Source organism: Quercus robur, chromosome 3 (assembly GCF_932294415.1).
Source record: "Quercus robur chromosome 3, dhQueRobu3.1, whole genome shotgun sequence".
NCBI classification, from domain to species: Eukaryota; Viridiplantae; Streptophyta; class Magnoliopsida; order Fagales; family Fagaceae; genus Quercus; species Quercus robur.
Window position 1 is genome coordinate 46,761,277 of NC_065536.1, and position 144,179 is coordinate 46,905,455.

Consider the following 144,179-nt stretch of genomic DNA (forward strand, 5'->3'; position numbering starts at 1 on the left):
CACACACACACACACATATATATAGGAGTTTTGTCTTCCTCTTTTCCATGAATAAACTATGTACATAAGAGGAAAGGCGGTGTGCTTCTTGGCCACGTAGAGTATTTCCTTTGCCAATACATTTATTGTTTTTGACTTTTTGGTTTTTATTTAATTTGAAAAATATTGAGCCGGCCAATTAAATAGGGTTGAAAAAAAATTAAAATAAAAAAGACCACGTGAAGCATGATAGGTATTATTGTAATTTGCTTTTTTTTTTCTTTTAAGATTACAATATTATTGTTTAAATAATTATAGAATTGATGATTTTTTTTCATCTTTTAAAGTTTAGACCTGTTAAAATTCAAAACTTATTGTTTTATGGGTTTATGTACTTTTTTTCTTTTTCTTATATTTTTCTTTTGAATAGTCATATATTTTTTGAATTGTTTCAATAACTTATTCTTTAATTATATATATTTTTTGGCATTTTGGAAGTTTTAACATCCGAATTTGTGTTAGTTTTTGTAATATTTAAACATGTTTAGCTAATTTCAATGACTATATCACGTACTATTCTTTTGAAGGTAATCACTTTTTCTTTTATATTTCTCTATTGTGTAATCATATACATTTGGTTTTGTTTCAAAAATTTATAAGAAGTAAATATTATGATTCTTTAATATTTTTAGTCTTTCAAAAGTTTTAATATTTGAATTATTCTTTTGATGGTAACAAATCTTTCTCTTGTAGTTCACTATTTCTCTGTTGTGTAGACACACGCGTGCGCACACACACACATATCTATATAGGAGTTTTGTCTTCCTCTTTTCCAATGAATAAACTATGTACACAAGAGGAAAGGCGGTGTGCTTCTTGGCCATGTAGAGTATTTCCTTTGCCAATACTTTTATTGTTTTTGACTTTTTGGTTTTTATTTAGTTTGAATTATTTGAAAAATATTGAGCCGGCCAATTAAATAGGGTTGAAAAAAAATTAAAATAAAAAGGACTGCGTGAAGCGTGATAGGTATTATTGTAATTTGCATTTTTTTTCTTTTAAGATTACAATTTTATTGTTTAAATTATTATAGAATTGATGATTGTTTTTTCATCGTTTAAAGTTTAGACCTATTAAAATTTAAAACTTATTGTTTTATGGCTTCATGTACTTTTTTCTTTTTCTTATATTTCTCTTTTGAATAGACATATATTTTTTGAATTGTTTCAATAATTTATTCTTTAATTATATATATTTTTTGGCATTTTGGAAGTTTTAAAATCTAAATTTGTGTTAGTTTTTGCAATATTTAAACATGTTTAGTTGATTTCAATGACTATACCATGTATTATTCTTTTGAAGGTAATCACTTTTTCTTTTATATTTCTCAATTGTGTAATCATATACATTTGGTTTTGTTTCAAAAATTTATAGCTATAGGAAGTAAATCTTATGATTCTTTAATATTTTTTAGTCTTTCAAAAGTTTTAACATTTGAATTATTCTTTTGATGGTAACACATCTTTCTCTTATATTTCTCTGTTGTGTAGTCTCTCTCTCTCTCTCACACACACACACACATCTATTGATTATCTTTAATTTGAAGGTTCTGAATCTTTTGATTCATTTCAATAGTTATAGCCATAGATTATTCTTTTGAATGTAATTTAACTTTCTCTTATATTTCTCTATTATTTAGTCATTTTTTTTTTCAATAATTTCTAAGCAATTTATCATCTAATTCTTTAATTTTTTTGGTCTTTCATCAAAAGTTTTAATATCTGAAATTTTGAATAAGCCATTGCACGTTCAAGCAATGGCTTCTTCATCAAATTGTAACACAAATTGAAGTCATACAAGAGCAAATCATGCAATGGTGTAGTTTCTTAATCAATTTAAAATTTTATAAAATTATTTTAGTTTACCTCACAAATAGGTAGTGTAGGGGCACGATTTCTAGACGGCCCAATAATGATGTTGGACTTGTACATGAAAGATCTCTCACAATACGATTTGTAGAGAGTGGGCTTAAAAGGCTATCGTTTTGGTCACGGGGCGTTGGTCCAGGCCGGATCTTAGGGGAACTCAGGTAAGAAAGGGCTTCAGTCTGGATATCCAAGCCCTACAACTTCATAACCTGAAGGATTGGACTCCTCGGATCCTGTCCGAGGAGCACTAATGCCTTTCCCCGGTTACCCGGCGGTGGGGTTTTTTGTGATGGTGTATATATATTATCCGGGCATTCTCATCCCTGGAGTTTTTCCTCCCAAGCGAGATAGGATCCCTCTCTGATTAGTTTACCTTTTCTTTTATACTAGCCTACATTCGATGTCCCTCGTCCACGTGTAGGGTCAATTTTTCCAGGACTGATATTTGTCCCATCAGTCTAATCCCGCAATTGTTGGGGATGGTTGATAAAACTGAAGAATACTGCTCTGTTAGGTGCAGAGTCTTATCTAGGAAGGGTAATAAGGGTAACTTTCCCAAGATATTTTAGATCTCCTTTCCAGTCTGGTCCTATACCGTTTTTGCCCTTCTTTTTTGGTAGAATTTCGGGTCTACCGAGGACCGAACTGTCCTCAGCAACATTTCCGGACCATTTGGACTTTATGTTATTGAGCTTGGGCCGTAGCTGTCTTTGGCTTGGGCCCTTGGACTTACCACGAGCAAATGGACCTGTCCCATAAATTATTGGGCCCCACAATAGCCCCTCAAAACCCTGCTGTCCGACCTCATGGTTGGAGAGGGGGGTTTTGGTAATACCGAGCCTTTATTATGGCTCATTTAATTCAGCCCTTGACCGACGCTGGCGACTCTTCATCTCCCCAGGGAATGTGCCGGTTTACAAGACATTTCCCTCAATTTACGCACGATGCGTTTATACCGTTTGGTTATCCGAAGCATGCCTTTAATATCTTCCTTTTACGAGGCCTCCCAGATTCAACGGTTTTGGATGGCTTGGGGGAATGAAACGGGCGTATTCATGTTTGCAGATCTCCTTGGAGATCTGTACACATTAAGTACTCTCCTTTTCGTCCCCTATATAAAGAGAAGAAACAGGAGTTGTTTCTCCCATAGATGAATCCCTTTAATCCCCACAAAAAAATTTTGAAATCCTTAGATTCCTTTCGGAGTTTACTTTTGCTCTCCGGTCATATCTTAGCCTGAAATATACTCACCGTAGTATTAAGCAATGAAGAAACCATTCCCCTCCCAGAAACACCATGTTACAACGAAGCTCGAAATGGCTCGGTCAGGGCAGGGATGGCGGAGACTCAAGATTTGCCTCGCATTCCTTTTAGCCAAAATCCGAAGCAGGGACTCGTCACGTCACACTTTCGACGTGACTGAGCCGAGGAAGCACATCATCAGTACCACCCGCTCTCTCACGAGCATATCTAACACGGCACCAGTGTGTTAGGAGTCAGGACTGGGGCAGGGACTAAGTGCCCCTGCTTCTTCCTCTCTTCGTTCACTGGTGCCTCCCTTAGCCTCTCTTTCTTCTTCTTTCCACCACCAAGTCCATCCTGGTGCTTTTCCTTCTCCCTCTTTTACTCCTTTTTCTTTCTTTTCATCTCTTCCCTCTTCTTCTCCTCCTTCTTTTACTCATGTCCTCCATCTTCCTCATTCATCTCCTCCATCCTCTTCTTCCTTCTCCTTCAAATTCTTCTTCCTTCTCCTTCATTTTTCCTAAAGCAGGTTCTTCTCTCAACATGAGCAATACTGAGGCGGAGATTGGAGAGATTTTGAAGACAAGTTTAAAAGACACCTGACTGTTTACTTATCTGTATTGCGGAGGTTATTGTTGCTTCGGTAGTTCACTTTTTGTATAGGCTTGTTTAAGCCCCTCTTTGTACGTTGTAATAATTTTTTATATTAATAAAAATTGTTGTTATTTTACTTCGCATGTTTTGTTTCTATGTTTTTACAAATTTGCAAGCACTGCTCGGCATAATAATATAGCATTTGAATCAATGAAAACTAAGGCCAAAATGCTTGATAATGAAAAGATATCACTATAACTTTTAATAGAATTGTTTGACACAACAATGCTTACCTGTGAATAATGATACAACGCCAAGATTAGAACTGAACACTTTATGCAGTGTAGTAAGTAGTCATCCGAGGACAAATCACCCGCAAAAATGAACAGCCCTCTTAGGTTACCAAATAGTGGGGCGTCTCGCCATCATCCTAACGCTTTCATTGGCCTTAACATTTTACAGTATTTGAGCCGAGGACTTTCCCCATCCGAGCAATTAGCATCTCAATAGACTTGAGTCCGAAGACCATGCAAGGCCTTGGTTCTGTCCAAAACTTCTTTATGTACTTGGTTTCCCCATAGGCTTGAGTCCGAGGACCATGCAAGGCCTTGGTTCTATCCAAAACTTCTTTGTGTACTTGGTTTCCTCATAGGCTTGAGTCCGAGGACCATGCCAGGCCTTGGTTCTGTCCAAAACTTCTTTGTGTACTTGGTTTCCCCATAGGCTTGAGTCCGAGGACCATGCAAGGCCTTGGTTCTGTCCAAAACTTCTTTCCTTTCCTCAGGTATTTCACGAGGTGCCGAGCAAGAGATTGTCCTTGGAAACGGCTATTCCTCGGCGTGGGCCCTAGTCCCTGGGCCCCCCATGCAGGACGGGCCTGGGCCGCGAACTCACTAGGCCCACAAGTTAAGAGATATTTCTGTAGTCTTGGGTCACGCGGTACTTTTTGGCGTCCCAGTGTTCGAGGTGCGCCTTTACGAGGCTCCTTTAATCTCATGGTTGCAGGTGGCGTTGGAAGTTGAGCCAGAGTCATTTTGTCTGTAGCGTTCCTTGGGACGCTGCGAGAATTAAATGCCACCACCTTACCTTTTTAAATAAATAGGAGAGAAAGGTGTTTTACCCTCGCACAAGTCCTTCAGTTTCCTCCCTTAGTATATCATGTCTGAGGCGAGGGTTGAGGAAAAGGAACTCTTTCTGCCACAGAGGCGTCGTGTCCTCCTGAGACTCAAAGTAGTGAGGTACGGGCAAAGGATGCATAAATTCAAGAGAATATTCCGTTTCGGTAGAGGGGAAAGGGTGTTTCTCCCTCTTTTAGTCAAAATCCGAAGCAGGTTCTGTTCATGCCCGAATTTTGGTGTGTCAGAAGAAAGATTCTCCGCCATCATCGCCTCTGACTTGTTGCAGGCAAATTTTTGGTGAAGGCTCCTCAACTTCCGGCTCCCTGCGCCTTTCCTTCGGCGGTGTGAGGCTCAAGTTGGGTTTTCTCTCTGCACTTTTTCTTCGACGGTGCAAGCCCTAGGCTGGGTTCTTTTACTGCCTAAACTATGGGCATGTAAAAGTATTGAAGAAGAGCAAGGTTTTGAGGCAGTAGCCAACCTCTTTTCTTTGTTGCCTCCTCGGCTTTATCTTATTCTCTTGTATCTTTCTTTTCAATTACGTAGTGAGCTCTGACATAAGCTGATTCCAGGCTTTCAATGTACGCTGTACTATTTCTTTGTTTTAGTAAAAAGGGAAATTTATTTACTTGTTTGGAATACTATTCTTTTTGCAACACTACTTTGTGAATGGGGTGCTTCATGTGTGTGTTTCTCCTCAGCAATATTTAGAGCAAAAACCCTTGAAACACAATCCAACTAATTCTAATTTACCGACACTACCAGGCATAATAATAACAACTCATTGTAAGTTAAACTTAGGAAACTAACCGAGATGACGGTTGAACGTTCTGTAATAAGTGCGAAAATATTGTTCGAGAATGATAATCTCGAAATAACCCATCCGAGGAGTTGACTGAGCAGTTGGGAACCCCGATCGCTTTTCAGGCGACATATTGCTCTATATTGCATCGGTCCTTATAATGTAGTTTTTGTGTTATAGGTACTTGGTTTCCCCATAGGCTTGAGTCCGAGGACCATGCAAGGCCTTGGTTCTGTCCAAAACTTTTGAGTACTTGGTTTCCCCATAGGCTTGAGTCCGAGACCATGCAAGGCCTTGGTTCTGTCCAAAACTTTTGAGTACTTGGTTTCCCCATAGGCTTGAGTCCGAGGACCATGCAAGGCCTTGGCTCTGTCCAAAACTTTTGAGTACTTGGTTTCCCCATAGGCTTGAGTCCGAGGACCATGCAAGGCCTTGGTTCTGTCCAAAACTTGTAATTTTAAGTAGTTTTTTCTCTGGATTTATTTATTTTTCGAAGGTTAGCCCCTAAACTAAGGCGGAAGTTTATGTCGAAGCAATAACTGCATATCGCCGGAGATGGAGGAAACTTCGCAGACCTCTGCTAGATATAGCCTTGACTCCACCGCCAGCCGCGCCAACACGCTAGCCTTTCCCACAGAACGGCGCCAATTGTAGGGGCACGATTTCTAGACGGCCCAATAATGATGTTGGGCTCGTACATGAAAGATCCCTCACAATACGATTTGTAGAGAGTGGGCTTAAAAGGCTATCATTTTGGTCACGGGGCGTTGGTCCAGGCCGGATCTTAGGGGAACTCAGGTAAGAAAGGGCTTCGGTCTGGATATCCAAGCCCTACAACTTCATAACCTGAAGGATTGGACTCCTCGGATCCTGTCCGAGGAGCACTAATGCCTTTCCCCGGTTACCCGGCGGTGGGGTTTTTTGTGGTGGTGTACATATATTATCCGGGCATTCTCATCCCTGGAGTTTTTCCTCCCAGGCGAGATGGGATTCCTCTCTGATTAGTATACCTTTTCTTTTATACTAGCCTACGTTCAATGTCCCTCGTCCACGTGTAGGGTCAATTTTTCCAGGACTGATATTTGTCCCGTCAGTCTAATCCCGCAATTGTTAGGGATGGTTGATAAAGCTAAAGAATACTGCTCTGTTAGGTGCAAAGTCTTATCTAGGAAGGGTAATAAGGGTAACTTTCCCAAGATATTTTAGATCCCCTTTCCAGTCTGGTCCTATACCGTTTTTGCCCTTCTTTTTTGGTGGAATTTCGGGTCTGCCGAGGACCGAACTGTCCTCGGCAACATTTCCGGACCATTTGGACTTTATGTTATTGAGCTTGGGTCGTAGCTGTCTTTGGCTTGGGCCCTTGGACTTACCACGAGCAAATGGACCTGTCCCATAAATTATTGGGCCCCACAGGTAGATTCCCATGCATAACACAAGTTAGCGACTAGTTGCTTTTTATTTCTAATAAAATACCTTCCCTTCCCTCCCCCTAATTTTTGCAAGGGCGACATTGGTAAATTCATTTTTAGTGTTTTTGGGCCCTGATTGGTTAATGTAGGAAGCTCATCATAAGTTGGTTACCTCTCTGGAGGACCTTATAATAGTTGAAGGGCGAAATCATAGCAAAAACCTTTGATTTCCTAATCTGATTGATCCACATAATGGTATGGAGGACTCTTTGATCAGCAAGAATATATGAAAATATGACCCTAGGTGGAATAGAATTAGAAAAGAAGTAAGAAGTTTCCTTACCCAAATTCAAGTCCATGAGAATATAATTTGAATACGATGAGTGAACTAGGAAAAAAATATTGATTTTCATTTTGTTTTCACAACTGGTAACAAAACAAACTATGATCAAAGCAATGTCACTTTATATATATAGAGACATTCTTTATGTGCTCAATTATGTTATATTAATCATTCATTTTTCTCATCACTATTCAATGTGGGACTTTACTCACACGTGTATACTCAACAATCTCCCACTCACGTGTGTCTCTGCCTCTTTGTGGACTTCAAGACTTCTCCTTGGACCATAAACAAGTTCTACTCGCTCCCCCTTACCTCATGAGCTTTTTCCTTCACTAGGGCCCCCATCCATGGACCTTCACATGTCACCTCGCACATCTTTTTTATCCTCCATGTGAGCTTCACACCTCACTATTGTCTAGAACCAATGGTAATAGTACTCATTTATTGACCTTTTCCAAGATCGTTTGTGTGTGCTTGATAGGCTTGCTCATCCTGCTCCTATAGCGAAAGGGACACGCCCTGTTCCACTTGCAAAAGGGTTTCAAGTGCACACACCCCATTTCTGCTCCAACTGCAAACATCACTCACACATGTATACCCAATTGGTATTGCTACATCCAAAATATTTTTACAAAAATTTCACAGCATATCCTATGTGAGATTTATTGGTTCTAATTTAGGCTCTGTATTAGCATTATTTTTTTTATCTACCAATAACAACCTATTAATTAAAATTTGTTGTAAAAATAATATTTATACTATTACTCATATAGATAGTGATACGGCTATACTTGTTAACAATGAAGAATTTGGTGAGATTGATTCTCATAGTCTATGCGTTGACAATGTACATGTTTTAGAGAGAGGTTAGGGTCAACTAGCCTACACTGCCTTTACTTATTTACCGTAGGGATGGGACCTTGGAGAAATTCGTGAGGTTGTTATTTAAATACACTCAATGATCCGTATAGAAAGCTTTTATCTTTGAAGAAGAAGACCTTTTCAGTGTTTCTTCCACCCTTTTCCCAATTTAATGATCATTAATTGAAAGGAAATGAGAAGTATTGTTTCGTTAGTGAGTTGTGTTAGTACTTTGGCTTAGTCAAGTCCCTTCTTTTAAGGAGACGAAGTTTTTGATAAAGTTTTAAGGATACGAAGTTGATCATAATATCTACATAAGATTACAAAGGTGCTCTTCCATCAAAAAAAAAAAGATTACAAAGGTGCTCTAGCGTGTCCCACACCCATTAGAAAACCAAACACGCGCACATGCTGCATGCAGATGCTCATCTACTAAGCCTTTGCATTGAATGTTGAAATCAAAAATGAAGGTAAGGACTCCCAACAACAACAGTAAAAGACGTTAAAAGACCGTCTGTTACATGCCAGCAATTTTCTTCACCCCCTAAAAGCATTGGTTTATTAATTATTTTAAAAAAAAAAATTTACGAAAAAAATAATCAATTGATTTTTTTTTTTTTTTTTAGCTTATATCTAGTACTTTTTTTAACTGAATATCTCATTTTGTTTTAAATAATAATGGCAAAAGATAATGGGTTTTAATCTCCACTTTATATTTAGTTAGTGGGTAATTTGGCAATTTTTCATTAAAAAAAAAAAATCTGTTAAAAAAATACTAAAAGTAAGCCAAACATTTTTTTTTACAGTATTTTATATTTCCCATAAAAATTTTATCAAAATTTTCCTAAAATGATCCACTAATAAAAGATTTAAGAGCATCCATTAACCGAATCTATTATTGATTGTCATGATCCTTCATTAGCTACCATACCAATATGTCCATTTATTGCATAGTTAGTCTGGAAATATCCTTATTCTCGCTATTTTTGCAATGCAATTTTGTTTTCAGCGCATGATTTTAAATAATAATATTAAAGGATATCATGTTTATTATTATGAGAGGTAACAATCCTCATCGTGTATTGGGCCACTGGCCAAGGGCCCAATAAGGACAACACAAATTGGGCCTAACCCACGAATCCACGAGTTGGCCCAAGGAGGTCCCTTAGATCCAAGTGCATTTACCAGGAGACCCTATTAGAGAAGATAAGCCGAGTCAGCATCCTCTATCTCGGATGGCGAGGTGTGCTGAGAATAGGGGTGGCTCTACATTGATGCCTAGATGGTCATAGGACCACTCTGACCTGGAAAAAAATAATTATTATATCTAAATTTTTAAAAATTTATGACCTTTTTACCTTTTAAAAATAAAAATTTGTAACCACCCTAAATATTTTTAGGCCCAACATAATTAAACTTTGGAGAAAGTTTGACAACAAACTTGATTGTAAATTAACGTTACAATTCCACTTAATTTTTTTTTTTATTGAATATGAATTTTGACAAATCCACTATTAGAATGTATTTTCTTTCTTATATCTTTCATGCTTACAAAATATCAATAAAATCAAATATCAATAACTATGTCATCAATCAAATGTTTAAATTTTGAGTTTTTGTAGTCTAGAATTATACATAAAAAATAAGTTTATGGATTGAATAGTAAATAATATTCGATTGGCATGAAATTTGATATGTGTTTTAAAAACATAAATATCATGTAATTCAACTGTTATATTTTCAAAATATGTAGCCATTTTAATTTGTTTAGTATAAGACTACAACTAAGTTTGTAGCTAAACTTTGTTCTTAAACTTATGTCCCTTTAACAATATATTAGACCCTTAAAAACAAAAAGGAAAAACCCAAGAAAATTTTTATTGAACTAAAATTTTGAAAGATATGTACATTGTAACATTAATAATGAGACTATCATGCAACAATTTCAAAATAGGAAAACTTGTAAAATGAAATTGTAAGATTTCATGTATTTGAGTGTTTTGTTTTTTTGCTTTTGTTGTCAATAAATAAAATTTTCTTTTTATTTTATTTTGTATAATTTAAGTTTCTTAGTGACTACCTTGAAATAAATTCCTAGAGCCACTACTTGCCGAGAATGCTTCCCAAGGTACAGTAAAAATTACGAGGGATTGTCAACAAGTCACAAAAGGCAATGTCAAAATGGGGCAACAATGACCTCTGTTTTAATTGTAGAATGATCAACTTGAACAGTATCACTGACCCAAAATCTAACTCAGATCCACAAAAGAGAGAAGGAGACACTTGATGGGACAGCCACCACCTTACCTCCTCCATCATCACATCCCACTGAAGATGGAAAACTCCACCACTATAAATAGGACCTTACCCCCAATTAAAGGGGGTTTAAAAAATTTATTAGGAGAATAGTGAGAATTTGGTGAGAGTATTTTAAGTTCCATAGTGATCCAAGAAGCCCTAACAATAACTTCAGATCTCCTTAATTTTGCTCTTGTTGAATTATTATCAAAATCTTTTTATTCTTTGGTTTCTAGGTTTTTTTTCCTTAGTTCTCCCATTGTAAACTTATTTTCCCGCTCCCAACATAATAGTTGTGAAGATTAATTTGTTCTCGGATAAAACAACCCCACAATTACAATTTTGATATATTTTATTGTATTTGAAGCAAAATCATCATTGACATTGTTTTATTATACATCTATCATAATAGATCATATAAGCATCAGCAACATATTGTTCCTTTAATATCTACTTTTGTATGGTATTAAAATATTTATAGGCTTCTTAAAGTGGTTTTTAAAAAATAAAAAATAAAAAATAAAAAGATCTTAAAGAGGTGTATAAAGTTTGTTTTGTTTATCTTAATTGTAATTTGCAGCCAACAATCTCCAAACCCATAAAATAAACAAATAATCAAATAAAGTGAACGTAGAAGCTCATATCTGGATCGTAAACAATTATGTACGCAAAAAATCATTTTTGTCAGTGTTTAGAAAGAGGAACAAAAAGATGCAAACATACCTTGCCCCCAACTGATTTATCAATATGACGATTAGAATCTTATTAAAAAAATGACGATTTAAAGATTTTAACTTGTAGAAGATGACAAAGATAATCCAAAAGTTTCTTTTTTTTTTTAAAGAAAAAAAGAAAAGAAAAGGATGATTCTAGAAAGATGGAGTTTGGTAGGAGAGGGTTTTTTTTTTTTTTTTTTTTTTTTTTTGCCTCTTCGGAAATGTTTAATGTCTCTAATGTTAATGTTTTTTTTTTTTTTTTGGAGAAATAAACACACACACAGAAGAGAGAGGGAAAGGAATTTTAATACAAAGGCACACCACAACTCCACTCAAAAACCATGGTAATTTTTAAGGGAGGGTGGGGCAAGTTATATTACATACAACAAACTCTCTTAAGCAATATGGGACAATTACCCTTTTTTTTTTTTCTTTTTTTTCTTTGAGAAACAAACACACATACACACAAGAGAGAGGGAAATGGGTTCTAACATAAAGGCACACCATAACTCCACTCAAAAGCCATAGTAACTTTGAACAGGGTTGTTGTTTTGTTTGCACCATTTCTTTTTTTTAAGTTTGTTAGTGAAATATTGAGATTTAAAAATCTCCATGTCATAAAATTCCTTATGAAATGTTATATTAATCTTACAATCTTATCGTTACTATTTAATACTATAAAAACTTTACTTCCTAGCATACGTAACGCTAAAGAATATTATTTAATGATATTTCATGAATCTAAGATTCAGAAAATATGACATTACAATGTAACGTAACACTGCGGAACCAAAAGCCTCCATAAATCAATGGGCTGGTAAACTCCCTCAAAATCCTGCAGCATACTCCTGCAGCATATTCTGTGCTTGGAAGTCCTAGAGCGGAAGTACTAGTTTGGAACTGAAAATGACGTGTTCTTTTTCTTCAAACCAGGAACAAAAAAATTTATTTTTTTCGGAATTACCTATGGAGTATATATGGACTTACCTATTAATATATTCATCTTTTTTCTTCTCAAAAAAAATATATATTCATCTTTGTCAATCCTGGCTGGCAAGTTTGTACATTGACTTGAATAAATCTTAATACTTCTTTAAAAATACAAAGACTAAATCTTAATCACATCACTGTATTATGTGCTCCATTGATCAAGCACAAGCTTGTTTACATAAGTGAACAGAAAAGCTATTCGATATTATTTCTAGAACGTTGCTTAGATATAACTCCAATGTGATGGTTACTCGATTTTTGGTTTGTTTCGTATTTGCTGTTGCTATTGCATCTGTAGAATGCAACTTGGAAGGTATGGAAATTATTTATACTTTTGTTTCAGATTTCCTGCAAATTAATTGTGTTGACTCTCCAATTTTCGAAATGGGAAATTTTTATGAAGCAATATCAGGAAAATCATGTTGTTTAATAACAAAAATAAATAATTAACCTTGCGGCCCTCTTATAGTTATAGAGGTTGGTATTTGGTGCCATATGATATAACTGTGAAATAAAATCATTTTTGCTTTTATAGAAAGTAGAAAGTTAATTTGCTTCATCAACAGGGGATGCTCTTAATGCGTTGAAAACCAATTTGGCAGATCCTCACAACGTCCTTCAGAGCTGGGATCCAACATTGCCCAATCCATGCACTTGGTTTCACGTTACTTGCAATTACTATAGTAGCGTCATAAGGGTGTAAGCATTCTTCTCTTTTACCATCTTCTGTTTTTTTCACCAAGTAGCCTACTGGCAGAATACAAATCTTTTATCCTACTTTTATGACATTTTGTCGCTCGGTAATTTCTTTACTAAATTGGATTAGATGTTTAACAATCGCAGGGACCTTGGCAATGCTGAACTTTCGGGACAACTTGTTCCTCAGCTTGGAAGTTTAGCTAATCTTCAATATTTGTAAGTTCATATTCACTTCCATTGTGTTTGATTATCAAGGAAGCTTTACTGGACAATATTTCACGAAAAGTGAATAATAAAAGAAAATTAACTTTATACCTTTTCTTGTAGTCTTAAATAGTTCGATCTATAATTCTATTGGGCTGGTTCCAAATTGATACTTAAGTTGAACCATGTGGGTTAAAACTAAAACCAAATAAATTATACATCATGATATGCATATCACTACCTGACTTAATATCTTGTTTTTTTTGAGAATCAAACCTGACTTAATATCTTGGTTATAATATATCATGCTAATTTACTGTTAGGGAGTTATTTGGCAATAACCTTTCCGGAGTCATTCCAAGTGAAATTGGTAACCTAACGAAACTGATTAGCTTGGACCTCTATCAGAATCAACTTTCTGGGGAGATCCCAACATCTCTTGGAAACTTGGTATCCTTAAGGTTTTTGTAAGTACTTATCCAATTTCCTTTAAAGTTTCAACTGCTTAGATAAAAGAGAAGGGGGTGAATTAGAGGAATTTTGTCTTAAACTATGATTTTGTTTTGTTCGCAGGAGATTGCAAAGCAACGAGTTTAGTGGCACAACACCATTAGAGGTCTTTCAACTTGTTCGCTATGGGAATTTGCAAATTTTGTGAGTTAACTCATTCTGTATTATTCCAATTATTTTGTTAGCTTGAATTTGATATTATCATTCTAATCATTTACATCTATTTTCACTTTTATAAAAAAGTTCACAATTTATATGACGTTTATGTCTAGGAAAAGTTTTAACTCTAAACCTGTTTAGAAAAAAATTTCTCGAAACCACTGTGTTATAATTGATAAAATTATCTACAAGTACTTTAAGTTATATGACTTATTTAATAAGTTATGTGACTTGTTTAAATAATAAATATAAATTGTTTTATGAGTCGTTACATAATAGATTAAAGGAGATTCTTTCAAATCAGGTTGAAGAAAAACTTTGTCATTTATCCTATATAAGCTCGGCAAATAACCCAACAAATACATCATAAATACTTTGATGTTATTTTACTCGAGTCAAATGAATTTTCAGTTGAGAACTTTCTTTCTTTTGTCTATTTTTTGAATGAATATTAGATGAAAGTTTTTAATTAATTGTGTACCTTGGTCCTCCTTTTTCTAATGGTAATTGGAATACTATGTTTTTATCAGGAATGTATCCGACAATCAGCTGGTAGGGACTGTCTACCGTACAAATACAACTGGTACACACAATAATTTTCCATTTGCTTATCACCTTTTCTTTTTAATTCACATTTTAATCTTATATCCAATTCGGGGGTTGTAGGGTTTGCAGTTACTGAAATAATACAAGATCGGGCTCCGAAGTAAATGAGGATTTGGATTACAATACCGTGCAGCTTTTAAATAAATTTGGAATTTCTGAAGCCGAATAAATCATGGCAATAAACCTCTACGTTTCTGTTTTGCATTGAAACCCTTATTTTTTTCAATAAATCTATATAAAGTTGTATACTTCTTTTCTTTTTTGGCCCTAAATTATTATGTCCATAACATAATTGTTTTTTTTATCTCTAATAAAATACCTTCCCTCCCCGTAATTTTTGCAAGGCCAACACTGGTCTATTCTTATTTAGTGTTTTCGGCCGTGATTGGTTAATGTAGAAGTTCATATCGTTTGCATGGGCTCACTTTTTTTTTTTTTTTTTGAAAAGCAACATAACTGGAATTTCATTACCAAATAGAAAAGAGAATACAACAAAGCCAAAAGGCAAGCTCAATACAGAATCAAACTGCAGACCCTCTTCCTGAATAACCTGCATGGGCTCACTTTTCGTATCAACTTATGATAAGTGTAACATTAGGCTAAGCCCAAAACTTATGGACTGAATGATGGTTACCTCTCTGGAGAGCCTTATAATAGTTGAAGGGCAAAATCATAGCAAAACCTTTGATTTCCTTATCTGATTGTTCCACATAATGGTGTGATTCCATTGTTTATGAATGTCCATGGATATAGGAAAAATATTTTTCAAAGTGAATATAAGGGCCCCAGACAACTAGCAAACTAGCAAAGTTACTTTAGGTGTAGCTTTGAAAACAAATTGAATCTCACTGTGGAGGGAAAAGTAGTGGGAAATTGTTGGCCTTTATTGTTAACATATTGGCCAGTTTGCATTATTCAAACAAAAAGATCTTTTGACTCTTGTTCTTCCTTTTTCCAATCTTATCATGGTGATCTTGAGCCCACAGCAAACCTTGCCACTCAAAACTCCTTTTGGATAAAATATGCTGCCTCTTTGATTTTTTTTTCTTTTTTGCTTTTTATAAGTGGAAGGTTTGGAGGACTCGTTGATCAGAAAGAATATATGAAAATATGACCCTATATGGAATCGAATTGGAAAAGAAGTTTCCTTGTCCAAAATTAAGTGCTTGAGAATAAAATCTTGTTGAACCCAGATAAGCACGATGGATGGTGCTAGGAATACATTAATTTTCTTCCTTTTTTTTTCACAATAAATGATATGACAAACAATGATTAAAGCAAAATCGTCACATAGAATTACTATTAACATCACTTTTATTTAATACTATTACTAACCTACAATCTCAACAATTAATAAAAGAGTTTGGTTAATAAATGTTCTTAGAGCATTTGTTAATAGACTATTTTAAGAAAATTTGGATACCACTTTTATAGGAAATATAAAAAACCATTAAAAAAATCAATTACTACTTTTTTTTCTATAAAAAGTTTTTTAAAATATGAGTAAAAAAGAGTGTTGTTTATAATATAACCTGTTTCATCAGCCCTTAAAAGTTACCGTAACTTTTAAGTGAAAAATGAAGTTTGCTTAAAACTCATTTCTCTATTTCTAAAATGCGCGTTTGTTTCTCAGAAACAAACCCCAAAAAATAAATAAAAATAAATAAATAAAAAATCTAAACATCTGTTAACTTTTCTCTAGTTAAAAAGATTGTGACGCGCCTATACGGCCATACATGTTGAAAATCAAAGATTTGGTCTGATTGATTCTCACGGTCTATGTGTTGACAGAGTAAATGTTTTTACAAAGTGGTCATTAATGGTCAACCAAGCTCCCTTTTTATGTTTTTTACTGTGGGGATGGGACCTTAGAGAAATTCGTGAGGTTGTTATTATACACTCAATGATCCGTATAGAAAGCTTTTTTTTTAATCTTTGAACAAGTAGAAGAAGAAGAAGAAGAAGAAGGCCTTTTTAGAGTGTTTCTTCCACCCTTTTTTCCCAATTTAATGATACATTAATTGAAAGGAAATGACAAACGAGAAGGAAGCTAGTGTAGTGTCAAGTGCTTTTGGCTTAGTCAAGTCACTTCTTTTAAGGAGATGAAGTTAATCATAATGTAAGATTACAAAGGTGCTCTGCGTAAGTGCCCCACTGTCCCACTACAAATATGCACATGCACCAAGTCCAACTAAGGCTTAAAGCCTTTGCCTTTGCCTTTGCCTTTGCCTTTGCCTTAGAATGATGAAGTCAAAACTAAGATAAGGACCCCCAACAAAAACAATAAAACCATTCGTTAAAAGACGAGTCTCTCATTTCACATGCCAGCAAAGCAATTACCACTCTACTTTCTATTACCAATGGCCCTATCCATTATTAGTTACACTACCCATATGTCCATTTATTGCGCAGTTAATTTGGAAATTTCCTTCATCCACTTTGGATTCACTGTTTTTGTAGTGCAATATTGCGCCCAGCGCATTATTTCAATAATAGGGAAAAGTTAATGGTTTTAACTTTTTCCTATAAGTTCTCACCCAAAAAAAAAAAAAAAAACTTTTTTCTATAGGAAGAAAATTAGGGGTGTTTGTTTAAATGATGTGAAAATTATGGTTTAAAAAGTGTTGTGAAAACACGTGTTTATATTATTCATAAAGCAAAAAATGTGTTTGGTACCATATATCAAATAACATATTTCAATGTGAAAAAAAACATAATTGTGTGTTTGGTATGTGTGGAACCCTTGATTGGAATTGAAGAAGGAAGCTCCCGATTGGTAACAATGTTCTAGCAATGTTGTTTGTATTTTTTGAAAATACGTGTAGATGAAAAAGTGTGTGGAAATACGTGTAATATTATTTAAAAATTGAAAAGTGTTGCTTAAAATGTCATACCAAACGGACCCTTTTATGTGTTGTCTAATCAAATGGGCCCCAAGATTTTCAACATATTTAAAAAAGTGTCATTGAGCAATATTGTTTACAAACTGAAAACTAGTAAGAAGAGTTTTCTAAATTTAGTATTTAAACACCCTAAAATAGGCAACGTAACTCAAACACTACTAAAAAAACACCCTTACTAAACACGCTTTTTTTTAGAATTACAGTTTTCAGTGTTTAAACATTGAAAACGTTGTTTGGAATCACATACCAAACAAGCCCTTAGTTTTAGAAATGTTTTTAGAAACTTTTCATTGAAAAAAATAAAAATTGTGGTGATACAATCCACAACAATTTTGGGTTCGTTAGACCTAAACCCCAATTAATTTGTATGTTGCTAAAAGATATAGCTCACAATGAAAGATTCCAAAAAAAAGCTTGGCTAGAAGACGGTGGTAATAAATGGTTGAGGTAGTTTGTTGCTAAAGATCCGACTACCCAAGGAGGATTTCAGATAGCCGAAATACCCCTTAGGCGTCCCAAGCTAGGCCACCTTTCCCAAATATTAGTTGATGTTTTTCTCTCCTTTTCTCGTGCTTCTCTCCCCTCAAAATGTTCCAACCACCTTCAGTGGCCCGTCCTTCTTTGTTATACCCTTCTATTAGTAGACCCATAATAATGAGAAAATATTCTGTTGACATGTGGGTCCCTCTTGTCACGATGCCTAGGTGGCCCTTTAGGTCTAGGCTACTATTCCAACGTGTCGAATCTTATGCCAAGGAGTGGGACCCATTGTTCTGCTACCGAAATGATTTCCTAATTACTTGAGTCTGACGCCAAATCTCGTACTCAATTGGGGAACTTTCCCAAGACATTATTTCCCTTCCCTAGGGGACATATAAGGTCTGTTCGAATGCCGTAGAGAATGTAATGGCGTAATCCAACTCGAGCCTCCTGCTTGTGGATGGGCCTAGGATTGGTGGTCCTCAGCCTAAGTTTGGTATGGGTTGAACTTTATCCTCCCACAAAGATTATAGATTATATCAATAATTATAAAAAAATGTTATGTCTATAGTCTTATTTGCCATTTTAATATCTACTTCTATGTAGAAGGTATTTGTCAAAACGTTAGCACAAATTTAGGATGAATGAAAATGTTCTCACTCTCATTGAGAGTAGAGCAATCAAATATCTATAATACATTTTTAGGCTTATACATGATGAGACCAAATTACAAACATTTGAATTCCTATCTAATTCCGATCGCCTATTTTGTAGCTTGATGATTTTGATTTCAAGAAATATATATATATATATATATATATATATAATTATAATATATTGCTAACTAAGCAGCTCGAACTGTATTCTATATAAATCTCAAGCACTTTGCACGTAGGAATATGTCAATTAAGTTACAAGCTCTAAACAATTTTAGAGATAAACTTGATCGTATTGTCTTGATAAGACTCTTGAACATTAATTTGAAACTTATGGTGATCCAATGGTATAAAAAATTTCTTGGCTTCCTAAAGTGGCGTATAAAGTCTGTTTTATCTATCTTTATTTTTGGAGAAAGCTGTTTTATCTATCTTAATTGTAATTTGCAGCCCACTTTAATCGATTAGATTAGATTAGATTATAGTTGTGGATCAGCTAGCCCGGTAATTACTACCATTAGCATACTGGTTGGCATGGGAATAGTTTTTTTTTTTGGACCGATTCCAAGCTATTCCCTCAATACAAATTGGTTGACTTATTGTATTGATACTCGAATTTTGCTCCTTTAAAATTGGGCCTCTCAATACCGAATCTGTGTATCAACTAAATATTAAAATTTTCCTCAAAAAAAAAAACTAAATATTAAAATCAACGGCCAGAACAGGAACAAAATTATATTGGGAGATAATAAATAAATAATGTCTGCCCGACCACCACAAATATCCAAGTTGCATTATTCGCAAATGCCCGTGCAACTTTATGATTTGTCTGGACTCTAATTTATTTATTTATTTATTTCTATATGCTTTATTAATAAATAAATAAATAAATATTGGTATGAAAAACATTGAAATGCGTCAAAGTGGGCAAGTGTCAGTTTGCAGATGCCTGGTTCTCAATTATTCTGATCTATCAGTTTTGGCTCCGACATGGTTCAAAAGATTTTTGGACAAAAAAAAAAGAGTTCAAAGGATATGTCTGGATTCTCCCACCCAAATTCCCTTTTCAATGCACGCAACCCCTACTCACTTTCATGGTCTGCAATTTTTAAATTATATTTTTTTTTAAAGAAAAAAAAAAAAAAAAAAAGGCACAAATGGCCAAAGAGGATGGGATTTCATTTGAGAAAGGAAAATATTTTCTTCTAGACTTATTACTAAACAATCTGCTCCCTGAAAGAACATATTAAAATGACCAACGTAAGTGATACAATTTTTCTTTTTTCTTTTTTCTTTTTTACAACCATGCATTTTCACATCTTGTCTTCTAGTAAGTGTGAATGGATAAATTACTATCATTTTTATATGGGATCACAACTCATACCAATTTTATTATACACCAAATACATTAGTAGTCATGGACAATTGTGTCCTTAAGCCAATTGAATTAGAATAATATAATGTAAGGAAAAAAAAAATCAGTTACTGAGTGTAAATTATAAAATGTTAGTCCATAAAATTTTTTATCACCATTTTCTAACCAATTAAATAAAAACATAAAAAGGGGCATGTTTTGGAAGTATTTCATAAAATTTTCACCATAGGAATTAGGACCTATTTTTTAAAAATAAAGAAAATAAACTAGGTAAGAAGATATCTTTACCTATTTTTCACATGCCATTAACTATAGTTCTTTCTGCTAGCAGAAATTTTTGTCCCACCTAACCTGACTTTGTTGTCTAATCGCCTCTTAAGCAGTATAGACGAGGCTTACGGCTGTAGCTTCCCTAGCCATAAGAAAAGTTAATCTCATTCTCTCTCTCTCTCTCTTTTTTTTTTTTTTTTTTTTAATATGAAATGGTGACAAAAATGTCTTTATTTGCTATATATATATGATACCGCAATCAATGTGTCCATAGCGCTATTTATTACACACAATTCACATGTTCACATTAAAAAAAGTAGAAGATTTATAAATATTTTGTTATATTGCATACATTGCTCAGCTGTCGATTCATGCTTTAGAAATTAGAATAGTATGGTTAGCAAATAAATAGTGGTCTAGAGTTTTGGAGTTCCACTTATTCGTATTTCTTGGTGTTTTAATAGGAGATATTTAGGGTTCAAATTCTTATTCTCTAATTATCGAAATATCATTAAAAAAAAAAGCAAATAAATAATGTAATATGGACATGCAATGCAATATTTTCTTAATTTAATTACAAATCATACCATTTAATTAGTTTAGTCCTTTTTCACATTCGTTCCTATTGTTTAGATATTTTTCAATTTCGTCATTCAACTTTTCAATAATTGTGTGCAATACAGTTCTAAAATATATAAATTATTTTCCTTTTAAAACCAAAACATGTACAAAACCACGTCACCTACTATCTCCATATTTTGATTCAAATCTTGGTATTTCTAAGATATTTAGGGTTCAAATCTACTCCCCCCATCCCCTCAATGTATCAACAACAAAAATGCACCAATATTATGCTCTATATATATATGCACCAAGGAGAGGGGTTAATTGTTCAATTTTTTCAACTAAAAAGAAATTGTTCAAATCAAAAGTCTAAGGACAAAATTGATATTTATGTTTTGTAAAAAAAAACACTTAATTTATTAATTAATTTTTCTTTTTAATTTTAGAAGTTGGAAAATATCAAAATTACATCATTTCATGAGATAAAACCATAATGATCGAATATAAGTCAAGAAGGGTAACATTTATCACAACATGCTAACACAATAATTGTGAACAAAATTATACACTAAAATTCAATTTAGCCCCCTAACCTTTACTTCAATTGTCAGATACAACCTATGTTTAATATTTTGTCAATTGGGTCCCTCACTTTGTAAAAATGGGTCAATCTAGTCCTCCCATCCAAATTTGCTAATAAATAACGTAGTTTATAACTTTTTTAATTAAAAATTAAACTGAAAATATTCATAAGATGCATCATTTAATAGATCATATTCTTTGATGAGTTTATTTAAAATAATAATAATAAATATATTCAAATGATTTCATTTACTAACAAATTTTGATGGAAAGACCATGTTAACTCATTTTGACATGGACCAAACAAAAAATAAACCTTAGGAACTAATTTGATAATTGAAATATAAGTCAAAAACACTAAATTGAATTTTAGCCAAAGAATAAAACTTAGATATAATTTCTTAGGCATTATATATTAAATTCTCCAAGTAAATTAAATTATATGATTGTATTAACAAATAAATTACTTAATCGAACCTTAAAAAAAAGATAACATTGTTCCTTATAAAAAATAATATACGGTAGTTTTTATTGCATTTATAAGTACAAAGTAACTAATTAAATATAATGAACTTATTGCATTTATAAGTACAAAGTAACTAATTAAATATAATGAACAAAACTAAGTTGTACCTAAATTTTGTCCTTTAGCCAAAAATATAAAAAAAAATTTCCCTATCACTCTACTCACTAGAGTTTCCCATCACGTTAATGATAAGGACGTGCACGTTATAGAGCCAAATAATAAGATATAATAAGAACAATGACTAATTGACAATACCCAACACAAAAAAAAAATATGTTTTCAACTTTGCCCACCTCATTAAAACTTTGGCACGCCCGTACCAATAATATTAAAAGTATTGGAACCGTTGTTGTGGTTTGGGTACACAACACAACTAGCAGTCCTTTTAGTTTTATGGGCTCTATAAATCTCCCACCAAAGTTTTGATTCCTTGCCTCCTTGCTAAGAAGAAAGAGGCAACTCTCTATCTCTCTCTCTCTCTCTCTCTCTCACACACACATACAAACTGTATTCATAAGGATCTTGACTCCTTGAGTCCCTTAAGGCTCTTGAGAGTTTTAGTCTGTGTGTTATTCATAAAAATCTTAACCCTTGAGGACCCTTTTAAGGTTCTTCTCAAGTTTTAGCCACAGCTAGCTTCCAAGTTTTGCTATTGAAGATGAGGGCAATGTTTCATCTTCTTACTGCTTTTCTTCTCTTATCAACCCTTTTAGCACCTGCAAATGCAAACTTAGAAGGTACAAAAAGAATTTACAGTCTGGGTATTTTTCATAATGATTTATTTATTTTGAACCTAGCTACTTTTTCTTGGTTATTGTTCAAAATGATTTATTTATATTGAACCTGCTTTTATTGGTTATTATGCTCTATATATATATAAGTTCTTAGTGGTTTTTATGGCTTTGAATCAACAGGGGATGCTCTGTACGCGTTGAGGAGATCTGTGAAGGATCCAAATGGTGTTTTAGAGAGCTGGGATCCAACTTTGGTTGATCCCTGCACTTGGTTCCACGTTACTTGCGACAGTGATAATCGAGTTACCCGACTGTAAATCATATATTTTCCCTATACTTTTATTATTATTTTTTTTCAATGTTTGTTTAGTTGATTGTAGCTTGTGTTTATTTAATTATTTTGACTGGTTCTTTAGCTGTTTTGAGTTTTGAATACATCTTAAATTTGTATCTAGTACTATATTTGGCTGTAAAGAAGCTGGTATTTATTTCAAATGATGGTATATGTAAAAGTAGTATGAATTGTCATAAAGGAAAATATCATATTTATTTATTTTTAATTTCTCCATATGTGGATGTACTGCTTACCTACTCTTGAAGCTAATAGCTCTCACCCGTGAAAACTCAGTCTGATTTGTTAGTAAAGACAAAGGACAACTTGAACTCTTGACTTTGACCATATTTTCCATATATGCAAGTGTATGAGCTTTAGAAAAGGCCAATTTTTACTAGTACTTTACTCTTTCAGAGCTTGCAATATAGTGATATACTTTCACTCTTCCTAAATTTTGTATTAAAAACACAGTAAGTAATAATTTGAAAGACACCTACATCACCTTTGTGCAACATAAAGAATGAATTTTATTAATATATATATATATATATATATTTTAATAATTACTTGTTGGGAATTCAAGTCATATTTACTTTGGTGGTATGATTTTTTTTTTTTTTTATAAGTTTTGGTCCGAGGTCCTAGGTGTTTAACCTTTTTTTTTTTTTTTTTTTTGAGAAAGCCTAGGTGTTTAACTTTGAATCATAAATTTTTATGGAATCTTTATCCATAGAGTTTAATTGAGTATATGATATGTGCAGTGACCTAGGTAATGCAAAGCTGTCAGGCAGTCTGGTTCCCGAGCTGGGGAATCTCGAGCGTCTTCAATATCTGTAAGTACTACTATAATTTTATCCAGTTCTTAATAATATTAATATTTATATCTATCTCAGTCTCACCAAACCAAAAGGTTTATAATTAGTTAATTATATATAAGTTGAAAATTTTTAATTTGCTAGTGATAATTAAAGTCTGATGGTTGCCTCGGCAACACTTAAAAATAAAAATAAGAAGTATGCAAACACTTTTTTTTTGTTTTTTTCACAACAAATTTTAGGTAGCAGATTGTTACTAGCCGCTATTAGTGAGAAAAAAGTAATTTAACAGATTGATATTTTTTTGGGAGAAAGAAACTAAGAACTTTATTAATGAAGATCAGCTATATCAGCCTGAAATACAAAATAAAGCTGGAGAAACCTCGTCCATCCACACAACATAATCTGAAACATTAATGGAGTGCCGAGCTAGACTATGCGCTAATTTATTACCATCTCTCCTAGTATGATAGTACAATAATTGATTAAAAGACCTAGAAAAAACCTTTGCATCTTGAATTAGAACCAATAATAACTTATAACCACTTACAATTCATTGTAAAAATATCGTAGACATAACAATTCACCCTCCTTCTTCTTCTTTTTTATTCAAAATGAGGATGTTAAATGGTCCAATAAATACAAACAAAATAATTAGATTGTAAGATCTGCTATATGCCAAGTTTGTTGGATACTATAACTGCGAAAGAATATTTATATTGTCACCTACTCTACCAGCCAGTCGGTACCAATGTAATATCACCAATTGGATTACATATTAATGGATTTGGTGTTAAATTCCTATGGTTCATGATGTATGGTGCTGCATTTAATAAAAATTGAGCTGGTTGGTATTTTGTTCACTATTATGCAGGGAACTGTACATGAATAATTTGACTGGTCCCATACCAAAGGAACTTGGAGGATTGAGAAGCCTCGTTAGCTTGGATCTTTACCACAATATCCTAACTGGGTCCATCCCAGCCTCTCTCTCTAAGCTTTCTAATCTCAAATTCCTGTAAGAATTTTACTGCTCTCTGATCATAAGTTATGGTTGGCCCATTATTGTGGGACCAAAAAATTGATATAAAGTTAAACATTCTTTACTGTGAACTGTGAATATGAACTGATTTTGTGACTGGTTCACGTAATGTCCATGCAGGCGATTGAATAGCAATAACCTGACTGGAAAAATACCAAGGGAACTTACCAAACTTGGAAGCCTCAAGATCTTGTAAGCTATTTATAAAATAAATGCCTGAAATACACTTCTCTCTTTCCTTTAGTTTTTCTTGGCTCTTATAAAGTCCATGTGAATCTTGCAGTGACGTGTCAAACAACGATTTGTGTGGAACATTTCCAACCTCTGGATCCTTTTCTAAGTTCTCTGAGGAAAGGTAATTGATCATTTACACAATCTATTTTAACATTAAGAGAACAATAAGAGCTCTATTTCTCTTTATTTTATTTCAAGATTTAATTTGTGGTTTTAATTTGGATGCAGTTTCATGAATAATCCAAGACTTGAAGGACCAGAACTGATGGGATTTGTGAGATATGATGTAGGAGGAAGCTGCTAATGATGTACCAATTAATAGGCGATAATGTGTTGCCATTCCACCTGTCTAATTTCTCTTTATATGGGACGAGTTTTATGTTTAACTAATATAATTATTACCTAGCATAATTACTAATCACCAAGAAAAAGCCTACTTATATTTAGTGCAGAGATTTTCCATCTCCATGTTTTCTTTAAAATTTCAACTTTCGACCACCTATTTTTCCATTTTGATGATGTAAATCTATGTATGTTCTGCTCCTTTCTTGGAGCTATCAAGGTGGTTTGGTTTTGTGGAAGCACGTTGTATTGTACCGTTTATATACATATATAGAAATCAATGAAGTATGAACTTTTGGTTCTCCAGTTTGTGTAAGTACATTAAATTAGGTTCCCATTAAATTCAAATATATAGCTATATTGATAATTAAGATAAGAATTGTATTATTTTTTTCAAAAATAATTAAATTTAAAATAACTAAGTGTTTGAATTCAGTTGGAAAACTTAATATACTAGATGTATCTAACCTATCACGTAATATTAAATTCGTGATATCCAAAACCTTGTAATTCCACTTATAAAAGATGTCTAGAATACAAAAATCTCTTGATCTCCAGTTATCTTTTTATATTTAAAAAAAATAAAAAAATAAACCTTATAGAATTGTCAAAAATACAAAAATCTCAAATAATACTAAGCATGGTCTTGCTTGTAAGGCACTGCATAGATTGATTTCTTTAAGTTACAAAAGAGTGCGAGACTAACATATGGGTCCCTTGCACATGTTAATCTTACTTACGGTACATGAGACAAGCACAGGAAATACCTTCTTGTCCAAAAGAGCGCTAACTAGCTTTTGGAATAATGATGCTAACTGATAAAGTTGGTCAACTTTGTATTGTCTTTCCAAAAGGATTGTCCTTTAAACCATAGCTTATTGGATGATTTGTGGGCTGGGCTAGCCCTGTTCTCTCTTGAAAATATGAAGAACAAATCATGGCTTTGCTTTAAAAATTACACTCTTTTAACGTTCATGGCTTTGCTTTAAAAAACAAATCATTTAAATAGGTGCAAGGATGCAAAAGCACAATTCCATGTCTTGATGTTTAACCATTCTGATTTTGTATGTCCAAACTTCTAAAACTTTTGGAATTCCGCAAGCAAGATGAGCTAATATTTGCAGAATTTAAATGATTGAAGCAGAATTACAAAACAGAAATGTCGAGTTTAGAACCACAAATTTAGACTACTAAACAGGTTGGTTACTGTTAAAAGTAGAATTAAATTGCTAATATGAGCAAAAAATTTCCTTTAATATAAGGGTACATTTTCTTCTTAGTTTCATGCTCTAAGCTGTAGAGTGTGCAGTTGCATGGTGGTACTTTTTCTAAAGCATTCCAGTCTCTTCACGTTTAGCAGGTCACTTACATTGATTGATCAAGTGACGAGGACAAATTGGTTTTCCAAAATAATAATAATAAAAGCATTCACACCAGGCTCGGTGAGAATTTAGCCAATAAAACTATTTTAACATACTCATTTGTATATGTCTTTACATCAGGCTCAATACTCTATTATTAAAATATTATTTTTTATTATTTATTGTTCTCTCTCTCTCTCTCTCTCTCACAACCCAGAACACCTCACAGAGAAGACAACACCACCATCGCACCAACAACACCACACCACCATTATCATCGCAGCAACACCACAGCAAAGACCCACTCACACCACCGCCAAAACCTTCTGTTTGCTGCTGTGATTTCCCAACCTCTTTCACTACACTACCGCCGACCCATTTACACCACTACTGCTGAAACCCCTCTCCCTCTTTGCTTGCCGCTGCGATGTGGGTTTTGGATTTGATGGGTTTGATGTTGGTGGTGGTTGTTTCTAATGTTGGGTTTGATGATGTTGGTTGAGAGAGAGAGAGAGAAAAGAAGAATTTTTTTAACATTGACGATGAATAGTATCATGCCTCCAGTGTAGTTTTTGTGTGCTTTCAGCTATATCTTGTTCTGTACATCATCTTTTCTCAAAACTCTCCACTATGAGGCCGTTCAACAGGGCAGCCATTATCACAGCAGAAACAAGGGCATTGGATAAATTCCGAGGAAGGAAAAAGAAAAAATTCCACTTCCCATTAGTTTATGGTGTTGATAGCAGCTTTCTTTAATGGGGCAGATTCATGTTGTTAATAGCATAGCAATTATGAATGGGGCAGATTCAAATTTCATGCAACAACAAAACAAGCCCTAAGACAACTCTTGATTTCTCCATCCCTCCTGGGAGTTTTTGAAACATTCAACTCTTTATATATATATAGGAAAGATTCAAACCCTGGTCTCCTTACCAGACAAAGACACTGAACAACTAAGCTCTTGACATGAAATTCTAGATTCAAGTTGGGGCCAATGCATCAATTGCTTCTTGTTGATAATGAATAATAAATAATAAATAATAAATAATATGCCCACCTAGAAAACACTAAATTAGGCAGAAGATCAAGAGCCAAGGGAGCCAACATGGTTTGTAAGAGGGAAAAAAAGAAAAAATAAAGAAAGAAAAGAAAAGAGCAATTGGCAATTAATTGCATGGAAGATACAAAATTTCTCAAATGATGAAAAATATTAGCATTTATTAAACTAATCTACCCCGAGTGCCCGCCCATCAAACAAATTAATTGGTGACTATAACATATGATAAAAAAGAAACAAAAATTATAGATAAAGGACATATTTACATATCTGCAGCTGTACGATATGGTGAAACAATTTGCTCCCAGGACTTTGGGTTGCCAAATCAAAAACAAAAAATTATCACCGAAGATGATTAGAATCAACCTGCACCTGCATCCAAATTTATCAACACTAAGAAAAAGAAGAATAGGTGTTACACCCATAGCAGGTCGAAAGAGTACTAGACACCCAATAAATTTTCAACACTTAAAAACATATATCTTTAGCTGACTAAAGTTCTGAGTATTTGTAATTAAAATAGGTTCAGAACAGGAGACAAAACAGGCAGCTTGTAGACATACATAGGCCGATACAAAGCTTGCTTAATAAAATATCCAAGTCATTAAAGCATGTGTCTCAACATGAAGTTGAAGATGGTTTAAGTGAGAAAACAAGTAGGACTTATGTACTAGAAATGAGTTACTTGAGTTAGTTGTCGATATAAATAGAAGGAACTTAGCTCATTGTATTTTTTAAAGATAAAATTACGGCACAGCCAAAAGAAAGCCATGTTATACAGTGTTATGATCATCTCATCAAATGCTTACATGGATGTACCTATCAACTACTGTGTCATCAGTTTGTTCTTATGCGTCCCTAGGTGTACACACACACGCGCGCGCGCGCACACACACACACACACACACACATTCATAACTCATAAGTAATATTTAAGCACAATATTACTTAAAAGAATAAGTAAAATAAAGGAACAGGTTTCTAAATTACCTCTAATTTGAACAGCCCGAGTGAGAGTCTCAAAACCAAGTTGATGATGGCTAGTTGCTAGAAAGGGTTATTGGTGTCAAAGGGGGTGAAGTAATGACTTCAGTCATCTCTGAGCTGTGAGGAGTTTCCAGGGGCTTGGATGCATTTGAATTCATCGCCTCAGGACTACTTGAGGGAATGGAGAAACTACGTGCTACAGTTTGAGGAGGTGTTGGAAGCGGAGATGCTGCATTTAATACAACTGATTTATTTGTAGTAGAAAGCACTTGATCCCTTGACCCCAAGGGGGCTGAATGTCCAGTAAAATCCTTAGGTCTTGAAGACTTGGGGGTTGAACTTGCAGGGGGCCTTGGAAGTTCATGAAGCTCACTTATTTTAGGTGAGGACAAAAAAGTAGGAGAAGTACTTGGAGAAGCTCTTGGTGAAGTTGATGGAGGTTGAGACATTGGATTTTGCAGAAGAGGTCCAGAATACAAATGGCGACGATCCGCTGAGACAGGCTTTGTAGGCCATGGCTTACTTGTCAATGGACCAGAAAAGGCATATCTTTTGAGTTTTTTTGGTTCGGCAGCAGCACGCGTGTCATGCCATGAAAATAAAAGCCCATCAGCCAAAGGAGGGGGTAACCAAGCGGATGCAGAATTGTTGTTGCTCTCTTTGAGTACAGACTGAGCATTTCTGACGGTGGGTCCAGAAACTTTCTCATGTACTTTAATTTTTTCCAACTTATTTGGTTCCAGTGGGGAGGAATGCCACAACTGCTGAGTACGCTCTGTAACTGTAGTCTGTGTTTTGTGAAGCACTGGATTACCTGATCCTGTAGAAACTGAACTCCTTGTATCAACTGGAGTGGGTAGTACGTATGTGTGCAACTTACGTGTTGATGATGGCTGCATCTGTCTTGCCTTTTCAGTAGAATCAAATTTATACTCGGCAAAAAGTGGGGCTGATTGGCTGCTGGGCCTACTACCTCTATAGGAAAAAGAATTCCTACGGAACCTACCCATATTTTCCTGCAAATATGAAAGGAAGCATATGCCTCATAAGTAACCAAATGTTGTTTTCTGAATCTCAAAGATCAAATATTTAAGAAGGTAAAGTAAATGTAATAAATGTCCAGGTCCTGGAGTTGCTTCATGGGACAGACTGCATTATATATGCATGTTTTTCTTAACCAATCCAATCCACTGAAAACTGATTTAGGAAAACAATTTTCAAATCCTCATCCATAAGTTTGACTAGATATGTTATCTGACTATACACATGCATATACAACAGTTACTTTTGTCATCAGATCAAGCATATACAGATTGTTAGCAGAAAATTATATTGCAACAACATAAAAAATTCACTAAATTGCAATGTATATATTGGTAACTGTGAATGAATTAATTACTGACAGATTGGGCTCTTTACCTTCACAGCTTCCAAATTCGCAACCTGGGGAAATGTAATGTCCACCTGATCCAGCAGCATAAAACATTTTATGATTATATAACAAGTTAATATGAGATCCAACTTTGTGGCAAAATGTAATGCTGCAGAAATTTGACAACCAAAAAATAAAAAAGGGGGGCAAATAGTATGGTCACTATCTATTTTATTTTCATATTAGTGCATTGACTGGCAAAAAATGAAACAGTTAATCCTCAAACCATTGCAGAAGCATTTCACTACGTCACAGCACAAGAGTCTAAGAAGCATAAGAAAGATTAAAGCATCTATGCTATCATATGCATGGCATAGAAGCTATCATTAGTTAGTATATGCTCGTATACAAAATTATCGTATGTGTAAGTACTTATACATGCTACCAAAATTTTTTTTTTTTTGTTTGTCCAACACTTCTAGATATATTTCAAAAGGTGAAGAGACAACTGCTTAGAATTTCTCAACCAGAAGCAGAAGGAAATAAAGAGTCACCTCCATTGGGTTTTGTGTCGTAGAAACATCGTGCTCCTGATCATCTTGTCGATAATCAAAACTCAATTCCCCATTATCACGCACATCGTTGTCATCGTAATCCTCATCATCCTCATCATCATCATCATCCTCATCTTCTTCTTCATCATCGTCGTCGTCATCATCATCATCATCATACTCCTCCCCATCATCAAGTCCACTGAACTGGTAATCAATGTGTTGCTGTTCAGTTACCCATTTCACATGCGGTTCTACTGCCTCAAGAGACTTAACTGCCTTCTTGAAGAAGCACAACTGTTTTCAAACAAAAAAGAGAGCATTATGCAACGTGAAGAAAGACAAAGTTTTAAAGAAACAGACAATCAGAGAAGAAAAATGGAAAACCTGAGCCGCATGGTGGCGAGCTGCCTGTGTAAGAAGACTTCGAGTCTGTCCTTGCTTTAGAGATTTCAACCGGAAAACAAGCAAGGTTGATTCCTCATCATACTCATCACGAGCCATTTGTAACTGCTGCAAAGAAAAACTCTCTCCTTTTCCACTTTTCGATCGCCCTTTCTCTCTCTGTCTTGTCATCATATAATCATATACATCTCTGTAGATCACATACCAAAGTTAGAAGAAATTAATTCCCCATTTATATATGTACACACACAAACAAGCACACACATTTATGAATGTGTGTTGGTGTATATTTATATACATAGAATTGAGAAGGTATAAAGTTTTGAACCTTTTCTCATCACATTGTCGCTTCATTTCCTGCATCAATATGAGAGGGAAAACCTCATTGACTATTATTTTAAATGGCCAATAAAAAACATTAATGCAATTGAGAAGCAACAAATACAATGTCCAAATTCAGCCCATGGAAAACTACGCATTTGGTACAGATACTCATATTCCGAAAAAGAAAGCAATCACTAATAACAGAAATTTACAAAAAAGGAACAACACCACCAAAAAAAGAAAATTTAAATCCAATTAGTCTTAACAATGCAATATTTAGTCAATAACACTAATCTGAATTTTTATACATTTAAACATGGCTTGAAGGACAATTTGCAAAGTAACCCTTTTCAATATCAGAAGCATCTGAATTCTTTCAAGGGTTCAATGGCTCATCAAAATCTTTTGTATGTCTCTCCAAGAAAAGGTCCATTGGTTGGTAGCATACTTTGGAATGGATAAGCACCAGCATTACATAGCATTTTTTTCTTTTTCTTTTTTTAAATTAGAATTACAAAGCATTGATCAGGTCCTATCCCCTTTATAATAACATGAAGCTCTATTGTAGCACAAGGTCCCCTAAATGGTGCATTTCAAATGACAGTTGATCCTTATTTTTTTTTATCAGCTGGTTAAGCTGCCATACATTTATGCTACCTCTAATTAATTCCTGGCTTTACTGTTTACACATTGAGATTAAAAGACCAATGACGCCTGCCCCACCTAGGTTGGACTAGCCATTGTGTTCCCTCAAGCTCAAGTATGGTTCCCTTTTTTATTTTCTCATGTTAAAGGAGAGGTAATAGAGCCATTCATTGAGTTGCCACTTCCTTCATAAGAAGGAAGCTTCAGGTTCTGTCTCCTTCCCTCATTGGTTCTCTCTACAATCCTCTAGTCAATCTTCCAAGTTTCAGTATCTAGGATACAAAACAGCCAGATAATGCAGAAATTATGCATGTCACAAGAACAAATATAAACTTGTCATAAGCTGATTAGATTAAAGAACCCATATGAACAAACCTCAACCGTTCGAAGTTCATTAAGAAGAGACTCTGATGGGATTGTGACTGTCTGGAATATATGAGAGCGCTGTAATATGCAAAGCAATAACTCATTACCATGGAAAAATCAAAGAGAGATTTCTTCAATATTTTACAGATAAGAATAAGGACTCACATAGCTATCAACAAGTTTCTGCAATTCAAACTGTATTTTTCCTAGCATTAGCAGAACTCTGCCTGCAAAAGAATAAAAACAACTAAAGATTATTTCTCCATTGATTGGGATGAAACAACTACAATGTAATGGTCTGCATTTCTCTGAAACAAATTTAAAAAAATTTAGTTCAAGTAATATCTATAATCAGAATCAATAATCATCTTGTGTGTGAATTACCATGGGATATGCGGAAAAACAAAAATTAAAGCAGTATGAATTCCTATAGAACTACACAAAACCAAGTTTACTTTCTGAGTGTGATAACCACATAAAACTGCAAGTCAACCTCGTTGAAGTCATAATGTAAAATAGCAACCCAACTAGGAGTCTGTATGGCTCTGCATTAAGCAGGATCCTTAAGAGCTTCATATACTGTTCGTGCTTTATAAACCCAGCACTTTAAAGCACTGTTCACCGTAATTTTCCAAACGCTCTAAATGCTAAAGATATTTCAAGTTAAAACTCTACATCGCAAAAGCTCTGCCACTAAATCTTTACAATTAGAGCTCTACTTCCTACAACAATGCCAAACAGGTACTAGGAGAATTATATTGTAAAGAAATCAAAGAAATTAGTTGAGACATAAGCTAGAGTTTCTAAACTTCAATATTAGTTTTGAACAAATTTTAGACCAAAACAAAATCCAAAGGCAACATTAAAATCTTGCCTACATGGTGGTGTGGGCCTGGGGTATGTCTTATTTTCAAATCTTGCCTATGAAAGAAAAAATAAATTAGTTAATAATGTTTTCCCTTGACTTACCACTCTCTTCATCATCATTATTCAATGCAGTTTTCTCAAGAAGACAAGCACCCAATTCCCGCAACGACTCTGAGAATTCTGAAAAATAAATGGGATTACATAAGTATACTACTTGAAAACAAGACATCACACACTAATTCAAATTTTAGTATGAGAAAATTCACATTTCATCGTGCTAAAGCTCAAATTCAAAACTTAAAATACTGTGGAATCATGGAATCAAACCATTCCCATCATCATTTTACAAACACAATTAACATAAAAACTGTCATACCCAGTGCACAAGCCACTTTTTATGAGGTCTGGGAGAGATGATTGGTAAACAGCCTTACCCCCAAATTTTTTTTGGAGAGGCTGACTCCCAAAACTCACCACATATGCTAGTTCATAATACTAACAGCCTCCAAGGAAGAAAATAAATAAAATAAATTTGGCGTTTCTAGACATAAATTATAGAAAATTCAAGCCATTTTTATACAACATCCCATGATACCCATCTTCAAGCTCTGTTACAAGACCAAATCTCCAAAACTGATGTAGCTTTGCTCTAAGTCACGTATTAATACTAAATCTTAGGTCTTAAGGAAAACTTAAACTCTAGTGAATGTCATCCTAGCAACACACCACAATGTACTGCAACATCTACCGAAACTAAGAGGGCGAAAAGACAATGTAAGGCAACTATATTATCAAATTCATTAGTAGCAACCAACAAGACCACCACCCAGCCTTGTAAATGCATTTTACAACTAAACTAAAATCGGAGCAAAATCCATGTTAAATCAAAACCCAATTGCCAATTCATATCATCATGCTAATAGATAATGTGCATCCGTAAAGACAAGCATACAGTGATCATTCCCTTCTCTACTGCATTTCTTTAATGATACACACAAAAAGCATATCCGACGCTCAAATAAAAAACAAAATGAAGTCATGGAAGTACCATAAGCACTGTTTGCAGTTGCCGCAGCCGCAGAAAGTAAGCTGTCATAGCAATCTCTCATATCCTGCATATCCTGCAACCAAAAAAAAAAAAAAAAAAAAAAACACTATAAAAGAGCATCTATATTTCTATATGTTATAAAAACTTGGTTCTGTGAAAACAAACAAAGTTCCAATCTCAACCAAATCAAAAATTGAATTCGTTACAGCAATTCATAAAGCCCTAGAATTTGGGGTCAAACGCTGAATTTAGAAAAAAGTAACCAGTCAAACTGAACGGCGTACAAAGAGAACAGAAACCAAAAGAAACCCTAGCAATACGTTTGGCTGCTGAGAAACCATAGGAAAATGAGAACAAACCTAAGGAATTCACAACAGACATAGTCGGAAATACGAAACGATTATTCCGATATTCATACTTCCATTTTTTTTTTCTTTTCTTTTTTGTTAGTTTCTCAGCAACCAAACAAAACACAAACAAAGAAAGAAAAAAGAAGAAGAAGAAGAAGATAGCGGACCTGAGAAGCCTGAGCGAGCTCGTCCAATTTTGGCAAAGGCCGAATATCTCTTCGCTCCTTGGAATCGTTTTTGTGCAGACCGAAACCTCGCAACTTTTTCAGCGAAGTCTTCATCGCTTTCGTTTCGAGCTCTGCCAATTCAAAACTCAAAGCCTTTCTCTCTCTCTCTCTCTCTGTCTCTGTGTCTCTGTGTGTGTGTTTTTTGAGCTCTGCGAATTCAGTAATTGAAAAAGCGTATTTTATGAAAAACAAAAAAACGAAGAAAGATTCTCAAAAATGGAATAAAAAAACAAATAATATTTTCTTCTTCTTCTGCTTCTGCTTCAGCTCTTCCGTTCTATTCTATAGTATGGTTACGTCAGGAACAGAGCGATGACCATCAGACCATGATAGTTTAATCAAACAAGTTTTTGTTTTTTGTTTTTTTTTTTTTTTTAATAAAGTATTTTATTATTTTTCAATTCCTTTTTCTTTTTCTCATAGATAGACTGGTAAAAATACTAAAATTGAAACACTTTTTGTTTTTACTTTTGGATTTGTGTATATATATAAAATCGAATGCAGCGAAAATTTAGTAGAGTTTTACCGGTGTCACGCATTATTGTTGAGTAATCAATGTAATTTTGCCACAATCTCAACCTTTTTTTATATATAATTAAAAAAATGGGGGTCTTCGGGGTTGACTAATCGATCTCACGCCACGTAACAGTAAGGATAATATCACATGTTTTTGTTTAAGAAAAATGTTACGTTCACAACACTTTCATAACAAATCTTAAATGACAGATTGGCAAGAAAGTAATTTTAATGATAAATTTAAATTAAAAATCGTAACAATCTATCACTTAAGATTTATAATGAAAATATTATAAACGTGTAAAATAATTTCTCTTTGTTCAAAAATCATCATTAGAGTTCAGTATATTTTTATGGTGTTTAATTCATCTACTTTCTCCAACCACTTAAATTGCCCCATAGAGCACTTGCCATTCTAGTCCAGCTCACTTTTAAATTTCATGTACTAGACATCATGTTTCTTGTATTTTAATTTCTTGCCTCGTAAATTAAAAAAAAAAAAAAAAAAAAAAAAAATCCCATTTGAAAATGTTATGGTGGTAGGATTTTTTTTTTTTTTTTTTTTTTTTTGTGAGGAAAAAAATTGAATCATTGAACTCAAAAATTGGTAAAATTAGATTAGGGTGGGGAGAGAGTGACCTTTGTTTTTTCTTTTGAATGAGTAATCCAATAAATTTCACACAAAAAAATATATATCTAAATAACAAAATTAATTTAATAAATTTTGGTAAATATCTTTCTATTCTTTTTTTGGGCCTTTTTAATTTAAAGGAGTAAGGTACAATTTATTTGTTAGTATAAAACCGTGCCACCGATTTGCAGAAAAATAAATCTTATATTTGAAACAGAAAAGTTAGCATCAAAAGTACATGAACCATTGGTTAAGATGAATTTCCTGGCATTTGCATGAACACGCTTCTTAACCCGTCCCTTAAGAACTGCTTTACCTTTACACATAATAAATTTGGTTGGCCTTCAAAACAACTAGTGAGCAGGCACTTTCGATTTTTGATACCCTAAAATACAACCCAATTGAGATGTCGACTTGTGGAAATAAGACAAGTTAGATAAATCTTCTCTTTAAGTTAATGCTAAACTTTGTCACGCGCTTTTTATTACACACTCTCTAGGAAATTGTGTTTTTAATTTCTATTAAAATTGTGAAATGAAAAAACACGATTTTACAATTTTAACTAAAATGTATATGTAAATTTACAATTTTATTACTTTTATTACTGTGTGTGTGATAATCATTACCGTGTAGTAAAATACAAAAAGATATTGTTTATCATTCAAGGACCACAATGTTGACCAATGACCACTAATTAAAAGCCCAAAGGCTTTTTCTCATCTATAAAATTATTTTTGTTTTACTACCTTTCTCATTCAAGATGGCAAAGTAAAGTACGCAGTACTGCTGCGGAGATGGTGGTAGTTTTGCTTTTTTTGTGTGTGTGTGAATGGTTTTTTTCTCAATTAACGGTGTCCAAATTCAAAAGTTTCTGTATGGTGATGGTCCCATAGACTATTACAATGGAAGAAGACGAAATTCCACTTGTAAGAACAAAGTGGGAAGCCACAGACAGACTTTGTCTGGTCAAGTCAACAAAGCGTGTTCCGTGAGGCCTAAGTTTCTCTCCCTCAGTCTCCGAGTATTTACTTCTACACTTCCTTCATCGCCCTCTGGCGGCCATCTAGAGGTTCCAATCAGTTTGTTGAGGGTGTTTAATTAATTATTTGGGATGTGGAGTTGTGGACCATCCTAATTTCTAGTATAGATTTTCACTACCATGCCTATAAAGTATAGATATGATATGATATGCCATCTAATTTTTGGCACAGTGGAATGTATAATATCTAGTTAGGTACTTACGACTTTAACCTTAGTAAGTTGGGTTTCAATCTATGCAAGCAAAAGCCCAATTTTTTTTTTACCGTGGTCTGTGGGTTTCAGGTTGGAAGTAGGAGAGCCTTGACAAACTATACACTTTGGCATTATCAAGAACTTCAAAATCTTATTTCATATAGTTTGCAATCGGCTCCAATATCATTTGTAGGAGCAACATGCTTATTTGCAATTTCAAATGTAAGATATTAATGGCTTATATAATTCAACCTTTGGTCAAAATATATATATATATATATATATATATATATATATATAATTCAACCTGCATATTGGATTGAATTATACTTACAAGAAAAGTAAAATTTTTGTGTTGGGAGCACTTCCACACACAAAGGTTTAAGAATAACCTTTTATAAAACCTTTCATTTTTAATCAATAAATAAGAGATTAAATTCTATAAGGATGGGAAATTTTACACCCCTAATCCGAACATGCCACATCATCTTATCATATATTTAAGAATAAGCACAATTACACTCAATTAATTCTAATACCCATATATAAATCCAACCAAATTAGGAGTTTATTGAGATGTTATTAAGTATAATAGATGTATTAAATTTTATGTAAAAATTTAATGTGACAATCTCTTATTGAATTGTGTAAAATATGGATTTTACACCTCATCCTTACCAAATTTGGACTCAATCAAAAAAATCTCAAAACAAGTGAAATATGTGTTTTGATAGTGTGTTAAATAAGTCATTAGCTTGATCAAATAATAATAAAATAATAGATTAGCTAACAAAAGAAGCTAAGTACAACTCAGCCAAAACCAACCGTCACAAACTACTACAAAAGCCCAAGAACAAAAAGTATTGAAAAGAGAGAAAAATAAATGGGCCAGGGTAAAATTTATCCAAATTCACACACATGAGATAAGACAAGGCGGAGTGAGGCGATCATGTGTGATAAAGATAATACTCATGTCCACTCTAGACCTCATATCTTAAGCTATCAAAGGAAGTTCACAGTAGTTTATAAACACAAATATGAGTACTTCCTATCCAATGTGGAACTCACAGCAAAGACCAAGTGTTTGAAACATACTCACACCAACAATCCTTCACATGTTACAAACAAGAAACTCAAGAAAACATGCATCACTAATGGTACTAAGGTTTTAACATACCTAGGATAGATAAGTATGAACTAGATTAGTCATGGTGAATTAGATAGACCCTTTTAATCAAGTCATTAGGTATCTTAACTTATCATCCACATAACTTTCTTTACTAAGGTTAATCTTTAAGTAGGTTGGCACCTTATACAAGCCATGCGCCCTTGGGTTTCATAAGATTTCTAGAGACCTACCTAATTGTCTCACTAAAAGCAACACCACTTACACTCTTACATAGGTAGCATTCATCAGGAGTGCATGTAGTAACACCCCATCCCAACAAGTAGGATTATGGATCCATTAAGAGCTTAAAACTCATCCTCAATCACTTTGCAACTTAGAATTGTCTAACTTTATTGGGATGGACTCATCATTAATCTCCTTAAAGAAAGGGCAAAACACATAATAAAATAACAATGATTTCACAAGGATCACTAATGACTTATACCCATTTAGCTTTCTTCATGATATCACTAATCACATAGGTTGGGCACCAGCCACAATGTCATAGTTTGGGTGTCAATCATATCTCCCTCAATATTTCACTCACTAGTGGCTTAGCCTTTTTACTAGTGGTTTGGTCTAAGGATTGGCCAAATTTCTTTTTAATCTCACAAAGTCCAAGACATAATGTCATTATCAATAAATTGCTTCACAATAATTTGCATATCTATTTAAAATAAACAAACAAATGATATAAATAAATAAATAAATAAAACAACAACAACAAAAACAACACCAATTTGCTAGATCAAAAGTGATTATCTATTGTATTAACTAAGAACTCTCATAATGGTTAGTGATGTAAAGAAACTTCATTGGCAATCTTGAAATTTTTTCCAAGATTTTTCACTTGAAAAAATTAATTGTTGTATGATAAGAAATTGGAGCATCTATTTTTAATTTTGTTTGTGTTTTCATAGATTTGGTTAAATAGTGTTTGTAATAATCAGCATGCTTGTTTATATGTTGCACTAGAATGCACGGACGCGGCTGGGAGGGTGCCGCACCCGAGTCCGACGCGACGTAACGCGGGACGCGGCGTCCGACGCGGTTGACCGCGCGTTAGTGCAGCATTTGCGTTTTTTTTTTTTTTTTTCTCAGATTCGCGTTGACTCGGCTCGATTCGCGCCGACGCGGCTCGATTCGCGCTGAATCGGCTTCGATTCGCTTCGAACCGGGCTGATTCGACCAGAATCGGGACGTATCAGCCATATCGGTCAATATCGGCCGGCGACCGATATGGCCGAAATCGACCGTGAAAATCGCCGGAGAGGCCGAAATTCTGACTTCAGATGCGTTTCTTGCCTTATTCTTTCTTTGTTTTGTGAATCAAGTATATTAATGTGTTTTTTAAGAATATTTTAATAGTAAAAATATATAGAAAATATAAATAAAAATATTTTTAATAATTTTTTAATCGCCGAGTCCCGCCGCACCCGCACCCTACTTTTTCAAAAATTGCCAAGTCCCGCACCCGCACCCGAGTCCCGAAACGCACCCGTGCTTCATAGATGTTGCAGCCAGGATATGTTCAGCTATTGAAAGAAAAAACAAAAGAACAAGAGCAATGTCGTGAGGTAGTGTATGAGAGAAAAATTGCTAAATAGAGAAGCAAAGATGACCACCGCTATGCAGACAAGGACAAATTTATGACAAGTGCTTACAAAAAGAAACTTGAAGAGCAGAGAAAATGGATGTAGGAAGAGGGTTTGCGTGAACGCAAGAGGCAAAGGAAGATGTACGTCTAACTTTTGCCTAATCATGTTTTGATCTTACTCAACTGGTGATTAACTTATCATGGTTCTTGCTTTATGTTACTTTACATGTGTTCTATGGTTCAACTTGAAGATTGCCAGTTTAGAACTTTAGATTATGCATTATTTCTTGCATGCTATACTAATTCTTTTTTATCCTGTTTACTGCACATTGGCATTTTCTTTAGGTATTTCTTAACTTTGAATCCTTATTAATCATTTATATTTGTGTTGTTGTTTAAAGGTTACAAAGAAGAGTGACTTGAGTGATTTTTTTACTTCAAAATTGGAAAAAATGTTGCTTTCGGTGCAAAAGATGTTGAGGTGAAGAAACCAGAGACGCAGGTTAAGTCAAAGAAGCCAGTGAAACAGGCCGAGTCAAGGGAGCTAGAGAAGCTTAAATTAAAAGGCTCTGATGATACATCAGATAAAGGTCATTCACCAGATGCACTATATTCACCTTCGGAGGTTTCAGGAATGGAAGACAAATATCCTCAGATGCAAAGCCAGTTATAAACAGTTAACAATCAGCAGAACAGCCAAAGCATGACCATCTTAAGAAGTGCCCTGGCTGCAGCTAGAGAACGCTTTTTGGTACAGAAGTGCCCTGGCGGCTCCAGGATTATTTTTTAGGGGGCCATTAAGAAATATAAATTATATAAAATTTAAAAACAAAAGAGAACTTAAATATATCGAAATAAAAAAAAACAAAACCAAAAAAAAAAAAAAAAAAAAAACCAAAATACATAAAGTTTTACAATTGCTTTCTATGATGTTTCATATATTGAAATTGTAAAATGATTTCTTTATTATTAATCCTACGAGCTACATCTTTTTTAATGTACACAACCAAGCAATCATTCATTCATTGATCCATTGGACTCATTAATTTTTTTCCCAGATTTTAAATCAAACTTTTTTTTTTGAATAAACAGTAATACTTATTAGAACACATACGAAAATAATAATAGTGTTTTAAACCAAACTTGGTTTGTTATTGAGTTTTTTTTTTTTTTTTTTTTTTTTTAAATGCTAAGATATTGTTAAAAAGATCATATATAAACTTATTTTAGCTAGGCTTAAAAAAAAATCCATGATCAAGTTGTTCAAAATTTTATTTTAGAGAGGTCAAAATATATATATATATATATATATATATATATATATTTTTTTTTTTTTTTTTTTTTTGGTGGCCAACAGGGGGTTCATTTGAACCCCCTGGGCTCCAAGTAGAGCCGCCCATGAAAAAGAACAGTAAAAGCTCTATCTTGGAGCATTTAAATACAAATTTTAAGAACTAAAAGTTTTTTTTTCCTTATTGTGATCTGGAATACCTGTTAAACGTTCTATCAGGAGACAGGAGCAGATTGTGGTTGCCATGTTTGTTGTGTGCACTACCTTTTTGTTGTCTTTGCATCTTGGCCTCCCCATCAAGGAGTCTGTAAGTTTTATGAGTGATTTTATGTCTAGTATCACGCTTAGCAATCAAGAAGTTGAAGAAAGAAAAACATGAAAAACCAAGGTCTTGGTCTCTGTTGTTTTATTCCAGAACTGATTTTATCAAACTTGTGTAGGAAGCACCTTGTAGGCTTGTAGCCAATGACCTTTGATGCATCTCCAATATTAAAAAAATTATTCGAAAATACTGAGTATTTTTTGTTTTCTGTTTTGTTTTTTTGGCTAAACTTTGTGAATTCCAAGAGGCAGAACTGAGGTATATGAAACTTCATATTGGGATAGATTATATGAGTTCATTTTTGTCTTCTCCCCTTACCCTTCTCCTTCTTCTTGTCTATTCTATTTTACCTATTTTTTTCAACCATGTGAATAGTTCGAGTCATGTTTTTCTTTTGTCAAGTACTGCCTGGAAGGTAACCTTACAGGAAATAAATTTCGCATGAGTGGATGAGACTTGCAACTATGTTAAGGTTGGATATGTTTTATCTAATGAAGATGCATTTTTACTTTTGCTTTCCTTCTTGTGCCGGGGCTGGATCAATTTTTACTTTTCACCAGAATGATACTTTTTTAAGGTGCTTTCTACTATGATTTCATTATACTTTTTTTAAGTGCTTTCTACTATGATTTCATTGATTTGGTTTGCTCAAAATAACTGCTACTTCTAATATGACACTAATAATAGCTGCTGACTGGAGATGGACTGCCTTTTCTGGTCTGCTCATCAAGTTGTTCTTCTTTTTCATCTTCTTTTTTAACATTTAACTTTGTTCCCTGTTTTGTGAATGGAGCAGGTTGATTGTTACAATGGGATATACAAGTGTTAAAGTCTGTCCAATTTTTTGAGGCTTATGAGTGGTGCTTGACTATTCTTTTGATCCCTTGAACCAAGACCACGATGGGACAAAAGCCTTGGAACTTGCGGGCTTTGATTTCTTGGGCCTTGCTCCTGAGGGCGGCCGAAGAATTCAGTCTTTCTTAGTGCTAGCAGCAGAAGTTCTTGTTGAAGGTGAGATTCTTTGCATTCATGTCCCATTTTTACTTCAGCCTATTCACACACAATATAAGAATATAAACCTTAAGATGTAGTGTTCTAGAATCCCTTCTAATGTGCATGAATATATGTCTACATTTTATCACCTACAGCATGTCATGGATTCGAGTATGGTATGAATCACTTATGTTTATTCATTCATCCCTAGGAAAGGGATCTTCACACAAATGTACTTCTTGGTGCGATAGCAACTATCTTCCACCCAAAACAGCATGTCATGGATTCAAGCATGTAAATTCGCCTCAAAAAAAAAAAAAAAAAAAAAAAATTTGGTGGGGGTGAGGCTACCTACCAATGACCTCTTTCAAACTTTGCAAAAGTGAGAGTTTTGTACACCAGGTAGAATATTTTTATAGTTTATTCTTAGAATAGAGATCTTCACACCAATGTACTTCTTGGTCCATAAACTTCATTCAGAACCCAGAATTTGTCCGGTGCAATTCATGTTACTGCCTTGCTTGAACTCTTGTAAGAAAAGATTGACTACAACAAATTTCAAAAAAAAAAAAATTGTATTAGCAACAGAAAACTAATTAAGTAGGCAGAATCAAGGAAATTGTCTTGTGAATGATATAATAGTATTCCTGAGTAAAACCCATATATTTTCACCACCTTACCTGGAACTGGAAGGCTAAATATCTCAGCTAAAAAATAATCTCTTCGTTTTAGAATCTTATCTTCTTCTTCCTTTTTCTTGAATAATGAAAAAAATATTATTAATAAAATGGAAAAAAGGGAGCAAAAAAATAATCTCCTAAAGAAGAGAGCAAAAACAAAGCTCGGAATGGTGGGATGGGAATCCTTCCCTCCTAATTACAACCATATGCCCACCCAACAATGAAGTGGGCAAGGGAGTCAGTAGATCTCAGAACAAGAGATGCTCTCCATTACATTTAGAAGGGAAAATCCTCATCTTTCAAAACTTGGACCACAATGATTGCAATTTAGCTCCAGCCCACATCTTCTTAGTCGAAACTCGAAACCAACACCACCTCCACATTATGATCTCTACACACCATAGCCAGTCACATTGAGTAATTTTCTCACAGCCACATCAAAATTAACCTTTACTATTCACGGCCACAACGAAGTCCAAAAATCCAAAGAAATATTTATGTCTAATTGTTTCCCAGGCCGATTTATGGGATAAGTATACTTTTCGGATGTCTTGAGCAAGGGAGGTCAGATCAATCGCTTAAAAACTTTTAAGGGCCATTCCGACAAAGACAACTTTTAAGGGCTATTCCGACAAAGACTGCGCAGAAATATAGCTTGGTCTTTGTTGGTGGTTCTATTGCTTGTACCATAATCTTTTCCTTTTGGTAGGGTTCTTCTGTTCTACTTACCGTACATCAGTTAATCTTATTTTGCGCTTGAAATATAGCATATACAGATTTTAAGCATATTTCATTCTTACTTGATAGAAATTTGGACCTCCTAAACCATCGGTATTATAAGGCTGAATGGATACGAAGGCTCAAGTGAGGCTCGGGGTAGTCAGCTACAAAGCCCAAGCCGGTTATGCAAGAGAGCAATCAGAGGTAAAATTAAGAGCATGGCAAGGGAAAAAGGAAAGAGCCAAATTATTGAGAAGTCTGAGCAAGCCCGGGAGGTAAGTAAAAAAAGAAAAGTTAATGATGATATGTTGTTTGTATGGGATGATAGAATTTCAAAACGTTTTTGTGAGGAGAAACATGGAGATGGGGTAAATTCTTTTACTAAAACGGGGGTAAATTCTTTTACTAAAACGGCGGTGACCGCTGAGCAGCACCGCCTGGACCAATGATTACTTTAGGATGGAACTGCCGGGGGCTTAGGAACCCCCGGTCAGTTCGAGTGTTGCGCGAACTTGTGCAACGTTGGAAGCCCAAAATTGTCTTCTTGATGGAGACAAAAATGAAGAAACATCGGATGGAGAAAGATAAATTTAAAATTGGTTTGTTGAATGGACTACTTGTTCCTAGTGTGGGAAGAAGTGGGGGTTTAGCTATGTTATGGAGTAGGGACATAAAAGTGGAAATTCGAGGCTATTCAAGGAGTTACATTGATGCATTTGTGACTGACCCCGAATCTAGTTTTCAGTGGCGCATCACGGGTTTTTACGGAAATCCTAAAACTCATCAGAGAAAGGAGTCGTGGGATCTTTTGAAAAGCCTTAGCCAAAAGTATCAACTGCCCTGGCTATGCCTTGGTGATTTTAATGAAATTGTGTCAGTAGAAGAGAAATTGGGTGGGGTGCAAAGGTCTCAAAAACAGATGGATGAGTTTAGAGAAGCAATACACCATTGTAGGTTCAAGGATCTAGGTTACTGTGGTCCTAAATTTACCTGGTGTAATATGCAGGAGGGTGAGAGTAGATTGTATCTAAGATTAGATCGTGCTTTGGCTACCCCTGAGTGGGTTGATCATTACAAAGATATTAAAGTGCAGCATTTGGTGGAATCCACATCTAACCATTGTGCTTTGCTTATTTCTGATGATACTGTTGTCCAGAAGCATCCTAATCGACATAGATTTCAATTTGAAGCGATGTGGGCAAGAAGGGAGGAATGCAAAAATATCATCCAAGAAGTCTGGGATGGCAGTCAAGAATTAAATTCTCCTAGTGGGATAGCTGCTAGATTAAGTCATTGTGCTGAAAACCTCTCTAGATGGAACAAAATGGTGTTTGGGCAAATTCCTAAGCAAATTCAGAAGAAGAGGGAGACTCTCAATACTCTTGTCTGTAGGGATAAAGATGGCAACTTAGGAAGTGAGATTAATGTGATAAGAAAGGAGATTAATGAGCTATTGGATAGTGAAGAAATTATGTGGCATCAGAGAGCAAAGGTGCAATGGTTAGGCCTTGGGGATCGAAATACGAAATACTTCCACACTAGGGCTTCAGATAGGAGAAGGAGAAATACTATCAACAGTATTATGGATGAAAATGGAAATTGGCATGATTCTATGGATGGGATTTGCAGAGGTGGCGGTGTCATATTTCAAGAGTCTGTATTCTACTTCTTATCTAACTCGCATTTCGGAAGTCCTAGATACTATCCCAACTAAAGTCATTGAAGATATGAATCAGCGCCTTATTCAAGAGTTCACAAGGGAGGAAGTGGAGGCAGCTCTAAATCAGATGCACCCAACAAAAGCCCCGGGTCCGGATGGTATGTCTACTATTTTCTTTCAAAAATATTGGGGTATTGTTGGTAATGATATCATATGCATGGTATTAAATGTTCCTAATTCTAATATGTCTATGAGAGAGATAAATAGAACAAACATTACTTTGGTGCCAAAAATAAAAAACCCCACGAAAATAACAGATTTTAGACCTATTAGCCTTTGTAATGTTATTTATAAACTCATATCGAAAGTGTTAGCCAATCGCCTTAAAATTATCCTTCCTCAAATTATTTTAGATAATCAGAGTGTGTTTCTCTCTGGGAGACTTATTACTAATAATGTGCTTGTAGCTTTTGAACTTATGCACTATTTAGAACATAAGAAGGATGGTAAGGAGGGTGTTATGGCGATAAAGTTGGATATGAGTAAAACATATGATAGGGTAGAGTGGGGTTTTATTAAACAAGTGATGGAGAAAATGGGCTTCCATGAAAAATGGATTGAGTTGATCATGCATTGCATCACCTCTATATCTTATTCTATACTTGTTAATGGTGTTGCTTATGGTAGTATTACTCCTACTAGGGGTCTCCATCAAGGAGACCCAATTTCACCTTATATTTTTCTGTTGTGCACAGATAGTTTTTCCTCCCTTATAAATAATGTTCCTATGAATCAAAGAATTAGTGGAGTATCAATATGTAGAGGCTGCCCCAAGATCACTCATCCGTTTTTTGCAAACGATAGCCTCTTATTTTGTAAGGCAAAATAGTCAAGAATGCCAAACTCTTATTGATGTTCTCCAGCTATATGAAGTTGCATCGGGTCAGAAGATCAATGCGGATAAATCTTCAGTCTTTTTCAGTAACAATACCCCGGATGATAGAAGATGCGAAGTGCTAAATATGTTGGGTCCAATGCAAGATTCCCTACACAAAAAATACCTTGGACTACCCTCGATCATTGGCAAGTCAAAAGTTGAAATATTTACTGAAGTCAAAGAGAGGGTGGAGAAAAAATTAGTGGGATGGAAGGAGAAAATGCTTTATGTGGATGGCCGAGAGATTCTTATTAAAGCTGTTGCTCAAGCAATACCAACTTACACTATGAGCTGCTTCCAAATCCCAAAAAGTGTTTGTAATGAGATTGAAGGAATGATGAGAAAGTTTTGATGGGGCCAAAGAGGTCAGGAATCAAAGATTGCTTGGGTTAGTTGGAAGAAGATGTGTAAGTCCAAGCTAAATGGAGGAATGGGGTTTAGAAATTTACAGGCTTTTAACCTTGCTATGCTAGCAAAGCAAGGTTGGAGGTTGATTTTGAATCCTAACTCTCTGGTGACCCAAGTCTATAAAGCGAAATATTATCCGCATGGTGATGTGTTCAACGCAAAACTTGGTTCCAGCCCTTCATATACTTGGAGGAGCATCTTCAATGGGTTGGAAGTAGTTAAAAGAGGTACCCGGTGGCGAGTCGGCAATGGCGAAAGGATTTATATTTGGGAGGATAAGTGGCTTCCTACTCCAAAAAGATCACATCTCTACGAAATGAATCACAAGCAATATGCAGCGCTCGACAATCTTTAAGACCAGAAGATTGCTATAGATTACAAAAACATAAATCCCGTACCAACCAATTATTGCAATTGCACATAGAAAATGTTTTTTTTTTTTTTTTTTGGGTTAAAGACAGAAAATGTTAACCTAGGAATTTCATATGACATTTGATTCTTTGCCTAACAAAGAAAGGTTCATTAGGCTCTGAGACGTAGTTAAGTGTGTTGCCTACCACAATATGCTCATAGAAATGGTAACCTTGAACTTAACATGACTGACTAATAAACATCATCAAAGGATAAAGATTGCAAAAACTCCAAACTTTATTGTTTTTTTCTTTAACACCCCACTTTATCATTCATGCATCTAACATCCCTAAGGCTAAGGGGCGTATGCAACATATATATGACCATTCCAGCCAGAGTTTACCAAATTAAACAAACAATGATCAGAAGACAAACGCTTAAACAGTACAAGAGGCGTTGCAAGAAAGCAATGTATTGGATGGAAATCGAATTTGTTCCAAGTCCACTGCCAAATAAAAATGACAAGTCACAAAATTTCCCGCCTTTGTGTCAATGTTCTCCAAGTTATTTCAGCGAAGTAGCTTCTTCCCATGTGATGAGAAATGAAAAAATGTACACTCTATATCTCCTGAAAAATTCAGCAAGTATTCATGCTAATCAGAAGCTTTCTAAACTAAACACCAAGTCATCCAATGAACTATGAAACTCATCTTTGATGAGAGAACTTCTAAACCTAAAAGCTGTTATTATACACAAGCAGCAACCAATAGAACTATCACCTGGATTCGGAAAAGTTTCTGGATGGGATTGGTTGAATTAAGCAGCCGCAGCCATTGGTACAGATCTGTAGCATGCTCTCTTTGCCGCGCGAACAATGTCTTCAACCTGCAAAACCCATAAACCAAGAAAAAAAGAATTAGTGCACAATCATAGTTAGTATTTATACCCATAGTTGTCAAAACATGAATTATATCATAAATCGATTTTTTATTTTTCTATATCATGTATCGATACACAAATATCTAAAAAAATTATAGATATACATATATAAAAGTTGTATTTATTATAAATTCAAAATATATTCAACAAATTTAGTCACTACTTATGTAATAATATTTGTCGGACCGTCTTATCAAAAAAAAAAAAAAATTATTTGTCGGACCGTGAGCTGTGCTATTCCACCTCAAAACCAATTGGTGATGAGGAAGTCACACTCAAATTTTTTATGGTATTCGACATCAAACCACGCGAGCCCTTTTTTATGGTATTCGACATCAAGCCACGCGAGCCTGTTTTTAGAGCGGTTGTAGGGAGTCAAATTGTGGTCCTCCAACAATCCCTCTCTCACAATGATACTCCCGTGACTTGAACCCATGACTTTGGCTCTGATACCATATGTTGGACCGTGAGCTGTGTCATTCCACCTCAAAATTAATTGGTGATAAGGAACACACACTCAAATCTTTTATGTCATTCGACATCATGCCACGCGGGCCTGTTTTTAGAGTGATTGTAGGGAGTCAAATTGAGGTCCCCCAACAATATTTAACAAAGTTAACTAAATAAATCAAATTAATATATGTTTATAACATACACAATCAAATAGATTAAACTCGTAAGTGGGAATACATGATAATTTCTTTTGAACATATTGCCTAATCAACTTCGTCTAAGTCTTTGTTATCATCATGTTCATCATCTTACAAAATTATTTCCTCATTGACATTTTCTTCATCATCATCAACATTTACTATCTCTTTTCTTATTCTTTTATTCTAATAATTTTTTCTATATATTTCTTCTGGGCATTCTAGCTTATTAGACTTATATCAATAATAACAAAATAAAAATAATTATATTTTCATTAATACATTTCATAGCATATGATGCAGGAAACCAAGATTTTATGTTTTAATTTGCAATTAATATTGTTTTTGAATTTGGTTATTAATGTTGAGGATTTTTAGGGATTTAAATTAGATGTTTTCCATATTGGTGTAATCTCCTAAACACTATTTAACTAGTACTCCTATAATGGTGAAAGACAAATGAATTTGAATAAGATTAATTATTATGAGCTGAGAAATGTGTCCTCTCCTCACTTGTTTTCTCTGTTTGGTGGTGATGCCAAACACCCGTAGGTGATGATGCCTAAGGTTTGTAGGTAGATTCTAGGTGGTGAAGCCTAGGGTTTGTTCTGATGTTACTTTTGTTACTCTTTTATCTCCTATTTCCTATTTGTGCTGCATCAACTTGGTATCAGAGCGTAAACTCAATCCAATTTCTACACAGCCAAGAGAACCTTGTCTCACCAGCACCCATCAAAAAAAACCACCAGAAAATTTCATACCACAAACCATCAATCAAAGCCAAAACTTCCGACACCCCTAATCACCAGATCCACCACAACCGACCCAAAAGAAACCACCTTTCAGCACCAAGCCCAACCCACATACTCTGACCACCGCCAAAACTGACCACCATCGAAATACCCATCAAGTCAGTGACCGAGATGTAAGACAGCCCGACATTACTCCACAGCCGCACCTCCGAGGACGATTCAAACCCAGCACGGCCTTGCACCACCGCTAGCCATCATACCTCCTGTATCGATTAAAGACCTTCCCCACGGTGACCCACAGTCCGATGAGCTCTGTTTCTCATCGTGCGAATGTTTTGATCCCCTTTTGTGTCAGTTTTAGATTTTGAGTTTCAGTTATGTACTTCTGCTATTTGTATTTTCACTTCATTTAAAAAAAGAAAGAAAAAAAAAATCATGAGCAGTGTTTTGCCAGCCCATCCAAGTACTTGGGCTCTTATGTTATTTGCCACACGGCCCACAGATGTGAAACTCCTGTTTTCACTTAGCAGCCCATGCACCAGCAGCAAGGTTGGCAGCCTACTTGTGCGCTTCAGCCAGCTTGCAGCCCAGGTCAGCAAATCCAAGTTTTCTTACAATTTTGTTGAATATTATACTAGAGCACAATGGTGATTTTAGAGGCACCTAGTTTTGATAGTCAACAAGACCCATGGTTCTTCACTGAGTGGTTATATGAGATAGATGAGTTTTTTGAACAAATAGGTTTGTCATATGTGAGAAGGGCTAGGTTTGCCAAAATGAAATTGATAAGTAGAGCTAGGGACCATTGGCAAGATGTTGAAGACCTTCGCATTTGAAAGGGTAAGCCTCCCATAGCTGATTGGGAAAAAATGAAGGAAAACTCATTGAGAGATATATTCCCCCATCCTATGAGCCAAAGAGAGAGAGATATGTTTCCCCATCCTATGAGCAAAGGATAGAGAAATGCGTTCCTCCATCCTATGAGAAAAAGAGAGAGAAATATGTACCCCCACCTTATCAAAAAAAGAGACAAATACGGGATAACCATGTATCTCAATTTGAAGATGAGATGAATGTTCAATCTCAATCAATGGGATAAACCTGCACCTGGCCATGTATCTCAATTTGAAGATGAGATGAATGTTCAAACAATTTCTAGTCCTAAGCCTAATGTGACTTTTTGTTCAAAATCTGGTCCTAAGCCCAAGATGAGTTTTTGTTCAAAATCCGGTCCTAAGCCCAAGGTGAACTTTGGTTCAAATTCTAGTCCTAAGTTCACTCCAATGCTATCTTCCATTGAAGTAGAACACAAATTCACAGAAGTAGAACACAAATATACTGTGGTAGAACACAAACTTGAGAATCTCATGAAACTAGTTCAAGATTACTTTGCAATGCTCAAGAAACCTGAAGTTGGATTTGATACTTTACATGCTCACCACAAGCCCTTAGTGTCAACGGAGGTTGCCTCACCTATACGACAAGAAGAACCTACTAAGGAGCCTGAACAACAAGGTGAAATATCTGAACCATGTGTAGCAGATTTAATTCAACCTATTGAAGTGTCAGATACATTGCCCATTGTTGAAAAGGATGATTCCATTATCCTTGATGAAGAGAAGGTTCCACAAGGAAATGTAACATTAGAGGGTGCACATGATGTGGAAGTTGATGAATTTTCTTTTGATCAACCTTTCATGGTGAATGACGACAAACAGTTTGCTTAAGTAGAGAAAGTGGATACCTTGGTGCTTCCTATGGTTCAAGATAATATTTTGATTCCACACATTGATTCTGTCATCTCAGGAAAGTTTACTGATGTGATGGAATGCAAAGCTTCGTTATTCTTGTGCTTCCAAAAGTGATTATTGTATTTAGGCAAGTACTACATACTGGAGTTCTAATCCTACTTCACTTTAAAACTCAAGGTCAAGTTTTCTCCAACCAGAGGAGTATGTTGCAGGAAACCAAGATTTTATGTTTTAATTTGCAATTAATATTGTTTTTGAATTTGAATTTTGAATTTGGTTATTAATGTTGAGGGTTTTTATGGATTTAAATTAGATGTTTTCCATATTGGTGTAATCTCCTAAACCCTATTTAACTAGTACTCTTGTAGCGGTGAAAGACAGATGAATATGAATAAGATTAATTATTATGAGTTGAGAAATGTCTCCTCTCCTCCCTTGTTTTCTTTATTTGGTGGTGATGCCTAAGGTTTGCAAGCAGATTCTAGGTGGTGAACCCTAGGGTTTGTTCTGTTGTCACTTTTGAACTCTTGGACATGTTATTTTATTGGACTCAATAAGTATCCCAATAATTTTGTATTGAAAAAAAGTATAACAAGTTGTTTAAATCAAATAAAACAGCAAATTTAAAATAAATAAATAAATAAACAAAATTAAATAAATTAAATAAATAAAATAAATAAATAAAACCTCATTTTAAAGTTTAAACCCACATGTCTATATATCATACAATACATATGATTCAATGATACAATACGATACGATCCATACGATACGCACTTATGTATCAGACAATTCATGAGCACTTACAATACGCCCTGACGATACAAAACTTTTTGTACACAATATAATACATAACGTGTATTGTACAATACTGACAACTATGCTTATGCCCACAAACCAATAAAACTGTGAACATTTAAACTTAAAACACTATCACAGGCATAAAATCTCAAATCTCACAAATCCAACATCCTCAGCTATTGCATCTATCAGTCTTACTAAAAATTGTGTTATTAGTAGTATGGACCTTAAGCCCATAACCACCCATCGTATTGCACTAATGACTCATAATAGATATCAAGCTTAAAGAATCAGAATATGACTGACCTGTGGGACAGCCAATCTCTCAAGATTAGCTGCATAAGGCATAGGAACATCAGCCCCAGTAATTCTCTCAACTGGAGCATCGAGATAACCGAAGCTTTCCTCAACTACAGATGTGCTGTTTAAGAAGAAGCACAATGTAAGATTGATGGTTTCCAAAAAAACTGATCACCCAGAGTAGATATATCAGTGGATAGAGACAAACCAGATTTCAGCTCCAACACCATGCTGGGGAAAACCTTCTTCGACTGTTATGAGTCTGTTGGTTTTCCTGACAGAAGCATTGATTGTGGATCTATCTAATGGCCGGATTGTGCGCAAGTTTATAACCTAAAGTGATAGGAATAGTTATAAATATGTCCATAACTAAAATAGAACTAGTTGTAAGAATATTGTGGTCATTCTTTACCTCAGCACTGATTCCTTCCTTTGCAAGAATCTCAGCTGCCTGAACATAAATCAATACAATTATTTGCAGTTGGGAGGCACAAATCACAAAGAGAGTGAGAGAGAGATGAAATCTAACTACAGCCTATAGATTATTTTGATACAAATTAGAGGAAATTATAAGAAAAATTACATCCCCTACGTATAGTGCACAAGTCGAACAAAAGAAAGTTCCCGCACACAGTTGAGTACTTGCAAATTTGAACAGTTGAGAAAGTTCCCGCAAAATCAACAATTCAGGGAGAGCAGTCCTCAAAAGAGAAGTGGGACATCATAGTACAAAACTAACACCTTGCAACCAGAATCAACTCCAACTATTCAAGGGATATGCAGAACAATTGCATATCTTGGACAGGAATAGGGACTCTTGACAAAGCAATAATCAATCCAAAGGATGCTAGAACCCAGAACACCCAAGAATTGTTTCTACTATGCATTTGCAACAGTAGAAACCATTACACCAAATGCAGAATTTCACAACTAACTTCACTTCTTTGGGTGTACATTACACATTTCTCTCTCATTTTCTCATCTTACTACTCATCGTACAACTTCCAGGTCAATTTATTTCTCACAAGAGAAAAAATTACATTAAATAATATCAGCTGGGTTGGTATAGCAGACAAACCTTGAGAGCATAGCCCACCATTTTTGAAAAAGCTGTAATAGTCACATCCTTTCCTTCTCTCTCAATCTGTGGACAACAGAAAATTACAAGGTGAACAACAATTATAGTATCAAGGGAATATAGTAGAATAATAGGGAAAAAAAAGAACAATATTCTTGTAGGTAATGTTTGAAAGTCACCTTAGCTTTCCCTATTGGTAAGCAAAAACTGGAATCAAGAACTTCAGCTGAAACGGGGAATGACTCACCATATCTGAAGCACAAAGTTCCCATCAATATGAACGATGCTTAACAGGACATGGGCAATCCAAATAAATCATAATCACAATTTACTTACAACAACTCATTTTCAAGAAAAATAACAGGATCAGGATCTCTTATGGCAGCTTTTAGCAGTCCACGAGCATCTTCAGATGAGTATGGGGTTAAAACTTTCAACCCAGGGCAGGAGGCATACCACGAGGCATAACACTGCATATAAAAATACATAGAGCATTGCCAAATGATTGTTTTTCTAATAATGTGAAATGAAAACTGAACATGCTGTGTCATACGGGACAGAACCAGGACCCAATTGGAAGGGCATCACACAGAAGAAGAGCAGGTAACAAAAAAGAACTAGGTACAAAAATAAAGCCTGAGGAACCATACATGAGAGTGCTGGGCACCAACACCAGCAGCAGCACCATTAGGCCCTCTGAAAACTATAGGAACAGATATCTGGCCAGCAGACATATAGTTTGATTTTGCAGCAGAATTAATGATGTGATCAATTGCCTGCCAACCAAAGCAAGAACTGATACTCAGTAAAAGGAAAAAAGAAAAAGAAAAAGAATCATAATATTTAGAAGAGACAAACAGGCACAACACTGTAGAAATAATACTAGAAAATCAAAGAATGAACTCTTCAAGTTACCTATAAACTAGAGAATGCACCATAAATAAATGAACCAAAAATTGTGTATAAATTTATCAGCAATTTTGAATTACCACAGGAGGCAATCCACAATATCCTTCATTTCAACTAACAAATGACTTCTGTGTGTCTGTGTGTGAGAGAGACAGAGAGAGAGAGAGAAACAGAGAGCTCAGAAACTACATTATCCTGATATTTTCTTTGGAACAAAAAAGGCCTAAATGGCTTAAATATGTTGAGCTCTACTAGATACTTGAATAGATTAAGATACTATTATAAGGTTTTGGAGGGTAGTTGAAGGATTAAATCAATTGAAACAGCACCATACAACACAAAATCCAAATTTAAAACAAACACCTAAGAAGCATTTTATCCCATTCAAACTAGACCATTCAGATCAAGATATCAACTATAATTCTGACATCAGAATATCTCTTAGCATAAGGTTTCAGAAAAATGTATACACATAGGAAACCTCTAACCTGCATAGAAAAGTTAAATGTCATGAACTCAACAACAGGCCGCAGACCATGGTAAGCAGCACCAACTCCAATCCCAGTAAACCCAGCCTGCAAAACGTTTAACACCAAAAATGCAATGAGCCAACTGTTACCAAAGAATATAAACAAGAATTCTAATCTACTTGACCGACCACAGAAGAAACCAAAGAATCAAAGAATGGTATGAGCAGCTCAAGTAATGGATATAACCTCAGTGATTGGTGTATCAAGAACCCTATCAGGACCATACTTGTCCAAAAGCCCTTTGGATATCTACACAAAACAAAGATTAAGACCCGATTTATAGACAAGTGTATAAAATCAAATTCTGGCCTTGAAAGGTAATAGAAATCTGCGAAATTCATCTCTTCGATTGATAAAGTCTAACCTTGTATGCACCTTGATATTCACCAACCTGCACTCCCAAAAAATAAGGGGGAACATAAGTACAGAAAGAATATCAAGTTTAGGAAATACTAGCAATTTCTTTCCATTTATTCTCACCTCTTCACCCATCAAAAACACTTTCGGATCAGCAGACATTTCCTCATCAAGCGCAGAATTTAGAGCATCTCTCACCATCATCTGTAAACGATTATCATTTCAAAAGTAAAATTCAGTAAGTTTGTAAAGACTAATCCTTTATCCAAGCAAAAGAGACAGCTTTTCAAATTAGTATGACAACAATCAAGCCTCAGTCCCAGAATTTTGGAAGCTATTCATATTACTACAGCACCAAAATGAAAGGTTTTCAGGTTCCTAAAAGTTGGGTCTTGGTGCGATGCCAATTTCCTTCCACCCAAAGCAGCATGTCACGAATTCAAGTCCGAGAATCAGCTTCTCCAAAAAATTAAAAAAAATGGGTGTAAGACTTCCTACCAATCAACTATCCCAAGCCCCGCAAAAATGGGAGCTTTATGTTATGGCTACAACCCTTTTTTTTTTTCTTACAAATTCTTACCTTTTTTTTTTACGAGGTCCCCCATTAAAGAATTTCAATCATATCCCAGCCTCCCAGGAAAATAATTGAGACATACTTAACATCATACATATATATAATATAAATATAAGCTCAGCACTGGTATAAATAAATAAAAAAACCAAAACACAAACACAAACAAACAAGGAGTATTAAAAGTAGTCTAATAAAGCCAACTGAAAAGCATAGAATTGATACAAAAAAATCCACCATTACCTCTTTTCCTGCTGATGAGTAGCTTCTCAATGCCGAAACGGCAGAACGTGTCCTCTGTACAAACCAGCATTACAATTAAGCAAATCCAAGCTAATTACAAACAAATCAACTGTATATATAAACAAAGATTTCATTTTCATTTTTTTTATTTTCACAACAAGAACAAATAAACAGCTAATGATTCGAGAAGTCGTACCAGAAGAGAAGCGCCTCCGGCACCTACTTTTTGCCTTATAATCCCCAACATCTTTGCCTCTAAATATTGCTCTAAAATCAACCAAATCGAAAATCACAAATCAGATCCTACCAAATCACAGTGCTAGTAGACATTTAACAAAAAATTTTAAAATATATATATATGAATGAATGAAGGAAAGAAATGAAAAACCTTAAAACTTCAGAAGAAATTTATGGAGAGTGAGATTTTGGGTTTGAGGGAAAAAAAATAATAATAAAAGTAAGTACCTTGGAACAAGAATGGTGTGGTATCCGATCTTATTAAGGCGTTCGGTGTAGAAAAAGAAAATGAAGGCAGCCAGCCAGCCAAACAGGGCTTTTTGTGGGAATTTTTTTTTTTTTTTAGACCATGTATTTTTTATTTTGATTTTTCTGTTGATCTTTTTGTGGGAAAAAATATATATATTATATTATTATTATTATATTATAATTTTTTTTTTTTTTGAAATGATAATATAATATATATATATTTTTTGTTTTTGTTGTGATGTGATGTGACAGCGGCAGGCTTGGTAGGATGTGGTTAGGTTTTGTTGTATTATGATGTGCCGAACAAGTGGCCGGGTGAGGTTTGATTGCAAAAGCACCAAGGGTTAGGATCAATTGGTGTGGGTTGCAGGGATTTTTTTTCCAAAATAATCAAATCCTTCGAACTATTTTATTAGTTAACCAAGATTTTGAAACTATTTTGGTATCTAACAAATCGAGTGTTGAGAACTCAATTTTGCTCTGTGAAATTGCATTTGGAAATCGAGTGTCTCATACTCGAGTTCCAAGTGCAATTTCTCATAACAAAATTGAATTCGCTCACTCAATTTGTTAGATATTAGAATAGTTTCAAAATCTTGACTACCTAATAAAATAGTTTGGTTTTTATAGTTATTTTGGAAAAAAAAAAACCAGTTACAGGAGGATCCTCACTGCTTTGCATGAGAGTGCGAGAGAGAAAGTAATGAACATGCAGCATTTTTTTTTTAGAAATATGAAAAAAAAGTTTAGTTTTAAATATGTTTGGAAATATTTTTCTCCAACTCAACTATGTGTAGATTGAAGAGATTATTTACTTATAATTTTAGTTATATGAATTTTTTAATTAGTCATATGACTTATTTAAACTAGCATCATCACATGCACTTCATGCATGCGATGAGGCTCTTTTTTTTTCTTTCTAGTATCATAATTTTTCTTTCATATCAATTTAGGATTTACACATTTATCCATTAATATCACGCATCTACAAACAGCTAATATAGCCAAAAGTGTCATGAGACTAGCTCCAAAATATAAACAAATCCACTTAGGAAGTGTCATTTCAGTGTTCATTTTTTTTAATCTAGTCTCATAACACTTCTGGATGTATCAGTAGTTTACAAATGCTTGATATTAATGAACAAATGTGTAAACCCCAAATTGATATAAAAGAAAAATTATGACACTAAACCAAAAAAAAAAAAAAAAAACCTCATCGCACGCGCAAGGCGCATATGATGAGGCTAGTTTTTTTTTTTTTTTTTTTTTGCTGAAAGAGGCTAGTATTATTTTAATGCAATAAGATATAAAATTGAAATAGGATGCAGATATATTGTTAGGTAGGAATGTAAAATAAATAACGTAGTGTTCTGTTATGCAAAATGCATATGTTTTCCAATATAGGGATGGGAATGCTTTCATGCAAAAATCAATCTCTTTATTCTAATCCACTATTCATTATTCAAACCAACTTTCATGATGGTGTTTAGTAGCTTACAACCACATAAATTTTTTTTTTTAATAATACCTAACCAAAAAAAAAAAACCAATGTTTTTATTTTATATATATAATTTTTATTTTGAAAATCTAATTTATAAATGGATAAAGCAATTTGAAAATTAATAAAAGAATGGCCCTATCTTTTAGGCAATGTTTTAGTGTAAGTTAAAGTTGTATTTTTACCAAATTGTCCTTTAATTTTGTCTCTACTTAAACATAGGGGTCTAACGACATTTTTTAACCAAAAAAATGAGGATCACAAATAGGGGAAGCCCCTTAAATAGTAGTATAGATATATATTTTAGCAGTTTAGCACTCATATACATGTATCACATAAAATTATAATTAGGCGGGGTTTGGATTCGGCTGAAACCCACGTTTTCAGTTCTGCGTTTTAGCTTTTTTTTTTTTTTTTTTTTCCCCTGCAGGCGTTACTTTTAGGGGATAGCAGCACTGTTGAACATTGTTCATAGACTAAAAAAATATTAAAAATGGGTCCCACGATACTATACACACAATTAAAAATTATTTTGCTACAGTGTTTTCAGTTTTCAGTTTTCAGTTTCAGCAACAATAAGTTCAATCCAAACAAACCCTTAGTATTGACTGAAGGTAGGGATATTTATTTTGATGTAAAGACTATTGAATCACAAAATATAATATACAAAAAAAAATTATATGAGTCCTTGATATTCAACTATATAAGTTGTTTCTCCAAAAAAAAAAAAAAACAAACAAACAAACAAAACAAAACTGCATATGTTCTTTACACACATGAAGGACTTGCTATGTGCATAAGTGCATTATTGTCCTAGCACCTATATCCATTTTTCAACCACCCGTTCAACCAAAATGAAGAAGAAAGAAGAGGAAGATGTGTGTCTAACTGTCCTTGATAATTTGGTAGAGCAAATCTCAAACCACTCTTCTTAATCTAACAAATCAACCTGCAAATAAATTAAAAAGTGAGTTAATAATTATACTGTTTTGGCTGTTGGAAAAAAAAGAAACCTCAACAATTAACTAAAAATAAATATTTCAAATTCCATTCATTTTCCATGATTCTCAGTCACCTAAAGACAGCATAAATCCAAAATTCCAAAAAAAATATATTATAATGCAATTAAAAAAAATTAAAGAAGATATAAAAAATTGGAAACTAATTTACTTACACTCTATTTGTTTCGCCGTAAAACCTTCTATAAAAATAGTTTTCCACATTTTCTAGTGTTTAGTAGCACAAAAAAATTTAGTTAATGGAAAACTATCTTTAGTCAATAGAAAACCCTAATAAAAATAAAGCTTATTTTCTATAGGTTGTTTTCCAAAAAAAAAAAAAAAAAAAAAAAAAAAAAAAAAAGAGGTAAACAATTTCTCTCTCATGCGTCACATCTCCTATAAATATTATCTTATTTTATAGCCTCTATAGCTACGAGAAACAGAATTTTTTTGGGCGCCTTCTCTCTCTCTCTCTCTCTCATGGTAAGCTCTCTCATTTTTTTCTCTCCTCATATTCTCACCGTCACTCCCTCTAGTCTCTTCTCTTCCCACAAATTTCTCTCTATCTGTCTCTCTCTTCTCTTTTCTCCATGTTTCTCTTCCCACGATGGAGAATGCCTAAATTGATCGTTGATGCAAAAATTGATAAAGGAATAAATCAAAAGGAAAGTTTAGAAGACAAATAAACATAACCACAATTTGGAAGTTCCACTGTTTTGGAACTTCAACAAAATGGTTATATAAGAAATGATACAAAACTTTAGCATAAGGCCTCTAAAGGACTATCAAACAAAGACAAAATCATATAAAAGAATTTGAAAAATATAGTAATCTCAAATTATAATAGATGCAAATTATTAAAATTTACAAACTAGTGTTTTTTGTGTGTATTAGAATTTGGTTTTCTATTCTATTTCAAAAGGGAAATTTTAATTTTTTGAATTGGGTAACTAAGAAAGTGGAAAACGTGGTTTGGCAATGACTGTCATAATTTTATAACTTTTCTTCTAATAAAAATAGATAATTGTATAAGTTTATCTCTTAAAAAGTTTGAATTTATTTATAATTTGTTGTAAAAGGAAAAAAAAATTGAATGTAGCAATTGAAAAGGTGGGAAACATGGTTGGCAAATAATAAGCAGTTTTTTTAGGAGTAACATGGAAAGTGATATTTAAATCTAATCGGTTGTAAAAGAAAAAAAAAATTTGAATTTGGTAATTGAAAAAATGGAAAACGTTGTTGGCATATTAAGGGTATGGATAGCTTTTGTTTTCTATTTTCAAAAACTTGTTTTTGGAAATATAAAGAAAAAACAATTTTCTTGTATTTTTGAAATTAAAAACATGTTTGGTTAGTTGAAATTTAAAAAATAGTCTTTTGAAGAAAAAAATAGAAAATACTAAATATGTTGTTGCTAAGATTTGAATTCTAATGTTAACTCATTAAATGAGATAGATTCATTAACTCAAACGTGTATTTTCATTGACTTTTGAAAAATAGAAACTAAAAATAGCATTTTGCATGTTTTCAGTTTCCTTTACAAATTGAGTTTTGAGAACAGTTTTTGTTTTCTGTCCATTTTGGATTGCCAAACAAGTTTTTTAATTTCAAAAATATAAAATTGTTTTTGAAAACAGAAAATAAGGGGAAAAAACAATTACCAAACATACTCGCTTTTTTGTATACTTACGTTTTTCTTCTTTAATACAAGTTTCTATCTTTTCTAAATAAAATAAAATAAAAACACGTTTTTAAAAGTAAAACATGGAAAGTGGAATTCAAATGAGTATTTTACATTTAAGTTTAAATTAAATATTTCTAGCTTAAATTACTTTTATACACTAGTTTGTTTTTTGTTTAGAGTAGTGCTTAATAAATTTTAGGGGTATTTTAGATATTGTAGGTAGATGATAACTAACTTTTTTTTTTATATATATACAAGATAGAATTTCTATTATAGCCTAATCTAAGTGTATATGTGTGTGAAACTCCCTTCTTAAAACTTGAACCTCGGCCCTTACTCTCCCACACCCCACAAGCATTTATACTTGTAAAGTGACCACTGCACCAAGGGTGTGTGGTGATGATAACTAATTTTTTGAATCCTCTTAATATATAAAGAAGAGATAATACACGTAGATAATCTTATAAATTGTCATGTAATGGGTTAAAACTTAGATAATATAACTTCAAACATATTTGGAATTAAACTTTGTCTACTGTGTATATTTACTGAGGTAAATTTTATTAACCTACCCTAATGTTTGGGCTAATGCCCACAAGTTCCAATAGATTTCAAAATTGACCAACTTGGTCCTAAAAATTGTTAGTCCCTGTTAGTCAATTTTCCTCCTCTCTCTCTCTCTCTCTCTCTCTCTCTCTCTCTCTCTCTCTCTCTCTCTCTCTCTCTCTCTCTCTCTCTCTCTCTCCTACCAATCAAAACTTGAGTTTTGTAAGAAAGGCAGCAAGTAGTGGATCTCCAAATAGAATGTGAGTAGATATGGATCAGGTAGTATGTGGTGTGGAGCCTAGTGGCAGCACTTAGTACTTTAAGAAATCTGTAGGATTTGGGCGACTTGATGCGGTGGTGGCATTTGTGTAACTCAGCAACATGGTAGGCTTATCATTTGGTGTATTAGGTTTGGTTTTTTGTTGGGTTTTTTTTTTTGGGGGGGGGGGGGGGGTTGGGATCTGTTAGTGTGTTGTGTTGGGGATGGGTTCTAGCACGGTGGTTCACAATGGTTTTACAAGTTTTATGGGTTTTTTTGTGACTAGAGTTTTGGTGGTGGAAAACACGATGGTTTTTTTTTCTTGGTTTTGGATCGACCTCAGTGCCTATATTATTCAAATTGAGAGAGAGAGAGAGAGAGAGAGAGAGAGAGAGAGACTTGGTGAGAGGAGGGATCAATGGAGAGGATAGAGTCACAGAAAGAAAAGAAAGTGGAGAGAGAGAGAGACTTGGTGAGAGGAGGGATCAATGGAGAGGATAGAGTCACAAAAAGAAAAGAAAGTGAAGATACAAGTTTGAGAGAGAAGAGGAAAATGGCTAACAGGGCTAACAGTGTTTAGGATCCAAATTGGGTTTAGTGACCAAGTTGATCAGTTTTGAAATGTCTTGAACCTAATTGGTATTAGCTCAAATCCCATGGTAAGTTAATGAAATTGACCCTATTTACTAGTGTCCTAAATTGGATATTGTAAATGGCATCTGTAACCCTTATCCACTCTCTCGTGTAAGTGTGAATCTTATAGGTATGAGAATCATTCTTGTATGAAATGATGGTTATACAAGTTTTTCCTTAGACTAGCTATCAAAATTCAAAATTCAATTCCATCTTTTTTTTTTTTCTTTTTTCTTTTTTTCATAAGTGCAAAATGGTTATTGTAGGTATGATAGGTCCAATAGTATATATCTATATATATGTTGGGCCAGGGGCCCAATCCGATGACATCTAGTAGTCCAAGGACGGGTAAATGCTGTCATGAAAGTCTGCATTAATGAATGAAAAAATGGGGTCTTGCCATGAGGGTCTAGGAAGGTGGTCCGAGGAGGAATGCCTCCTCAGCTAAGCAAAGCAAAGGTCAGAAGGTGTGATTTGTCATCTAGAGCAACATTCCAGGAGATCCTATTGATAAGGATACACATTATGAAAGCACAAGACAAAGGGGAGCTATGAAATATCTAAGAAAAAACTGCTACTACTGCATTGAATGCTCTGTAGCAAACTCTCTGGCTGCATTAATGTGGAAGTGATACTTGAACAGTAATTTTCAGCCTTACAGCTACTCCTAGAGACTTCAGGAAGGTGCTAATGGAACATGGATCAACGCCAAAAATTTGGTCTACACGTGGAGGGTAGAGATGAAAGAAGAAAGACAGTATAAAAGAGAAAGAATACCCTGAGGAGGGGGATCGAGAAATTATAAGAAAAATACTGTAACAATAGGAACTAGACTTGTAATCAAATTCAAAAGAGAGAGAGAGAGAGAGAGAGAGAGAGAGAGAGAGAGAGAGAGAGAGAGAGAGAGATATATATATATATATATATATATAAGAACACATCTCCTTGGATTGTGTAGAGGACGATTTTCTTTGGATAAAACCTGTTTATCTTTGCTTTCAGGTCATCTAGACCCACCATAATTGTTGTCCAATTCATTAGAACCTAGTTTTCTGACCCACTCTCTACAAATTCATTGTATTGGGCTCTTTGGGCTAAGATCCTTTTGACTCTTGGGCTTAGGAACCAAATTGGGTCCATACAGTTATAGGTGGGGCAAGTGTAACGTGGGTAATAGTTAAGAAAAGTATGTGTGCATTCTCATAGTTTAGGGGAATGAGAATAACAAGGGTAAATTGTGAATTCTCATAGTTTAAGGAATAAGTACAAAATTAGGTATAGCTTAGGGGGTAAGTGTAATTTCCCCTTAGTAACTTAAGTGTGTAACGGGATTAGGTTCGGTCTTTCGGGTACCTAAGGTATAAAACTCAAACCCTAATAAGTTTAAAAATTTAAACCTAAACCCATTAAAAAAATCTAAAATTTGGTTGGGTCGTGTTAAAAAAACCAACTAAAGATATGTTTGTTTAGCTTAGAATCCCTACTTAGTTTCAATAACAGCCCATGTACAATTTTTTAAATCATTGTTTTTTATAGGTAGAGTTGTACTTATACACAACTTATGTTTTAAACAAAAATAATCCAATAAAATAAGCTCATCTAACAACACTCTAAATTTGACGCATTGCCTTCCCTAAATACAATCAATGATTTAGGGATAAAATTAAATAAAATATTATTCAAGAATTAAAAAAAAAATCATCATTAAATTCAGTTAGCTCAATTAATAAAGAATTTAAAGTACCTCATTATTATTTCTCAAAAAAAAAAAAGTACCTCATTATTATTTCTCAAAAAAAAAAAAAAAAAGTACCTCATTATTAAATAAGAGGCATTGGATCAAATCACTCCTATTTAGAAAAGCAAATCATTAAGTGTTATGGCATAATGGTAAATTGCAATAAAGTAATCATCATAGAGCTTGTGAATTCAAATTTCTTAATAGGAATTTTTTTTAAGAATTCTTTTGTGCAATACTCTTTTCTAAAATAAGTCCTGGTTTGGACACTTGATATGTAAGAGTTGCAAAAAATTTCGATTGGGTATTTAAAGGTTTGTAAAAAATTTAAATTAGCAGTTACAATTATGGATTTTTTTTTTTTTTTGATGAACCAGTTACAACTATGGATAAATCATGAGAATTGAGTCAAATATATTTAAGAGATTTGTTTTTAATTTGACTATTTTATTCCAATTTTTCAAAAAAAAAAAAGCTAAATTGCGTTTTTGAAAAATATAAATTTGAAATAAATCACCATATTTTAGGAAATAGTGAAAAGTGGATACTAATAAGCCAAATATTTTATAGAGATAATAATAATAAAATAATAATAATAATAAAATAAATAAATAATTTGATTTAGGAAAATTTTCATTTTAACTTAGGGTATAACAAATTAAATTCCATAATTTCAAAAATAAGAAAATAATCCCCAAGATTTAAAAAGTAAATAATAATAATAATAATAAAAATAAATAAATAAATAAATAAATTTTTTTTGAGAGATAATTACAACATGCAACTAACCCCGCAGCTCGAACCCTTTCCCCCCTAAACCCCCAATCACTTTGTGCATGAGGAGGTGCCAATTCAGCTACAAGGCCTTTGGCAAATAAATAAATAATTTGATTTAGGAAAATTTTCATTTTAACTTAGGGTATAACAAATTAAATTCTATAATTTCAAAAATAAGAAAATAAGAAAATAAACCCCAAGATTTAAAAAGTAAAAAATAGTTTAGAATTTCAAAATTAACAAATTTTTTATTGGTTAAAAATAACAAATTAAATCTTGAGATTTAAAAATATATAAATATATATATATATATATATATCTATATATAGAACTCAAAAATACAACCCATTAAAATAATATAAACAACCCAATATATTAATTTATCTATAAACTCTCTCTCTTCCTCCCTAACCCATGAAAATAAATGAATTAAATAATAGTAGCAATATGCTACATGGGTCTACTACTACTAACATATCAAAATTATTAATTTTACACTTTTGATATAGCATGTATTTTGGTATTTGAAGTGCTAAAAATAGTTGTTTTAGTGATTTTATAACCACAACTCATTTACTATATTTTTTTCCTAATGGATGCCCTACTTAACGAATTGGCTTACTAGAACCACATTATAGCGTTTGTCAATTGTTTCACTTTCTTTCTTTTTTATTAAATGTGTGGAGGCATATGTCATAGATTAAAAATGGCAGAGAATTTAGCCAAAAAAATAAAAAAGAGCGGCTGTGGTTGGCGGTCAAATGGAGGACTGGAGAATATGAGAATTGAGAAGTGACAATCTAGAGCTTGAGAGTCATCGCAACTCACAAGCCACATAAGTCTTCGTTCTACAGTAGTTGCAAAAGAAAATTGACAAACTTAACAACCTTTGTTAAACTATTATATAATTTATAAATACATAAAATTAGAAAAACAAAGTGACAAAAACTTTAAACGTAGGTACTACCGTACCAAGAAAAAACCTACAAAAGAAAATGAAAATAAAGAGGTAGAGAAGGACAAAAACAAAATTTTTTTTGAGAAGAATAAAAAAACAAATTAATTTTTTTTTAAAATTTTTTTAGATGAGAAACAAATTTAAATATATAGAACATATATAGAAGTAGGTGTAATATTATGGTTATGGACACGTGACATCGAGTTGTTTGTGTACACCCACCTACCACCCAAGTAGTGATTGCAATTATTCGGTGGAGGAAAACTGCCGCTATCTCCCATTTTATAGGTTCCAGCGTGACATGGATGACTCAATAATTTCACCAAACACTTGGTTTCCCTGTTTGGTATATTTTATGAATGATGCGGTAGAAGTTGGTTTTGACTCTTGAATCAGCTATTCAAAATTGGGAAAATAATAAGAAATTATATTCAACAATTTTGGGCTTATTTGTTTGTTAGTTTGTAAAACGTGTATTGAAAATTTCTAAAAAAACTGTTTTTTTGAGATAGAAAAAAAAAATGTTTTATTATTTTCAAAAAAAGCTCTCGGAAAAATTTCACTCAGAAAACTGATTTTAGAAACAAAAAATTGAGAACTTGTTTGGTAAAAAAAAAACATTTGAAAATTGTTTTATAAAGCTTTACTTGTATATATTATATATGAAAAGTAAAAACACCAAGTTGAGTTTTCTTTATTCTGCAGTTTTGTGCCGTGAACCTTATTAATGCATGATCCACCGTGTTTAGGGTGCGTTTGAATTGACTTCAAACTAATTCCGGAAATGATTTTCCGGAAAATTCGGTGTTTGGCTGTCACGGAAAACGTTATTTTTCGGAAAATCATTTCCGGTTGACCACGAATTTTCCGTTTGACCACGGAAAATGATTTCTGCCTTCATTTTCACTTCATTTCACTTCCGGAAAAAGAGAGAGAGAGAGAGAGAGAAGAGAGAGCCCAGATCAGAGAGAGAGAGGGACGATCGCGCCGCTCGTCCGACGATCGCACCGCGCCGACGAGCGGCGCGGTGCACGATCGCGATCGTCGATCGAGCGGTGCGATCGACGAGCGCGATCGTCTCTCGTCGATCGACGAGCGCGCTCGTCTCTCGTCGATCGACGAGCGCGCTCGTCTCTCGTCGATCGACGAGCGCGATCGACGAGCGCGTTCGTCGATCGCGATCGTTCGTCGATCTCGCCTTCGCGATCGTTCGTGCCGGTGAGATCGCGATCTCGCGAACGCGATCGCGCCGGCGGGTTTTCTGGATGTGTTCTGGGTTATGTTTTCTGATTTGTGTTTTCCTTTCTTCTTTTCCAAACACTAGAAAATATTTTCCGGAAAATTTTTTGAAATGCAACCAAACACACAGAAATATTTTCCTTTTCCAGAAATTAGCATTTCCGGAAAATATGTATTTTCCGGAAAACGTTTTACGGCAACCAAACACAGCCTTAGTCTTTTTCTTTAGCACTGATATCTAATATATTGAATTTTGACTAAACGTGTGTTTGGTAAAAATTTAAAAGCCAATTTATTTTACTATTTAGCTTATTTTTGTTACTATTTATGTACTCTATTACACTTTTTGATACTATTCATAAGTCCCGCTGTACTATTTCAGTTAATTTTTACCTTTATTTACAGTACTTTCAGTAAAAAAATTTCAATTTCAACAAAATAAGCAGATCCCAAACAAACCCTAATGGTGTGTTTGATGGCAAACATGTATGTTTGCTAATTGGTTTAGGTCATCTATCTATCTATCCATTGTTGTCATCGTCTGTTCAATAGTCTTCTCCATAGTTGCACTTTGTAATTAAATGCATTGCACAATTTGTAAATGGCAAAGTTCATAAAGGAAAACCCTCAAACTTACTTTTTCGGTCAAAATGTTGATCCACACTTTGACCATAATACTATTTTGGCTCCAGTGTTGAACTTTGGGCAATTTTAGCTCAATTTTTAAATTCGATTGAGTATAATTATGAGTTTTTATGTTGGGCAAAATTTAAGTACAATACTTAATGTTGTTCCTTAGGTTTCTTTTTTAAAATTCTGTCATATGGCTTTTTTCTCGTAGGATAGAAATACATTTTTTAATTAAATAATCACATGACTAAATTTTAAGAGGAAAACTTAAAAAACAACGCATAAAATATTATACATAAGTTTTGTACATTTATGTTTTTCAAATTTAAACTAATCACATTTTAATAAGATATATAACTGATTAAAATATCAAAAATCATAATTATATCAAGGATTCATATATTACTTTTATTACACTATTGTCTAAAAATTTAATTATTTAAACTAATGTGATTTTTTGACATGTAATTGATTTTAATTAATGAGTAAATTACAAAATTAGTCTCTATCATTTACACTATATTTCAATCTAGTCTCTAAATTTTTAATTGTGTCAATTTGGTCCTTAACATTTTTAGTGCCGTGATGATTTAGTCCCGATCGTTATCTTTGGATGGAAAAAGCTGATATGTGAAACAGAACAATAAAAAAATTATTTTCCATGACATGTCAACTGCCAACTTGTATTATTAAAAAAAAAAATACAAATTAAAATCTACACGTGATATTGAGTACCTAAGACCAAGCTATATTTTTCTTTTCTTTCATTTTCTAGGGAACCAAAAACACAACAATAATCAAAGAAAATCTCAACTACAACAAGAAACATGGAGATCGAGATCTTAGCTTCAATTTTACATCACTTTCTTGACAACCAAACACTACAAAAAATAGAGAACTCAAAATATACCAAGAAAATCCACCATTGTCGAGTCAAACTATTTTTCTCAAAACTGCAAAATTTTTAGATCTCCCAAACTCAAAACACAAAACACAAAAGAAAAAAAAAAGATTTTGGAAAGAAACAATAGAGTTTTAATGTTGGTTGCAGATTTGCTTTTCTTTGCGGCGAATTTGATGCGGTTGACGCGAAGATAATGTAAAAGAGACTGAGCTGCAAAGGTTGTCCTTGAGATCGATGTTGATTTGCTCTTCAGGTTCATCATGGTGGTTGGGTTTGGAAAATGGGGTTTTGGGTTGATTGTAGATCCATGGGTTTGGTCAACGGTGTTTTGTTTTGAGTATTAGAGCAACCACATTAGCTCACCTATAATCTTCTAAAATACAAAAAAGTACCAATTTTACACATTCTAACCCAAAAAACACCCACATCAGTTTTTGTAAAGATGTGTAAATATACACCATGGCTGTGTAAATGAACAGTAACTGTGCATATATGCACAGTTACTATTCACCGTGTAAATGATTTTTTTATTCTTTTTTTCTCTCTCCTCTATCAGACACAACAAATTAGTGCGGCAGAATAAGAAGGAAGAAGAAAATAACCACCAAACCCCCAAACCCAGTGCCACCACCAAACACCACAACCTAGCACAGAAAAATATCCCAAAATCAATGAAAAAACAATTAGAAAATCCAACTCAAAATCAAGACAAGCCCACTGGAAAACCCAACTCAAAATCAATTAAAACTCACCGGGAAACCCAACCCAAAAACAGTCCACACCCATCGAAAAATCCAGCCCAAACCATACTCAACGGAAAATTCACGTGAAATGCCCAACGGAGCCGGATCTGCCGCCCGATCTACTGCCACTGTTGCCGCTCGATTTGCTGCCGTCGGATCTTCCATTGCTGTTGTCGGTTGGGGGTGGAAGGCGAAGGGTCAGTGGTGGAGGAGAGAGGGAGGGGCGAGGGAGAGAGGGAGGGCGAAAGCGAAAGGGAGGCCGAATCAGCTAATGGTTGAGGCGGCAGCGACGGCGAGCTGGACCGGTGAGTTGGGTCGACGAGTTTAGAGTGAGTGAGGGAAAGAGAAATGGGTGAGTGTGCTGAAAAAGGAAAATAGAATGAGGGAAAGAGAGAATGGGTGAGGGAAAGAGAGAAACGGTTATTAATAAATAATAATAAAAAAACAAGAAATAATATTATTTAATTAGAATAGATTTGTAAAATAGATTAACAGATGTGGGTGTTTTGAAAATGTAGTAGTGTAAAATAGAAAAAGTAGGTTTTTAGTGTAAAATAGACGGAAATTTTTAGACGAAATGATATGGTTGCTCTTAGATGTGTAGTTTTGTAAGTAGATCATGGTGGCTAGAAATTATAGTTAATTTTAGATGTGTTTGGCAGCCCAAAAAATAAAAGAAAAAAAATTGCAAGTTGATTTTTTTTGGGTAAAGAGATGGAGATTAAATATTAATAATTGAATAGACCATAAAATTCATAGGGTATAGAATTAGAGCTAGCTTCAAAAACATCGGACTCTAACAATGCCAAAATTGATGGTCTTAAAAGAAGCTATTGGTGTGCTAAACTTTATAGTCTTTGTTCGAATCCCTTCAACTGAACCAACTGTTGGGGTTTATGCCCTAAAATCTAATTTATTGGCATGTCATAAATAATTAAATTGTTTAATTATATGAGATTATTTATAAATGAACTAATGAAATATTATCATAGTATTTGAGATGCATTGTATGTGATTTATGTGATTTAGTCATAGGAGATATAAATCACAAGTTTCTTGTAAACTCAAAATATAGTTTGTAGTCGGTGATGAAATTGAGCGTTTTATCTATGAAGACTATAACACATCAACTAAGATGGTTTGTCTTGATCATGGAAATGGAGACTTCTAGTTGATGTGTTGATGTATCTTAAGAGTTAAGACATATTGAACTGGACTGCTGTGAGATTAATTATTCAATCAACAACTGTCACCTGAATAATTAATCTCATGACTTCTAATTTCATAAACTCTCAATCCTGAGAGGATAATGAACTCGATCATGAAATGTAGGTTACTTTGATATATCAGGAGTGAGATCTAATATTCACGGTCAAAACCTCAATATGTTGGGTAACCACACGTAGTGTTGAGAGAACACACATTCTCAAGATGAAATCCATAATCTCTTTTTATAGAAACACAAAATATCACCTTGAAATAAGTTTAATAGGAACTGATTATTCAAGACGCCCACTTTAGTAAGGAATTACTAAAGCTTATATTTATTGAAATCAGATTTCAATAAATGTAAATAACTAAAAGATTAAACCGGGTACTCAAGGATAAAATAGTTATTTACAAAGTGACAGTTTATTATGACTCTGTTCACTGTGGATATTTCATGGAGGGGTCAAATGATATCATTAGAGTCTTGGGATATAATTATTAATAAGGCCTAGAGTGCAATTATATTTATATATTGGTATTAAATATAATTAATGGTAACTTTGGATTTGTCAAGAGTTGACAAATAAGCCCAAGACTCATTGGAGTTAGAGTCTTATTTGTTCCCTTTGGTCCCATCTCAAGTCACAAACTAAAACCCAATTGGGCAGGCCCAAAAAGCTAGCCCAATTAGATAATCAGTTATGTATAAGGAGAGAAACATACAAAATTTTCTAAATAAGAAATTGTTTTGGAAATGGAGTGTATGTGAGTATAAGTCACTCTCTTATTTTCCCTTGAACACATACATGTAAACTGATTGAGAGACCACACTTCTTGGGCATCATGTGGAATTGAGATAATGATTAGAGGTATTTTCAAGTCTTGGTTTTGAATTTTACAGCATCAAGGTACACTTTCTATTCTTTGTTCTAGAATTCAAAGTTATATGTTATCTCTCATAAATGAAGTAAATCCATGATTGTTGCTTCTGCTGTGTGTTTTGTATAAGATGCAAAACTAGATTTTCCAACACCAATTACCTCTCGCAAAAGCCCTCAATGTCTTCATTATAGACCAAATACTCGAATCAAGCTTTATCTCAACTAGGAAAGTAATGGCAGGAAAAGTGACGAAAGCTTTGTATATGGAAGCTTTTCATAAATAAAAGAAGAAGAAAAGGTCTATTAGTAGATACTGACTAGTGATTAGCAAGAGAGAGAGAGTTAGGGATTTTAGTGAGATGATACTTATGGGGGCCGGTTAATCAAAAAATTATTAAAATCGTGTTAATTGGGCCTGTGGCCCATCCAAGGACGTAAAACTATCCGAGGAGGCCCATATCAGGTTATAAGGGTAACCAAACGAAAGGAAGAATAGATATCACGTGCAGTGAGTTCAATATGCGTCCGAGGACAAAATCCTTCTCGGCAATATGAGTCCGAGGACGACCTGAATGCCACATTGTTACAAACACACTTCGGAGCTATGTTACCACTAAAAGTGGGACATGAGACCAAGGATAAGAAAGAAAAGGTAAACAAATATCTTTAACAACAGCTGCCTCCGCATTAATTGCCTCTCAACCAACTCTCTGGCCGCATTAATGTGGAGATGATACCTGAACAGTGATGAGACAGCCTTATAGCTGCTGGTTCGAGATTCCAGAAGGTGTTGGATGTGATAGGAAGGGATCCCCCGAACCCAACCTACACGTGTGTGGTAAAGATGACACCAAGAGGGTAGTATATAACATGGAAGAATGCATTGAGAGAAAGAATCGGAACTTCAAAAACAAAAAGTACTTAGAGGAAAACCTTATGAAACAAAGAACTGAACCGGTTTCAAAGAGAAATTGATCGTGATATTAATGCTAGTCCATCTATAAACGTTAAGTTTAATCGTATTTCTTTTGGAGTTAACCTAGTTCTTTGACACCCACGCTCTACAAATTTATTGTTTGGGCCTTTAATGTTAAAACCCAATACCAATTTGGGATCATTACAAATTGAGTCCCTACAATACTAATGCACATGAGTGCAAATTTTAATTTGGTTTTTTTTTTTTAAATAATTTGACATGGCGGTACAGTTGGCAGTTAATATGGCATGAAAAATAATTTTTTATTATTCTGTTTGACACATTAGCTTTTTCCATCCAATGGATAACAGTAAGGACTAAATCGACACAACATTGAAAAGGTAAGGGACCAAATTGATACAATTGAAACGTTAGGGACAAAATTGAAATATAGTGTAAAGGATATGAACTAACTTTGTAATTTACCCTTAATTATTATTAATTTTTTTGAGAAGATACCCTTAATTAATTCATTTAAGAACCTATCAAAATTAGTTAATCAAGATCACATGGATTTAATCCAAGATTGCAAAAATGTGTATTAAAAATTTAATCTTGATGTGGCTTGGTCTTTTGATTGAGCAGTCTGATTGATGCATTCAACATGTTGTTTTAATCGATGCATTTTGGATTTAATTTTACTAGTTGAAGGCCCTTGCATTGCATGTATTTCATACATTTGTAAATTTATAAATATAATAAATAAAGATGTTTCAAAGAAGTATTAGAAGTAACATAAAAAATTTTAGTGTAATAAACATTACATTTTTGCAAAAAAAAAAATTAATTTTTACATACACACACATATATATATAATGATTAGGGAATAAAACTCATGTAAAATTTGAAGTATGAGAATCTTTGTGTTTTAAGAGATAGAGGAGTTTGGATAAATCTGTGGGGTCCACTGTGTTCAATTTATTTACAACTATGTCATTAAAAACATTTTTTGTATCTTGGAAACATTCTTTCAGCTGTTTTCAAAATCTTGTTTTGAACAGGGAAAATATGAAACAATTTTTTCTAAAAACTGTATTTAGAGAACATGAGCCAAACAAGTCCTAAAAACATGCTGTCTAAATATTGTATTTAAAACAAAAGGTTGTATTACTTTCAAAAAAAAAAAGTTGTATTTAAATCCTCTTACCAAACAGGCCCTAAATATCCCAAAATCTGTGACTTGAATGCTAATTCTCTAATTATCTTTATCAACATCGTGCCAGGAAGTAGGTTGTTGCCACCTTTCATTTTTTGTGATGTTGAGCCTATAGAATATTCATTTAAAATACTGATAAGAATTTATTCAGAGAAAAGTAAAAGGGTCTGGTTCCCCTTCAATTAAAATTCCTCCCATTCTCTCCCTTTTTTTACACAAGTGAAGAACAAATGGCAAAGAAAAAAAAAAACCTGATACTTAAAAATTAACCACATCACAACATAATTTCCTCCCCTCTCTCTTAACCCCTATCAGCAAGCTCCCTTAGAAAAACCACCACTCATACACCAACTGATTTTGCTTTGTGGTGATCTAAAGTCGACGTAGGAGCTCATCATCTTTTTGTTTGTGGAGGTGACTTCATTGGATTCGTTAACTATGCAACTATGGGGTTAACAATGAAACCCAAATCTAGAAGTTTCCCAAATTTTTGGATTTGAGTTATGAATCCCAATTCATTTTGTTGCTTAAAATCACAATACCCATGGCTTAAAATTTCTACAAAAGCAACAAAGAAAGAGAGAAAATTTAAAAAAAAAAAAAAAAAGAATGAAATTTTGAGCTAGGAATTAACTTAAGATTGGTAAAAATCAAATTGGTTAGTTGCAAAAGTTTCAAAGACTTTTGTGGAAACAACAAACAAAGAGAAAAGAGAACACTCAAGATTGTTAAAAACCAAATGGGTTTGTCACAAAAGCTTTAAAGACTTTCTTTTTTGTGCTTAAAATCACAAACCCATGTTTCAAATTTCAATAAAAACAACAAAGAAAGAGCAACATATTAAAGTGGTTGAGATTCTAAGTTTGGGACTTAGAGGGAGAGAGAGCAGGAAATTTTGGTTAAGTGGGTTCGTGATTGTGTCATTGGCCACGGTTCCCAGACTCCTGTGGGTCTCTAAAATAAATTTCGATCGATCCTTGCCAATTGCTGCGAAAGGTGTTGGTTTCGGGGCTATGAGTGTTGAAGCCTAAAGGTGTGAAACAGTCAAGAATTAATTATGTTGTGATATGGTTAATTTTTAAGTGATAGAATTTTTTTTCTTTGCCACATGTTCTTCATCAATGTGAAAAAATGGAGAGAATGGGAGGAATTTAAACTGGAGGGGAGCTAGACCCAAAGGGAAAATGTATTCACAAAAAACTATCATTTTTTAATGAAAATTAATAAAAACATGATTATTTGGAAGGGAAACAAAAAGTACTTTTGATAGGCCAAGAATTTATTGACCCCTTGTGATATATTAATTGATTAATTAGCCAAGTTTATCCATTAATCAAATTAACATGCAATGTACGTGGCAGCATAAACAAATCAATATTAAACTAAGTATGCAGTGAAAATTAAATTGACACAGTGATTTGTTTACGAATGGGGAAAACCTACGTGGCAAAAACCTCACCAGGTGATTTTAAAGTCACCACTCTCGAGAATCCACTATTATTAAAACAAGCGGTTACAAGTAAATGAATTCTAGTACCTTATACCAACCTACAGTTGAACCCTTACCCCAATACCCAATTGAACTTGTTCTGTAGTGACAATCTCTCATTTTCAATGTATGGCTCCTAGTACGTGACTAACTAATAGACGCACGAATCCCAGTACGCGATTTAATCACCAATTTGAGAAAGATGTTGGCTGCAAAGTTCTTCAATTCATCCAAACGATGAAAATCAAGAAGCTCCTTGGTCACAAAACCCTACGGTGTACAAATACAGTAGCTTCTTCGAGAGAAAAAAGAACTAGGGCAAATTCTATCTTCGGTCACAATTTGCATAAACAAGACTTTGCTCTACACTTGTGCAACTGTGCAACCTTTGACGGCCTCAAAATAATTCTTATATATGTTTTAGAATTGTGAGAAAAGAAAGCCTAAACATATACTCACGGATTGGATGAAAATCAATTTTGAAAAACTGAGTTTCATAAACCTCGATAGATGCTAGCTCTCGAGATTTAAAATCTGGCAATTCATTATTTGATTCTTGGATAGACTTGCATGGTTTTAACACTTGAACTTGAAACCTTGTTCCTTGAAGTATTAAACACATCCTAGATCTACCCAATTACAAGTAAAGTGCGTTTTGTCAGAGGATTAGCCAATTACATAAAATATTAACAAATGTTTCTAATATTGAATCACATATATCCTAACAACTTCTAAGGCAAACCTTTTTTCTTCCAAGTAATAAACACGGGTTTTAACTTTTTATCTTATTTTTAAGCAAATAACTAGCCATATCTGTTTGGATATAGTCTTTTACAGAAAATTCATTTTTTATTTAATTTATAAAGTTTGTTAAAGTGTAATTGTACATGTAAAAAAAATTATATTTTAAAAAGAGTATTGCTATGTCTGTAACATTTTCACTATAAATTATAGATAGCAAGCTATTAGAGCATTCACATCAAAGGTTTTCAATTTTTTTATCTTTTAACAACTCAAAAAACTACTTCGGGTGCATTTGGATACCACTTATTTTGCTGAAAATTGAAAACACTGTAGCAAAATAATTTTTAATTGTGTGAATAGTGCCGTGGGACCCATTTTTAATGAAAAAGTTGTTGAAAAAAGAGGTTTGTGGGTCCTGTGAACAATGCACGAGACCCACTGGTGTGCACTATCAACTGCTTATTTTGTTAGTGTGAATAGTGCACTGACAGACAGTAAAAAAAAAACGTTTCTCCCCAAAAAAGAAAAAAAGGCCAAAATGTTGAACATGGAAGTTTTCATTCGTATCCAAATAGATACTTCATGTGAGTTTGGATAGCGATAGGAGTGGCGTTTTATGCGTCTGCCTGTTTTTGGCTAGGTCCCTACACTGTTCATGGAACCCGCAAGTATGGAATTTAGCAAATTTTTCTTTAAAACTGGATCCTACGACACTATTCACACATTTAAAAATTATTTTGCTACAGTGTTTTTAACAATAAATTTTCAGTTTTCAGCAATAAGTGGTATTCAAATAGATTCTTCATCTATTTTAATACCTCAAAGGTTTTTTATTTTATTTTTTTACCAAATCATTAAAATATTCCTTTTTATTCTTTTTTATTCTCCATCTGCGTCTCTTTTCTCCCAAGCAAAAACAACCAACAAACCCACCACTCATGGCCACCGCCAGCCACCATACCACCACTGCCACCCACAAGCTACAACCACCTATCCAACTCGGTCACAGCTCCACCGAACTAGCCACAGCCACAGCTCCGCCGAACTAGCCACAGCCACCACCCACTGCACATCCCAGAAAAACCTAAGTCCACCCACTACACAAACCAAAACCCACACACGGCACAAATTGAAACCCACACATGGCACAAACGGAAACATAAGCCACTACACATGGCACAAACTGAAACACAGGCCACAACACACGACACAAACCGAAACCCACCCATCGTACAAACTGAAACCCAAATCAACCAATAACCAAACACAACAAGAAAGAGTGAGATTTTTGGCCATAGCAAATGAATTTTTTTTAAAAAACAAAACAATAAAAGAAAGGGAAAAAGGAGCAGCAGCCGTGCGTCATCGATCTCAACCACTAGAATGCCACCGTTACTGATTTCAATAGCCACCACAAGCTCACGAACCGCCACCACCACAATCTCACATTTTGCTAAGAGGTTTTGAGTTAGAAGAGGTAGAAGCTTAGGAGAGAGAGAAAGAGAGAGAGAGAGAGAGAGAAGAAATAAAATGTTAGTTTCTATTATAAGTTTATAGTTATAGTAAACTGCCAAAAGATGGCAACTTACTATAGCTCCATTTCCTCTTTTTTGTAGTTTACATTTTAGACTGCATTTGGTTTAATGTAAATCGAATTTCGAGTGTAAAATGAATGCAGGGGAAAGTGAATTCCCATAAGGAAAATGAAATCCAGGTGTTTGGTTCTGCAATGGAAAATAGTCCAGAAAACGATTTCTGGTGTTTGGTAACATTTTGAAAATGCTATTTTCCTACAAAATTTTCACATTTCCTTAGCCATTTTCTCAGCTTTTAAACGAATTTTATAACAAAAAAAATTCAAAATATACACTTAACACAACCAAAAATCAAAATAAAAACATCTTTTATTCACAAACTTGGTGAGAAGAGAAAGAAAGAGAGAGAGATTGAGGGAAAGAGAGATAGATCAGGAAAGAGAGGATTGGAGTGGATGGAGGCGGTGGTGGCCAGATCGGGTGGGTTTGGGGGTGGAGTGGAGTGGGCTGGTGGTCGGTGGCGGCCAGTGGGGGTTTGAGAAATGGGTTTGCGGAATGGGTTCGTCGAAGTGGTGGGTTCGTTGGAGTGGGTTTGAGGAATGGGTTTTCTGGGTTTCTGGGATGGGTGTGGTGGGATGCAACCAAATTGGGTTGAGTTTGAACAAGAAAAAATGGAGGGGACGACGAAGCTGGAGGGGACTTCAGACAACGCCTTGTGGTTTGGGCATTGCTAGACGAAGATGGAGGGGACTTTCGGCGAGGGTGGGTTTGAACAAATGGGTTTACGCAAGCAACAAAAAGAAAGGAAGAGGAACAAAGCACTCACCGTCACATGGAGGGGACGAGGACGGCGATCTGACTGGCGAGGATGAGCTTCAGGTGGTGTGTGCTTGAGCTCTATCTCAGTCTCTTTCTTTTGGGTGTGTTTTTCGGAAAATTGTTGAAGGTAAAATCAAAGCGTAAACGATTTTACGCTTTTGGTGGGTTATTTTATGGTCAACGAGTTGCTGATTTTCCATTGACTGTTTTTTCCGTGGGTGCCCAAACACACACAAGGGTGTAAAACAGTTTCCTGAAATTGAAATCATGTGAAACAAACGCAGCCCCTAAAATAGCATTTTAGCAATTATACCTCATTTGTTGTGTGTGCTTTAGAGCATTCGCATCAGGTTTCTTCAAATTATTCTATTTTACCATCTCAAAACCTACTTTATCATTTATACCATACCATTTTACATCACTCTCAACATCCCAACTTTTATTTTCCTATTCTACTAATTAAAATAATATATCTACCCAATAAAATATATTTTTTCTTTTTTTGTTTTTTTCACAATTTTCTCCTCCCCACGCGCATACATCTTCCAGACTCCTCCACACGCGCCTCCACTGCTCACAAGCTCCCTCAACCTCTAGCACCGCGCCTCCACTGCCCAATCACCACCACCACGCCTCCACCATGCGCACCACTGCCCACCAAAATCCCACTGGAACAAAAACCCAGATCAAAACCTAGACACTGCCGCCATTAGATCAACACTGCCACCACCGCTGCTAGATCAACCTTCCTTCCATCGTTGATCAACCCATCACCGACGAGAATCACAACATCACAAAAAAAAAAAAAAAAAAAAAAAAAAACAGATAAACCCCGATCAAAACCTAGACATCGCCGCCGCTAGATCAACATTTCCTTCATCATTGATCAACCCAGATCAACCCATCATCGATGAGAATCACAGCAACACAACAGGGGAAAAAAAAATCAGATCAACCTCGATCAAAACCCAAACATCGCCGCCACTAGATCAACATCGCCACTACCGCCGCTAGATCAATGTTTCCTCCATCGTTGATCAACCTATCATCGGCAAGAATCATAGTATCACAACATGAAAAAAAAAGAAAAAAAAGAAAAAGAAAGGCCCAAATTAGTGTTTCCTCCACTGTGATGTGTGATGTTGATGTTGGGAGGAGGATGGTGTTTGGGTTTGAAGAGAGGAGAGTACAGATGAGAAAGAGAGAAGGAAGAGAGAGAAGAAAACAGAAATAATGAGAGAGAGGAGAGAGAAATACTGGGGAAAAGGAGAGGAAAATATTAGGTTTTTTTTTTACAATACTACTACGGTGCAATTCTACCTTTAGAATTGCACCGTAGCAGTATTGCAAAAAAAATTGCAATACTTGGGTTTTACAATCCTAGATGTTGAGCACTTTGGGGCTTGAAATGCCAAATTCTCCTTACATTTGGTATTTGCAATCCCCAGTACTGATGCTCTTACTAGTTATCATTTGAATTCACCACTAAACTCATTTTTTACTTCCCAGTAATAATCTATTATTTAGGATTTATTGTGAAAATATTATAAAAGTATTGTAGACCTAGTATTTGTTTTTTAAAGTCTTATAATTAATTAAAATAAATAAAATTCTCTAATAAAAAATAAAAAGGCTAACAGAAAACTTTTTCTATTTTGCTGTCCTTCATATTTTGAAACATGTTCTTTTTGAATTGCAGAATCATGCATAATGCAACAGAATAAAGGCAACCGTTATACATTTTCTCCTCAAAAAAAAAAAAAAAAGAATAAAGGAAACCATTAAGGTTGGAAATTACAAACTTTTGTGTTGTAACTTTGATGCAGTATGTAATAAATTATGCGTAATAAGAGAAAAAATTATGAATTTATGTAAAATTACTCAAGCCGAAAAGGTAACTTGCTGGAATGCACCTGGCTTTTAATAAGCAAAGTTGCCCATGTCAATTTGAAGACAAAATTAACAGTCGACACAGACTAAGGCCCATTACTTTCTTGCCCGGCCCAACCAGAGGTTTCTCACTGGCATATGAATTCTAATAAGAGGTGTCAATAAATTTTATGAGCTAATTGATTTATAATATTATCAAATGATCAGAGCTCATGTGACAGTTTGGCCGAGTGGTCTAAGGCGCCAGATTTAGGCTCTGGTCCGAAAGGGCGTGGGTTCAAATCCCACAGCTGTCAGCAATTTTGAGTGAAATAGTTTTCACATCTAAGGATGAGCTATCTGCCGGTATGGATTTTGCTAAAACATTTACTGCGAGTTTTTTGTTTCTTTCTGGGAGAATCAAACATTAGTGCGACTTCTTTATTTTTTGGAGAATCAAACATTAATTAGTGCGACTTAAACTGGGTCAAACAATTATAAAATACCAAACTAAACTGGGTAACAATAAAATAAAAAAGAGACATGAAATCAATACAAAAAGGAAGGCCAAAATTTCAGCTAAAAAAAAAAAAGGAAGGCCAAAATAACGTTTACTAGTTAAGTTTCAAATGAGTGAGTGGTATATTGATCCTTCCATTAGACATACAGGTTAAAAAAAAAAAAAAAACCTTAGCGAGCATTGTTGGTTTACTAGCTAACTTCCATTAGTTTTTTTTGTCTCTATGTATTTAACAAAGCAATAATGCTCATTTTTAAAACTTCAAGGATCAACTAATAGTGCTAATTTTTAAAATCTCAAAAACTAATAACACTCATTTGAAACTTCAGATACTAAAAACATTATTGATTTTTGAAGTTTCAAATAAGTACTATTGATCTTTTTATTAATTGATACATAGGCAAAGAATTTTTCAAGTGACCGTCATGGGTCCCTTCATCAATTGATCTGTAGGTTTCTTTGTTTATGTGTTTAATAAAGCAATAGCGCTCATTTTTCAAACTTCAAAGACCAATTAATAGTGCTAATTTTTAAAAATTTTACGACTAATTACGTTCACTTGAAATTTCAAATATTAAAAGCACCCATTTTTTAAATTTTAGTTATTAAAAGCAGCCAAAATAATTTGAGGTTAACATTTTCATAATATTGTGGCACATAAACTTTTGAGACTTTATAATTTTACACATCATTAATTTTAATATTTTTTTAATTAGAATTATATTATATTTTATATTTAAATCCTCTATTTGCATTTTAACACGTGATATTTTCATTAAATAGTAAAATATGTAGTTTTATAGACAAACTAAATCAAAGTAAAACGCCTAAATGCTAGAATATAATATTTTTTTGAGATATAATATAAAATGTTTTTTATATATATAATGCATATTAATTACTATTGTAATGATCAAATTTTATATTTAGACCAAAATAAAAAATAAAAGAGAGAAATGTTATGTCCATAACATTTATACCACAAATTTTAAATGGTAAATTATTACTTATTATTATTGATAGTAAAAAACCAATTTTACTAATGAGTTCAAATTAAAAACAATAACAACTTAGAAAAAAGAGAGAAAGAATTATAACAAATTAACTATGGGAGCAAGATAATGGAAATAAGAGAGTTTGAGCAATGAAAAGTGAAAACACATTAATTAATTGTTACATATGTATGAAGCCTAACTCAGTACTACAGCAACCAGCTCCCTTCATAAATGTTCATCATCCACTTTCCCTTCATACATGTGTGCGTCTGCAATCAGAGCATGCCATTTTAGACGCACACAGCGTGGCACTATCACTCCTTTAATTTAGATTTGATGGTGCCACGCTAATCTGCGTCTAAAGATCTTGGTCTTACTCGTGCTTCTTTTCCTCTTCCCCTGTCAGCCTCGATATCTTTCTCTCTCAACTCACACAAATACTAAGGGATCTATCTGATCGTGGAGTGCGGGGATTGCTCTATTTATAACAGGCCTCGTGACTATTAAGAACTTGGAAGCGTTGCAACATATACAGTGAATCATTGGAATGCCGGAAAAAATTCGGTATATAATAAATCTTGGAAAGAAACGAAACAAAACAAAACCTTGGAAATGATAGAAAAAGTTGATCCTTGAGAGTGATGATATGACATGATATACTTTGGCTAGCTACCAACTGGGGCGCATCAAAGGGACACGCGGCTACCTATATGCGGTGAAGGTTAGCTGGTTAGTCACTTAGTCCTATATTCATTCATGTAGGAATCTGACTCTGTTTAGCCAGCTTTTTGCGTTTGGGCGCCAAGTGGCCATTGAATAATAGCTGCTTTACTATGAAGGAACCTGTACAGCTTACAAGTGGAAAAAACAAACAGTATTGTTTTTTGTTTTTTGTTTTTATGGTGATAAGTATTGGCAGATCCGCAGATTGAACAGTAAGTTTAGGTCAAATTAGAATGCGATAGCATTGAATGAATGTAAACGGTGCTAGATATGATCACATGATGACCGCAGAACAGAAATAATATGGTAAGTTTAGACTAGTTTAGGCTCTTTAAAACCCATGAAAGGCCATCTATTGCCAAATGGCCTTTCATCCAAATAGGCCTGTGCATGTCCAAATCCCTATGGTGGAACATGTCGGGGGGATTGAATCCTCTCAAACCTTCACGGATATGGACGGACACCCTTTTTTTTTTTTTTTCTTCCTCTATTTTGAAAAGGAAAATATAACTTTTAATTATTTATCTTTTAACTCTTTTCTGGTTTTTTAAACTTTTTTAAATTTTCTTGTCAACTTGTATTGCATCAAATGCATCTGTAAGAGCATTAACATTGAGAAATTCCAATTCTACTTTATTTTATCATTTTAAAAAGCCACTTTATCATTATATAATACAATTTTACAATATTTTCAACATCCCAAACTTTTATTTTCCTATTCTACTCATTAAAATAATATATCTACATAATAAAATAATATATCTCCAAACCCAAATAAAAACAAAAACCCAAATCACCACTTGCTACCACCACCACCACGAACAACCAAATCCTCCACTTTGTTCATTTCCTTTTTCTTTTCATGCACCAGATAAACCATATGCTTCCAAAATTATTTGAAAATAAGAAAAATCTCACCATTCTCAGCCAAAGGGACCTTGCAAAAGTACCACCGAACATCACCTCCATCGGAAGGACTCCTAGTCTGCGCATCAACCCATCACCGATCACCGATCACCGATCACCGATCCCAAACCCATCACCGATCACTGATCATCGATCACCTATCCCAAACCTATCACCGATCACCGATCCATCAACCCATCAACAACCACAGTATCGATCAAACCCATCAACCCAACAAACCCATCAGCACCGATCAAAAATCAAACTTTGCACCATCCACCACCAAACCCAGCCACCACCAAGCAAACCCACCACAACACCGGCCAGCAACCACCAAGAAAAACCCACAAAAAACCACCACCGATCTTGCTGTTGTTGATCTAGAAATCCATCAACCATGGCAGCAAAGCCACCAGGCCAACAGACAGAGAAGAGAGAGGATGAGTTAGACCGAATAAAATATTGTATTTGGTTTTAGAATTGTGCTACAGTGCAATTCTACCTTTAGAATTTTACTGTAGCAGTATTGCAAAAAAAATTGCAATACTTGGCTTTAGTATTCCCTAATGTAGATGGTTTTGAGGCTTGAAATGTCAAATTTCCCTTAGATATGGCATTAACATTCTCCAGTGCTAATGCTCTTAGGATTAACCCACTATACTAAAAGTTATAGTTGATAGTAAGGGCACAATTTTATTTCCTTAAAGGGTGGTAGCCTAACATCAATGGGTTGATTGAGACTTTGCTCACTAGGCATCTACCCAACAATCCCACCCCTAACATTTGCACATGCGCACCAGGGAGTTGAATATGTGACTTGGCTCTGATATTAATTGTTAGATCAAACACTTACTCACTACACCAAAAGATATAGTTGATGATAGTGGCCCAACTTAGTCTCCGCCTCTAGCAAGATGTTGACTTTAGCTTACTAGGCCTCCACCCAACAACATCAAGTTGAATCCAACCTCCACTTGACAAGAACTATGAGATACACCATAAGAACAATTACATATTAAATTAACAAATTTATAGACATAATAAATTTCACAGATTTTTAACATGACATTTAAGATGAAAAATTGTGATTAGTGCAATATTATTTCAAATGATACTATTAACATCACATTTATTACATATCATTTACAACCAATCACATCAATAGTTATGAAAAAATTGTGAAATGTGTTGTCTTTCTACACTTATTGATAAAGTTAAAGATGGGTTAATTTGTTAAATACGTAATGGGCCCAAGTATACTATAAGTTCAATCAGGGTTACTTAAACTCATATATATACTCACCTTATGGTACATTATATACACAATTGGTCACAATAAATAAGTACTTGCTTAGTTGTTCTCCTGTGGATGTATGTCATCATGTCGAACTATGTCCATTTATATGTTCTCTTTTTTGCTTCCACTTCTCTCTTTAATATTATATATACTATTTCTATTAGATTTTAACATGGTATCATAGTTAGGGTTCATCTTCAATCTTTCCTTGTCCATAATGCCTCCTCCTAACACTAGTTTCATCATTGTTGAAGCATTGTCCTCCTTGGAAATTGACATTTTGTGTCTTCTTTTGAACCTCCCAATATATTGTTTAAAAGAGCTTAGGCCGATCTACATGACATCGCAATAATCCACCTAAAGTGAGCCTCCATGTGCCTTTATGTGCCATCATAAGTTTTGGTGAGTCGATCATGTATGCACTTCCATGCACCACCAGATCTCCCCACATGCCAACAACTTCACTCACAAGCTCCCACGTGACACGCACACAATAGCTCTAGTATACATGCATGCACAAAGCACTCTATGCCTCTTCATGTTGTACCTTGTGTCACATTATCAACCACGTCATGCCTAGGTATGCCAATAATCACGCTAGTAATTGTATCATGTTAGCATCCTAAGCCATGACATCATTAGTGCCACATCAACAACTAATGTTGTTCTTCATGGTTTAGGTTGACCTGACCTAACCTGACCCGACTTGACCTAGGTCCAATACTTGAATCATACTTGCTAATCAAACCACTTAATGAAACTATTTGACCAAGGTTGATGAGAAAGCTAATCAAACCATGTATTGACAAAGGTTTTTTTTTTTTTTTTTTCAATTAAGTGTATCTTAGTTTTTCGCTAAAATTCCTATTGTGGGGTTTGTTTTCCTGTATAAAGCTCTTAAGTCACACAAATTGGCCAAGATAACAATCTTTTTAGGTTCAACCAATGTGAAATTTGCCAACTCATTCACGTAGCTTATCATGACTATCGATATTATATTTTGTCCACACTCAATTTACGTGTAAATATTTTAAATTGAGCCTTAAAAAATATATAATTTATAATTATTTATTTGGAAGCCAAGGGAATCACAATGATTAAATCAATTTGTCCTAATTGAATGCCAGATTGATCAATTTTATGAATTGAAAGCTAAAATTACAAAATTATCCAAATTTTAACTAAGTTTGACTGAAGGTCAAAGATGCCCGAAATTTCACTAAAACACCAAATTCCATCCTATCACATTCTGAAACACTTTTACCAAGTGTTTTAAGTCTAGCAACACTTGACAATTAAAGAAATTTTGAAATGGTAAGTATTAATTGGGACATTTAAGAAAAGAAAAAAAGTTGTATGGGGAAAATTTTTAGATACTTCCGGAGTATGGATCTAAGAATTACTCGAATGGACATTTCGTTATTGTTTTTTTTCCTTAAAATAGGAAAACTTTTTCTAAATTTGTATTGAAACTACTTTCTATATAATAAACTACTACTATTATATACGAATTTTTGGGGAGCTTGAGGTGGCAATGGTCACGTCTCCCCGCCCCCTTAGCCCTACATTGATGAAATCTAATAATACGATTGTACAAGTATAATGTCCCCGCAAATGTACAAATATGTTGTCACAAATAAATTATCAGTCCATCAAATGACGGAAGATTTGATGACTTACTAGAGTGACAGATTTCCAAGAGGAAATATTGCCCTCACAAATACTTTATTTATGAGGGTATCTATCTTATTGCAAATTAGGTATTTACAAGGGCATCAATCACAATGTAATTAGCACCTTTGCTTTAGAGTCTTGCAAAAATTATATATATATATATAAATATATATATATATATATAAATATATATATATATATATATATAAATAATAGATGAAGTTAAGAGAAACTCAAATTAGAATTTCAAATTAGAGTTCCAATTTTGCGCCATGTTTCCTAAATTATTTATTCTCAAAGAGTTTTATTTCTTAATTTTAAAATCAAATGTGGAACCACATCATAAATATTCATCCAAGTGAGTTATTAAGTACAAAAACCAAAGAGTCTAGAATAAATGAATCGTTAAAAAAAAAGTGCTTCACAATAATTAAAAAAAAAAGAACAATTTACATTTTATACCTAATAATATCCATACAATTTTTTTTAAAGAGTTAACAAAATATAAAAATGACTATCAATAGTATTTCAATTATATATATAAGAATTATATTATGCATCTTATTGTATATCTTTAAGTGTATCCGTATATATGCATGAGGTTACAAGCTAGTTTTCATAATAGAGAATGGAACTATAAATAATGCAATCTTGGAAATTGTCCTAGTATAGTTATGGATAAAATATTGATTTTGTCTCTAAAATTTGCACAATTTTTTTTTTGTCACCAAACTTTAAAATGTACATTTTTCATTCCTTAAATACTACAAATGTTACATTTTATGTCCTTGAACTAAAAAAAAAGGGTAAATTACATATTTGGTCCCTATCGTATACATTATATTTCAATTTGGTTCTTAACCTTTCAATTGTATCAATTTGGTTCCTAACTTTTCAGTACTATATCAATTTAGTCCTTACTATTATTTTTTAGATGAAAATTGATGAGGTGTTGTGGTGGGCCTTTTTGTAATGTTGGGTTGGGCTGCCTCCTGCTGTACTGGGTTCAAGTATTCTGGATTAGGGAGTTGAGACCGGTCCAACTGCAACTCATTTTAGTCCGGTTTGTGCGCAAACTATGTCTCGTTTGCCAAGAACATGCCTATGCAGGCAGAGCTACTTCGGATGAGTTATGGCAAGTAGACATGATAATAATAATAAAAGAAAGTACTTTTACCTTTAGACAAAATGAATAAATAATCCCCAATTAAGATGATAATCACAATTATAAGAAACACCTAGTAAAGAAAATAGTGGGAACAAATGAGTAAGACACAAGTTAGCAAAAGAAAGAAAAGAGATCAATCGAATGTGCCAAGTTATGTCATAGGGCCAAGACCAAAGAGGGAAAACTGTTTTTCCTTAATGCGAATAATCTCCCAGGGAAAATCCTGCCATGGAAATTAGTCACTTTAAGAGAAACGGACCTGAATGGTTTGTGCCCAAAAGAATCCTTTGCTTTTGGCAGAGAGCAGGACTTTTAGAGAGAGAGAGGGGATCAACCTATTGGTGCATGCTTGCCATTCTTTCTAATTCTTCCTTTCTTTTCTTTTTAGTTTTCTTTCTAAGTGTCTGCTTATTCGTCACGATTCTCTCTTCGAGATTACTATTCCTATCTTCGTGATTTTTTCCCCCCTTCCGTGCATGGCAAGGGTCTTTTATATAATGCCTGTCGTGACCGGTTTGTACTATTTTAGCCTTTAACTACCTTTGTCTAGTCTGGGTGTCCTTATCAACCACCTACTGGTTTGTCAGTCGCTCAGCCATCACCACTTACCTGTGTTGGCTGTGCCATCAGACAAGAAGGACTATTTTGTTTGTTTATTTGCCGTGGCACTCTTATCTTCCATGGTGTGGGTGCTCTCTTTCTCCTTATTCCTCATGGCATGCACCTAGTGATTCCAACTTATCTTTACTTCTTTTGGGCGGTATGTCATCCCTGCAGGACATGTCCCTCAAAAGAGCCTAAGTAGGAACCCCAAAATAGGTTTTCCCCTCTCCCTACCGCCAGACCATGCCCTCTTACCTTTGATCCATAACCTTACCACGTCCTGTATTGGCTGGGTACAGGTTGGTGATGTTTGGGCTTTGCGCGTGCTTCACTTTTGTGGGTGTCCAAAATCTTACTGCTGGTCCATGTGTTAGCTGTGGTCTAGAGGCTCGTCTGCGTAACCTGCTGTCCATCCTTGACCTCTTATGGCGTGAGCTATTTTCTGATTTCCTATTCTTTTGTGGCTTGCTCCCTTTAAGGGCTGGGCTTCATTTGATTGTGGGCTTTTCCTTCTTAAGCCCACTCTTTTGCTCCTTTCTGCAGTCTTACTACCATTTCTTGCTGCACTACTCTGCCATTCTTGCTGTGATGTCATTTGACCCAAGCTTGCAAAGCTTCTTTGGGCTTGTTGTTTATTCTTCCCTCAATGACTTAGTATGATCATTGGACTTTTTTATTACCTTGCTTGCGGGCTCCTGTGTCCCATCTATTTCCTTTTGGGCATCTTTGGCCTATTTACTTTCCTTGGGCATCCTTGACCCTTTCTAATTCTGTGTTCCCATGGGCTTTTACTAACTCCTTTGGGTTTCCCTGACCCAATTACTTTATCCTTCGTCCTTAGGACTCATGAGCCTGCCATCAACCCCTTACTTTCTTTGTTTGCATTACTTCAGGCTTGCTGTGGCCTATTCTCACTTTTCTACATCACATACTACCCATGGGTTTGCTACTTCTCTCTCTCCAGGCTCCTTTAAGCGTATTTACTTATTTTATGGGCCTATGATCCATTATTCCTGCCACTTGAACTTAATGGTTTTTCTATCCGCTTACTAACTCTATTCTACCCATGTTGCTAGGCTTCTTCCTTCTACTGGGCTTCCCAAAATGAGCATCAACAGGTGTCTAATACCAAAATAAAAAATTAGCTTTTGTCTATGTGACAATACACTAAAATTTTATTTTGGCCGTTTGACATGTCATCAATTTTCATCCAAGATATAACAATAGGGACTAAATGACACTACACTAAAAGGTTAGGGATCAAATTGACACAATTAAAAGGTTAGGGACCAAATTAAAATACGTTGTAAAAGATAGGGACCAAATATATAGTTTACCCAAAAAATTCCCCCCCTCCCTCCCCAATATTTTCCCCCTTTAACTATTGAAAAAAGTGTTTTGAAAATTGTCCTTTTAAAGTTTAGGGATGAAAAGTGAAATTCATGAGACTTTAGGGATGGAAACAATATTTTAGCCTATTTATATATATAATAATATGTGAAACTGAGAGAAACTTAAATTAGAATTCCAAATTAGAGTTCTAATTTTGCGTCATGTATCATAAATTATTTATTTTTGAAGAGTTTTATTTCTTAATTTTAAAATCAAATGTGGGACCACTTCATAAATATTCATCCAAGTGAGTTATTAAGTACAAAAACCAAATAGTCTAGAATAAATGAATCATAAAAAAAAATGTGCTTCACAATAATTAAAAAAAAAACGGACAATTTATATTTTATACTTAATAATATCCTTATGAAATTTTTTAAAGAGTTAACAAAATACAAAAATGAGTATCAATAGTATTTAAATTATATATATAGGAATTATATTATGCATCTTATTGTATATCTTTAAGTGTATCTATGCATATATATGAGGTTACAAGCTAGTTTACTATAAATCAAATCTCTTTTCATGCAAATTTGATTAGTGAGACTCTCTATTATTGGTTAAAATTCATGTGAGTTTATTGAGAAATTAGATCTTAATGTTTGGTAATTTTCATGAGAAACTAGTTTTATAAATTATGAGAGTTTAATGTAGATTTTTTGACTAACTAGGATTTTATTGAATGGAAATATCTTATATTTTGTGACTCCACACGTAAACAAGTACACTCTAACTAGGATTTTATTGAATGGAAATATCTTATATTTTGTGACTCCACACGTAAACAAGTACACTCTAACTAGGATTTTATTAAATGGAAATATCTTATAATGGAAATATCTTATATTTTGTGACTCCACACGTAAACAAGTACACCCTAACTAGGATTTTATTGAATGGAAATATCTTATATTTTGTGACTCCACACGTAAACAAGTACACTTGCGTGTCTGTAAATATTGAATTTCAACCATAAAGGAAAAAATATCACAAAAGGATAATACTAATATAAATAATAATATGAAACTTAAATATATGCCCATTATAAAAAAATTCAAAATCAAACAAAACTACAAATAAATCTATTTCAAAGTCAACACGAGTATAAATTATTTCAATACTTCAAAGCTATCACTCAAAATAATGAAGGCACTTCAGTAACCATATTCTCTTTTGACCTTCTTGCAACAACCCCATCAGGGTGGTTTTTTTTTTTTTCATATAAATATGCTGTGGTGAAAATTTCTTCAAGCTTAAGCCACAAAATTTTATGCCATTTATATTTAAATAAATTTATTCTATAAGTTCATAATAAAAACCGTGTAATGCATGGGTCTTCATGTAGTACATATATATAATCGATTAATTATATTATAGTTGTAATCTCAAAACGATAAACTGGAGCCACAATATTTCATTTCCTTAGCAAAATTGAAAGGGACCTCGGTACTATATTGATAACTTGCACTTGTATTGTTGCAACATAACCAAGTTTTTAGGGTTGCTAATGCTAAAGTTTTCTAGTAGATGCAACCCACCACATTTTGTTCATCGACTAATCAAAGGACTTATTAAGGCCCCAAACATGAGGTACATGGCTTAACACTATATCATGTCTAGCATTTCACTTCAAGCCGTTGGACAAATGAGTCTTCACATTATGGCTTACTTAGTTTAGGTGCAAGAAAAGAAACAAGCCTGGGCTTAAACCTAAGAATGAAATGACCTAACAAGTGAAGCATCACACATGGGTAGCTTAACCCACGCTTATGCATTGCACTAGGATTGTGCAAAAAATTGATGCATCGAATGTATTGACTGAAACCACATTAATTTGACATGTTTAGGCATTTTTGTTGTTGTTGTGTGGTGAAGTTTATTTATTTATAATTGATTTTGGTTTTTGGTGAGGATGTGGCCATGTGGGGTTTAAAAATGCTAGACCAAACCGCATTGAAATCGACTGACATGTATTAAGCACAACATGACACTTACAGCATGTAACTTGGTGGTTAAAGCCTTATTTTTTCAAGACCTTGTGTCACTTTGACATCTCCGTCATTAAGGGCACGTTTGGTATGAGAAAAGAAAGAATTGGGAAAAACTGAATTGATTGAATTAATTTAGCTTGTGCCTTTATATACATCATCAAGTTCAGTTAGGAACCAAAAACAGAGTGCTGAGCTAAGCTAACAAACCAGAATAACAAACTAACAACTTCTCTCACGTGTAAACTAACCATCCTACTCACGTGTGAATACTAATGAAAGAAAATAATACTAAACTACAAGTTGTATACAGTCAATGATATAAACACAGCTACTAAGCTACAAGAGCTTTAGATATTGCTTCTTGAACCTCTGCTATACGTGTTGAGTCTTGCTTCTTCTGCTCTAAGTGCTTGCCTTGATCTTGATACTCCCCCTCAAGATGGATTGTAGGTTGATAAATGTTGATGAGTCCCATCTTGGATAAAAGCTCTGAAAACTGTTTATGACTCAAAGCCTTAGTGAGCAAATCTGCTAATTGGGATTGAGTTCTAACATGAATAAGCTCGATAACTTTCTCCAACACTTTATTCCTCACAACATGACAGTCAATTTCTATATGCTTCGTTCGTTCATGGAAAACAAGATTGGAACCTATGTGGAGAGTTGCCTAGCTGTCATAGAACAACAATGCTTCTCTATTGTGATTAACCTGAAGATCCTTTAACAAATAAAGAATCCAAACTATCTCACAAGTTGAAACAACCATTGCCCGATACTCTGCCTCTACTGATGATCTAGAGACAGTGGACTGTTTCTTTGATTTCCAAGAAACTAATGAATCTCCAATGAATATACAATATCCAGTAACAGACCTTCTGGTATCTGGACAGGAAGCCCAGTCAGAATTTGTAAAACCTTTCACATGCAACTCTGAATTTGCTGAGAAGAAATACCTTTACCAGGTTCATTCTTCAAGTACTGCAAAACCTTAAGTGCTGCCTCAAGGTGTGGTTTTCTTGGTTTAGCCATAAATTGGCTTAGTTTGTGGACTGCAAAAGTGAGGTCAGGCCTAGTGATGCTTAGGTACAGCAACCTTCCCACCAATCTTCTATACTGCCCTGGATCATCAAGTAATAACCCCTCATGTTTGCTGAGTTTTAAATTTTGATCCATAGGAATTTTTACAGGTTTGCACCCAAGAAGCCCTGCATCCTCCAAAATCTCAAGAGCATACTTCCTTTGACACAAGGAGATGCCTTTTTCTGTCCTAGCTACTTCCAAACCAAGAAAATATCTCAATGCACCCAAATCCTTCAACTGGAATTTCTGATTCAACATCACCTTAAATTGATCAACTTGATCCTTATCATTGCTTGCTATGAGAATATCATCAACATATACTAACAAGGCAATGAATGAATCTCCTTGTTGCCTAGTGAAGAGTGAGTAGTCAGCCTTAGATTGAGTGAACCTAAGTTGAATCAATGTGCTTGAGAACTTAGAAAACCATTGTCTTGAGGCCTGTTTAAGTCCATAGAGTGACTTATTTAATCTGCATACAAGTTGTTCTCCATGCTCCCCCTTGCTGTGAAAACCAGGTGGAAGGGCCATGTATACTTCTTCATGCAAGTCACCATGAAGAAAAACATTATTTACATCAAGTTGGCTAAGAAACCATCCTTTCACAACAGTCACTGCAAGCACACACTTCACAGAAACCATTTTGGCAACAGGGCTGAAGGTTTCAAGGTAGTCTAAGCCCTCATTTTGAGTAAATCCCTTTGCAACCAACCTAGCTTTATATCTCTCAATAGCCCCATCAGCCTTATACTTAATCCTATAAATCCATTTGCATCCTATAGGATGTTTATCATCAGGCAAAGGAGTGACAGTCCAAGTATTATTGGCTTCCAAGGCAGCAATTTCAGCATCCATGGCATCTTGCCATTTAGGGTCAGTTACAGCTTGTGAAAAATACTTAGGTTCTGTGTTGGTACAAATTGAGCAACAAAAGGACTTGTAGGTAGGAGATAAAGTGGCATAAGAGAGATAAGAAGAAAGAGGATGGGAAGTGCCTGAGTGGGACTGATTGGAGATGGATGTTGATGAAACTTGGTTACAATGATAAGCCTTAAGATAAGATGGAGGTTTGGGCACCCTACTAGACCTTCTAGGAGCATCAGTTGCACAACTGGAGTAACATAAACAGCATGATCAAGAACATCAGTAGCAACATGATCAAAAACATCAGGAAATGCTTGATCATCTATGCCAAGATCATGATGAATCTGAACAATGGAATCAACATTGACAGATGATATAGGATCAAGAAAATCATGAGGAATGGAAGGAATGCTAGGCAAAGGAATTAAAGCAGATGAAGGAAGAGAAGTGTGTGAAGCAAAAGGAAAAACCTTCTCATGAAAGATGACATCCCTAGAGATGAAAATAGAGTGAGATTGAAGATCAAGCAGCTTGTAACCTTTGATATTGAAAGGGTAGCCTAAGAAGATTGGCTTCCTAGCTCTAGGGGTGAACTTATGCTTATGTGGAGTGACATTAGTAGCAAAGCAAAGGCATCCAAAGGTCCTGAGGTGAGAATAAGAAGGAATTTGATTGAAAAGCACCTCATATGGAGACTTATTTTGTAGAAAAGGGGTAGGAAGTCTATTGATCAAATAGACAACTGTGAGGATGCAATCACCCCAGAAAACAAGAGGAATGTTGGACTGAATTTGCAAAGCCCTATCTGTTGCCAGAATGTGCTGATGTTTCCTCTCCACAACTGAATTCTGTTGTGGAGTGTAAACACAACTTTGTTAATGAATAATGCCTTTAGAGGTGTAAAAGTCAAACATGTTAAACTCTAAAGCATTATCGGTTCTAATGGACTTAATTGGGGTTTGAAATTGAGTATGTACCATATTGTAAAATGAAACAATCAAAGGCCTAACTTCGGTTTTAGCTTTCATGAGGAAAACCCAAGTAGCTCTTGATGCATCATCTACAATTGTAAGAAAATATTTATTCCTAGCAGTAGTAGGAACGGAAAATGGCCCCCAAACATCCATGTGAACAAGATCAAATGAATGAACAGCTCTTTTATTATCAAAAGGAAAGGGTAGTCTCTTTTGCTTTGCCAAAGGACATACAATGCAGTCTTTGGTACAACAATTTTGCAAGAAAGGAAAAAGATGACCTAAAGCATGAACTTTCATATTAGATGGATGTCCTAATCTAGAATGCCATAGAGAATACAAGCTGGCATGAGAAACAGAAGAAGAAAAAGCAGTGAAAGAACTGGACTTATTCTTGAGAAGAAAATCATAAAGAGACTTGGAAACTTTAGAAAGGCTAGATCCTTGTAACAGATAGAGTCCATTTTCCATTTTGCCCATTCCAATTGTGTTCCAACAGGTAAGGGCCTGTATAAAACAATAATTGGACAGAAATACAAGACAAAGGGGTTGAGAATGAGTCAAGGCACTAACAGATATCAAGTTAAAGGAAAAAGAAGGCACATAAAGGACATTTGTTAGGGTAATATGAGAGGAAAGCTTAATTGTACCAACATGAGTCACAAGAGCAGCCTCCCCATTAGGCAATTCAACCACAGTATGTGAAATTGCAGTAAAAGAAGTCAATAAATGCATTGAACAAACTATGTGATCTGTAGCACCAGTATCTATAACCCAAGTTTCAACACCAAAAGCCTTTCTATTCACAACCTTAGCAGAAAAAACTGAATGTGGTGAACAAGAAACAGTACCTGCAACTGCATTGGATGGCAAAGAAATGGCATTAACCTTGTGAGGTTCTTGAACTGTTGAAGTTTGGTGAACTCCAATCAAGGACAGAAGTTGGTGCTACTGATCAGAAGTAAATGTAGGTGCTTGAGCAGTGACAACATGATTATACTCAGTATTTGGAGCCAAGCAATGTCCTTGAAACTGATTTGCAGTAGGATTATGATCAGTATTTGATGCCAAGTAATGGCCCTGGAACTGATTTGCAACAGCTGAAACTTGATGAGCCATCATATTCCTATTCTTAAATTTGTAACCTGGTGGAAAACCATGGAGTTTGTAACATTTTTCCACAATATGTCCCAATTTTCCACAGTGAGTGCATAAAGGTCTCTCTTTTCCTTTTGGATTTGTGCTTGAGCTCTTGGCAGCCAAAATAGTAGACTCAACTCTAACAGAATTGGTAACAGATCTTTGCATTTCCTCTTGGATGAACAAAGAATGAGCCTTGTTAACCAAAGGCAGTGGATCCATGAGCAAAATTTGTGTTCTGACTTGAGAGAACACATCATTGACTCCCATGAGAAACTTCATTGTGGCTTCTTTGATTTGAAGATCCTTCAACCTCTGATTAACATTGCACACGCACTTACCACAGGTGCATTGAGGAAATGGACTAAGATTCTGAAGCTGATCCCACAAGACTTTAAGTTGAGTGAAGTAATCAGTGAGTGATTGTTCTCCCTGATGAATCTCAGCAATTTACTTCTGGATGTTGAAAACCTTGGTCCCATTTCCTTGACTGAATGTGTCTCGAAGCTCAGTCCAAATCTCAAAAGCAGTATCTCTGTAAATGATACTACCCTGAAGTTTTGGTGATACTGAGTTGATGATCCAAGTACCAACTATATTATCAGCACGAATCCATGCTTGAACAGCTGTTGGTGAATTCATGAGTGGAGAAGAAATGGTTATAGAACCATCTATAAAACCAAGCTTATTTTTACCAATCAAAGATTTTCTCACTGATCTTGCCCAAGCAGAATAATTTTCTTCTCCAACCAGAGGCTGAGAAGTGAGAACAACCCTTGGATTTTCTCCTGGATGTAAGAGCAGGGGATCATTGAGATTATATGAGTTTTGCGAAGAAGATGAAGATTCAATGGTGGAAGTATTAGCTGTTGCGTCAGCCATTAAAGCAAAAAGAAAAGCTTGAGAAGATTTTAAGAAAGCTTGAGAAAGCTTGGAGAAAAGCAACAATGGTGGACGATGAAAGAGGATGAAAGAGAAATTCCCAAATCTGTAAAACCCTAGAATTTCAAGCTTTCCAGGAGCTCTGATACCATATGAGAAAAGAAAGAATTGGGAAAAACTGAATTGATTGAATTAATTTAGCTTGTGCCTTTATATACATCATCAAGTTCAGCTAGGAACGAAAAACAGAGTGCTGAGCTAAGCTAACAAACCAAAATAACAAACTAACAACTTCTCTCACGTGTAAACTAACCATCCTACTCACGTGTGAATACTAATAAAAGAAAATAATACTAAACTACAAGTCGTATACAGTCAATGATATAAACACAGCTACTAAGCTACAAGAGCTTCAGATATTGCTTCTTGAACCTCTGCTATACGTGTTGAGTCTTGCTTCTTCTGCTCTAAGTGCTTGCTCTGCTCTAAGTGCTTGCCTTGATCTTGATATTTGGTACACTGTAATGATTATTACATTGGAACAGGAATAAGTATTATAAGGAATACATTAAGTTGGAATGTAATAAGTATTACTATTCATTAGTTTGGTGACCATTTAGGAATATAATTTTGAACATGCATCCACAATTTAGTAGAGTATAAAAAGAATGTGTAATTAAATAATTTTTAAGTCAAATTTCCTAAAATACACTTGTAGGGTGTGGGTTTGAGCGCTCCTTCTGTTGGAGGAAAGGTCTCAAGCCCGACTAGCCCAATACAATGAATTTTTAGAGAGTGGGCTTAAGAACTAGGTGTTAGTCTGAACCACAATCACTGGACATGGTTAGGTGCGTACGGACCAATAAGGAAATGGGTTCGAGCATGAAATGTTGTCCCCGGGTGTTTCGTCCGAGGAGCTTGGTATTCTGCTTCTTCCACTTTCAGTACTAGGTTACCGTCGCTTTCAAGACCATGCAGACTGTTGCAGTTTTCTCATTTTTCTCTCTTTCAGCCCCTTTTTTTCGAACCCCCATTCTTGGGGGGTCTCTCCCATTATATATTTCTTTCCAGTCGATCTTGACCCTCCATCTGTTGATTGTGTAGGCCATTACTCAAGTGTTCGTCTTATCAGCTACTTTCCCAAACCCTCTGTGAGTTGCGGCAACCAAGGTTACACTGTTCAGGGGTCCTTTCATCATTAATGCGGCTAGGACGTTAGTTAGGCGCATTAAATGCGGAGGTGACAACTTTTCCTTGAACTGCTCCTACACTATACCCCTGTGTGCGTCCTATTGTACTTGTCCTTTCTTCGGAGAACGCTCTGGGAGGCTGCCTTTGATGGCGTGCTGTTCTTTCCTACTGGAGTCTGGAATGCTGAGGACAGAATCGTCCTTGGCAACATCTCTAGGCCATTTGGATTTTCATCGTATGTCCTCGGACATTTCTCTCCTCGGTGCGGGCTTTGGGCCCAGCACAAAGTGGGCTGGGGTCGCCAAGTTCTCTGGCCCCACAATAGCCCCTCAAAATCCTGCTGTTCGGATCCTCGGACGGAGAGGAAGGTTTTGGTAGCATCAGGCTTCTATCATGGCTTGTCAAGTCCTGTCCTTCACTAATACTAAAGTCTTTTTGTATGCCCGAGACACGTTCCTGGCGCCTCGGTATATGAAGCATGTCTTCAATGAATGCTGGCGGCTCCGTGCTCCCCACATTCAATGGTGCGATGGTGATTTTGACGGTTGAGACTTCATCACCTTTATGGGTGGGAAAACCCACACATTTATTTTTAATGGGAGGTATAAATTCCCATTTGAACAGACTTGTCTCTTTACCTTTGCACTTAAGAGTTCTTGCGCATATGTCCTGAGTTCAGTCAAACTTCCAGCCAAACTCAAGTTTCTTTCCAACATAAAAAGCCTGTCCGAGGAGCTTTTCCTCATTTCTGTAAGTTTTCTTCGCTCTTCAACTTGTGCTTTCCCTCTTCTAAGTTTATCTTTCTCTTGCTCCTCTCCTTTTTTCGTCATCCCCTGAGTCTCTTTGGCAGTTTCTAGGGATGGGTAAATTAAAAAAGTTGGTTGAGACCGAAGAGGCGATGGAAAAATTCATCGCCGATTATAGGATACCCCCCAATGTGGGTCTGAGGTACTGTGAGGAAGGGGAGTGGCACTTTAGGAGAAAAACAGGTGAGGTGGTAATCCCCATACTTGCCTTTATAGAGGGGGGGGGTGTGAGAATCCCCATGGGGCTAGTGATGAGGGATTATCTTAGGCACTTCCGACTAGCCCCCACCTAGTATGCTGCTAACGTGTTTAGGGTCTTGGGTTGTGTGGATGCCTTAAACTAGAAAATGGGGCTAAGGTTAACCCACCATGACGTAAACTAGTGCTATAACCTCCAACTCTTGAAAGGCAAGTCCTACTATTTGAAGACGAGGGATGATAAGGTTCGGCTTATTCAGTGCCTCCCCAAGTCCAGCAAATGGTTAAACAAGGATTTCCTCATCGTGTTTGGGGAGTGGCACGATGGCCTTCCTTGCCCCACGGTGGAGGGGGAGCCAGGTGGGGTATCTAGAGTGGGAGAGGGATGACCCCCTTTTTTTTTTGCCATCACGTCGTGCACGGTTTGGTTACTGATATGAACATGCCTTCTTTTTGCAAAACCGCACGTCCTTCAGCGGCACTTCCACCTGATCAACAAGGAAGATTTAGAAACTATTCTCATGGTGGCGATTTTTGTAAACGAGGCGGACAACCAAGTCAGGGCCACTCACAAGATCTTGGGGTACGATCCCATCCAGAGGTCATTCGCTGATCCGAAGTACGTGATCAGAGCTAACAATCCCTGGCTTCAAAGAATCATTGTAGTTGAGCACGGGTTTCTGATTCCCGAAGGGTCTCCTGTTCCGGAGGGCATCCCGTTGGCCGGCTTTTCTTAATCCCACCAAGCAGCGGAAGCCAAGAGTGATTCAGGTTTGCCCGAAGAAGGATTCAATGCGTTTGACCAGGTTAGTTTGTCCGCGGATCCCGTTGGTGACTTGGGTGACCTCGACCTTTCCGAGGTGGATTTCTTGTTAGCAGGGACATCCTCTCAGGCGGAGATGGGTCTTAAAAGGAAACCCCAGACAAGCCTGTTCGACCTTATTGAGGGCCAGCCGGGGAAGGAGGCACCAGGAAAGTCGCAATCCGAACCTCCCCTTCCTCCGCCATAGCCTCAACTTGTTCAAACCAGGTCTTCCCCTGCTCGTTTGTGGACACTATCTCCCTGGCCCAAACACCCTGCTTCCCCCCAATCGACTCTACCTCCTCGGCCTGAGCCCACCGACTCAAAGAGGAAAAGGAGTTCTAAGGGCAAAGAGTTGATGGATGAGGGGAAGTCTCACACGCCTCAAGAGGAGGGTGAAGCCCCACGGGCTCAAAAGTAGCTAAAGATTGGGCCTCAAGGCTAAGGCAAAGAGATTGATGCTCAATCTACGCCCGAGGCTTGGCTTCCTGCCCCAATGCTCCACGGGGAGCCATTAATGGAAAATGCCTCCCTAAGGGACTTTTGAGGCGGCGATGGTGCTTACATGGTCGATACGTTGGAGAGGACCCTGCTCCTTCCCACTGACATGAAAGAGCTGAAGAATACGAGGACGCAGGAGGTCTTCCTCAGCATGAAGAGGTACTTGGCCATGGTAAGACTTCTGATACTTGTGACTCCGTTGATTTTTGCTCTTCAATTTCCCATTCACAGTGTGTTTATTTCGATTGGCAGGCTGTCCAGGCCACTTATAGGCTGGAGGATGAGGTTAAGGAGCAGAGCAGGTCCTTGGAGACAGAACGTAATAAGCGCCTGGACGCTGCTCGTACCCTTAAGAACTTCGAGGCCGACCTCATTAAGGCCAGGGAGGATCAGAAGGAGATGACCAGGCAGAGGGACAACGCTGAAGCAGGCCTGTCTGGTGCCCAAAAGCAGGCCGAGACCTAGACAAAGTGCCTACTTGAAGCTGAAGATCAGCTGGGGATTGCTAAGGAGCAGATTGTTGATCTCAAGAAGAGGATAGCTGAGGCGAATCAGGCCAAAAACGTTGCGGAATGGGCTAGGGACAAAGCTCTAAGGGCCAAGACGGAGGCTGAATTTGCCAGGACGGAGGCCAAGACCTCCAGGGGCAAAGCCGAGGAGGAGGCCTATGACTCGGGGGTGGCTGACACCCAGGCCATCCTCAAGGCTCAAATCCTTGGGGTATGTCGGCTTTACTGCTCCCAGGTCTGGAATAAAGCCCTCAAAGAAGCTGGGGTGGAGGATCTGTGGAAGGCAGAGAAGGTATACCATCCTTCGGCCATCCGCGAGACGAATCCCGAGACGGTGAGAGCCCTAGAGGAGACTGAGGCTGCTCTGACTGTGTCCACTACTAACGAGCCAGCCGAGGGGAGCGAGCTCCCTAAGGTGACTGATACAAGTGGGAGCTTCAACCTCGAAGCGCCCCAGGAGGCTGCCGGATCTATAGTCGGCGCTCAAGACTCTTATACCGAGGAGCCACCTCTCTTGGTTCAGCCCCTTCAGTCCATTTCCCCTGCTGATGTCACTCAGGGCCCCGAGGCCAATGCTGCCTAGCTTCCCAAGGAAGGGGATGTTTCCCAGGGTCCCGAGGCCAATCTTGTCCAGCTTCCCAAGGAAGGGACCAAAATGAAGTCGAAGAAGTAGAGATTCCGGCCAACCTTTATATTGGTTTTCTTTTTAGTTTAGTTTTTAGTTAATTTGCTTCTGTTTTAAGAACCTTGGGATTCGTTTGTAACTGAATTCTTGACTATGTATATGAAATTCCTTTCTTCTTTTCTCTTTTGAATCGTGTTTTTATTGCCCTTACCGATGTTGCTATTACTGTAAATCTCGTGGCTTGTGAATTAATTACCCTAACGGGTGTGAATGGTTGTGCACATAATATATTTGAAGTTAAATCCCTAAATACTGTCTTACCGGCATTAGGGGGACACTTAGTTTGCGTCTACCTATATTTCTAGGGGGCTAAGTGTATGATCTGGGGTGCCGAGCGTGTTATTAGGTCATATCCACAACTTTTGCGAATTTTGAAGTAGCGAGTCCGAGGACCATGCGAGACCTTAAAGTGACTAGTTTCCCCATAGGCTTGAGTTTGAGGACCATGCAAGACCTTGGTTCTGTCTAGCACTTAGATTTTCTTGGAATGACTAGTTTCCCCATAGGCTTGAGTCTGAGGACCATGCAAGACCTTGGTTCTGTCTAGCACTTAGATTTTCTTGGAGTGATTAGTTTCCCCATAGGCTTGAGTCTGAGGACCATGCAAGACCTTGGTTCTGTCTAGCACTTAGATTTTCTTGGAGTGACTAGTTTCCCCATAGGCTTGAGTCCGAGGACCATGCAAGACCTTGGTTCTATTTAGCACTTAGATTTTCTTGGAGTGACTAGTTTCCCCACAGGCTTGAGTCCAAGGACCATGCAAAACCTTGGTTCTGTCTAGCACTTAGATTTTCTTGGAGTGACTAGTTTCCCTATAGGTTTGAGTCCGAGGACCATGCAAGACCTTGGTTCTGTCTAGCACTTATATTATTGCCAGAATGCGAGACATGTAATCAAGATGGACTTAAAATCTGAACTAGACAAACGCTTTTATTAATAGTAATACCTTCTCAGGTTATTTACATTCCATGGACGGGGTGCAGCTTTTTCATCTAAGTCTTCTAGGTAGTACGCTTCTATCCCCGCGATCGAAGTAATTCGGTATGGCCCTTCCCAGTTGGGTCCAAGCTTTCCCCATGATGGATTTTTGGCAGCACCCACAATTTTCCTCAGCACTAAGTCCCCTGGTGCTAGCAGTCTAAGCTTTACGTTGGCATCATATCCCTATTTGAGCTTCTGATGGTAATAGGCCAATTGGACGATTGCCTTTTCTCTTCGTTCGTCGATCAGGTCTAGGCTCCTCTCTAGTAGTTCATCGTTACCATCCGAGGTGAATGAACTCGTCCTTAGCGTTGGGAAGTTTGCCTCTAGAGGGATAACGGCCTCGGCCCCATAGGTCATGGTAAAAGGCGTCTCCCCTGTCGACCGCCGTGGTGTAGTCCGATAGGTCCATAGGACGTGTGGCAGCTCCTCCACCCATCTTCCTTTAGCATCATCCAGTCTCTTCTTAAGTCCGTTGGCTATGACCTTGTTAACAGCCTCGGCTTGCCCGTTTCCCTGAGGATAGGCTGGAGTTGAGTACCTGTTAGTGATCCCTAACTCGCAGCAGTATCTTCTGAAGGCCTTGCTGTCAAACTGGAGTCCATTGTCTGAGATGAGGGTGCAAGGGACTCTGAATCATGTGACAATGTTTCTCCAGATGAATTTCTTAGCATCCACGTCTCTGATGTTGGCTAGAGGCTCGGCTTCGACCCACTTGGTGAAGTAATTTGTGCCGACCAGTAGGTATCTCTTATTTCCTGTTGCCTTTGGGAAGGGTCCTACAATATCCAGGCCCCACTGGGCGAAAGGCCACGGACTGGACAAAGGGTTAAGGGCCCTGCCAGGTTGATGAATATTCGGGGCGAACCTTTGGCACTGGTCGCACTTTTTAACATACTCCAGAGCTTCCTTCTGCATCCCCGACCACCAGTATCCCTGGGTAATGGCTCGGTGTGACAAAGATCTTCCTCCTGTGTGACTCCCGCAGATGCCTTTGTGCAGCTCTTCAAGCAGCAGTTCTGATGTCTCAGGGTGGACGCACAGTAAGTATGGTTCGGAATATGAGCGTTTGTACAATTTCTGGTCCTCAGACAACCAGAACCGAGGAGCTTTTCTTCGTATTTTCTCTGCCTCCGACTTTTCCTCAAGCAAGATGTCATCTTTGAGGAACTTCACAATAGGGTTTATCCAGCTAGGGCCCATTCTGACCTTATGAACATGGACCATGCCTTTGATTACATTCGCTCTGTCCAGGTACTCGACGAGAATAATTCATGGCAGATCCCCTACCGAGGAGGTGGCAAGTGTGGCCAGTGAATCTGCATGAGTGTTTCCACTTCTGGGGACATGCGACAAGTTGAAAAAGTTGAAGCCCGGCTGTAAGCATTTGACCCAGCTTAAGTACTCTTGCATCCTTGCATCTCTGGCCTCAAATTCTCCCTTTACCTGGTCTACTACCAGCCTCGAGTCCGAGAACATCTCCACTGTCTTTCCTCCCATTTTCTGTACCATGGCAAATCCTTGTAGCAGGGTCTCATACTCGGCTTCGTTGTTCGTGGCTAAGAACCCATGTCTCAGGGACTTCTCTATGATGGCTTCCTCAGGAGATATTAGGACTAGCCCCACTCCAGATCCTCTTTGATTTGCTGCGCCATCAACGTACACCTTCCAGCATGGGGGTCCTGATGTAGAGATCACTCCAACCGGTTTTCCATCCATGTTCTGCTCCTCTGCCACTATTTCTACTGGGGGTTCAGCAAATTCGGCTACTAAGTCAGCCAAGACTTGGCCCTTGATAGAGGTCCAAGGCATGTATTTGATGTCAAAAGCTCTCAGAATTGTGCTCCATATGGCAATCCTTTTAATGTATTAAGCGGTTCGCAGCACAGACTTCAAGGGTAGTTGGGTTAGAACAACCACTATGTGGGCTTGGAAATAATGGGGAAGCTTTCGCGTGGCGTGGACCACAGCCAGTATGGCTTTCTCCAGCTGTAGGTATCTGACCTCAGCTTCATGTAGCGACTTACTCACGTAATAAACCGGCTTTTGGACGCCATTGTCGTCCCGTATTAGCACTAAGCTTACGGCGTGGGGGGCTACAACAATGTATGCATACAGAACTTCATCGGCCTTGGGACTAGACATGATAGGTGGCCGGGATAGGTAATCCTTGAGTTGCTGGAAGGCCACCACACAGTCCTCAGACCAGTTAAACCCCTTCCACTTGTTAATCAAGAGATAGAACGGTCTGCATCTATTCGTCGATCTGGAAATGAATCGATTGAGGGCTGCGATCATCCCGGTAAGCTTTTGGACCTCCTTTGCGTTTTGTGGCGGTTTCAGGTCGTTGATGGTCTTGATCTGGTCAGGGTTGACCTCGATTCCCCTATGAGTAACCATGTAGCTTAAAAACTTTCCTGACCCCACGCCAAAGGAGCACTTGGAAGCGTTTAGGCGCAGCTTATGTTTCCTTAAGACGCCAAAGGTGTCGCCGAGGTCCCTTAAATGCTCGGACACCACTCTACTCTTCACCACCATGTCATCGACGTAGATTTCAATGTTCTTGCCCAGCTGTGGTTCGAACATTCTTGTTATCATCCTTTGATAAGTGGATCCCGCATTCTTTAGGCCAAATGGCATTACCTTGTATTGGTAATTTCCGATTGGTGTCACGAAGGCCGTTTTCTCCTGATCCCCCAGTGCTAGTGGTATTTGGTGATAGCCTTGAAAGGCGTCTAAGAAACTCATCCGAGGATGGCCTGCTGTCGTATTCACTTGTTGGTCTATCCGAGGCATTGGGAACGGGTCCTTAGGGCACGCCTTATTTAGGTCTGTGAAGTCCACGCAAACCCACCATTTCCCACTTTTCTTTTTGACCACCACCGTGTTGGCCAGCCATTCGGGGTAAAAGACTTCTTTGATAGCCCCTACACGCTTAAGCTTCGCCACTTCGTCTCTAATCGTATCGACATGCTCTTTTGACGGGCGACGGGGTGGTTGCTTCTTGGGAATGATGGCCGGGTTGACATTGAGGTAATGGCAGATGAAGGTTGGGTCGATCCCGGGGGTGTCGCAGGCATCCCATGCAAATACGTCAATATTCCTTTTAAGGAACTCAATCAGCTTCTCCTTTTCCTGAAGGGGCAGCTGGGCCCCTACTCGGAAGAACTTCTCAGGGTCGTCGTTAATAATCACCTTTTCCAGGTCTTCGCATTTCGCCTCCCCGGTAGTTGTGTCAGGGGGCAAAACCGAGGTCTTTAGTTGCTATAAATTCTCCTCAGCGGAGGCTGAGGACTCCGTGTCGAGCTGATGTGAGACGGTCACTACCACGCATTGCCCCGCCGTGGGTTGGCAACCACGGATTTCAAGAACTTGGTCTCCTGACGGGAATTTCACCTTCTGGTGTAACGAGGATGCAACAGCTCCTAAGGAATGAAGCCAGAGCCTACCGACAATGGTTGTATAGGGAGAGTAGGTGTTCACCACGATGAAGTTCACTTCCACTATTTTCGGGCCGGTTTGGATGGGCAATCTGATCATGCCCATCGGAGTGACAAGCTTTCCATCGAAGCTCATCAGAGGGGAGTTGTAGGGCGTCAAATCTTCTGGTTTTAACCCCAACCTCTTGTATAGGTCGGGGTACATAACCTCAGCCGCGCTACCGCCATCCACCATCATTCTTTTCACATCGTAGTCCCCGAATCGGAGGGTGATTAGCAACGCGTCGTCGTGGGGTTGGATGGTCCCGATCTTATTTTCCTCTGAAAAACTTAAAATGGGACGAAAGCTCATTCTGGTCCTCTTCGGCCCTGGTTGGGACTCCTCTGCAGACAGTTGAGCCACTGATAACACTTGTGCAGGGCGCGTGCCTGTTCTCCCTGGCGCGACCATGATGACGTTGATCGTTCTTGTGGGTGGCCTCAGGGCAGCATCCCTCCTGGCCTTTTGAGGGCCTTGATGACTACTGGAATGATGTAGAAGGTGCTTCAGCCTTCCTTCCCGGACTAGCTGGTCCAAGTGGTTCCAGAGGTTCTTGCAGTTCTTCGTAGTGTGGCCATGGTCTTGGTGGTATTGGCAATAAAGGTTCTGATCGCGCTTCGAGGGTTCTCTCGCCATCTTATTCGGCCACCTAAAGTACGGCTCGTTCTTGATTTTCTCCAAAACCCGATGTACTGGTTCTCGGAATACGGCGTTGACAGATTGTGCATTGGCTATTCCAGGTCGCCCTATAAAGTCCCTACTCGGGCGGTTGCTACTATACCGGTCCGACTTGAAGTCCCTCATCTCCTGAGGGATAACCTTCTCTTTTCCTTTTCCCTATAACTGGTCTTCCTCCACTCGCTTGTACTTGTCGATCCGATCTATCAGTTGACGCATACTGGTGGCGGGCTTGCTAGTCAGAGACTTCCGCAAGCCATGATCGGCTGGGAGACTATTTTTGAAAGTGATAATGGCGACGTCGTCAAAGTTGTCTTCTATTTCATTATACGTCTCCGAATATCTGTCTGAGTAGGCCTTTAAGGTTTCTCCATCATGTATGGATAACGACAACAAAGCACTCAAAGGCTGAGGGGCTCTGCGGTTCGTAACGAAGCGGGAGCCAAAAGCTTGGGTCAGCTGCCTATACGAGTTGATGGAGTTCGTCTTCAGATCATTAAACCATCTCATCGCCACTGGTCCCAAGCTGGATGGGAAAACCTTGCACATCAGCGCCTCGTTCCTAGAATGGACAGCCATCCTTTGGTTGAACTGGCTCACATGCTCCACCGGGTCTGTTCTACCGTTGTAAATGGCGAAGGTTGGCTGCTGGAACTGTCGAGGAAGTACGGCCCCTTCTATGTGATGCGTGAAAGGCGACTTGGAGAGCTGATCTAGTGCCTTGCTCATGGCGTCATTTCCCAAGCCCCTGGAAGATGGGCTTCTGCGCCTACGCCTCCGGTAGTGTTCTTCTTTGTGGGAGAAGGTCTCACTTGGGGGAGTCCTCGATCTTCGTCTATAGTCGTCATCACTTTCATCGTCGGAGGGCGTGTCAAGTCTAGAACGAGATTGCCTTTGCTGTGCATGGTGCAGCTTTCTTTTCAAATCGTCTATCTCTTGCCGCATGGACTGCCTATTGTTCTGTTTCTGAGACATATGGCTCCTAACTTCCTCCTGTTACGGGGCCCAGTTGTTATTTCGTCTCTGAAACACGTGGCTGCCTGCGCGAGAGTGGCTCCTGCTGGTTTGGGTGGTATTTATGCTTCCCTCTCGAAAAATTTCCATTCTCTTCGTTTCGGTCGTGCTTGGGGTTGGGGAAGTTACCCTGTTGCTGGGATTTGCTGGTTCGAGCTGATGGGGGCCTGCTTGATGAGGGCCTGATCCTACCATGCCGGATCATTGTCCTTACTAACACACAAGTTCTTCTCACAGACGACACCAATTGTAGGGTATGGGTTTGAGCGCTCCTTCTGTTGGAGGAAAGGTCTCAGGCCCCACTAGCCCAATACAATGAATTTTTAGAGAATGGGCTTAAGAACTAGGTGTTAGTCTGAACCACAATCACTGGACATGGTTAGGTGCGTACGGACCAATAAGGAAATGGGTTCGAGTGTGAAATGTTGTCCCCGGGTGTTTCATCCGAGGAGCTTGGTATTTTGCTTCTTCCACTTTCAATACTAGGTTACCTTCGCTTTCCATGCAGACTGTTGCAGTTTTCTCATTTTTCTCTCTTTTAGCCCCTTTTTTTCGATCCCCCATTCTTGGGGGGTTTCTCCCATTATATATTTCTTTCCAGTCGATCTTGACCCTCCATCTGTTGATTGTGCAGGCCATTACTCAAGTGTTCATCCCATCAGCCACCTTCCCAAACCCTCTGTGAGTTACGGCAACCAATGCTACACTGTTCAGGGGTCCTTTTATCATTAATGCGGCTAGGACGTTAGTTGGGTGCATTAAATACGGAGGTGATAGCTTTTCCTTGAATTGCTCCTACACCATATCCCCGTGTGCGTCCTACTATACTCGTCCTTTCTTCGGGGAATGCTCTGGGAGGCTGCCTTTGATGGCGTGCCGTTCTTTCCTACTGGAGTCTGGAATGCCGAGGACAAAATCGTCCTCGGCAACATCTCTAGTCCATTTGGATTTTCATCGTATGTCTTCGGACGTTTCTCTCCTCGGCGTGGGCCTTGGGCCCAGCACAAAGTGGGCCGGGGTCGCCAAGTTCTCTGGCCCCACAACACTTATTTTAGGGCGTTCAAAATGGAGCTAATAATTAAAAACAAGGAAAATTTATTTTCTTTCCTTTTGAAGATGTGGTAACTAATGGCTTTTTAGGAAATTTAAAAAAAAGGTTATTACATAAGGTGAAAGAATAAATATTCAGTACTTTTGATAATGAATTATTATTCCTCATTTTGAAGAATAGCTATTCATAAGGAATAACTATTCATTGTAATAAAAACATAACCAAACAATCGAATAGTTATGCCACAGGAATAGTCATTACATTACAGTGTTTATTACAGTCTACCGAACGTGACTAAGCTTCATAGGTTTGCCTTTTCATTCTTATCATTATCATTTTCTTAGAGAAAATGTTTGTCTCAATGATTTCCCTTTTTTTTCCCCTTCAATCATAAGGGTATTTTGAGTTTTTCCATTTATTCACTTTGGATTTTTTTTATTTTTTATAATTTATTTTTTTAATAACTTTTGTTTCTAATCACTTTCTTGGATTTGCTTAAATCTAAAGTGTTTGTTGACCGCATTGAACCATGACTTTCACATTAGTATGATGTGGTTTTGTGGGTGTATTGGTCAGTTTTGGACCTTTTGGTTGCCAAAATAGAAAAACTGAGTCTCGGTTTGGGTTGAAAATTTTCCTTAACACTAGCCGTATTGCACTGAACACACCTCTACATTACACTCTGAAAATCCTCAAAAAGATTGAAAAAAAGAAGAAGAAAAATTACATTTTAAACCCTATTGTTTTAAAATTAAGGAAATTAAACCATAAAGTTTGAAAAGGTAACAAATTCTCATTAAAAAAAAAAAGTAACAAATTAATCCGTACGCAATTAAGTGGTATTACATTGTATTTGAAATTTAGTGTGGGTTTGGATTGCGCGTTTTGCTCAATCCATACGTTTTGCGTTTTTTTAGTAGATCCTATGAGTACTGTTCACGGATTACCAAACTCAGTAAAACGCAGATTTCTAGGTAAAAATTTAGGTTCCACAGCATTATTCACACATTTTAAAATTATTTTACTACAGTTTTTTCAGCAAACAGTTTTCAATTTTTAGCAAATAAACAGTATCTAAATAAACCCTTAATATATGGATTGAGAGTTTAATTTGTTATTGAAAACTCAAAATTTCATTTGTTACTTTTGAAACTATAATAAGGCTTAATTTGTTACTTTAAAAAAAAAAAAATTAGGTATAATTTTTTAGGTTTCCCAGCTAAACTATATGGATTAAAATGTACTCCAATTCTTTACAAAAAAAAAAAAAAAAAAATGAAGGTTTTGTATGCAAACGGTGTCGTTTCACCTTGTGCTAGTAAACTAAAAGCTCCAGATTTGTGCAGTGTAATGAACACAGCCAAAAACCCAGTTGAGAGAGACAGAGAGACAGAGAGAGAGAGAGAGAGAGATGGGTCCTGGAGCGTTCTGGGGGACGAGAGTGATGGAGATAGTGAAGAAGCACGACTCGGGAGGTCTTGTCTGGAAGCGAATCAAGCTCACCACCACTCGTAAAGCCAACGCCAAGAAGCGCCTCCTCCGCGTTTGGCAGGTCCCCCCCTTTCTCTCTCTCCCATTTTATTAGGGTTTATTTATTATATCACAGTTTATAACTTTCACAAATGGGTATGGATTGTGATTCTGAATTTGAAATTATAGAGCATTTACTTTGATTTCGACTGTATGTACGTCAATGTGAGATTGTCAAATACAAAATGGTGGATTAGTTTTCGAAAGCATAACATTAAATAGGGGATCGCTATTAATCATAAGAAATAATTCATTTTTAGTTGAATAATTTAAGATTATCGGTTGTTGATTTTATTGGACAATGTAACTACTTCATAAACTAGTTATTGTATATTTTGTACTGTTACAGAAATTTTGGTTTGTTTTCTGTGTGTTCATCCTTAATTTTTGTTCCTTCTATCATTTGAACTGACTTCTGACCAACCCACGAAAAAATAAACATATCTCTAAGTTGATAAATACATTCTAGATCTAGATGTGTCTGTGCTTGAAAGTGGTAATGAGGTGGGTGCTTGTGCCAAGAATTTCAGTGATGTGGAGTTGTTGTAGAGAACTTAGGTTATTTATAAACTTAATCAACGGATTAGTAGCAAAAAGCCGTATGCGTCTGTGTGCGCGCACACATTTATATATATATATGGGTTCAAATTGGATATGGTGTAATTTTTCCAAGTTTCCACCTTATTTCAGTTTTCACTAAATCCAACATTGAGGAGAAAGCCTTATTTAATCCGCCAATTGGATATGGTCTTGATAGTAGATTTGATATTTTAGGTTTGCCAAGTCTTATGCAAACTAGATTGGGAGAAAACCTATGACCATGTAAACTGGAAGTTTTTTATTTGATTGTCGGTCTGATGTGGGTTTGGGGGATAAATGGAAAAGCTGGATACGGTTTGTATATCTAAAGTGAGATTCCAATTATGGTAAATGGTAGTTCTAGCAGGTTCTTTAATAGCTCCAAGGGTTTACATCAAGGGATCCTTTGTTGCCATTATTATTTAGTGATGGAAGCACTAAGAAAGCTGCTGGATAGAGCAGTGGATAGGCAGTATATATCTGATTTCCAAGTGGGGTAGTAGCTCTTCTCTTCAGCTTATTGTATTTCATCTTTTGTTTACTGACGTGTGATAACAACCCTGAGTCCCTGAGCAACTGTGCAATTTAAAATGTGTGCTATTATGTTTTGAGGAAGTTTACAAGTTAAAAATAAATTTAGGAAAATCTGAATTGGTGCCAGTTGGTGCAGTACCAAAGGTGGAAGCTTTGGCTCAAATACTTGGATGCAAAATGTCCAAGGTACCATTGAAATATTTGGGGTTGCCTTGCCTCTGGGTTCTTGATTCAAATCTAGTGAGTTTTGGAACCCAATATTTGAGAATATGAAGGAAAATCACCTGGGTGGAAGGTGTATTTGTCAAGGGGCAGTAGGCTCACTTTAATAAAGAGCACACTTTCTAGTCTGCCTAGATTTTTTCTTTTGCTCTATCATGTCCCAACTTTTGTTGCTAAATGGATTGAGAAGTTGCAAAGAGATTTCTTATGGGGTGGTTTAAGAGATGATTTTAAATACAACCTTGTTAATTGGAAGAGGATTTGTGAAGGTTTGTCACAGAGAAAGATGCTTTTTGGAGGCAAGTGGTGGACAAGAAGTACGGAACTAGTGGGGTGGATAGTGCTCAATGGCAATCAAAAGCCCCTATGATTTTTATTTATGGAAGCATATCAAAAGGGGTTGGGGTAAACTTTCTAAATTCATTTCCATTGAAGCTGGTCATGGTCTCAATATTTGCTTTCGCATGATGGGTGCTGTGGGGATGGAGATTTGAAAGAGACCTTCCCAGTTTTATATAAAATTGCTCAAAATAAGGAGGCTACTTGTTAGGAATCTGGTGGTTCCTAATGGGATTGGATGGGAATTATAGGGGGATTGATAGGAATTGTAGGGAAATTGACTTAATTTGAGGTAGTCACCCTCCATAGAGAAAGAGAGAGATTAAGAGAGAGAGAGATGCACTAATGCAAATTGGTTTTTTTTTTTTTTGATAAGTAAGAAAGATGTATATTCAAGAAGCTACCTCATGAAAAAACATAAGGCAGAACAAAGAGTACAGAGAAAGAAACAAACAGATAGAAAAAAACAACAAAACAAACAAAAACCAACAAAGAACTAATTACAAAGGAGAGAACTAAGGAACACAGGGAGAGAATCACTAGAGGTGAGTCCCCAAGCCCTAGACCAATCAAAAAGAGAACCACTAAAAGAAGCAAGCAACTGGTCATCGGATTTGTCCCTGTCCTCGAAAGTTCGCCAATTTTGCTCCCTCCAAATACACCACATTAAGCACAACGGAGCTAAATTCCAGATGCTAGAAGAGTGCTTTCCAAACCAATTCCACCAACCAAAAATCGTATTTGCAACCAATCTTGGCAAGACCCAAGAGATTCCAAAAGATCTAAAAACCAAGCTCCACAACTGATAAGCTTTTTCATAATGGAGTAGCAAATGATTCACCGTCTCCCCATTACAATGACACATAATGCACCAGTCAACAAAATCAAAGCCTCTACCTCGCAGAATGTCCCCTGTAAGAATCTTCTCCCAAGTTGCAATCCAAACAAAGAAAGAGACGCGCGGAGGAGCCTTAACCTTCCAAATACCTTTCCAAGGAAAGGTAATAGGCAAGGGACTTCAAAGCTTATTATAGAAAGAGCAGATGTCAAAATCCCCCTTCTTTGACAACTTCCATCTCATACGGTTTCCGTGCTCAGATTAAGGTAAATTAGAACCCAAGGTATGAAGGAATTCATTCACATCACCCAACTCCCAATGCAAATTGGTTTATTCTTCAATTGATATCTAATGTTGAATTACAATCATGTATTTATGGGAAACTAGCTCTAATGTCATTGGCCCACATGGCTCAAGATAATTGGCTACTTAATTCAACATGTGCTCTATGAATTAAGCCATGTGTTAAATGAGCTACATGTGCTCAAATCCTAACTAACTCATTCTAATCCCAACCAACTAGCTAACTACCTAACTAAAGGGATTACAACAATTATTTCACATTCCTAACATTTTCCTCCTCTTGAAAACACCTTGCCCACAAGGTGTTGTTGTGAAATGACACCTTCATTAGGGGAAACCAGCCACTAACCCAATATGCCAAAGCATCTTGACCGTTGAATACATGAACAGCTCCAAAGCAATTAATCACAGCCCATGACATAGGAGCATAACACAAAGAAGTCGTATTGAACTTAACCCTCAGCAATATAGAACTCAATTTCTTATAAAAATTGTGATCATCTCGGCTACGGAATCCATCATTTATCCCACAACTACCACCAAGAAAAGAAGCATCTAGTTCCTTGGCTTTGTGATAGCCACTAATGAGCAAGATGTGCCCCCCATAGCAAAGTCTAAATTCAATGGAATTGCCACCAACATGAATGACTATTAAGTCCATGCCTTTATTCTTGATTACATGAGTAGCCCCATTTGTTGAAGCATGAGTTTGGCCAACATCAAACACCATTGGGTCACTTGTATTCACACCAACAGTGTGTTCTTGCTCCACACCAATAGCAACAGGTTAATGTATTGTGGATTCTTGGTCAGTCGAGTCAAGAGATTGTAGCTCTTCTTCCGTCATATTCTCAAGAACCTCTTGCAATCTTGAGAGCTCTTCATTCATGGCCTTGTTAGATCCAGCCAAGGCCTTGACTTTCTTTAAAACAACCTTGTGAGATTCTGTCAAGGCCTTTACCTTCTCTGAAACTTCATTCACCATTTGTCGTAAGTCTTTCAAGATTTCTTGCCGGTCATATTCATCCGTCTCAAGATTGACGGCTTTGATACCAAATGTTAGGAATCTGGTGGTTCCTAATGGGATTGGATGAGAATTATAGGGGGATTGATGGGAATTGTAGGAAAATTGACTTAATTCGAGGTAGTCATCCTCTATAGAGAAAGAGAGAGATTAAGAGAGATGCACTAATGCACTAAGAAATTGGTTTATTCTTTAATTGATATCTAATGTTAAATTACAATCATGTATTTATGGGAAACTAGCTCTAATGTCATTGGCCTACATGGCTCAAGATAATTGACTACTTAATTCAACGTGTGCTCTATGAATTAAGCCATGTGTTAAATGAGCTACATGTGCTCAAATCCTAACTAACTCATCCTAATCTCAACCAACTAGCTAACTATCTAACTAAAGGGATTACAATAATTATTTCATATTTGTAACACTATTGTAGCAGATTATCTGTGTTGGAAAGCTGGTCATCTTTATTGGAATTTCACTTTTAATAGGGATATCTAGGACCGGGAACTTACCACTTAACAGATTTCCTCTATCGTATCTTCTCTACGAAGGTCAATAGAGAAGCTAGAGAATATTCGTGGGCGACCAACAAAGAGCAGTTTATTTGAGGTAAAATCTTATTGTTTAGAGCTTATTGCTGGAAGTGTGCAGTCGTTCCCTTGGAAAGGTATTTGGAGGGTCAAAGTTCCTGTTAAAGTAGCTTTTTTTTACCTTGAAACTGGCCTTGAGGAAAATTTTGACATTAGACAATTACATTGAAGAAATATTATTGTCGTGGAATAGTGTTGCATGTGTAAAAAGAATGGGAATCAGTGGATCGTTTGCTTCTACACTGTGTTGTGGCCATAGTGTTAAGCATATTTGGGTTGTACTGGGTCATGCCTAGAAGGGTACATTGGCTTGTTGGAAGGGGAGCTTTGCTAAACATCAGAATGGTGATATTTGGGCTGCAACTCCTTTGTACATAATGTGAATTATCTGGAAAGAACAGAATAGGGGGATGTTTGAAGGAGTCGAACATACTATGTTAGAGCTTTAGGAGATTTTATTTTAAAAATAAATTGTTACGTACTTTGTATGATTGGATGACTGCGCTAAGTGGCCATTCTTTCTCTTCTTTACCTGATTTTATAGATTGTTGCTCTTTTAGTTGACCTTTTGCCATTAAGTACACATCCCGTGTACTTGTCTGTATTCTTGGTTTTCCATAAAATTCTTACCCATAAAAAAAATCTGAAATTGCTGCATCTTCCCTCTCTTTCAAATTCGCTGCCCGAGTGTGTATTGGTCCTGCAGTATGTATGTGTATGACTTGGGGTTATAACTTATAAGTCAAAGAGTATTTACCAATCACAGATTTCCTCCCCCCCCCCCCCCCCCCCCCACCCCCCTCAAAAAGTCTAGTGCCACAAAAAGTGGCACAACTTGCCTACGTGGCAAGTTGTGAGTGGTGAAGAAAAAGTGGTGGGTCCACAACTTCATCACTCACAACTCGCCACTGGAATGGGGGAGGAGAGAACATCTTGATCGAAAGCTCTACTGTTTGAATAGTGGGCAAGTTGTGGCACTAGACTTTTTGCACTCCTTCCATTGTATGGAGTCAATGACAAAAAAGGGTAGCAAGATATTGAGCACACTATATTCTTTCCTTCATCTCTGTCCTTTCCAACCAAACAGTTATTTCCTGTCACTTTTCATATTTTCATCTTTTGCATTTCTCAAATTCCTATCAAACCATATTGACAAGAAGTTGACACCATCAGCCCAAGGAAGTCCAAACTGAGATGAACATTTTTAAGAAAATGAAACTCCTCAACGAAGTATGGCATAAGAAAATATTTGAAAAGAAGAAAAAAGAAAGCTCCTCAACCCCTATTTATTGGATGTCTCCATTGGAATATAAAGAACATGTAATCCAATGGTGGAATTTTCAAAATACTAATCCAATAAAAATTTATTTTGGTGTCGATGTGTATTTCAGTTGCAAATTGAGTTTCTCCTGGATCAAGGCAGCCAATTCAATCGAAAATGCACCTTTATTCTTTCATACTTACTTTCATAGCTCTACCAGTTGCTTGTTTAAGTTGATTTTTCTTCCATTTATATGCACGTGATGCTGGGTGGCTCCTATGAATATTTCCTTAAAAGCAGAAAAGAAAAAGAAAGATAGGTTTACATAAATGCTTTGTTCCATGTGCCACTGTATTTACAGAGCCTCAATGTGCATATTGCCTTTGCACTCCTGATTGTGTTTTGCGATTAAGCATCTTGTTTTGTGGATTTTGAGATTATTTTCAAATTGTCAATGACTGAAATCATGGATATGCTTCCCCCACTTTTGCAGAATGAGGCTGTCCTAAGGGCTTGTTCTGAGCCACATCCTTCAAAAAATTCTGGGGGTAGTACTGATGTAGCTGGTGATAAAGACAGCAGCAGCTAAATCAGGGAATGAAATGAGTAAGAACAATAGGCAAGCCTGAGAGGAGTACTTTGGTGATTCATGGCTTCGTAGTGCCATTTTTGATTCATTTGAAGTTTACCATTTAGACTTCATGTGGGTATTACAACTGACCACCATTTTGATCTTCTTTATATAGGTTCATTAGTATTGTGTGTATCTTGAAGAAGAAATTGTTTGGAAGCTTTTTAGTTGGTTAAAATGCAAAGTCTTATATGATCTTGGGTTTTGCAAAGTCAATAAGAATATCTGAAGCTCGCTTGCTAATGATGTGCATCACAGTTTGAGCACATAACTGAGAATAGTGGCCTTTCTTAAGTTAGGTTTATTATAACTGACCACCATTTTTATGATATAGGTTTGCTAGTGTTATGTGTATCTTGAGGAAGGAATTGTTTGGAAGCTTTTTAGTTGTTAAAATAAAATGCAACTAGAGTCTTATATGATCCTGGGCTTGGAAACTTGATGAACTTCAGTTAGTCAATAAGAATATCTTTGAAGGACACTTGCTAATGATGTGCATCGCAGTTTGAGCTTACCAGTTTTATGGTTGTTTAGCTGCATACTCTATATCTTTTTGTCGATGACATCATGAGCACATAACTGAGAATAGTTGCTTTTCTTAACATAGGTTTATTATAACTGACCACCAGTTTGATCTTTCTATAGGTTTATTACTGTTATGTGTATCTTGATGAAGGAATTGTTAGGAAGCTTTTTGGTTGTAGGATAAAATGCAACTATAGTCTTATATGATGCTGGGCTTGGCAACTTTTGATGAACTTAAGTTACTGAATAAGAATATCTGAACCTCGCCTGCTAATGATGTGCATCATGGTTTGAGGCCTGCCAGTTTTATGGTTGTCTAGCTGCATACCCTATTATCTTTGTGTCAATGAAATCATGAGCACATAACTGAGATTAATTCCTATTCTTATCTTAAAACTACAACTGGATCACATATTTGTCTCTGGGACCTAGTTTTAGGTTGTTTTGTAAGACCATATATAACTGAAAGTTTTATTTTTTAAGTGCAACAGCTGCAAATTTTCTGGTGGAGTAAGCATTTCCGTTGATGTCAATTGCAGAAGTAACTTTGCTTCTGTATGATTGTTTTGAATCAGAGTTTTCGTGCCTCATACAAAGTTTAGTTGCTTCATAGATATATATTTGGTGGCATTTTCTTGTCAAGTAGAATGCCCTCCTAAGTTGGAAATCTTATGCTTTTTTCATGGGGAATCCCAATCATAAATAGGTAGGACAAAACTGAATCTTGAGGTTCGTTGATGTGGTCCATTTCGGTGTTGATGAAAAATGCGGTTAGATAGATCATAGATGTGTGGACACGGAAACCACCGAAAGAAAGGTTGAAAATTCCCACCTAGTCCCCTTCTATACGTTGAAGACTGATCTTGACATTCATAAAAAGCTGAAAAAAATGGTTTTAATTTTCAACTGTGTCACTATAGCTCATAGGGTTTCTTGAAAATTTTCTGGCTATTCTTAAGCAAGTTTGCACTTTTACACGCAACCCCCTACCACATGTTTATTCTAGAAAACTTGTTCATGGGTTCTTCCAATGTAAACTTTTTGTCATTTCACATGAGATGTGATTTCAGCAGCTTGAATATTGAATACTGAAGACTTTCGACAACTCCACATGGTTGTGTATTTAGGGAGCCTTTTACTGCATATGTAGCTACTCCATCAGAAAGTAACTGTTGTTGTAAACACCGCATATAGAAAGAAACAAGGCCTTTCAATTATGCAGTTTATTGCTGTACCATGCACCCATCTGTCAATGAGCTCAGCATTCTGACCCTTCAGTGCTTGGGAGTTGGGACACCTCTTCTGAGACAGCAGCCCAAACATCGTTAATCCATTCATTTATGAGTAAATGATATTTACAACTAACCTAAATAGTAAGTTGTTATTGTTATTAATTCTAAGTTAATTATTAACATTATATTTTTATCAACTAATAATAATTTACAATTTAAAATTGATTTTTACTGTTCAGACCATTTATATCTTTCCGACAAGTTGGTTTAAGTAAGTTTTTATGAAATGACTGATGAGTTTGGGCAATTTTGCCCTGCTGCAGGGAAACCCACAAATTTATTGTTATAGTTTCGTACAAGTTCTTGATACTTGAGTCCATAATCATAATTTGTGAGGTTCTTATTAGGCTTTGGATACCTTTTACTGTGTAAATTGGTTGACTAAGATTGACAAGCACGTCCGATGGTTGTTGAAGAGATGGGGGAGTCTTAAAAGCCTCCAATTGCAAACAGGGCCCGCCACATTTATATTATCATCAAGTATATTCATGTATGTATATTTGATCCGAGCATATCACTGGGAATGTGGTTAAAAAAATGGAGATGTCCTTGTTGCAGAGATACTAAGCAACCTTTTTAAAACTAAAATTTGTACAAACAAACTGCGTTTAAAAGTGGTTGGTTTCGGAACCAGTCAACATAATTGATAATTCATTCCCTGTCTATAAGGCAAAGGTGTTATGAAAATGTCAAAATTGCCCATTGCATATGATGCCCCACACATTGTCTTTTCATTTCATATAAGTATTTGTAACCCAGGTGGGGTTTCTTTCTGTGATTGACCTAATCAGGTGAGCCTACTAAAGTTTGAGCTGTGAGTATGTGGTCTACCATGACGGGCTGCCCACGTGATTGACAATAGTAGCCCAAGTCAGCAATCCACAACCCAATTCTCTCTCTCTCTCTCTTTCTCTCTCAACTTGTTTCTGTCATGAAAATGAAATTTTATATATAAAAGGTGACGTGAAGAACTCCAACAGCCTTAGGTGATTCTGAACCACTGTCACAAGAAACTCTGGTCGGCTATTATTTTCATTATCTTATGTAAATTTAATTTCTCCTTAATGTTATGGCATAATAAGCTCAATAATACAAAATCAAACTGACATTCAAGTTTCAATCGGTCTCAAGTCACATATTTTGTCACAACTAGCAACTAGCAGTGCATGTCTCAAGCCCTAATTGAATTAATTTTTACAAGTGTCAATAGTAGTTTTCATGTGTAATTGATGGCATCTAATCACACGTCGATAAATGTGCAAGTTGTGTGAAAGCGTGTGTCCATAGAATAACTAAGGATTGGGACACGTCGTCCTTCCTGTCCACTTGGCACTCACATATAGGATTTGTGGCCTGCCATTTAACTTATCTGGAACTACCATATATGAATATGATATAATCCTTGTAGTTGTTTGAGTGCGGGGACAACCTAACTTATTGGTTTTGTTATACCATATTTTATATATATTACTTGAGTTAACAGATCCTTAAAAAAAATGGTAATACATAATAAGTATCTGATGATGATTATCATCATTTTGATAAGTTGTGTTTTCAGCTTAAACTATATATTGATGATTGGGTGAGTCAACTACAGCCATGTTGTGGCCCATGCATGTATGCCACGTCCACGACAATATGAACTGAATTTATCTTTTTTATTCTTAAAGTACTGTATTAGATGTAGTATACATTAATGTAGTGGTGAGTGTTTTACACTTTATTCAGGTCAAAGTTGCAGTCTAGTTGGAAGATAGAGAATCTCTATCTGCAGATATTGGCTATATATTGTATAACAAATTCAGAAAGGAATATCATTGGAGAAATGCCTCTTACTTATTTCCTATACCAAGAATATTAAAAACCATCTACCATGTATGATCCTATATACTTCTCTCTACTTACTAGAGCAACATTGTTCTAACCCTTTAATTTAGTAGAGTGATCTTATTATTAGAGGGATATTATAAAACAACCGCCCTTAATTCCCATTTTTTGGGGTAATTTATGAATTTTTAACAAATTGGGAGAGGATTTACTACAATCTTATATGCAGCAATTGCTGTATATTGGGTAAGGTCGCAGCTAAAGAAAAGTGATAACAAATGAGTTAAGTAGGTTATGTGCGTTTCATATGACTATTGAACACTTGTCACTTCTCTTTGATTGCCACCTTATCCTGCATGTAGCTAGCAATTGTTGTATATAAGGTTGCAGCAAATCTTCTCACTTCACTCAATAAGTCATTTTTTATTGTTTTCACTTTTCACTCATGTTATTTTGGACTTTTCTTTGACTTATTTTATTCTCACAACTTGAATAAGCTCACTCTATCTTATCGTACATTAATCGATCTCTTCCTAACATTGCCACATAAACTCTATAAATTGAAATGTTGTTACAAATGAGAAATAATAACTCAATCATTAATTTATTCTTTTATTAAAGTGACACCCATAAGTTTGTAACTTCTTCCTAAGTAATGTTAGCATTGGCTCAACAAATTTAGTATAGATTAATTTAATTCAAACTTACAGGAAGGTGCAAGAAATCATGTACTTTTAGTTTTAGGAACCGAATGCCATTGGATCAGTTTTCAAAGCTATGGACCCCCAGTTCATTTTCAAAAGCTGCCGTCTCTGCACAAGAATCCATTAATTTCTACTCTCTACTTTCACCTACTGGTCTCGTAGGTTCAAATTTTAGTTAACCATGTTTCCCTACAGCAGCAATAGAGTAGTATACCTACCCTGCACGTTCCTTGTACTGTTATAATAGGAAGACAATTGCAACAAATGTTGTGGAAAAATACGTTCGGGTTGTCTGCTTTCTTTGAAAAAGAATCAACCTTGCAATTTTCAATGATCTTGGTTGGAGTATTTCAGCATGTTAGGACTTCGTCCAGGATGTCTGATTCTTTGAACAAGATTCCGCCATTTTTCCAATGATATGGATTTGAGTATTTATGAAGGCTACGATTTGGACTTTGGAGATGGGTTTGAAATTTTTTAGAGATTCCGTCTATTTGGACACAAGGTTAAGGAATTGGTTCTCTAAAGTGTAATTTTACCTTTCCCTAAAGGGAGAATGGGAACCACGTGCGATGCTGATCTTGCAAAGATCATGTTCTTATTCTTGTGCTTCCCAAAAATTGGTTTTCCTTTTGATAAAGTTCATATCACAGACACATACACACATGCCTTCTCTTTCCCCTCTTTCTTTTCCTTTTTCTTTTTCACCTCTCTGACTCTCTTTAGTACTCCCTTAAAAATCATTTTAACTTTTGATAAAGAAATGCTTTTGCATGGTGGTGGGCTAAACATTGCCAAACCATGATTTGTTTTTTAGAGATAACATGTTTCAAATGCAAATACAGATTGATACCATAATTTTGAAGATTTGGGATTTGATTACAAAGTACCAAGACGTTAACATCCATGGCTCTCGACGTTTCTAAAGACAATTTGATGCCGATTAAGTGATGATCACATATAGGAGACATAGAAACTTACTGATATGAAATCAGATTTGCCCAATTTTACTTACTGGTACAAAGAACTAGTAAGAAGATTTATAAACTAGTTGGTTTTCTTCTAAAGTGGGGGAAACTATTGCAACTACTGCTTTCTTCGTGATCTGATTCATTAGAAGAGACCTCGGTGACTCCACTTGAACCTGAAGAAGAGGAAGCAGGGGCAACATTCAAATCAGTCCTCCCCTTTGTCATGAAGTCATAGAAAACAGGCTTAGTAGTCCTGAGTTTTCCAACAGTGTTTTCCTTCCCGGTTTGTACATTGTCATCCTCGCTTTTATTACTTCTTTTCTTCAAAAATATGCGGCAGAGAACCCAATTCTCCATTGGAACCACAGAGCTCTGCAGGACATGGAAATAAGATTGTTACATTTCCTAACAATTTCAGCTTAATTGACATGACCAATGCTGGTGGTTTATAAAGCATAATTCAAAGAGTTCTTTTTGAAATGGGTTTGTTGCAATTTGTATAAGTCTGGTGTTATTGACACAATCACAAACCTTATGCCATTAATCATGCAGAGAAGAAATGTTAAGTAACTGAAATAAATAGAAGTGAAAAGTGAGAAAACTCACCTCGGTTGAGGTCTTGTTTTGTGGGGCATTTGAGGGTGAGGTTTCAGCAGTAACAAAGCGATACTCATGCATAATCCAATCAGTCCTAGAACCGTGTGGGGGTTTTCCTCTATAAAAAACCAGAGTTTTCTTCATCCCCACAACTTGGTTGCCCCTTGAAGTTACAATTTGCTTGTCAATTCCGGTGGCTTTCCAGTAACCAGAACCTGTGGCTCTGTTGGATCGGTTCCCATTGGGATACTTGGCTTCCCTTGTGCTGAAGTAGTACCTCTCTTGCTCCAAATCACCTGAACCCACAAACCCCATGTATAAGAACTAGTACTTCTCTTCAAAATTTAGCTTCTTTTTTTTTTTTTTTTTTTTTTTTTTTGGTGCTAAAGTTCATCACTTTAGCCCTAGGAGCTGTTTCGTTTAGTACCATGGGAGCATACTATTCCTCAAAATGTTACAGTAAATTTATTTTCTATCCCTATGGCATTGTAGTTTGGTTACATCTTAAGATTCCAAGAACCCACCTCAATTTGTTGTGTAATTGAATAAATATATGAAATTTTTACATAGCTGTAGTTTTTTTTTACAATTGTGAAAAAAGAAAAAGTTCCAAAGCTTTAATAATTAATTTGTATGTATATGTATGTTAATCTACCTGGCAAATCCCAAGGATCAAACTTGCAAACATCGACTTCAGGAATGATAGAGGCAGGTAAAGGGCACGAAAACACCTTGCGCTTCAAGTACTGAACAACAAGCTCCTCATCTGTTGGGTGGAATCGAAATCCAGGAGGCAATCTTAGCACACCATTCTTAACAAAGTTAAGCTTCTCCATCTCTTAAAACCAAAAGAAAAAAGAGAGTACAAACACCCTTAAAAAAAACTAAAACTCAGCCTTCAAAAAAACAAACTAATTATATAGCCTTCAAAATAAACTTTAGCCTATTTTATCTCTCAATATATATTTTTAACTCAACCCAACTGAGCTACAATTGAAGCAACTCAAGCTGACTTTTTATAGCCCAATAAAAGTGTAGGGGGGATGGGAATAAATAACAAAGGTCATCAACAAGGACAAGAAGAAACAAGAAGAACAAGAAAGAAAAGGGTGAGAGAGAAATTTATTAATTGAGGCACAAAGCCCCAAACCAAAGAAAAAAAAAGGTTAAGAGAGGAAGGGTGGGGTGTTTGAAGATGTTGTGAGCTTGGTTTCTTTTATAGTAATGGGTATAAGAGAGGATGGGAAGAGAGAGAGAAAGAGAGAAAAAAAGAGGAGAAAGAATAGAATACGACGACACGTTTGGCGTAAACAAGACTCAAACTACTTTCCTTTGACGGACGCTATTTTAAATTTTCAACAAACGTATAAGAGTTTCATTTGGGCCTCCACGAAAAGGTTGAAGTTTTTTATTTAAACGAAACCGAATGCATCTAAAATATAAGACTAGTGGCATTCGACCTTTGTAGAATAACCGAAGCTGTTCAAGCTCTTTTGAAACATTTTTTTTTTTTCCTCTTTTCTTTATACGATGGAAACTTGAGAAAGGAAATGAATTATTATTAAAATTTCATACCAATAAAAAAGATAGAGATTGGCGATTATAAAATTCTTAGAATTTTGGTTTAGCTAACGATTACATCACCCTTCCATCTCGATTAGCTTTAATTTTAAAACAATTCGATTAACTAGTGGTAAAATGTATTGGTTAAAGTTGAGAGTATTTTAGTGTATTTGAACGGGTGTTGAAATATATTGGTTAATGATAAGTTTTTTAATGCAATCGATTGAATATTTTAATAAAGTCCAACAAATTTAGGTAAGTATATATTTCTTTTATTAAGTTTTGCTACATCTCAATACAGTATGATGAATTAGATTCCTCATTGAGGATTGGAGTTTGACACTTGTTAGTAAAAAATAAGTAGTATTTTTTATGGAAAAGAAACAAAAACAGCTGATTTTATGGAAATTTCTTAAATTTTTTTAATATAAAAACTTGATTAAAAGATTCCGGTAACCAGACACTTAAAAAATAATAATGGGGGAAGAGATTTATGGACAATGGTGGGGGGGGGGGGGGGCAATTTGGTCATGTAAAGGATGAGAGGTGTAATATAGAGAGAAAGTTAAGGGGGTGTAATGGTAATTTAGAAAGTACATGGAAGGGTCTCAGTCTCCCAGAAGTGAAGTCAGCTTATGTCATGCTGACAGCTGGAAGTCACAAATGGCTTGAATGGGATTGCAAAAGTACAAACGTAGCCTCTAAAACACATTGATGGGTAAAGGGGGAAGAAGGTAAGTACGGAATATATAAATATGCCTGCGGTTCTGTTGTGTATAGACTATGGACTATGGACTAACCGTACCAAAAACCTTCTTTGCAACCTCCGAAGGTACAGAGGTACCATATGGTCTGGCAGTAGTAGTAGAAGAACTGGTCACAATAAGTACCCCCCAAAATATTAACTAATATTTCTTCTTAAATACCACCTATTCGTATTACTCTATTGTATTCCATTTTGTCTCGTTGCAGAATATACCGTATCATATACATACTCCAAAAATGTATATATATATTTTTATAAAAATTCTTGTTAATTGTATGAAACAAAAAAAATATAAACATATAAAACACCTATTAAATTTATATAAAAAAATACTCTAATATAATTTTAAGGAACAAAATTTATGTACAGTATTTTGTGTGCTATTCTTCAGATTTCTCCTCTTAAGATTTTGACATGTGCTCACTTAATTAAAAAATATACTTTTATCTCATAATAAAAAATGCCATATGGCAAAATATGAAGAAGGGAATTTAAGGAACGTTACCTAAGCATTGTTCCTTAGTCTTGCTCTAATTTTAATAGGTTTATATTATAAGTATTATAATTGTTTTTATTTTTTGGTAAAAAATTGCAAATTGCACTTATATAAGTTTGGGTCCATTGCACTGGATGCACTTGACTAAACTTTACCCGATAAATTTGATTCAAATTTACTTCAGTATTTTAATTTTATTTTTATTTAATTGAGTCATTTAAATTTCAAGTTCATTTAATTAAGGTATTTCCATCAAATTTCATAAATGTTGCAGTTAATTGTCTAAATTTTTTATTTTTTCAAAAAATTTAAATTAAAAAAAATTAATTATTGAAAAAAAAAACTGAAATTGATAGAGAGACTTTAATTAAATAAACTTGAAACTTAGAAAACTCAATTGAATTTAAATAAAAGCAAGGGTAGATAATTGAAATGAATTTTAGTCTTGCATTCCACCCCTTTTTTTCCTTCTATTTGTTGTGTCAAAATATATGTTATTAAATCATTACATCTCTTTCTGTCAAAAAAATAAAAAAAAAATACATGCAATAACACAATTATCAAAATCAATATTTGTAACATGAGAAAAAAAATCAATAATTTTAGTTTTAATTTTTTTACTATTTATATTAAATATCAATATTTTCTATTCTTATATAGAAACTATAATCTTGAGTTGTTTACATGTTTGCCTTCTTTTTTATTTTTTGTATTCATATTTGTATGTCATGTTACTAATATTAATATGATCTAATTATAGGGTACACGCATGGGAAAGCGTGTTTAAATAAGTAATTATTTTCGTAAAAACGATGAAAGAAGATGCTCTATATATATATATATATATATATATATATAGTGAGTGAGATGGAGGGGTCATTGACATTGACAATGCATAGGAGATTCTTCATAAAATTGCGCCTTTGGCATCTCTTTTTACCAAAAAAATTAATGCCATATCTTATCTTTATGAGATGGGAAAAATAAAATTTTGGGTTGATTTGGGGGGAGGGGTATTTTGGTCATTTTGCGAAGTAATTGTGGCCTCGTGGGAGGGTGGGTGAGGGAATAAAGATTAGGGACCTACTTGCCCCCAAAACGACGGGCACCCACATCGGATTTAGGGTAACTGACAAAAAAGCCACCTTCAAATGATGCCCCATTTCAAGATCTCCTCAATCTTCTTGTCTCACAGTTTTGGATCAGATGGAAAGTTTTTAGGATAAATCGTCCAAAGAATCTCTCCTCCTATTAAAAGACAAACCTACCCTTTCTACATCAAAGTGCGTTAATTTTTGCCTATTTTCTTTCTTGATAGTAACTAGCATTGATTATTTTCTTTAAATCAAATTTATTTTATTTTATTTTATTTTGCTTTTCTATAAAGTATTTATTTGTTATTACGTGCAGCGTAATGACCATTTTATTCAATTTGTTAATTAGATAAATGCCACATTTGCTAGTTGGTCCAATCAAATCATGTCATGTCAATTTAACATTTTATGTAATTAAATAGCCTAGAAATATTTTAAAAATTAAAGAATCTAAAATATTTAATTTCTAATCAAATCATGGTTTATATATATATATATATATATTCATATTTCTCATAGTTTATAAGAGCACTCACATTTGGTTTTTCAAAATTTCTACAATGAGAGAGAAATTTTATTTAAAAAGTTTCAGCACTTAGTGATGGGTAAAGAATGACACCCGTTATAAAGTTCTACCCAAAAGTTTGTACACCTTAATAGACTACCCTGTAATTAATTGAGCCAGAAATGGTAACTGTCAAAAAAGCAATTAATGCATGGAGTTACTTCGTGACCATTCCAGTGTTCACGAGTTTACTCCATACCACGACCGTTACAATTAGCATTAGCCGATCATTCTCTAGATATGGAAAGATGCATTAATAATGTGAGGACCCAAAAAGTCATAAGATTTCTTAAGTGGGGTGAAATTAGAAAGAACCAAATCTTGATTGAGTCCCATATTGCCTTAGGCAAGGGGATCTTACGCCTTATATGGAATGCCTTGGACTCTAATTAATATGAGACATTTTCTCACAAGGTTTTGTGTCACTTTAGGAAGCACAAAATCATGCGGCCTATGTAGCCAAAGCAAACAATATCTTGCTAGTTGGGAGTTGGGGCATGATAGAATGGTATTAGAGCAGACCCTTATGCATGCAATAAGATGGTGGGTAGGTTCTACACTAGGATGTGTGGCCCTTAAGGGGGGGGGGGGGACTGTGCGGATCTAAAAGCCAAAAGACCTCTTAAGTGGGGTGAGGCAAGGGAGAACCAAATCCTGACAGAGTCCCTCATTGCCTAGGTAAGGGGAGGTCTCCGTCTTAAATGGAATGTCTTAGACTGTAACTAGTTAGAGGCCTTTTCCCACAAGGCTGTGTCATGTGAGGAAGAACAAAACTGTGCGGCTTGTGTGGTCAAAGTGAACAATATCTTGCCAGTGGGAGTTAGGGCAAAACAACTAAGGCCAACGGTCATGAAGATAACCTATATAAGGATAGCCAACCCCATTTGCAAAGGTACAAGAAAAGTTGAGTCTAATTCTACTTTGTATTCATTCTTAGTTCTTTGAAGTTTCTTGACTTAAGCATTAGAAACTCTTAGTTCAGTACCATACTGGTGTCTTCGGATCAAACTTCTCTTTCTTGCAGGAACTAGAAGATCTTTTAAAGTTCTGTATTTGAACTAGTAGCTCACTGAAGATCCTTACATCATCACTTGACATTGTTATCGAGCAATGTAGCTTTTTGTAAAATTTGGAATAGTAATATAGAGTTGGGTGCGGAGCTTTCTTGTGTGTGTTTGATTCATAGCCACAATACTCAAGTACTAAATAATTTAGCTAACAAAAAACTTTTCCGAGCGAGATAATGAGTGCTTTTATATTTCTTTGACCATAATGAGTGCTTTAATACATCACAAGAAGAGAATTTTAGGGTTTATTCCATAATGCATGTGCTCTTTAATTTTTGTCAATAACATAATGCATCCTTTTAATTTTCAAATCTTATACTCCATATGCAAAGGGAAACACGGCATCTACTAGACTACTACCATCCTTTTTTTTTTTTTTTTTTTTACTGATTTGAAAATAGTTTAACAGGGATTCTAGTGGGGACGGCACCATTTGAAATTGTTTGATAATAACTTAATAAGCATCCAATAGTAAGTCTTATTACAACGCTTTACTCAAAAATTTGTAACAAAAACCCAATATTTGATAAAGACTCGGTGCCAGTGATTGACTTAGCAAAATTGTCAACCTTAAGTTTTCATGCCCAATTTTTGCGAATAAACTCTTTGAGTTAGGACAAATATCATTCCAATTGAGTGTGTGCATAAATTTTCGTGCTTAATAAGAAAACGAGAATTAGTGTATCTTTTTGCGAAAACGAATTGATAGACATTCACGGTAACTCATAATTATTCTATTTTATTAGGAAGTGGGACGTAGGAAGTAAAAAGATGTTTTACCAAAATTAATAAAATTTATAGCTTATACGATTAGATTAAATTATTAGAAAATGATGGTCCTTATCTTATTTATAGGTTTTTTTATAAAATATATATAAACAATAGAAGAATCCAGAAACTGTACCAAAAAACTCAATGAGTGTTATTGTGACACTAGAGGACCTTCAAATTCTTGACTTCTTTCAAATTTCAATTAAACATTTTACGGCACTTAACCCCAAGAGAGATTATTGGTACCCTTTTTTTTTCAACTATTTTTAAATGCACAACAACAAGTACATTACCCCATATATTTCTTAATAGTTTGTAACTTATATACTTAATATAAAAGTTGTTCCGTTCCCCCCAAGAAAACTATTGACATTTTTTTTTTTGTTTGATGAGTTTGAATATAAAATGTAGGAATGCGAATGTGAAAGTCTCTGCAAGAACTATATATATATATCACGAAATTTACAATATATGAGCTTTTCGAGGTCCTCTATCAAATGGTTGCTTAAGACATTTACGTTTAAGTTAGAGCTCCTATATTGATTATATTAAAATATACCATAAATATGTAAACTATGATTGTAGAATATTATGAGTTACCACAGAGTTACAATACCATATATATATATATATATATATATGTATGTTAGGTCCGTATTTTTAGGTTGGCTAATTATAAACAAATATAGCAGTTTAAACTTAATTTGTCTTGTTAATTGGTATTGTTTATATTTGTTGAAGACAAATCAAGATTCAAATAGTGAAAGACTAAAGAATGCAAAAATAGAATTACTACTGTACAGGTTCTTGATTGCAGCTCGACCGGTTGAATCATAAACAATTGTAACAATTAGAACTTAACTTGTCTTGTTAATTGGTATTGTTTAAATATTTGTTCAAGACAAATCAAGATTCAAACAGTGAAAGACTCAAGACAAATAGAACTATTACTACACAGGTTCTTGATTGCAGCTCGACTGGTTGAGAGTCACTTGACTCAACTAGTCGAATTGCACATCTCAATTGATCGAGATTCGTGCAGATTGGTTTTTGAGCAGTTCTTCTTAGCCGTTGGATTTAAGGTTTTGTACAGCTCAAGTACACTATATAAACCCTAGAGCACGTTTTTACATATACAAGAGAGTAGTGTTTTGTACACAGATCTAGAATTTTCTATGTCATCTTGAAGTATTAATTGGAGACCTACGTGCACACTAAAGATTTGTTGATCAAGTGAAGTTGCTGCAACTAGTTTACAACATATACTAGAAAAATCTTGAGAGTTGATCTCGGAGTCATGAATTAGGAGTTTGTATGCAACAAATTAGAATAAAAGAGTCCGGGGATCTCAGAATTACGTGTGGTCATGTCAATGAGTACTACATGAGGTAGCATTAGATTATGACAACTAGGTCCTAAAACCCTAATTATATATATATAGACACACACCCTGTTGGGTTCAAAATTTTAATAAATTCTTTTAAAAGCATGACACTCGGAAATCTTGAGTGCTGAAGAAGGAAGATTCATGAATGCTCGGTGAGTTTTTAAATGTTCATGGTCGAAAAAGGTTTTGTTTCTTTTAAAAGAGTTAATTGCTTAATTTTAAAATGCATTTAGTTAGAGATCATGTAATTTTCATATTACACTATCGATAATGAATTGATGAGTACTTGTTGTAGTTCTCCTAAAAAAAATGTTTTGTTAATTACTTCGAACTTTCTAATAGCTTTTCGTTTTATTTGAAAGTCCAGGAATTCCTTAATTTTGATTTATTCAAGCATTCTTCATAGTTCAAATATAGAAAGTATATATCATGACGGGCCTCAAATGATTTGAATAATTGGCTGAATCAACATTACTAATCAAATATAGTACATTACAAATTCGGTAGTTGAGGTTAGGCCCTTTTGTAGTTGTACTCTAGTTATATAATGTATTATAAACCCGGTTTAAAACACTATTATTATAATTTTCGTGTGTGTTTTTAATAAGTATTATTGTTTACTAAAAAAAAAGGGATGTTTCTCCCACATTGATTGTGTGTGTCTAGTGTCCGCTGTTTATAACCACAGTTTACAATTACAATGGTTAGACCCTTTTGTAGTTGTATTCTAATTATATAATGTATTATAAACTCGGTTTAAAATACTATTGATAATGAATTGATGAGTACTTGTTGTAGTTCTCCTTAAAAAAAAAAGTTTTGTTAATTACTTCGAACTTTCTAATAGCTTTTCGTTTTGTTTGAAAGTCTAGGAATTCCTTAATTTTGAGTTATTCAAGCATTCTTCATAGTTTAAATATAGAAAGTGTAGGGACACGATTTGTAGCCCAAGCCCAAAATGTATGGGATCTTGGCCTAGTGAGCCCAGTATAATAAATTTGTAGAGAGTGGGTCAAAGAACTAGACTTTAGTAAATTGGACAACGGCTAATATGGATGAACTCCTTGTCCGAGGAGGCAAGTGCTCATATAAATCAAGTAAACAGAGTACAAGTGCAATTGTGATTGCTACAATGTTCTTTCTCTGTTTTCCGACCCCCTTCCTCTAAGGTCTCTATTCTCATTTATACTACATTTCTTCCTTCACCTTTACCCTACACGTGGATAGTTGATGGCTTAGGCTGATACTTGTCCCATCAGCCTTCTTTAGAAGTCTTTGAAGGATGGTTATAAGGCTGGAAAAGTATTGTTCAGAAGTCACTTCCTCATTAATGCGGCTAGGGAATTAGCTACAGAGCATTCAATACTGTGGTAGTAGTTTTCCCTTAGATATTTTTGGGTTCCCATCTTTCTTGTATGTTTATGGTGCACGTTCCTATCACTAGAGTTTCTTGGAAGGTCACTTTGATCATTAGGATCTATACTCGATCTGCGTTTAGCTTATCCGAGGAGATATTTCTCCTCGGATTCGGACTTCTCACGCTCTCGGCCAAAGCCCAAAACCCAATTGTATGATTTGGGCGCATGACCCCACAGAAAGTATATATCATGACGGGCCTCGAATGATTTGAATAATTGGTTGAATCAACATTACTAATCAAATATAGCACATTACAAACCCAGTAGTTGAGGTTAGGCTCTTTTGTAGTTGTATTCTAGTAATGTAATGTATTATAAACCCGATTTAAAACACTATTATTACAATTTTCGTGTCTGTTTCTAATAAGCATTATTGTTTACTAAAAAAAAAGGGGATGTTTCTTCCACATTGGTTGTGTGTGTCTAGTGTCCGTTGTTTATAATCCCAGTCTACAATTATAAAAGGGTCTAATTACAAAAGTTAGGCCCTTTTATAGTTGTACTCTAGTTATATAATGTATTATAAACCCGATTTAAAATACTATTATTACTATTTTTGTGTATATTTCTAATAAGTATTACTGTTTACTTAAAAAAAAGAAAAAGAAAAAAAAAAAGAAAAAAAGTACATTACAATAGTTATCATTTTAAGAGTATTCTATAATGATAGCACACTACTGTACACAGTATGCCGTATCAAAATATAAAATTAGAGTGGAGGATTTTTTGTGTCCAATGAATATTGTTTTTTCACACTCATATATTCTTTTTTTTTTTTTTTTCTTTCCTCCATTTCACTAGTTGTTTAAACTTCAAAATATAGACTCACAGAAGGACAGGACAACAACATAGACATTATCACATTAATTACGACTGCAAAGCACAATAATATCACTGTTTCATGCAAGAAAATAAAATACTCAAATTAGGTCATTTTAGTCATTGAACCTTCCAATGATTTAGTTGAAAAGGTAGTACCAAATTGATTAAAACCATCGAGCACTCAATTTATTAAAATAAGGAATTTTTGAGTTATTGGATCCCATGTCATAGATGCACTCTCATGCACCCAATATTTTGTTTTTAAAAATACATTATTAAGATATTTATTATTCAATTATATATATAATATAAAAGAAGTCTAGAATTGGATTAACTATTAAGAAACCAATGGCAATTTTGGAGTAGTGCATGAAAATCAAGGACGGTTGTGGAAATACGAAAATTAAAGTGGGAGTAACGTGGGACGGTTGAGATTTTTAGTTAAACTGGAGCCTCAAACATTGACAATTGAAGAAGCCTGATTCCGTAGGGAGAAGGGAAACTCTTTTTTTCCACAATGATTATTAAAAATTCCAAGGACTAAATTGGAAATAAATATAATAAAAGAATCAATAGGATGAGATTCCTACAAGCAATTGCACTCAACCCACTTGTATAATAGTGTATGTAAGGAAAGAAAAGTTGGATTTCGTAAGCCAAATTGCGGCTATGATATTTTCATTTTCTCCAATTCTTTTCTCTTTCTCTTTCTTTCTTTCTCTTTCTCACTTTATTATTATTATTATTATTTCTTTTGTTGGGGTCAAAGGCGTTTGCGTGTGGGTGTTGAAGAGGGTTTTAGGGAGAAAGAGAGAAACGTCAAAGGCTGCAATTATTGTGTTTTGAGTAAAATATGTTGTTAAGTGGAAAATGTCTTCGTGCTTCTTATGATCTCCATGCCCCTTTTGTTTACTGCAATAATGTCACTTTGGTTTACTTTTAGGCTTCTCAATTGGGTTTCCATCTTGCCCTACTCACTCTTTTTTTATTTTTATGGGACTTTTTTGTGTTTTTCTAAATGTATAGTTAACCTTTTGTGGTTGCTGTTCTTTGAAGCATCTAATAAATACCATGACTTTGGTTTACACTTAACCCCTTCTTCTAGCATTTTCACATTTGTGGAGAGAAAGACAGCTTTGGAATTGGAGGAGTGGGATTTTACTTTTACTTGTATTTGTTTTTGTTGAAAATAATGAAAAGTTATTCTTGGAAGTAAAAGAAAACCTTAAAGAGAGAAAGAAGATTTTTTTTTTTGCTGTCTTTGGGCAAGAGAAAAGATAGATGATCTCTTAGGAGAATATTGACTTTTTTTTTTTTAAAAGAAAAGAATAATAATAATAATATAAAGGGCTGCTCTCTTTGCTCTTCAAATAGTATATGGGAACCATGAACATAATTAGCTAATTTTTTTACTTAATTATAAGCTGAAAAGAGTTCCGACTTGCAAATGAGTAAAAGGGAGATCGATGTTGAAGAAGAAATAGTGCTCGGTCCTTTATGTCAATCATACATGTATCATGCCCCCTTTTTTTTCGTATTCATCATTTGCCATATTTAAAGTGGTGTACCACATTACAGTCAATTTAGTTTTTATTTTCCTTTGGTGACAGTCTGAGAAACTATGATTTTTATCCGGATATTCCCTTCTCTTTTATTTCGTGTGTGTGTGTGGTGGGGTAGGGATATTTTTTTTTTTTAATGAAGGGGTGGGATGGGGATTTAAGATAATTAAACTGTAATTAATTAGCCGAGATACTAGAAGATCAAACTCGAGATTTGATTTCCTGATGTCGTAGAAAAAATAGATCAATATAATTCTATATGCTACATAAAATAATGCAGGCAACTAATAACGATAATATATATACTTATATAGGAAAAAATTGCCAAATGTCCTTTTTGGGCAAAAATAGTACTCCTTGGCCCTTTTTCCAAATTAATTAAGAAAATGTTCCTTTTTTGAAACTCGATTTGTGATAAATCGAGTTAGGCCCTATAGCAGCGTTTTTAAGGATTTTATAGTGACGTTTTCAAGACCTATAGTGGCGTTTTGTAACTCAACCTCTATGAAATCGAGTTATAGGTTAAAAAAAAAAAAAAAAAAATCTCGTATAACTCGATTTCATGGAGGTTGAGTTACAAAACGTCACTATAGGTTCTTAAAAATGCCGCTATAAGGCTCTAGAATTTTTTTTATTTTTTAACTCAATTTATCTCAAATTGAGTTACAAAAGAGAGACATTCCCTAATTAGTTTGGAAAAGGGGACAAAACGCTGCTTAGTTTGGGAGAAAAGGGTTGCCCATTCTCTCTCTCTCTCTCTCTCTCTCTCTCTCTCTCTCTCTCTCTCTCTCTCTCTCTCTCTCTCTCTCTCTCTCTATATATATATATATATATATATATACACACGTACACATTAAATATCTTCGCAGAGAAATTGTGTGTATGAATATTTATTTATACACACACAGAGCAACAAGTAACCTAATTAATTTCCAATGAAAAGACTTTCTAGAACAAGAGTATTACCAATGAAAAGACTTTCTAGAACAAGAGTAGAGAAATTCAAAAGTGCCATAGATTTCATAGTTGACCCAGTTCTTCTTATATGATGCATGTGCCTTCCAGAGGTCATCAACTTCAGGCTTTGAGATTTTGAACCCATTTCTTCATTTTAAAGGCACAATTTTTGTCAACTCGTCTGGAGTTTGCCATAAGAGGATATGTGTAAGCATAAAATAATAATAATAATAACAAAAGAGAGAATGTGATAGTTGCTTTTCTTTGGTAATAGGCAATAAACGTTATAAAACTGTTCAAAGCTCCTGGTCCTAATGGCTTACATGTCAGACTCTTTCAGAGTTTTTGGTAGTTGGTGAGGGATTCTGAAAGGAAGGAAATTGATAATATTTTTATGTCTTGTAAAATTCAAGAATATTTGAATCGAACTCTTATTATCTTAATTCCTAAATGTAACAATCCTATACGTCTTTGTAATTACCGGCTCATTAGTTTGTGTAACTCTGTTTATAAGATTGTTACTAAGTTAATTGTGGTAAGGATTTGTTCGTTCATGACTGATTTAGTCTCTCCCCTCCTAACATCATTTGTTTTGGGTAGGAAAAGAGTTGACAACAGCATTATTGTCTACGAATTAATCCACTTCATCTCCAAAATGAAGGGGAAATCGGGGTTCATGGCTATCAAAACTTGAATGGAGCTTTATTAGAGACACATTGACCTTGTTTCACTTTTTCAGTCACCATGTCTCTTTGATTATGAGTTGTGTGTCTTCTTCGACTATCTTGGTCCTCTTTATATTTTTTTTGGGGGGGGGGGGGGTGGGGGTGAGGGGTGAGGGGGTGCTTTGACTTCTTCCAACCTTCCAAGGCATTAGACAGGGAGACCCTCTATTTCTGTATTTATTTATTTTGTGTATGGAAGTTCTTGGTTTCTTTATTGTTGAAAAGTGTGAAGCTAAGCTTTGGAACTCGATTAAGGCAATGCAAGGAGTGATTCCCTTCTCCCATGTGTTTTTCATAGGAGATATTGTTCTTTTTGTGAAAGTTGATAGGAAAAACTGTATTGTTGTTAGGGATGTGCTTGACTCCTTTTGTGCTATCTCAAGTAAAAAAAATCAGTAGCGTTAATTTTTGGGTCTTCTTCTTCTCTCCAAATGTTTTGATTCAGGATAGAGAAGGTTTTTGTGATATTGGGCTTTCACTCTATCCCTAACCTTGGGAAAGCAAGCCTCCTCTCTTCAAGATTTTAATTTTATTGTGGAAAGAGTCCAAATTAAAATCGCCTAGCAGGTTCGAAAGATCATCTCCTCTTATTCACTCGAAGATTGATCCTTACTCAATCTGTTACGTCTACCATTTCTAATTATGTTATGCAATGCTTTGCCCACCTATCTAAAATCCTTCATAATGTAGATAGGTTGAGCCAAAAAATTTTATGGGGATTGTCAAATAGTAAGAAAAAGCTCCACCTTATTAGCTAGAAGAAGATTTCTAAACCAAAGAAGGATGATGCTTTCGGTCTGTTGGCAATAAAGGCTAAGAACAATGTTCATTTAGCTAATCCACAAAGAAAAAACAAATATCTTTGGGCCACGGTGCTATCACATAAATACACAAATCAAAGGAGATGGACAAATCCTAATTTCAAGAATCATGCTTGTTCAAAAACCTAGGAAATGTTATAGAAAGGTAAAAATGTTTTTATCTAGGTAACACTATGAATTGCTGGGAAAGATAGTATGCTCTCCTTTTGGTTTGATAAGTGGCTTGATAGAGGTCCTTTAAGAAGTCTGCTTGTTAGCTCCTTAAATAAGTGGGAGGAATCCTTCCTACTAAAGGATGTTGTCTTGTTTAAAGGGTTAAATTGGGATAGGTGTTCCTTCATCTTTCCAAATGACTTGTTGCTAGAAATCAAAGCTAGCCTAATTTCGTTTTTAGCTCATAGTGAAGATTGTATTTCTTGGAATTTGGTTGCAAATGGATCTTTTAATCTTAAGGAAGCCTACAGATTGGCCCTCGTGCTGATTGGTAATGTTACTAATAACTCCTTCAAGGGTGAATCGGCGTGGAAAGTTATGTCATCACCAAAGAGATGCTTCTTGTGGTAGTGCTGCCACCATAGTATTCCAATTAGATCGATCCTTACATCTAGGGGCTTTAACCTCCTTGATCTCTGCACTTTTTTTTTAATGATTGTTTAGAATCTATTGTTCATTTATTAAGAGGTTTCCCTTTTGCTAGGAGCTTTTGGAATTCTTTTCCTTTCCCTTTGTAGTGGGCCTTTTGTGGTTAAAGTGTGCTAGGCTGCTTCCTGTGGTACTGGGCCCAAGTATTCTGAGTAAGGGAGTTGAGACCGGTCCAACTGCAACTCAATTTGGTCCGACTTGTGCACAAACTATGCCTCGTCTACCAAGAGCACACTTACGACGGGCAGAACTGTTTCAGATGGATTGCGGTAGGTAGATATGATAATAACAAGATAAAATAAAGTACTTTGACATTTTTATTACGGTAAACGGATAATCCCTACTTAAGAAAAAGATAATCACAGTTTAACAACAATTATTTTATAAGAAAAGTAAGGGAAAAAAGGGGGTGGTATATGAGTTGATTGAGAGAGAAAATAAATCAAATTAAGTCTGATCCGCAGAACCAAAACTAGAGAGGGAAGAACGCCTCTTCTCAAAGTGAATAATCTCTCAGGGAGATCCTGCTGTGGAAATTAATCACTTTGAGGGAAGCGGATCTGAATTGTTGGTACACAAGAACACCTTTTGCTTCCGGCAGAGAGTAAGATTTTGAGAGGGAGAGAGGGAAGGGAATCAACCTATTGGAGCATGCCTGCCGTTCTAACTCTCTATCTTTTTCTTTCATTCTTTTCTAATATTCCCCTTTTCTTATCTTTTTTTCTTAATGTTTGTTTTCTATTTCCTGGTTTTCAAGTTTCCAATACTATGGTGCTTGTTGTCCTCCTTTCCTGTACACGGCAAAGGCCACTTTATAGTGTCTGCCGTGACCAGATTTTACTATTTTAGCCCTTAACCACCTTTGTCTAGTATGGGTGTACCTACTGACCACCATTGGTCTGTCTGTGTGTCACTCCCCATCGCCAGACAAAAGAAAGCTATTTTGTTTGTTTGTTTGCCATGACACCCTTTTCTACTATGGTGTGGGTGCTTTCTCTCTCCCTATCTCTCATGGCATGCACCTAGCGGTTCCAGCTCAGCTTTACTCCTTTGGGTGGTATGTCATCCCAGTATGACACTTCCCTCAAAAGAGCCCTAGTAGGAACCTCAAAATAGGTTTTTCCCTCTCCCCACCACCAAACCATGCTCTCTTACCTCTGACCCATGACCTCATCGTGTCCTGTATTGGCTGGGTACAGGCTGGTGAGGTCTAGGCCTTGTGCGTGCCTCTCTTCTATGTATGTCCAAAATCTGTTTGTTGCTTATGCGTCTGCCGTGGTTGGCCTACACAGTCTGCCGTTCATTTTTGACTATTTTCTGGTATCCCTTTCCTTTATGGCTTGCCCTATTCGGGGCTGGGCCTTGCTTGACGGTGGACTTTGCTTTTCTTCAGCCTACCCTTTTTTCCTGCTACCATCTTTTGTCATACCACTCTATCATTCTTGCTGCGAAGTTGTTTTGCCTCAATCTGGTTGGGCCTTTTTGGGCTTGTCGTTTATTCTTCTCCTAATGGCTCATCACAGCCATTGGTTCTTTTGTTATATCGCTGGTGGGCTCTTGTGTCCCATTTGTTTTTTCTTGGGCGTCCTAGATTTGTTTGCTTTCCTTGGGCTTCCTCAGCCCTTTTCTTAGCTTTGCATTCTCATGGGCTTTTATTGAATTCTTTGGGTTTCCCTGACCCAATTACATTATTCCTCATCCTTGGGATTCATGGGTTTGCCATCAACCTCTTACTTTCTTTGTTTTCATTACTTTAGGCCTGCCATGACCCATTCTCACTTTTCCACATCATATACTGCCCATGGTTTACTTTTTCTCTCTTTCTGGGCTCCTTTAAGCCCATTTACCTCCTCAAGGCCCATTTGTTCATCTTATGGGCCTATGATCCATTATTCCTGCTGCTTGGGTTTAATGGGTTTTCTATCCATTTGCTAACTCTTTTCTGTCTGTATTGCTGGGCCTCTCCCTTCCACTTGGGCTTCCGAAATGGCCATCAACACTCTTTACAAAAAAATGTGTTTTATGTTACAAATTTGGTGGATTGGCTCAGACTTAATTGTACAGTTCAACATGCCACAGGTTAGCTGGTATTTCTTGGAAGATCATTTTTTTGCTAGGCATTTGGAACCTTTGGCTTCATAGGAACAAAGTTGTTTTCAATAATGTTCGACCCCAGTGTGATTTGAGACCTACTGTCTTGGCGCAAGCAACAGAGTATGCCTTCCTTGGTAGTAATACTAGAGCCTTTCTAGCCCAATAAACCATTCTTGACAAATAGTCATTGCCTCCCTAGAATTGGTTCAAAATAAATTCGGACGGGTCGTCCATGGGTAACTTAAGTCGTGTTGGGGCTAGGGGTTTGATTACAGATTCTAGTGGAGCTTGGGTCAAAGGTTATGCTCGAGACATTGGCATAACTGCAAGTGTGGTAGCTGAACTTTAGGAGTTGAGAGATGGTATTAGGCTATGCCTATCCCTTAATCTTTTAGTAGTGGAGTTTGAGCTTGATGAAATGTTAGTCGTTGATTTCATGAGCCAGGCATATGATCCTACTAACGCTAATGATGCTATCGTAGCTGATTGCATTGAAGGACTTGAAGACATTTCCATGGTTAAAATTTGGCATTGCTATTGAGAAGTTAACAAGTGTGTTGATGCACTTGCAAAATGTAATGAAAACCTTTACTAGGATTTTGTTATTTTTTTGGAAACCTTGTCAAATGTTTTACTTTTGCTTAGTTTGGATGCTTCTGAAGTGTTCTATGAATGCTATTTGCCTTTTGTATAATTGCATGTATTCTTTAATCTATGAAAGTTCCCCTATTTACCAAAAAATTAGTTGAATTCATTATAAGTTCAATTAATTCAACTATTTAAATCGCTTGTTTAAATCGCTTGTCTTAATTGATATTTGGGTTTAATAATAAAAATAATCATGAAGCGAATTCAATAAGATGAATTCTATCTATAAAAAAAGAAAGAAAGTTGTATTCATTAAAAAATATTAAAAAAGAGGTAACCAAAAAAGTTTTATGACAAAATAGTAAATACACATAAATTGAGACCCTTCTATGTATCTATTAGCCCTCTTACCTGATAAAATAAACCTTATTTTTGGTAGATTTTCCCCCTCTCACAGCCTGGTGAGACTCATAATCCCACCAGGGGGAGAAACATACACCCGGGTGCATTTTCTCCTCTTGCCCAATTCAAATTGAGTACGTAAAGCTTGAATCAGACCCGTGATGGCTTGAAACATAGGGTTCCACGCCCATTTGGCTACATGTCGGACACGCCCTAGCAACTTGCTAATCCCAACAAAATTTACTGGAAATTGTACTTTCGTTTTCTTTTTCGGTGAATATTAGTTTAGCTACGTATGTTAAAAAGTACGTGTTAACTATATATGTGAAAGACAGTTATATAACTCTACGAAGCCACATTAAATGCTAATATAAGCTGCAGAAAATGCTAATATAATAAATGATCCAAATACAGTAATACTGTTTGTGTTGTTTAGTGAAACATTCATGAGAAAATTCCACTCAACTGCAATCAGCTGGAATTTCAAATTATTATTTTTTTCTTGAGTTTGGTTAATGCGTGTCCTTATGACATATATTAAGTAATTTATTTTTGGAAACATTTTCTTAGGAATTGAAAAAATTATCAATACTTTTTCAATTCTTAAGAATTTTTTTTTCAAAAATGATTAATTATTGTGTGCGGCACACATTAGCAAAATCTTTTTTTATTCTCCGTGGTGAAAATACTGATTGGAGTGCAACAATTTGATGTTTACGTACGAACTCCAAGCTCCTATTAAGTATTAACATCATTAGCTCTTATCTGAGCGACTTGTCTAATGTCCCTGATTTAATACTTTTACGTATAATCGTACATGTAACGTACTTTTCATCTGTATTTGCTGTTTTGAATTGCCAAACTAGAAAAGTTGCTTTCATTGTTTCGAATCTCAAGCCAAGCTTTGCACACTTCAAAGAAACTTCCTTACAAAGCCCATCAAAAAACAACAAAAGATCGGTGCCTTTGGGCATGTGATCCAAGTGGCCCGCTTGATACCGTCACTTATATAAAGATGGGTCTTCAACTCTTGTTCTACGAAACTTACAAGTTACAGATTCTAGTCTTACAAGCAAATTTCATCGTCTTTATACTTTATTCCTGCTGCTAAAGGGTTCTTGGATGAAGCATATTAATAAGGCTGATTGTTAAAGCACTAAAGTAAAATTCATTTCTAGGCAAAATTTCACCTCTAACGTTTTTTCTTTTTGAGAAGAATTTCACCTTTAACGTAAAGAAAGAAAAAAGGAAAAAAAAAAAAGTAATGCTATGAGAACAAAAAACACAACATTCTCAAATTAGTACACAACATCATTAAAAAAAAAAAAAAAAAAAATTAATTAGAGATTGTAATGGGCTAATGTATGAGTTGGCATGCAAATTTAAAAATGTTGTGAAATTGTTGTTTTTTGTTGTATTCCTAGCATTACTCGAAAAATAAAAGCTATAGATGAAACGTATTAATGCAAGTATACATGCTAATTTTGAAAAAAAACATAATTAATGCTGCTAATCATATTTACTCAAGTACTAGAATTCATCCCCAAATGAAGGTTGTATAAGTAGCTATTGGGTCCCTTTTACAATCTTGACATGTGTAGGATTTCAGTTGCTTGTCCTCTAGACCCACTTTAAGTTGGGGGAGTTTAGTCCGCTACTCATGTCAATGTTAGAGGTGAAGACGCAATTGGTGTGTTTCCTAACATTTCCTAATTAGCATATCAGCAAAGAGAGGGTTCAAGTGATAGGCTGATAACCCACCGGTAACTATCAACAAAGAGGGGAAAAAACGAAAGAGACAAACTAACTATGAACAACGATCTATGTTATGATTAATCCTTAGTTAAGGGTTGAATGTCAAATATAGAAGTTTTGATTTGAGGAAATTAGTGAAAAATGTGGTTAGGCGTGTTGATTTCAAGTTCATGTTCATGTTCATGTTAAGAGTTGTTTTATTTTTTGTTTGATTTAATTTTATTCCCTATAGGCTATAGTAGTTTTGGGGGTTCATGGAAACAGGCATTAATTGTGATTAGGCTAGCATTTTAATGTAAAAAAGTTGAGATTATGGTTATGGGTGCCAGCTTACATCCAACAGATGCAAACATGTCTCTCGTGCCAATGGCCTTTTTCATAGCGCACACACACTGCTTTTGAGCTTATTTTAGCACCCCGGTCCCATTTACAAAATGTTCCAATAAACTTAAAAGTTAAAACAGGTAAGAGAAATAATATCTTGTCCTCTAAACCATAACTCCATAGTTCCAGTGGGCTTGGATCACATTGTGAAAAGTGGAAATAATTGCTCGTGTTCAAGCCTAGGTTATAAGCTCATGGAAGGAAAAAACAAAGACGAGTTTTAGGCTTCGAGATTTAGTAAATTTTTTGCTCCATTTTGTTTAGTAAGTAGCCTTGACTTTTGTTTCATCTATTTCGTGCTTGTTTGGGTAAAAGGTTGGGCTACTTGCTTGTCAATGCCAATTCATCTGGTATTATGGATTGGGCCTTCAGTAAAGTTTGAGCCCAAAATATGTGATGCTTATTTCCCTAGGCTTACATGCATTAGACTAAAAAACATTAGCCCCAACTATTTATCCCACATTGCACATGTATAAGTAATTCATACAGTCTCCTGTGGGTGCATTAGGAGAATAAGCAAAAATTTAAGGCTATTAAGGGGAGTCTCTTTAATCAAGTTCCATCAAGTAGTTACTACCTATAAAGCCTTTTTTTTTTTTTTTACTGGGAAATTTGTCCTCTTGAAAACTAACTGAGTTGCCTTTAAGCCCAAAGTGCGATCTTTGGTACTTGACCTGGAACACCTTTTCCGAGTGTATTAATCATGAAGCCGTGGATCCCACCATGAAGGGTATTTTTATGTGGATATAATTCTTGTGAATCTGAATCTGCATGATTGCCAAACTATTGTGGGAGATAATGGAGTTTCGGGTCCATCAATGGGACCTTCTGGTTGTTCCCATCATTTATTTTTTGGCTCCTTGCGGCCATTCAATTTTTTTAAAAATGATGGGTCAACACCCAAATCTATGCCGCAATCTTTGATGTCTAGAGAGTTGGAAATGTATAGAAACATTTTGGGAAAGACAAGCATTGTGAGTGAGTGTTTTGGTGGTTCCCACGCCTTAGTGGGAGGTCGACGTTCTTAAATTGCATGATGAATTCAATGCTTTAGTTTATGAAACAAATATCTGGGTTTGTCGTGAGGCATTTTTTACAGTGAAGCTTCTATCCAGTTCTTTTTTGTACTAAACAATAAACATGGTACAATTTAAATACGTATTTAATTTTAGACACGTTTCCACACGTTTCTGCATCTTAGCGTGTCCAATGCAAAAGTGCAAGCACTGGACACAAGTGACATCCTTTTTCATGTATGAGCTTAGTAGATAATGTTTTCAATGAACTCCCTTCTTATGCCATTAAGCAGAGTTGGAGGGCCTGATGATAGCAAACCAAATCGTTGATGGTGGTCTTCAAGGGCGTGACCGAAGCCAGCAGCCATGCACAATGGTCAGAATAGCCCATAGAATCAATCCATTTCTGGTAAACAGCTCCTCTTCATCACTCTTCTTCTTCCCAAAGTTTGCACATCAGCTCCCTTTCCCAAAGAAGGCCACCCAATAATACAATATATGTCAGGGAATTGGGCACTACCTTGTTCTCATCCAATTCATCAAATACCTTTTGGGTATTACTCAAATTACCAATTCTCTGAGCTTTGTTGGGTCGTGAGAACAAGCAGTTGGAGTGGCAAAGTGAATTGACTCACTCGAGTTGCTCATGCTCTGAGGCTTCTCTGATATAGTTGAGTGCTTTTCCCCCCTTCGACCTGAGTTTGAATGCAGTTAAATAATTCACAACTAGGTGCATTCGTGGGGTGCTCAGTTTATGATTTTGTGATGGCTAAGAAGACTAGAGAAAGACTTGTATTTGTATCATTCTTTTTTATTACAAAATTACAAATCAAAGCTTCATATTTACAACTTCTAGAGACACTCCTAACAGTACTAACTCACAACCTACGATCATTTGAGGATTTGGACAATTAAACTACATCTGGTAGTAAAAGACTAGAGACAGTGGTCATTGCAAAATTAAGCATGAGATGACAATCTCTATACTGAATTTCTCAATGAGGGAGGGGAGGACAATATAATAGCTGGAGAAAGTTTCATCATTGGGAGATAACTCTATATATAGTATGTATTATTGCTTTCAAGATTGTATCAACTCAGGTGAAATTTTCAGAAGCAGCAAAGAGAGTTCATGCTGTGTGAATCGGGGCTTTGTTGTCACTTGCTTCTTTGCTTCCTCTACAAATAAGCTATCTTCATCATAGTCCTTAGCTGGTTTGATGTAATCAGAAATTGCCTCCGTGATTTCTTTAACTAAGTCAACAATCACTCCTTCAACACCCACAAGATGTTGCATGCATGCCACCTCTGGCACGTTGCTGCAAATGCACTTGTGTTTCATTAGTATATTGGCAAAAGAGTGGTTTT

The 144,179-nt window shown here is 35.8% G+C and overlaps 7 protein-coding genes and 1 non-coding gene across 12 annotated transcripts in view; 4 read left to right on the top strand and 4 right to left on the bottom strand.

The window, feature by feature from the left end:
- The first annotated feature begins 12,398 nt into the window (after positions 1-12,398).
- Positions 12,399-14,715, top strand: LOC126718096 (leucine-rich repeat protein 1-like). Of its 2 annotated transcripts, none has more exons than XM_050420171.1 (7): positions 12,399-12,593; positions 12,847-12,979; positions 13,124-13,195; positions 13,507-13,650; positions 13,757-13,837; positions 14,383-14,435; positions 14,519-14,715. In XM_050420171.1, exons 1-7 carry the CDS (start codon positions 12,524-12,526, stop codon positions 14,560-14,562), a joined length of 597 nt encoding a protein of 198 aa, XP_050276128.1. In that variant the 5' UTR covers positions 12,399-12,523; the 3' UTR covers positions 14,563-14,715. The 2 variants fall into 2 exon arrangements, with proteins under 2 accessions (XP_050276128.1, XP_050276129.1); XM_050420172.1 differs by having other exon boundaries at positions 12,883-12,979.
- Positions 14,716-22,194: 7,479 nt separating this feature from the next.
- LOC126718098 (leucine-rich repeat protein 1-like) lies at positions 22,195-25,617 on the top strand. Its single transcript, XM_050420175.1, has 7 exons — positions 22,195-22,551; positions 22,729-22,861; positions 23,644-23,715; positions 24,572-24,715; positions 24,860-24,931; positions 25,023-25,094; positions 25,202-25,617. Exons 1-7 carry the CDS (start codon positions 22,473-22,475, stop codon positions 25,275-25,277), a joined length of 648 nt encoding a protein of 215 aa, XP_050276132.1. The 5' UTR covers positions 22,195-22,472; the 3' UTR covers positions 25,278-25,617.
- A 2,194-nt stretch (positions 25,618-27,811) lies between these two features.
- LOC126718097 (uncharacterized protein At2g33490) lies at positions 27,812-35,173 on the bottom strand. 2 transcript variants are annotated; one of them, XM_050420174.1, is made up of 11 exons: positions 34,816-35,173; positions 34,299-34,371; positions 33,353-33,430; positions 32,549-32,610; positions 32,393-32,461; positions 31,377-31,405; positions 31,031-31,238; positions 30,647-30,940; positions 30,140-30,184; positions 28,724-29,736; positions 27,812-28,099 (listed from the first exon to the last, which is right to left on the bottom strand). In XM_050420174.1, exons 1-10 carry the CDS (start codon positions 34,927-34,929, stop codon positions 28,774-28,776), a joined length of 1,935 nt encoding a protein of 644 aa, XP_050276131.1. In that variant the 5' UTR covers positions 34,930-35,173; the 3' UTR covers positions 27,812-28,099; positions 28,724-28,773. The 2 variants fall into 2 exon arrangements, with proteins under 2 accessions (XP_050276131.1, XP_050276130.1); XM_050420173.1 differs by having other exon boundaries at positions 27,812-28,105; positions 34,816-35,172.
- Positions 35,174-47,661: 12,488 nt separating this feature from the next.
- On the bottom strand, positions 47,662-56,880 carry LOC126718099 (pyruvate dehydrogenase E1 component subunit beta-1, mitochondrial). Of its 2 annotated transcripts, none has more exons than XM_050420176.1 (16): positions 56,729-56,880; positions 56,460-56,530; positions 56,264-56,317; positions 55,573-55,653; positions 55,457-55,483; positions 55,279-55,341; positions 55,051-55,137; positions 54,304-54,429; positions 53,990-54,123; positions 53,833-53,905; positions 53,654-53,719; positions 52,988-53,026; positions 52,784-52,908; positions 52,582-52,696; positions 48,162-48,267; positions 47,662-48,010 (listed from the first exon to the last, which is right to left on the bottom strand). In XM_050420176.1, exons 2-15 carry the CDS (start codon positions 56,508-56,510, stop codon positions 48,199-48,201), a joined length of 1,110 nt encoding a protein of 369 aa, XP_050276133.1. In that variant the 5' UTR covers positions 56,511-56,530; positions 56,729-56,880; the 3' UTR covers positions 47,662-48,010; positions 48,162-48,198. The 2 variants fall into 2 exon arrangements, with proteins under 2 accessions (XP_050276133.1, XP_050276134.1); XM_050420177.1 differs by having other exon boundaries at positions 56,652-56,818.
- Positions 56,881-80,275: 23,395 nt separating this feature from the next.
- TRNAL-UAG (transfer RNA leucine (anticodon UAG)) lies at positions 80,276-80,355 on the top strand. Its single transcript has one exon. It is a non-coding gene; the product is annotated as a tRNA-Leu (tRNA).
- A 29,141-nt stretch (positions 80,356-109,496) lies between these two features.
- LOC126718100 (uncharacterized) lies at positions 109,497-116,243 on the top strand. Its single transcript, XM_050420178.1, has 2 exons — positions 109,497-109,698; positions 115,863-116,243. Exons 1-2 carry the CDS (start codon positions 109,558-109,560, stop codon positions 115,956-115,958), a joined length of 237 nt encoding a protein of 78 aa, XP_050276135.1. The 5' UTR covers positions 109,497-109,557; the 3' UTR covers positions 115,959-116,243.
- Positions 116,244-121,173: 4,930 nt separating this feature from the next.
- Positions 121,174-123,128, bottom strand: LOC126718101 (NAC domain-containing protein 83). The gene is made up of 3 exons (XM_050420179.1): positions 122,572-123,128; positions 121,926-122,212; positions 121,174-121,691 (listed from the first exon to the last, which is right to left on the bottom strand). Exons 1-3 carry the CDS (start codon positions 122,750-122,752, stop codon positions 121,389-121,391), a joined length of 771 nt encoding a protein of 256 aa, XP_050276136.1. The 5' UTR covers positions 122,753-123,128; the 3' UTR covers positions 121,174-121,388.
- Positions 123,129-143,590: 20,462 nt separating this feature from the next.
- Positions 143,591-144,179, bottom strand: part of LOC126718102 (glycerophosphodiester phosphodiesterase GDPD1, chloroplastic-like) — a 5,343-nt gene continuing 4,754 nt past the window's right edge. Inside the window, exon 8 of one of the 2 annotated variants that reach the window (XM_050420180.1) lies at positions 143,591-144,130. In XM_050420180.1, the coding sequence (XP_050276137.1) occupies positions 143,893-144,130 (238 nt within the window). In that variant the 3' untranslated portion in view covers positions 143,591-143,892. The other variant, XM_050420181.1, reaches the window with a different exon arrangement.

Excerpts from the sequence above, each read along its gene's own strand:
- LOC126718101 (XM_050420179.1), bottom strand. The coding sequence starts at position 122,752 with ATGGAGAAGCTTAACTTTGTTAAGAATGGTGTGCTAAGATTGCCTCCT. Across the intron at positions 122,213-122,571 it reads TGATCCTTGGGATTTGCCAG|GTGATTTGGAGCAAGAGAGG; the intron begins GTAGATTAACAT and ends TTGTGGGTTCAG. Across the intron at positions 121,692-121,925 it reads AAAACAAGACCTCAACCGAG|AGCTCTGTGGTTCCAATGGA; the intron begins GTGAGTTTTCTC and ends CATGTCCTGCAG.
- LOC126718098 (XM_050420175.1), top strand. The coding sequence starts at position 22,473 with ATGAGGGCAATGTTTCATCTTCTTACTGCTTTTCTTCTCTTATCAACC. Across the intron at positions 22,862-23,643 it reads GATAATCGAGTTACCCGACT|TGACCTAGGTAATGCAAAGC; the intron begins GTAAATCATATA and ends TGATATGTGCAG. Across the intron at positions 25,095-25,201 it reads TCTAAGTTCTCTGAGGAAAG|TTTCATGAATAATCCAAGAC; the intron begins GTAATTGATCAT and ends ATTTGGATGCAG.
- LOC126718100 (XM_050420178.1), top strand. The coding sequence starts at position 109,558 with ATGGGTCCTGGAGCGTTCTGGGGGACGAGAGTGATGGAGATAGTGAAG. Across the intron at positions 109,699-115,862 it reads GCCTCCTCCGCGTTTGGCAG|AATGAGGCTGTCCTAAGGGC; the intron begins GTCCCCCCCTTT and ends CCACTTTTGCAG.
- LOC126718099 (XM_050420176.1), bottom strand. The coding sequence starts at position 56,510 with ATGTTGGGGATTATAAGGCAAAAAGTAGGTGCCGGAGGCGCTTCTCTT. Across the intron at positions 53,906-53,989 it reads TTTCTTGAAAATGAGTTGTT|ATATGGTGAGTCATTCCCCG; the intron begins GTAAGTAAATTG and ends TTTGTGCTTCAG. Across the intron at positions 53,027-53,653 it reads TGGTGGGCTATGCTCTCAAG|GCAGCTGAGATTCTTGCAAA; the intron begins GTTTGTCTGCTA and ends ATTTATGTTCAG.
- LOC126718097 (XM_050420174.1), bottom strand. The coding sequence starts at position 34,929 with ATGAAGACTTCGCTGAAAAAGTTGCGAGGTTTCGGTCTGCACAAAAAC. Across the intron at positions 34,372-34,815 it reads AGCTCGCTCAGGCTTCTCAG|GATATGCAGGATATGAGAGA; the intron begins GTCCGCTATCTT and ends TTTTGGTTGCAG. Across the intron at positions 30,185-30,646 it reads CGACACAAAACCCAATGGAG|GTGGACATTACATTTCCCCA; the intron begins GTGACTCTTTAT and ends CTGCTGGATCAG.
- LOC126718096 (XM_050420171.1), top strand. The coding sequence starts at position 12,524 with ATGGTTACTCGATTTTTGGTTTGTTTCGTATTTGCTGTTGCTATTGCA. Across the intron at positions 13,651-13,756 it reads TTGGTATCCTTAAGGTTTTT|GAGATTGCAAAGCAACGAGT; the intron begins GTAAGTACTTAT and ends TTTTGTTCGCAG. Across the intron at positions 13,838-14,382 it reads TATGGGAATTTGCAAATTTT|GAATGTATCCGACAATCAGC; the intron begins GTGAGTTAACTC and ends TGTTTTTATCAG.